This window comes from Phyllostomus hastatus, unplaced genomic scaffold, assembly GCF_019186645.2.
Source record: "Phyllostomus hastatus isolate PE091 unplaced genomic scaffold, TTU_PhHast_1.1 phas_contig_62, whole genome shotgun sequence".
Lineage (NCBI taxonomy): Eukaryota > Metazoa > Chordata > Mammalia > Chiroptera > Phyllostomidae > Phyllostomus > Phyllostomus hastatus.
In genome coordinates, this window is record NW_025333921.1 from 19,219,214 (window position 1) to 19,362,585 (window position 143,372).

A 143,372-nucleotide genomic window follows, 5' to 3' on the forward strand; every position below is an offset into this window, starting at 1 on the left:
ATTTATTTATTTTAGGAGATGGGGAAGGGAGGAAGAAAGGGAGTGAAACATCAATGTGTGGTTGCCTCTAGCACACCCCATACTGGGGACCTGGCCTGCAACCCAGGCATGTGCCCTGACTGGGAATCAAACCGGTGAAGCTTTGGTTCACAGGCCTGCGCTCAATCCACTGAGCTACACCAGCCAGGGCCGGCTTCCCAGTTTTAACAGCAACTGCTACCATTTATTTACTGAGTGCTTATTGTGGAACGGCCTTTGTGCTGGACACTTTGGGGAAGACAGTTGCCTGAGAGTCCTGCTACAAAATACCTGTTTTGATGAAAGGTCATGGGAGCAGAGAAATTTATTAAGTTTCCCTGATACCTCTGAAAACAGCTCCGGCTACTCAGAGCTGATTGAACCTTGTTAGCTGGAAGGAAAGAGATATTCCCTTGGATGTGGGCCAGCTGGAGACCCCATTGCTTGGGGTCTGCCATGCCATTGTGGCAATCCTGCAGCTCTTTTGCCCATTTTGCATGGGGGTCTTTGGCTAGGGCTGAAGGGCCCAGTTCTCTGAGCTATGCCAAGAGCCTGTGTTGCATTAACCTGGCCCTATCTGCTGGAGGGGCGCTGAGATGGGAGTGATAAACATGGCTTCCCTTCTGAGTTAAAGCTCTCGAAGTTGTCATTGGGCAGAAATCTTTCTTAGAGAAGACGCTAGCTTCCCTAATGATTGTCTTTTTCTATTCTCACCTGAGGATATTTTTATTTGATTTTGGAGAGACTAGGGATCAAACCCACAACTCAGGTATGTGTCCTGACTGGGGATCGAGTCTGCAACCTTTTGGTGTATGGGATGATGATCCAACCAACTGAGCCACTGGGCCAGGGCTTCCCTGATGATTTTTGTAGAATTCTGGGAGTTTGACAGGACAGAACTTGTGGGTCTGAAATTTGTACTCTTGTTTGGCCTCTGGAGCCTGTAGGCTGCTAGGGCTGCTGCTATCACAAGAAACCTCTGAGCCAGGGCGTAGCCTCCACACTGAACTGTTAGTTCTTCCTCCATAGGCTGATGTGTCCCTCTGCCGCTTCGCCACTGCCTCGGTAAGGCCCTGACTCCTGGGCAGGACACACTTGGCCCTCTGTTATCAGGACCTTGCCTTCCTATCTAGCTCCACCTCTTACCACACACCACCCCTGCAGGGCTCTGTGTCCTTTGCCAGACTGGACAACCTTGACAGAGTCTTGTTGCTTCTTGCCTTTGCACTTGCTGGAAGGTCATTCTTCATCTGGCTAACTCCTATTTATGCCTCCAATGTGCCTAGAGGCCACCTCCTTTGGAAAGCCTTCTCTGGCCAACTCAGGCTGGTGCCCATGTGCCCCTTCTCATTTATTACAACACAGTATTGCAATAGTGAGTTTACTCTGTGTCCCCCTAAAACTGGAATCTGCTGGAGGGGAAGATTTGCCCTGTTCCTTCCTCACTAAACCTAGTAAGTCATTCCAAGCTTCTTATACTGACAAAATTTTAAAAGGTGTGTAGGGAGCTGGAGGGGAGGGCAGTCAGTCCTGTTCCTTTCTGAGCAAGACACACATAACCTAGGAGCCATAAAAGCAAAGGCTGGTAAAGTTGGCTATAGAAAAGTAATTTTGCCTAGCAATAGCCCAAAGGCAAAGTCAAAAGACAAACAAACTATCTGGGGAAATTATCTGTAGTTCATAGAACAAAGATCTAATCCCCTAATACATAAAGAACTCTGATACATTGATTAGAAAAGTGAGTAGAGGATAAAAACAGTGCACACTGACACACACCCTTGCCCATAAACAGCTACTGAACTACATTGATAAAGAGAGCAGTGCAAATCAAATTACACTGAAATGAAAGTTTCACCTATTAGATAGCAAGAGTGTGGAGAATGTGCACCTTCACATTTTGCTCTTTGGAGAGCAACCCAAAAATATGTTTCAAAATCACATATTACCTTACCTAGAAATTCTAGGATTTGTCCCACAGAGACACTCAACATATATGACATTATATGAGGTCCATCCAGAATGTAGCCAGCCATGAACTATGAAAAATAGAGACATTTATTGAAGAAGGTAAAAGATACAAGAAACATTGTACACAGGATGATGATGCCTCAGTCCCCTTCAGAGCTGGCACCTTGGGACCTCACACAGTTCTTCCAGTCACTGTCCGCTGCCCTGTCATATTTTCCTGAATCTTATCAATGGTCTGAAATCTCTTCCCTTTCAGGTGATTTTAGTTTTAGGAAAAGCCAGAAGTCACAGCACCAAATCTGGGCTGTAGGGGAGCTGAATCACGTGAGGGATATGATGTTCCTCAAAAAAACTCTATACAAGATGTGATGAATGAGAGGACACATTGTCATTATGAAGCTGCCAATCACCAGTTGCCCATTGCTGCGGTGTTCTGAATCATCCGAATAGTTTCTGCAGAGGAATGTTCAAGCTTAACACAAAATTTGATGCAGATTTGTTGCTCTGCTAGCTCGGTCATTTTGAATGTGATGGCCACACAGTACACATGCTTACTCGACAGTGTCTACCATTCCCAGTGACTAGTACAGTGAAGTCATCATTGTTCACACATGCACATTCTAGTCCCCTCTCCTTGGCTTTCAGATTACATTGATGTCATGCAAAGTGTTCTCATTATAGACAATGGCTGGACTTTCTCCAGACGGACCTCATATTTCAGCCAGGCTATTCACTGCAGCATTGTCAATGGTAGTAAAAGACTGGAGACGCCCTCACTATTTAACAGCTGCAGATTGCTTAAATAAATTAGGGTCATTCCTACACTGTAACTCTACAAGTTCACAAAGCAAAGTGTGGGGAAGCTCCCCAGGTGCTTGTACTGGATGATGTCTGAAATACATTGGTTAAAAGAAAATGTAAGATGCAGAAAATGAGTATTGCATACTAGCTGTGTATAAAAAAATAAGGGAGAAAAGAATATGTTCACCTCGGCTTAACACATGCATCAAATACCTATTGAAAAATAAACAAGAAACCAGGCATTGTTTCCCACTCAGCAGGGGAACTGGCTGACTTCATTTTAAGTTTTGAGCCAGCTAAATAAATTATCTACTGCAAAAGCAATTGAATACATGCTTTTAAAAAAGGGCTCCTTCCCTGTTATTCAGAAGTTCTTAAAAATGACTCAGCAAGGAGACCTGGAGTTTTCCATCAAGGTCCTTGGAGTAGACACAGGTCTGTTTTTCTTGTCATGAGAGGAAAATGGCTTTGAGGACCTCTGCATGCTTCTTACAATGCCTTTGAAGTGCCTAATCTCAAAGAGTTTATGGCTTACGGGAAGAAGACTCAAAGTTTTAAAATAATCAAAAGAGAAAATGAGAAGTGAGATCGTATGGTACAAACTTTAAGTGCTGTGGTTCAGAATTGAGAGGCAGTTAGGGTGGCCTTTTGGAGGTGTCAGAACTCAGGTGGGTGCTTCCTGGAGGCCCAGTGCAGCTGAAGCAGATAGGGAGAGTGCAGAGATGCTGCCACGTGCTCGATGTAGGTGCCCAAGTGCGAACTTGACTCCATGGACTAGGGAAGCGTGCCTGCCGAGTGTGGTAAAGGTCAGCTGTGAAATTTGTAGGACAGGTTGGAAAATTGAGAAGCTGGAGTCAGTGAGAAAGCCAGATGCTTAACCAGGAGGCCAGGCTATGCTGAGGCCTTGGCCACATCTGTGGGTGTGGAGAAGGAGAGAGTGCAGAAGTGAGTGACAGTGTGAAAGAAAATCAGCATGATGTAAGACCAGTCCTTGTGGACAGTGGAGGAGGGGCAACTTCATGAGAATTGTGTATGTGTTTGGCAAGATGATTAAGTCTCCAGTGCCACCCTCTAAAAAATATTGTGCTTTGCTTACCAGTTTTTTCTCTCAGGATTGTTCAGTCTGCCCTCATGGTTCTTGGACATTTTGCAGTGTAGAGTTAGAAAAAGCCAAAGGAGGTATGCAACTGAGTAGATGGGAGGAAAGAGGAAAAGAGCCCTACTTTGGGGTTGGTCCCAGAGTCTTTTTTGCTGTGGCAAATCAGGTAATGGGTAAAGGGAGAGAGAAATTAAAGCTAGAAGAAGAGACTCCATTAACTCAAAGTGCTGAGAGAGGCCTGCATGCAGAGGGTGGCAGGAGAGCCATTTGGTGGCCAGGAGTTGGGCTACAGCTGGGATGGGCTTGTAGAGTCTCAGAGCTGGTAAGAGGTACAAGAAAATGGGGATGGGGATAAAGGGATTTTCAGTGAATGTTGCTGAGGTTGTGAGTTGGACACACTTCAATGTTCTTCAAGAGACCCACGTAAAGATTGGGGTTCCTGCCCTGGCTAGTGTGGTTGAGTGGATTGAGTGCCGGCATGGAAACTAAAGGGTCACTGGTTCGATTCCCAGTCACAGCACATGCCTGGGTTGCAGGCCAGGCCCCTGGTGGCGGCGGGGGTACATGAGAGGCAACCACACATTCATGTTTCTCTCCCTCTCTCTAAAAATAAATAAAAATTGGGCCTCCTGGTGCTTACCACAGGCTGTGCTCTTACACTGCCTGTGCAGAAGGAGGGGGCAGAGTAAACCCCATATACACCTCAGCCCAGGGCCTTTGCCTGGTCTGTATTGTGAATGGGGGGACATGGAAAAAAATTTTTTACTTAAAATAAATACATTTTAAAAAATCGGCCTGGCTGGTGTGGCTCAGTGGATTGAGTGTGGACCTACAAAGCAAGGGGTCACTGGTTCAATTCCCAGTCCAGGCACATGCCTGTGTTGAGGGCTAGGTCCCCAGTGCGGGGTGCGTGAGAGGCAACTGCACGTTGATGTTTCTCTCCCTCTCGTTCTCTCTCCCTTCCCCTCTAAAAAATAAATAAATAAAATCTTTCTTAAAATTAAAAATCTTTAAAAAAAGATTGGGGTTCCTTTTAGGTACCTTTACCAGCATGTGCTTCTTTAGCATGATCTGTGCAGTACTAAGCCATAGGGAGCCCCAGATTATATTCAGGTTATATATATGTGTCATGCATTCTGTGTACTGCAAAGAGTTTTCTTGATCTTATTTTGCCCCTCTAACTCAACAGCATCATGATAGACTCAACTAGGATATTTAATTCCATTTTACACATGGGAATATCAGGGTCACCCTTTCTCTTTCTGCCCTACAGCTACCAAAGAGGTTGCTGCTGCCCCAGAACTAGATCTCCCCAATTCACTAGCATTTACCTCCTGAAACACCCTTCTACCACATACCACACACCATCAACACATACCATACATCACCATCACCAGCACACACTCACTACCACCACATGCCACACATAGCACCAGCATCATATACAACATGCCATGCAATACCATACACCATCACCACCACCACCACATACAATATGCCACTCGCTACCATACACCACCACCACTACCACATACCATCACCACACATACCACTGCCACTACCACCACACATGCCACGACCACACACACACCATGCCACACACTACACACCATCACCACATACTACTGCCACATACGACACAACATATCACATGCCACACACTACCACCACCACCACCACCACCACATACGACATAGAACACTAAGCACCAGCACCACCACACAACCACCATCATCACACACACACCACCAGTACACACTGCACATGACCACCACACAACCACCACCATACACAATACATACCACTACTACCACACACAATACAACACACATTAACCACTACCACTACGACCAGATACCTGGTTTTTCAGTCCCAATTTAGTGGCTGCTTCATTACCTTTTTCTTCCTGAAGTTTCTTTCATACATATTTTCTAGGGAAGCATAAAAATCTGAAATGTCATGCATCTACCTCTGTATAAAGAACCCTGGAGTCAGATCCTAGTGACTGACAGGTTGTTTACCCTGGAACCTTCCTGATGGAACCAATTATTCTACAATATTCAAGACAGGTTTGGTACCATCTAGGGCAAGGCAAGGGGCAGGATCCGGCCAGAACTGCTATCTCATAACAAAGGAATGTTGGGAGTAGGAAAGTGTGAGGGCAAGAGGCAGGTGGTGCATTTGAGCTTTAGGGCCTTTGGAGAACATGCTGATAATCGAGGTGTAATCTGGGAATGTCATCCCCTTGCTGCAATGACTTGGTCTCATGGTGATTTTATCTGCTGAGAGTATGTGGTTACCTTTGGCCTGCTAGCCCACATAGCAAGTCCCTGGGGATTGGAGACCCTGCAGACTTCCTTTTGGGCCTCTGGATTCCTGGAAGAGAGTGTAGAGTTCATAGGTACCTTCGTTTGCTTGGGCAAAGTAGGTAAAGTCTGAAGGGTTCACATTGAGGGTGGGGTGAAAATCATATCTTGTTCTCCAAAGAAATCATGGCTTAGGAGCTCATGTCACCTTGGAACTTCTAAAAATTGTACTCTTGCCCTGGCTGGTGTGTCTCAGTAGATTGGACACCAGCCTGTCACCAGTTCAATTCCTGGTCAGGGCACATGCCTGAGTTGTGGGCCAGGTTCCTGGTTGGGGTGTGTGAGAGGCAACCGATGGAGATGTTTCTCTCACACATCAATGTTTCTCTTCTCTTTCTCTCTCCCTCCCCTCTGTCTAGAAATGAATAAACAAAATCTTAAAAAAATAAAAATTGTACTCTTGGTAGGGTGAAAATTGAACTATGGAGCTCCTCTCTTGGGGAGAAATTGGCATGATGGGAACCTGGGAGAGAAGGCCATATAAGGGAACTCATGTTTACTTGGCACCAGGCCTGTGCCAGATGTGAGCTTTGCATACCTTATCTCATGTAACTCTCCTACCAGTTCTTCAAGATAGGCATTGCTATGCCCATTAAAAAAATAAAACCTGAGGCTCAGAGAGAAGAGTATGAAAATTATACTAACTACAAACTAAAACATGGCCTCTTACACAGGCAGGACTTGAGTTGGGAATAGAGAGAGATACAGATAGGCTGACCATGTATTTTGTTGTCCAAAGTGGGCACTTCTGAGAATGAAAAGGAACAATAAATGTGCCAGGACAATAGGCATCAACTGAGTCTGTCTTCGGCAAATTGGAATGTGTAGTCACCCTACACACAGAGCACCAGAGGGAAGTGTGGCTCAGCAACCATGCCCTGGGAATTAACAGCCACCATTTATTATGTAATCCTCATAGCAATTCCTAAGGTGGATTTTTTGTTCCCTTTTGACAGATGAGAAAACCGAGGCTGAAAGGAGTACTTACTTTCTGAAGGTCACACAGCTTTTAAGTGGGGAAGCTGTGCCGTCTCCAAGCCCTTGCTCTTTTTGTGGGTCATACTGCCTCCCAGGCTTAGGATCTTTGGAGGAAGACCAGAGGAAAAGACCAATTAGAGAAAGAGATAGAAGGCTTTTTGGTCTTGGAGTGTGACAGGCCATTTCCCAGTCTGTCCCTGCAGTTTCTATGTGGCCTCTTCTGGGACAGGCATGTGAGCAGTGGCTAGGGAAGGAGAGTGTGTGTGTGATGGTGGCTGGGGCACAGTGGAGGCCCCAAAGTCTTCTGTAGTCTTCTCTGATCTTCCTGGACCTTCAGGGGAGCAGTGGCCAAAGCAGGGGATTTCTAGGAAAAACAGGTCATTCATTGAGTTGCCCCATCTCTATGATCAATGAACAGGAACACTGAGAAATTGAATGGCAGATATTTTGGAGCCAGGACTGTATCCCTGGGCTACAGATTCTGCTGTGACTCCAGCTCAGTCCCTCTGGGGCTCTTGGAGAGACTGTGGTAGTCTAGATGCAGGAATACTCTAGGCTGAAGGGCAGAAAGTGTACAAGATCGTACATGTGTAGGTTTGTGAGCTTCTTCAGGATTAGTTCCTGCTGTATTCACCAGCCAGCCTGACATTCAGGGATGGGTCAGTGGCCATAATACCAACAATGGAGGGCCTGGTCCAAAGCTCAGATGGTCTTTGCAGGCCCCTGACTTCTTTTTTTAATCCTCACCTGGGGACTTTTTTTTTTTTCATTGCTTTGGAAACATTGATGTAATAGAAAAACATAGATCAGTTGCCTCTCATAGGTTCCCTGACTGGGGATCGAACACACTGCCTGGGTATGTGCCCTGACTGGGAATTGAACCTACAACCTTTCAGTGTATGGGTGATGCTCCAACCAACTGAGCTACACAGGCCAGAGCCAGGCCCCTTGACTTATTGTATCACAGGTAGATGGGCAAGGAATTGGCTGCCGATCATGTAGTCAGGCAGACCACACCACCTGCACAGACCCAGGCTTGGGCAGGCTGCAGGCTGCCAAGAAAAGGAAAGTCACTGCCCACAGGGATGCCAGTCTACCTGGGTACCTCACACAAGTACAGTACCCTAGGCCTCTGCAAGCCAGTGGTGCCTCATCAAGGGCCGATTATGTTTCTTTATTCATTTATTTATTTAAAAATTTAGCCCTGGCTGGTGTAGCTCAGTGGATTGAGTGCAGGCCTGCAAACCAAGGGGTTGCAGTTCAATTCCCAGTCAGGGCACATGCCTGGGTTGCGAGCCAGGTCCCCAGTAGGGGGTGTGTGAAAGGCAACCACACACTGATGTTTCCCTTTCTTCCCCCTTCTCTTCCCTTCTCTCTGAAAATAAATAAATAAAATCTTTATGAAAAAAGAACACTCATTTAAAAAATACATTAAAAAAAGAAATCTTTGGAAATTAATAGACTTTACAAACACAGAAGGAAAAATACCATATGATTTCACTCATATATAGACTCTAAAGAGCAAAAGAAGTGAACAAACAACAGAAACAGACTCATAGATACAGAGAGTAGACTGATGGTTGCAAGATGGGAGGGGGTTAAGGGGCTGAGTGAAAAAGAGGAAAGGATTGAGAAGTACAAATTGGTAGTTACAAAATAGTCACAGGGATGTAAAGCACAGTATAGGGAATATAGTCAATAACATTGTAATAACCATGTATGGTGCTGGGCAGGTACTTAAAATATTGGGATTGACCTCATACAATGTATGAGGTGGTATGCAGGGGCAGACTCCAGAAAAAGGTTTGGTGTCTGTCAGGATTTTCCTTTGTGTATACTGCTTGTGGAGCTAATTGACTCATGATCTCAATGGTCTAAACCACTGGGTGTGTTGGTTTTGGGACAACCTGGGAGGGAATCCAGGCCTGGTGATGTCAGGTGCTGCCTGTGACCAGCCCTGGGCTACTGTTTGGAGCTACAAAGTGATCCACAGTTTGTGGCTGCCTCTACTGGGCCTGGGTGTGCATGAGAGGGGCCTAGTTGTGCACCAAGACTCTGGTTTCCACCAGGACTGAGCCTGGGGACAGGTCAGCAAAAGGCCCAAGGCTCCCTGAGATCCACACTCACCTATTAACTGCCTTTTAAGCTCAGTCACTGAAAGAGTTGTGCTAAAGGCCACCAGCAATCAAGTCTCAACTACAACAGGAGACATTATCTCAAATAACCCACAGAAGGGACATTTCTGGAGCACCCAGCTCAGGTGATCAGGAGACTGCACGACTGAGTCCTATAGACACCTACTATTTAAGGCCACCATACCAAGGCATAGAAGATCTACCTAATACACAAAAACAAATACAGAGAAGGAGCCAAAATAGGGAGACAAAGAAACATGCCCCAAATAAAAGAAAAGGAGAAATCTCAGAAAAACAACTAAATGATATGGGAGGCAAGCAATCCACCGGATACAGCATTTAAAACAATGGTTATAAGGATGCTCCAGGAACTTAATGAGAATCTCAACAAAGTGAGAGAAAACATAAAATAAGATATATAAACCATAAAGAGAGCCAGGTAGAAATGAAAATACAATATCTGAAATGAAGAATGTACTAGAAGAAATCAACAGCAGGTTAAATAAAGCAGAGAATCAACAGCAATTGACAAAGTAGCAGAAAACACCCAATCAGAGAGGCAGAAGCAAAAGCAAAGAAGAATTTTAAAAATTGAGGCTAGTCTAAGACACTTCTGAGACAACCTGAAATGCAACAACATCCACATCATTGGTGTATGAGAAGCAAAAGAGAGAAAGCAAGGGATTGATAACCTATTTGAAGAAATAATGGAAGAAAACTTTCCTAACCTGGTAAAAGAAAAAGACACACAGGTCCAAGAAGTGCCCAGTCTCAAACAAGATAAAACCAAAGAGGCTCACACCAAGATATGTTATAATTAAAATGCCAAAGGTTAAAGACAGAATCATAAAAGCAGCAAGAAAAGTAGTTACTTACCTATGGGGGCCAGGGTGGGGGTGTTGCATAAGCCTATCAACTGATTTCCCAACAGAAATTTTTTAGGCCAGAAGGGATGAAAAGCAAGGGTCTACAACCAAAACTACCCTACCTAGCAAGGCTATCATTTAGAATCAAAGGAGAAATTAAAAAAAAATTCCCAGAAAAGAAAAGGCTAAGCGAGTTTATTACTACCAAACCAGTATGTTAAAAGGTCATCTTTAGGAAGAAGGGGAAAAAAGAAGCCATGTCTGGTGTGGCTCAGTGAATTGAGTGCTGGACTGTAAACCAAAGGGTCCCTGGTTTCATCCCCAGTCAGGGCACATGCCTGGGTTGAGAGCCAGGTCCCCAGTGGGGGACATGCAAGAAGCAACCACACATTGATGTTTCTCTCCCTCTCTTTCTCCTTTCCCCTCTCTCTAAAAAATAAATAATGTTTATTTAGTTTTAAAAATGTTTAAAAAGAGAGGAACATAGTTATAAAGAATAAAATGCCAATAAATATGTACCTATTAATAAGCACTTTAAATATAAGTGGATTAAATCCTGCAATCAAAAGACATAGGGTAGCTGAATGTATAAGAAAACAAGACCCATAAAAACAAGATACATTATTGTATGTATCTCACTTCACACAAGAGACCGACCTCAGAATGAAAGATACACACAGACGAAAGTAAAGGGAGAGAAAAAGATAATTCATTCAGTGGAAACAATAAAAAAGCTGGGATAGCAATATTTATATCACACAAAATGGACTTCAAAATAAGGCTATACAGTAAGAGACACAGAAGGACACTACATAATGATAAAAGGATTGATCCAACAGGAGGATATAACCCTTGTGAACATTTATGCACCCATCATAGGAACACCTAAATAAATAAAGTAAATATTGAAGGACACAAAGAGATTGAACATCATGTAGTCACAGTAGGGGATTTTAACACTTCATTGACATCAGTGAATAGGTAGATCTTCAAGACATAAGATCAACAAGGAAACAGCAGCTTTAAGTGACACACTAGAGTAGATGGATTTAATTGATATTCTCAGAGCCTTTTACCCCCAAACAGCAGAATATACATTCTTTTCAAGTGCACATAGAACATTTTCCAGGATAGACTACATGTGAGGACACAAAACATCTCAATAAATTTAAGAAGAATTAAATCATGTGAAGCATCCTTTCTGACCATAATGACATGAAACTAGAAATTAATTGCAAAAAAGAAGACAAAGCCTGAAAAACACACAAAGACATGGAGGCTAAATAACATGTTTTTAAGCAACAAATGGGTTAACAATGAGATCAAAGAAGATATCAAAAGTTACCTTGAGACAAATGAAAATGAACACAAAACAACCCAAAATCTATGGGACACAGCAAAAACATTCCAAAGAGAGAAGTTCAAAGCAATACAGATCTACCTCAAGAAACAAGAAAAATCTCAAACAATTAAACTTACACCTAAAGGAATTAAAAAGAGAACAACAAAGCACAAACTGAGTGGAAAGAAGGAAATAATTATGGTTAGAATGGAAATAAATGACATAGAGACTAAACAAATATACAAAAGGTCAATGAGACCAGAAGCTGGTTTGTTAAAAAGATAAATGAAATTGACAAATCTTTAACCAGACTCATCAAGAAAAAAGAGAGGACCAAAATAAATAAAATCAGAAATGAAAGAAAAGTATCAACTGACAAGTACCAAAGATTCCAAGAAATTATCACAAACAACTACTATATTTTGCTGTGTATAGTGCACCCTTTTCTTGCCCAAATTTTTGCGGGAAAAATAAGGATGCACATTATACATGGGTATAATGATTATATATCATGGGTATAATAACGGGTAAATAATCGCGTGTATAATGTGCACAAAATGTGGGTGTGCATTATACACAGCAAAATACACTATATGCCAACAAATTAAACAATCTGGAAAAAAATGGATAAATATCTAGAAACACAGTCTTCCAAGGCTGAATCAGGAAGAAACAAAACATCTGAACAGACAAATTACAACTAATTAAATCAAAGCAGTAATAAAAAAATCACAACAAAAGTCCTGGACCAGATGACTTTACAGGTGAATTTTACTAGTCACTTAAAAAAGAACTAATACCTATCCTTCTCAAACTATTCCAAAAAAATTTCAAGGGGAGAGAAGACTAGCAAGCTCATCTTACAAGGCCATCATTATTTTAATTCTAAAACCAGATAGAGACACTTCCAAAGAAAGATTATAGGTCAATATCACTGATGAACATACATGTAAAAATTCTTAACAAAATATTAGCAAGCTGAATGCAGAAATACATTAAAAACATCATACATCATGACTAAGCAGAATTTCTTCCTGGGATGCAAGGTTGGTACAATACCAACAAATCAATTATCGTGATACACCACATAAAATAAAGGGTAAAAACCAAATGATTATAACAATAGGTGCAGAGAAAGCATTTGACAAAGTCCAGCATGCTTTTGTGATAAAAATTCTCAGCAAAGTAGAAATAGAGGGAAGATACCTCAATAAAGACTATATATGACAAATTCTCACCTAATTTTCTACTCAACAGGGAAAAAACAAGAGTGTTTCCCTTAAGATCAGTAACAAAACAGGGATGTCCACTTTTCCACTTTTATTCAACATAGTACTGGAAGTCCTAGCCACAGCAATCAGACAAGAAGAAATAAAAGGAATCCAAACTGTAAAGGAAGTAGTAAAATTGCCATTATTTTGTAAATGACATGATAGTATATATAGAGAACCCTAAAGACTCCACAAAAAACTATTAGAACATATAAATCAGTAAAGTAGCAGGATACAAAATTAATATTCAGAAATTGGTTTTATTTTTATACAACAGAAATAAACTATCAGAAAAGGAAACTAAGAAAACAATTCCATTTACAATAGCATTAAAAAAAAACAACAACTCTACAAGTAAGTTTATCCAAGGAGGTAAAAGACATGTATTCAAAAAATTACAAAGCACTGAAGAAAGAAATCAAAGAATGTACAAATAAATGGAAGCATATACTGTACTGTGTCCATGTATAGAAAGAAGTGACATTATTAATATGTCCATACTACCCAAAGCAATGTATAGATTCAATACAATTCCTACCAAAATACCAATGGTGTTTTTCACAGACTAGAAAAAATAATCCAAAAATTTATATAGAACCACAAAAATCTTTGAATAGCCTAAGGAATGTTGAGAAAAAACAAAGTTGTAGGTATCACACTACCTGGTGTGAAACTATACTACAAGATGACAGTTATCAAAACAGCATGGTAATGGCATAAAAACAGACATGTAGATCAATTGAACAAAATAACCCAGAAATAAACCTATGCCTATATGGTTAATTAATATTTGACAAAGGAGGCAAGGACATACAGTGGGGTAAAGATGGTCTATTTAATAAATGGTGCTTGGAAAACTGGACAGATACATGAAAAATTATGAAATTATACCAGAATAAGCTCAAAATGCTTTAAAAACTTAATGTTAGAGTCAAAACCATAAGGATCCTAGAAGAAAACATAGGCCATAAAATCTGACATTTTTCATAGCAATATTTTTTTTCTGATATATTTCCTCAGACAAGGGAAACAAAAGAAAAAAAAACACAAATGGGATTACTTTAAACTAAAACGTTTTTGTACAGCAAAGGAAATCAAAAAATGAAAAGACAATGTACTAAATGAGAGAACATATTCACCAATGATACATCTGATAAGGGATTAATATCTAAAATTTTTAAAGTCATCATATTGCTCAATGACAAAAAAAGCAAACAATTCAATTAAAAATGGGCAAAACACCTGAATAAACACTTTTCCAAAGAGAACATACAGATGGTCAGTAGACATATGAAAAGATGCTCAATACCAATAATCATCAGAAAAAATGCAAATTTAAACCACAATGAGATATTACCTCATACCTGCTAGAATGGCTATCATCTATAAGTTAACAAACAACAACTGTTGGCAGGGATATGGAGAAAAGGGAACCCTTGTGTACTGTTGGTGGAAATGCAGATTGGTGCAGCCACTATGGAAAACAATATGGAGTTACCTCAAAAAAATTAAAAATGAAACTGCTTTACCCTGGTTGGTGTGGCTTATTGAGTTGAGTGCCAGCTGGTGAACCAAAGGGTTGCCACTTTGATTCCCAATCAGGGCACATGCCTGGGGTACAGGCCAGGTCCCCAGTAGGGGGTGCATGAGAGGTAACCACACATTGATGTTTCTCTCCTTCTCTTTCTCTCTTCCGTCCTCTCTCTCTCTCTCAAAATAAATAAAGTCTTTTTAAAAATGGAACTGCCTTATGACCCAGTGATTTCATTTATTTAAAGAAACCTCAAACACTAATTCAATATAATATATGTATCCCATGTTCATTGCAGCATTATTTAGAATAGCCCAGATCTGGAAGTAACCCAAGTGCCCATCAGTAGATGAGAGGGTAAAAAGTTGTGGTACATATATGCAATGGAGTATTACTTGGCCATTAAAAGAAGGAACTCGTACCATTTGTGACAGCATGGTTGGACCTAGTAGGTTTATGCTCAGTGAAATATGTCAATCAGAAAGAAACAAATGCCATATGATTTCACTCAGATGTAGAATCCAAAGAATAAAATAAATGAGCAAACAAAATTGAACTAGACTCATAACACAGAGAGCAGACTGGTCATTGCCAGAGGGCAGGGTTGTTGGGGGACTCAGTAAAAGAGGTGAAAGGATTAAGTACAAATTGGCAGTTACAAAACAGTCATGGGGATGTAAAGTGAAGCATAGGGGATATAGTCAATAATATTCCAATAACTATGCATAGTGCCAGTTGGGTACTGGAAATATCAAGGGGAGAACTTTGTGAAGAGTATGATTTTCTGACCACTAAGTTGTACACCTGAAACTAATACAAAATAAAACTGAAAAAAAAGCATTTGTATAAAATAATATGCCTTGATTTTATTGTTGAGTATATAACATATAGAATGTTAATATATTCAACAATAATAGTACAAAGGAGGTGAGTGGAAACAAAGCTGTATTAGAGTAAGGATGGTACCTTGAATCCAAATGAAAAATGAACAAAAGAACAAATGAAGAGAGCCAGAACTGGTAAATAACAAACTAAAAATACATACTTGCTCTTCTCTTTGCTTCTTAAAAAAACATACAAATATGTCAATAATTATTATAACAATTTATTGTTGGATTTGTAACTTATATAGACATATAAATATATATATAATATATAAACATATGAATATATAAACATATGAGGTCTGTCTAGAAGGTATGCAGCCATGTAATATGAAAAATAGAGACATTTATTGAAGAAGATAAGAGATACAAGAAACATCATGCACAGCACAATGACGCCTCAGTCCCCTTCAAAGTAGGCACCTTGGGACCTCACAGTTCTCCCAATCACCACTAGCTGCCCTGTCATATTTTCCTGAATCTCATCAATGGTCTGAAATCTCTTCCCTTTCAAAGGTGATTTTAGTTTTGGGAAAAGCCAGAAGTTGCAGGGCACCAAATCTGGGCCATAGAGGGGCTGAGTCACTTGGGTGATTTGATGTTTTGCAAAAAAACTCTGCACAAAATATGATGCATGAGTAGATGTGTTATTGTGATGAAGCTACCAATCACTGGTTGATCATAACTGCAGCCTTTTGAATCATCTGAATAGTTTCCGCAGAGGAATGTTCAAGCTTAATGCAAAATTTGATGCAGATTTGTTGCTCTGTTCACTCAGTTTTTTTTTAAAGACTTTATTTTATTTTTAGAGAGAGGGGTAGGGAGAGAGAAAGAGAGGAAGAAAAACATCAATGTGTGGTTGCCTCTCATGTGGCCCCCACTGGGGAGCTGGCCTGCAACCCAGGAATCTACCCTGACTGGGAATCAAACTATCACTCAGTTATTTTTAATGCAACAGCCACACAGTACACATACTGACTCAAGGGCATCTACTGTCCCCGCCCTGACTAGTACAGTGAAGTCATCATTGTTCATGCATTCGCATTCCCATCCACTGTCCTTGGCTGCTATGTTACATTGATGTCACACAAACCATTCTCGTTGTATTAACAATGACTGAACTTTTTCCAGACAGACCTTGTATATGTAATATATAATAACAATAATAGCACAATAAAGAGGGAGTAAAACTGTATAAAGGCAACTTTTCTATTTAGAATTAGGTTAGAATAAATTTGACTGCATTCTGATATCTTAAGATGTATATGGTGGATACTAGAGCAACCACCAAGAAAACAACTAAAAGAGTAGTTAATATATAGATATAAAATTATTAATTAAAGTGTTGTGCTAGAAAATATTCACTCAGTGCAAAATAAAGCAGTAAAGGAGAAAGAGCAGAAAAAGATGTAAAATATATATAAAACAAAATAAAATAGTAGGCATAAATCCAACTGTATCTATATAATATTAAAGATATGATCAAAAGACAGAGATGGCCATGCTGGACAAAAAAAACAAAAACAAAAACACAAAAAAACAAGATCCACTCTGCTGACAACAAGAGATGCTTTATATTCAAAGATACAAATTGATTATGCATTCACTGGTTGAATCTTGTATGTGCCCTGACTGGGGGTTGAACCTACACTCTTGGCATATCAGGGTGATGCTCTAACCAACTGAGATACCTGGCCAGGGCCATTTTATAGTGATAAAAGGGCCAGTCCATTAGGAAGACTTAACAATTATAAACATGTATGTACCTGAAACCAGAGTACCTGCATACATTAAGCACAGTTGAAGGGATAGATAGACAACAATAATAGTCAAGAACTTTAACATTCCACTTAAAATAATGGATAGAACAAGTAGGTAGAGGGTCAACAATAAAACAGAAGCACTGAACAACAAACACTATAAACCAAATAGGGCTAACAGACATTTAAGAAACTCCCCACTCAAACAGCAGAATATATATTCTTTTCAAATTCACATGAAACATTCTCTGATACAAACCATATGCTGGGACATAAAACAAACCTCAATAAATGTTAAAGAATTGAAATTATGGAAAGTATTTTCTCTTACCACAATAGAAGGCAATTAGAAACTAATGACAGAAAGTTTAAAATTTTACAAATACATGGAAAATAACATATTCCTAAAAAACTGTGAGCCAAAAGATAAATCACAAGGGAAATTAGAGGTGGTTCCAGTCAAGATGGTGTCTTAGCCTAAATGCAATACTTGAAATGTCCCACAGCCACATCAAAATTACAACTAAACTACAAAACAACCATTATTCAGAACTGCCTGAAATCTAGCTAAACAGAACTTCTACAACCAATAATATAAAGAAGAAGCCACATCCACACTAGTAGAGAGTTGGAGACATGGAACAGGCTGGTCCCACACCGCCATGTGGCAGATAAAAATTAGGTGGAATATCTCAAATGCAGAAGTCCTTCCCTTAGAAGCAAGGGGTACCTGCCCCGCCCCAGTTTCTGCAGCCCAGGAAGAGAAGTCCTTCTAACTTCTGGGCTGTAAAAAACTGTGGATTGTGGCTGAATGAGACAGAGTCCCAGGCATTCCTCTTAAAGGGCCAATACATGGAACTACTTGGAATCACTCCTGAGCTCCAGCACTAAAGCACCAGGGATGTATAGGGAAGAACTGAGTTTTCTGACATCCAGGTAAAAGCTAGAAGGGAAGCTTTCTCCAAGAGAGAAGTGCTGGCAGAGGCCATTGTTTCTTTTCTGGGCCCTTTCCTGACAGTTGACAGGAGAACACCATATCTGAGTCTCCATCAACCTGGCCCACTCAACTTGTGAGCTCAAACCAAGCTCTTTCTAGTGGTTTTTCCATACAAATGGCCTGTCATGGCTCATGCTTCAGACTTTAAAAAAATCTCCCAAACAAGCAGCATCTGGCATTGGCATGCAGTGTACCTCTCACTAAATGTCCCCAGGCCTAGCACTAGCAAGCAGCTGGCCTTGGTTAACAGCTTGGCCTCCCCTGGGCACTTCCAAGCCCAGCACAAGTAGCAGCCATCCACAAATCAATTCGTAACTCATGCTGGGCGGCCCCTGGTATGGCACAGGTGGTGGCTAACCTTGGTCTGTACCTTCTGGAGGCCCCATAACCAGCACATTTGGTGGACAGCTTCAGACCATGTCAGAGAACCACAGAACCACCTCCACAAGGTGGCTCCACAAGGGAACCACCTCTCCAGGGGAGGACTCAGCAGGCACCAGAGCCCCGTTGAAACAAATTCTGCTCTGTGGGGTTGGACTCTGCATAGCTGATCCTTCATGGTGGTTGCAGTCAGTCCTTGTAGCCAATTGGCCTGGGGTTAGATTCCTCTCACTGACATGCCAAAAGCACTAGAGGCTCAATTACCACAGAAGAGTGTACACAGCCCACATGGGGGGCGGCACCTGGACTGCCCAGCTTGTGTGATCAGGAAGCCTGTGTGACTAGACCCTACAATTTACCTACTACATAAGGTCACTCTACCTAGCTTGGGAGATATAGCAGCTCTACATAATTCATGGAAACCAACACAGGGAGGCTACCAAAATGGGGAGACAAATAACATGTCCAACAGAACAAAATTCCAGAAAAAAAAAACTAAACCAAATGGAGACAATCAATCTACTAGATGCAGAGTTCAAAGCACTGTTTATAAAGATCCTCAGTGAACTTAGGGGAAGAGTAGAGGAACTTAGTGACAACTGAAGTTCTCAACAAGGAGGTAGGAAACATAAAAATGAAGGTAGATGGAGTTCTGGCCAAGATGGAGGCATGAGGAGAAATGCTTTGCTTCCTCACAAACCGAAAGAAGGATAGCAACCAATTTAAAAACAAAGAACAACTGGAACTGCCAGAAAAACATTAGCATGGAAGTCCAACAACCAGGGAGTTAAAGAAACATTCATCCAGATTGCAGGAGGGGTGGAGACAGGCAGCTGGGGTGGAGAGGACTCACAGCAAGGCTAGGCAACTGGAGGACCAGAGTGGGCAAGGCAGCCAACTAGCAGACAGTGTGGGGGATCCCACATTCACGTGCAGAGAAGCCAGGAGGAATAATAGGGGAGTGAGACCATGAAACCCAGGGTTTCAGCACAGGAAACTAAAGACTCAAAACCCAGACTCTTAAAAAAAAATCTGTGGGGGTTGTGGCAGTGGGAGAAACTTCCAACCTCAGGAGAGTTCCTTGGAGAGACCCACAGGGTCCTAAAACATACATGAACCCACCCACCTATGACTCAGCACCTCAAAGGGCACACTCTGCTTGTGGGGAGTGAGGGAAGTGGAGGGAAGTGATGGAAAGTGGGATAGGAGCAGAGCAAGTGGCATTGTTCCCTCTTTGACCCCTCCCCCATAGACAGTGCCACAACGCAGCAAAGAGGATTGCCCTGGCCTAGCGAACTCCTAAGGCTTTGCTCCTTACCATGTAATAGGTGTGCCAAGACAAAGAAATATGGCTCAAATGAAAGAAAAGATAAAAACTCCAGAAAAATAACTAAGTGACAAGGAGAGAGCCAATGTATCAGATGCAGAGTTCAAAACACTGGTAATCAGGATGCTCACAGAAGTGATTGAGCTCAGTCATATAATGAAGGAAGAAATGAAAGCTATACAAAGTAAAATAAAGGAAAATGCGCCGGGAACCAGCAGTAAAGGGGAGGAAATTGGGACTCAAATCAACAATTTGAAGCAGAAGGAAGAAATAAACACCCAACTGGAATAGAATGAGGAAACAAGAATTCAGAAAAATGAGGAGAGGCTTAGGAAACTCGGGGACAACTTTAAATGCACCAACATTCGAATCATGAGAGTGCTAGAAGTAGAAGATGAAAAGCAAGAAATGTAAAACTTATTTGAAAAAATAGTGAAGGAGAACCTTTCCAATCTGGCAAAGGAAATAGGATTCCAGGAAGTCCAGGAAGCTCAGAGTCCCAAAGATATTGGACCCAAAGAGTAACACACTAAGACACATCATAATTAAGTTAGCCAAGATTAAAGATGAGAGAATCTTAAAAGCAACAAGAGAAAAGGAGACAGTTACCTACAAAGGAGTGCCCATAAGACTAGCAGCTGATTTCTTAAAAAACAAACAAACAAACAAACAAAACCTTGCAGGCAAGAAGGAGCTGCAAAGAAGTATTCAAAGTCATGAAAGGCAAAGACCTACATCCAAGATTAATCTATCTAGCAAAGCTATCATTTCGAATGGAAGGGCAGATAGAATGCTTCCCAGATAAGGTCAAGTTAAAGGAGTGATCATCACCAGGCCCTTATTATATGAAATGTTAAAGGGACTTATCCAAGAAAAAGAAGATGATCAAAACTATGAACAATAAAATGACAACAAACTTACAACTACCAACAACTGAACCTAAAAAACAAAAACTAAGCAAACAACTATAACAGCAACAGAATCAAAATAGTGGCAATCACATGGAGGATTTCAGTGGGGAGGGAGAGGAGGAGAATAGGGGAAAAGGTACAGGGAATAAGAAACATAGCTGATAGGCACAAAATAGACAGGGAGAGGTTAAGAATAGTATGGGAAATAAAGAAGCCAAAGAACTTATATGTACAACCCATAGACATGAACTATGGTGGGGGATGCTTGATTGGGGGATGGTGTAGGGAGCAGGGGGATAAAGGGGAGAAAAAAATGGAACAACTGTAATAGCATAATCAATAAAATATACTTAAAAATGCAGGTAGAAAACATAAAAAGTACCAGTCAGAAGTGAAAAATACACTAAAATGAATACATTACAGAGCATCAACAATGGAGTAGATGAAGCAGAGGATAAAATGAAATTTGGAAGATAAGGAAGCTGAAAACATCCAAGTAGAAAAGAAAAAAAGAATCCAAAAAGAACGAGTATAGTATAAAAAGCTTCTGTGACAACTTCAAGCATATCACATTTGCATCATGTGGTGCTGAAAGAAGAGAGAGATCAAGGAATTAAAAACCTATGTGAAAAAAAAATAATGACAGAAAATTTCCCTAACCTGGTGAAGGAAATAGACACACATGTCCAGGAAGTGCAGAGAGTCTCAAACAAGATGAATTCAAAGAGGTTGAACTAAAACCCATCCTACTTAAAATGCCAAAGGTTAAAGATAAAGAAAAAATCTTAAAAGAAGCAAGATAAAAGAAGTTAGTTACCTATAAGGGAGCTCCCATAAGATCGTCAGCTGATTTTTCAACAGAAACTTTGCAAGCCAAAGGGAGTAATAAGAAATATTCAAAGAGATGAAAAGCAAGGACCTACAACCAAGATTACTCTACTCAGCAATGCTATCATTTAGAATTAAAGGACAGAGAGATTCCCAGGCAAGAAAAACTACTGAAACTGATGTAAGATGAATAGAGGATATGAATAGACCTATAATGATAAAGAAATTAAATTAGTAATTTTTAAACTTTCCACAATAAGAACCCAGGTCCAGATTTCACTGGTGTATTGACCAAACATTTGAAAAAAAAATTAATCCAAATTTTTCACACAGCCTTCCAAAAAATTGAAGAGGGAAAATACCCCAACTCATTCTATGAGGTCAGTATTACCCAAAACCCACACCAGACAAAGACATCGCAAGAAAATAAAAATTGTTAACCAATGTATCTTTTGAATATAGATCCAAACAATTGTCATCAAATATTGGAAACAGAGTCTTGCAACAGAAAGGATTTTGAATTTCCACCAGGAATGCAAAATTGGCTCACATACTGCCCCACCCCGCAAAAAGAAAAAAAAAAAGCAATCACTCTAATGTACCATCTAATGGGGAAAGAATAGTCTTCTCAACAAATGGTTCTGGTTCAACCTGTGAAGAATGAAGTTGAGTCCTTACCTCACACCATAGAGAAACATTAACTCAAAATGAATCAAAATGAATACCTAAGAGTAAAAAATATCAGTAACAGCCCTGGCTCAGTGGATTGAGTGCTGGCCTGTGAACCAAAGGGTCATTGGTTCAATTCCCAGTCAGGGCACATGCCTAGGGTGTGGGCCAGGTCCCCAGTAGGTTGCACTCAAGAGGCAACCACACACTGATGTTTCTCTCCCTCTGTTTCTCCCTCCCTTTCCCTCTCTCTAAAAATAAATAAATGAATTTTTAAAAAAAAACTATCAATAACAAATTTTAGAAGGAAATATTGAGTAAACCTCATGACACTGGAATTTGGTAAAGGACTATTAAGTATGATACCAAAAGCATGAGCAGCAAAAGAAAAAGTAAATGCATTAGATTTCATTAAAGTTGAAAATCTTTTTGCTTCAAAGAACACTATATTAATTTCCCAGGACTGCCATACGAATACCACAAACTGGGTGACTTAAAACAACAGAAATATATTGTTTCACATTCTGGAGGCTAGAAGTCCAAAATCAAGATGTTGACAGAATCATGCTCCTTCTGAACTGTACAGAAGAGAGTCCTTCCTTGCCACTTCTAGATTGTGGTGGTAGCTGCCAATTCTTGGAGTTCTTAGGCTTGTAGTAATATAATTCTGATCTCTGCCTCTGTCATCATGTGTTGCTCTCCATGTGTCTTCACATCAGCTTTTTATAAAAACATGAGTCATATTGTATTAAGGCCCACTTTACTCCACTTTGATCTGAGCTTAACTAATTACATCTGCAAAAATCCTATTTCCAAATAAGGTCACATTCTGAGGTACTTGGAGGTTAGGACTTCAACTTACCTTTTTCTAAAAATAAATGATTGATCTATTTTTTAATTTTAAAAGTTTTTAATTACACTTGGTATTCAGTATTAAATTAGCTTCATATGTATAACACAATGTTAGAAAATTACAAGGTGGGGCAAAAGTAGGTTTACAGTTGTCTGTATGAAAAATAATAAAATAAATAATAATTGAAGAATAAACTGTATTTTGTGTACTCACAACTGTAAGCCTACTTTTACCCCACCCTGTGTATAATTTGCAAAGTGATCCCCCTGATAAGTCTTGCACCAACCTAACACCATACATGGTTATTACAGTATTATCGACTATATTCCCTATACTTTATATCCCCATGACTATTTGGGAACTGCCAATATGTACTTCCTAATGCTTTCACTTTTTTCAGCCCCCCAGCCCCATTCCCACCTGATAACCACCAGTTTGTTCTCTATGAGTCTGTTTCTGTTCTGCTTGGCTTTTTTTGCTCTTTAGATTCCATATAAAAGTGAAATCATATGGTATGATTTTACTGTCTTTTGCTGTCTGATTCACTTCATTTAGCATAATACCCTCTAGGTCCACCCATGCTGTCACAAATGGCTATTTTTTTTTTATGGCTGAGTAATGTTCCGTTGTATATATGTATCACATCTTCTTTATCCATTCATCTTTTGATTGATGCATTTAATCCATTTACATTTAAAGTCATTATTGATAGATATGTAGTTATTTTTTAAATTGTTTCATTGTTTTTATAGTTCTCTGTTTCTTTTTTATTCTCTTGCTCTCTTCTCTTGTAGATGGCTTTCTATAGCATTGCATTTGGATTCCCTCTGTTTATTTTTCTTATTTCTTTTGTAGATTTTTGATTTGTGGTTGCCATGTGCTTAATATATACAAAACTATCTTTATACCAGTCTATTTTAAGTTGATGACTGCCTAAGTTTGAACACATTCTAAAATTACTATCATTTTTAGTCATCCACTCCATGTTCATATTTTGTCTTTTTTTTTACTTCTTGTTTGTATGCATCCTTTAACTTACTGTTGTAATTACACATGATCTTCCTCCTTTTACCTTTTAACCTCTGTACTCACTTTAGTGTTGGTTGATCCTCTGTTTTTATTATGTGTTTGCCATTGTCAGTGAGAATATTTTTTCTGTGTGATATTTTCTTTTTTTAAGTATATTTTATTGATTATGCTATTACAGCTTTCCCAATTTTTCTCCCTTTATCCCCCCTCCACCCTGCACCCCCAACACTCCAGCATTCCACCCATTAGTTCAGTCCATGGGTTGTACATATAAGTTCCTTGAGTTCTCTGTTTCCTATACCATTTTTTACCTCTCCCCATCTATTTAATGCCTACCAATTATGCTTCTTCTTCCCTGTACCTTTTCCCCTTCATTCCTGCCCCTTCCCCACTGAAAATCCTCCATGTGATATCCATTTCTCTGATTCTGTTCCTTTTCTAGTTGTTTGCTTAGTTTTTGCTTTTGTTATTTTTCTTAGGTTTATTTGTTGATAGTTGTCATTTTAGTGTTCATATTTTTTATCTTCTTTTTCTTAGATAAGTCCCTTTAACATTTCATATAATAATGGCTTGGTGATGATGAACTTCTTTAACTTGACCTTATCTGGGAAGCACTTTATCTGCCCTTCTATTCTAAATGAAAGCTTTGCTGGATAGAGCAATCTTGGAGGTAGGTCCTTGCCTTTCATGACTTGGAATACTTCTTCCCAGATGCTTCTTGCCTGCAAGGTCTCTTTTGAGAAATCAGCTGATAGACTTATGGGAACTTCTTTGTAGGTAACTCTTTCCTTTCCTCTTGCTGCTTTTTAGATTTTCTCTTTGTCTTTAATCTTGGGTAATTTAATGATGTGTGTGCCTTGGTGTGTTCCTTTTTGGGTCCAACTTCTTTGGGACTCTGGGCTTTCTGGACTTCCTGGAAGTCTATTTCCTTTGCCAGATTGGGAAGTTTTCCTTCATTATTTGTTCAAATAAGTTTTCAATTTCTTGCTGTGTTCTTCTTCTGGCACCCCTACAATTCGGATATTGGAACGTTCCAAGTTGTCAAAGAGATTCAAAAGCCTCTCCTCATTTTTTTGAATTCTTGTTTCTTAATTTTGTTCCGGTTGGATGTTTATTTCTTCCTTCTGTTCCAAATTGTGGATTTGAGTCCTGGCTTCCTTCCTGTCACTGTTGGTTCCCTGAATATTTTGCTTTATTTCATCTTGGGTATCTTTCATTTGTTCTTTCATTTTTCGACCAAGCTCAATCAGTTCTGTGAGCATTTTGATTACCAGGGTGTAGGGTAAGTGGAGGCAGTCTGGCTTCCTCACCCAGGTGTCTGGGTAGCTAAGGGGAGCAGTGTTCCCATAGCCTTGGAGGGCCCTGATAACTAGTGTTCTCAAAGCCTTGATTCTGGGTCTGATAAACTGTTCCCATAACATGAGGTGGGCTTGCATGCACAGAATTATGTTATGTTATGTTATGTTATATAATTTCTGGCATCTTGCTGGCTTTGTTCCCCTCTAGTACTTAAACAGGTAGGGACTCCCTGCTGGGGGCGATGATGATGAGAGACATGCAAGGGGACAGCGTGGCTCTCCCACCCATGAATAAAGGCTTGCCAGACATCCCAACGGCTCTGTGAATATTTTTCTGTCTGCACGAATACCATGAACCTGTCTGGCCTTGAAAGGTGGCAACACACAGGGCTTTAAACTCTCCATCAGATAGGTTGGCTATCTCCTCATCGTTTAACTCTCTTCCTGAATTTTTCTCTGTTCTTCTATTTGGGTCACATTTCTTTGTCTGGGTGCACCTAATAAGTTGTAAGGGGGAGGAGCCTTAGGTACTCACCAGGGCAGGGCAACCCTCCTTGCTGCGTTGCTGCACTGCCTGTGGGGGAGGGGCCAGAGAGGGAACAATGCAGCTTGCTTGCTCCCTCTCGAGTGCACTTTCCAACGGACTCTCTGTGAGAGTGGGAGTTTCTCCTGCCATGGCAACTGCTGTATTCCACAGTCAACTCTGAGTCTCAGTTTCTCCTTAAGTCAGCCTTGCCTGTGGAGCCTGCCCCCTCACTGCAGCCAGCCCCACCTGTGCAGTCCATCACCTCAGGGCAGTTTCTCTCCATCCACTGCCTTACCGGTCTGGTTGACTGTTTCTTTAATTCTGTGGTTGTTGGAGTTCCATGCAGTTGATTTTCTGGCATTTTTGGCTGTTTATTGATTTTAGGTTGGTTGTTATCCTCCTTTTGGTTGTGCAAGGAAGCAAAGGGTTTCTACCTATTCCTCTTGGCAGGAACTGATATTTTCTTATTCATAGTTTTAGTTTTCTTCTTTTTCTTAAAGAAGGCCCTTTAACATTTTTTTTCTAAAAACTTGTTATTGAATTTATTTGGGTAAGATTGGTTAATAAAATTATATAGGTTTCAGGTGTACAATTCTATAATACATCATCTGTGTATTATATTGTGTTCATCACCCTAAGTCAAGTCTCCTTCCATCACCATTTATTCCCCCTTTACCCCCTTATACCTCCCCCCACACCCCTTTCTCTCTTGTAATCACCACACTGTTGTCTGTGTCTATAAGTTTTTTTTCTTTGCTTAATCCTTTCACCTTTTTTAGGCAGCCTCCCAATGCCACTCTCTTCTGACAGTTGTCAGTCCCTTCCCTGTCTCTAAAGTGTTTCTATTTTATTTGTTAATTTCATTCATTAGAATCCACATATAAGTGAAATCCTATGGTTCTTGTCTTTCTCTGACTGAATTATTTCATTTAGCTTAATACTTTCCAGGTCCATCCTTACAGTCGCAATGGGTAAGATTCCCTTCTTTTTTATGAATGAGGAGTATTCTATTGTGTAAATGTACCATACCTTTTTAATCCACCATCTACTGATAAACACTTGGGCTGCCTCCAAATCTTAGCTACTGTAAATAAGGCTGCAGTGAACATAGGGATGTGTATATTTTTTTCAAATAAGTTTTTTTAGTCTCTTCAGATATATTCCCAGAAGTGGAATCACTGGTCATAAGGCAGTTCCATTTTTAATTTTTTTTGAGGAAATTCCATACTGCTTTCCACAGTGGCCGTACCAGTCTGCATTTCCACCAACAGTGCACGAGGGTTCTTTTTCTCCATATTTTCACCAACACCTGTGGCTTGTTCATTTATTGATGATAGCCATTCTGACATGTGTGAGGTGATACTTGTGGTTTTAATTTGCATTTTTCTGTTGATTTGTGACTTTGAGCATCTTTTCATATGTCTATTGGCCATCTTTATGTCCTCTTGGGAGAAGTGTCTGTTCAGGTCCTTTGCCCATTTTTAATTGGATTGTTTGTTTTCTTGGTGTTGAGTTTTATAAGTTCTTTGTAAATTTCGTATATTAACTGCTTATCATGTGTCATTGGTGAATATGTTCTCCTATTCAGTGGGCTGAGTTTTCATTTTGTTGATGGTTTCCTTTGCTGTGCATAAGCTTTTTAGTTTGATGTAGTCTCATTTGTTTATTTATTCTTTTGTTTACCTTGTCTGAGATTTACCAGAAAAAATATTGCTATGAGGAATGTCTGAGATTTTACTGTATGTTTTTTTTCTCGGATTTTTATGGATTCAAGTCTTACATTTAAGTCTTTAATTCATTTTGAGTTTATTCTTGTATATGGTGTAGGAAGATGGTCTAGTTTCATTGTTTTGCATGTATCTGTCCAGTTTTTCTAACACCATTTATTGAATAGACCATCCTACCCCATTATATGTTCTGCCCCCTTTGTCAAGTATTAATTGACTATAAGTGTGGGTTTACTTATGGCCTCTCTCTTTTGTTCCATTGAGCTACGTGTCTGTTTTTAATGCCTCTACCATGGTGTTTTGATTACTATGGCCTTTAAACAGTTCAAGGTACTGAACTGTATTAGTTCACCAAGAAAACAAACAATCCAATTAAAAATGGGCAAAGGACCTGAACAGACACTTCTCCCAAGAGGACATAAAGATGGTCAATAGACATATGAAAAGATGCTCAAAGTCACAAATCAACAGAAAAATGCAAATTAAAACCACAAGGTACAGTTGGAGGTACCGTGATTCCTCCAACTTGTTCTTTCTCAAGATTGCTGAGGCTATTTTGGGTCTTTTGTGGTTCCATATAAATTTTTGGAATATTTGTTCTAGCTTTGTGAATTACACCATTGGTATCTTGATAGGAATTGCACTGAATGTATAGATTACTTGGGGTAGTGTGGATATTTTAATGATGTTAATTCTTCCTATCCATAAACACTGTATATGCTTTCACTTATTTGTATCTTCTTCAATGTCTTGTAATTTTCTGAGTACCAGTCTTTTACATCCTTGGTAAAATTTATTCTTAGGTATTTAATGATATTTTTTGATGCCATTGTAAATGGGAATGTTTTTTAAGTTTCTGTTTCTGATAATTCATTATTGCTGTAAAAAATGCAACTGATTTTGGATTCCTGTTATTTCTTCTTCCAGTCTGATTGCTATGACTAATACTTCCAGTACTACATTAAATAAGAGTGGTGAAAGCAGATGTGCTTGTCTTGTTCCCAATCTGAGGAGGAATGCTTGAGTTTTTGCGCATTGAATATGATGCTGGCTGTGGGTTTATCATATATAGACTTTTTACATTGCGGTATATTCCCTTTATTGCCACTTTGCTAAGAGTTTTTATTATAAATCAGTGCCAGATTTTATGAAATGGTTATTCTGCATCTATTGATATGATTATGTGATTTTTATCCTTTATTCTGTTTATGTGGTTACATTAATTGATTTGCAGGTATTGTACCAACCTTGCAACCCTGGAATAAATTTCAGTTGATCATGGTGTATGATCTCTTTAATGTTTTGCTGGATCCAGTTTCTAATATTTTGTTGAGGATTTTAGCATCTCTGCTCATCAGGGATATTATCCTTTAATTTTCTATTTTGTAGTGTCTTTATCTGGTTTGGAATTAGGATAATGCTGGCCTCATAAATGAGATTGGGAGTCTTCCCTGCTCTTGAATTTTTTGAAATAGTTTGAAAAGGATAGATGTTAATTATTCTTTGATAATTAAAGAATGTTTGGTAAAATTCACCTGTGAAGCCATCTGGTCCAGAACTTCTGTTTGTCAAGAGTTTTTGATTACTGCTTCAATTTCATTAGCTGTAACCTGTCTGTTCAAATTTTCTGATTCTTCCTGATTCAGTTTTTTGGAAGATTTTGTGTTTCTAGGAATTTATCCATTTCATCCAGATTGTCCAATTTGTTGGCATATAGTTGTTTATAATATTTTCTTACAATACTGTGTATTTCTTTGGTGTCAGTTGTTACTTCTCTTTCATTTCTAATCTCATTTATTTGGGTTCACTCTTTTTTCTTTTTTTCTTGATGAGTCTTCATAAAGGTTTGTCAATCTTACTTATCTTTTTAAAGAAACAGTTCTTGGTTTAATGGATCTTTTATATTGTGTTTTAGACTCTATTTTATGACTTCTACTCTAACCTTTATAATTTCCTTCCTTCTACACACTTTGTGCTTTGTTGTTCTTTTTCAACTTCCTTTAAGTGTAAAGTTAGATTATTTAATTTGAGATTTTTCTTGTTTCTTGAGATACTCCTGTAATATTATGAATTTCTCTCTTAGGACTGCTTTTACTGTGTCCATTGATTTTGGGTGGTTGTTTTTCCATTTTTGTTTGTTTCAAGGAATCTTTTGTTTCTTCCTTAAATCTCATTGTTAAGCCAATCATTGTTTAGTAACATATTATGTAGCCTCCATGTCTTTGTTTGTTTTCCAGGCTTTTAAAAATTATTTATTTAAAAATATATTTTATTGATTATGCTATTGCAGTTGCCCCATTTTTTTCCCCTTTATTCCCCTCTGCTTGGCACCCCCATCCCCACACCCTTAGTTCATATCCATGGGACATACACATAAGTTCTTTGGCTTCTCCATTTACTATACTATTCTTACCATCCCCCTGTCTATTTTGAACCTACCAGCTATGCTCCTTATTCCCTGTACCTTTTCCTCCATTTTCTTCCTTCCTCCTTCATGTGCTCTCCACTGATAACCCTCCATGTGATCTCCGTTTCCGTAATTCTGTTCCTGTTCTAGTTGTTTGCTTAGTTAGGGTTTGTTTTTTCTTCTTTAGGTTCTGTTGCTGATAGTTCTGAGTTTGTTGCCATTTTATTGTTTATATTTTTGAATATCTTCTTTTTCTCTTTTTAAGTATATTTTATTGATTATGCTATTACAGTTGTCCCATTTTTTCTCCCCTTTATTCATCTCCAACATGCACATCCCCTCCTATTGGGAACTGCCCTGCCTGGAATCAGAAGCTGTAACCCCTGCCAAGGCTAAGGCTGAGGGAATGACCTTGGGCCATAAGCCACCAAGGAGATAAAACCTTATCTCCCTGGCAGGAGCACCGCTTCTGCAACTTTTACTTCACCCTGCCTGGCCCCCAATGCTTGGTCGGTTAGCCAGTGACGGGTAAGATTCCCCAAGGGGCGAACGACTTAAGACAGGCAGGATCACGTGGGAGGCCCCCAAGGAAGGATTTTGGGGGCTACAGTAAAAGGGGGTCATGGACCCTCGCCCCTCAGCTTTGACATAGCCTGAGTCCTCATTCTCTGCGAGAAAATCTCCTAATCTCTTTGCTGCCTTACTTCCCTTGCTCCACCTGAGCCTGAAACAATGATGGAGGTTGGTGCAGCTCTGTGCTGGAAAGGGCAGGTTCCCCTGGTGATTAGGCCTAAGAAGGAATATGTGAAATCCTGTGAAACCTGCTTTGTTTAGAATGTTCTCAATAGAATGATAAGGGTCCAAGGAAGAAGTAAGTTTGTTCCTTAAAGTTTTTTACAGCTCTTTAGCTATCTGACCCTGACTCAAAATAGGCCCTCAGAATTCCTGGTTATTTGATCCTTACTTCCCGGCAATGAGTAATGAGCTTTACCTGAATTCCTTTGTAAACAAACCCAATAAAAGCCATTGAGGAAAAGGCTCTTGGTCTTTCTCCTTCGAGAAATCGGCCACCTTTCCTCCCCAAGCAGATCATGTCTTGGTAGACTTATTCTCATCCGTGGCGGATGGGGGGCTCTGTGGACAAAGCTCCCCCGCACCCTCCCACCAACATTCCCCCACCCTTAGTTCATGTCCATGGGTCATACATATAAGCTTTTTTGCTTCCCCATTTCCTGTGCTATCCTTAACCTCCCCCTGTCTATTTTGTACCTAACATTTATGCTTCTTATTCCCTGTACCTTTTCCCCCATTCTCTCACTTCTTCCCCCTCCCCACAGATAACCCTCCATGTAATCTCAATTTCTGTGATTCTCTTCATGTTCTAGTTGTTTGCTTAGTTTGTTTATCTTTAGGTTCAATTGTTGATAGTTGTGAGTTTGTTGTCATTTTACTGTTCATAGTTTTGATCATCTTTTTCTTAAATAAGTCCCTTTAATATTTCATATAATGAAGGCATGATGATGATGAACTCCTTTAACTTGACCTTCTCTGGGAAGCACTTTATCTCCCCTTCCATTCTAAATGATAGCTTTGCTGGATAGAGCAATCTTGGAGGTAGGTCCTTGCCTTTCATGACTTGGAATACTTCTTTCCAGCCCCTTCTTGCCTGCAAGGTTTCTTTTGAGAAATCAGCTGATAGCTTTATGGGAACTTCTTTGTAGATAACTGTCTCTTTCCTCTTGCTGCCTTTAAGATTCTGTCCTTATCTTTAATCTTGGGTAATGTAATTATGATGAGCTTTGGTGTGTGCTTCCTTGGATCCAACTTCTTTAGGACTCTCTGAGTTTCCTGGACTGCCTGGAAGTCTATTTCCTATGCCAGATTGGGGAGTTTCTTCTTCATTCTTTTTCAAATAAGTTTCCAATGTCTTGCTCTTCCTCTTCTTCTGGCACCCCTATGATTTGGATGTTGGAGCATTTAAAGTTGTCCCAGAGTTTCCTAAGCCTCTCCTCATCTTCCTGAATTATTGTTTCTTCATTCTATTCCAGTTGGATGTTTGTTTCTTCCTTCTGTTCCAAATAGTTGATTTGAGTCCTGGTTTCCTTCCCTTCTTGGCCAAAAGTCTGTTTTTCAGGGTTGTTTTTTTTTAATTTCTAGTTTCATAGCATTGTGGTCAGAAAAGATGCTTTATATGATTTCAGTCTTCTTAATTTTATTGAGACTTGTTTTGTGTCCTAACATGAGGCCTTGCTAGAAAATGTTGAAAAGAATGTATATTCTGCTGTTTTGGAGTGAAAAGCTCTGAAAATGTCAATTAAACTATCTGACCTACTGTGTCATTTTAAGTTACCATTTTCTTATTGATTTTCTGTCTGGAAGATCTATTCATTGATGTCAATGGGGTGTGAAAATCCTCTAACTATGACTGTATTGTTGTCAATCTCTCCCTTTATGTCCATCAAGATTTGCTTTACATATTTAGGTTCTTCTGTGTTGAGTACATAAATGTTTACAAGGGTTATATCCTCTTTCTGGATTGCTTTCTTTATCATGATGTAGTATTCTTCTTTGTCTCTTACTATAGCCTTTGTTTTAAAGTCTGTTTTGTCAGATGTAAGTATTGCTACCTCAGCTTCTTTTCATTTGCATTTGCATGAAATATTCTCTCCATCCCTTTACTTTTAGTTTATGTTGTTCTTTCATTCTGATGTGGGTCTCTTGTAGATGACGTAAGTAAGTATGGGTCTTGTTTTCTTATCCATTTATCTATCTTAAGTCTTTTGAACATTTAATCCATTTGCATTTAAAGTGATTATTGAGACCTGGCTGGTGTGGCTCAATTGGTTGAAGGTTCGAATCCTGGTCAGGGCACACAACTAGGTTGTGTGGTTTTGATCCCTGATCAGGGAGCATGTGGGAGGCAACCAATCAATGTTCCTGTCTCTCACATCAGTGTTTCTATCTCTCTTTCTCTCTAAAATCAATAAACATATTTTAAAAATTAAAAAAGAACCATGTATTCTAAGTGCCTACATAATAGGTGTTTAATAATTTTTTTTAAATAATAAAGTGATTTTTGGTAGATACATATTTATTGCCATTTTTTTTTAACTGTGTTTATCTGTTTTGTTGTTGTTGTTGTCCTCCTCCTCCTTCTTCTAGAAGGCCCTTTAACATTTCTTTGTAAGATTGGCTTGGTAGTAACAAACTTCATTAGCTTTATTTGGTATGGGAAGCTCCTTATTTCTCCTTCAATTTTAAATGATAGCCTTGCTGTATAAAGTAGTCTTGTTTGTAGGTCTCTGCTTTTCATCACTTTGAATATCTTATGCCAGTTCATTCTGGCCTGAAATGTTTCTGTAGAGAAATCAGCTGACAGTCTTATTTGAGCTCCCTAGTAGGAAACTAACTGGCTTTGCCTTACTGCTTTTAAGATTGTCTCATTGTCTTTAACCTTTGTCATTTTAATTAGTGTCTTGGTATTTGCCTCTTTGAGTTTATCTTGTTTGGGACTCTCTCTGCTTTCTGGACTTGTGTGTCTTTTTTTTTTTTTTTTACCAGGTTAGGGGAGTTTTTGGTCATTATTTCTTCAAATAAGTTCTCAATCCCTTGTACTCTCTCTTCTTCTGGTAACCCTATGATGTAGATGTTGTTGTGCTTCATGTTGTCCCAAAGGTACCTTAAACTATCCTCATTTTTAAAATTATTTTTAATTTTTGTTACTCTGATTAGGTGTTTTCTGCTACCTTGTCCTCAAATGACTGACTCAATCCTCTGCTTTATTCAACCTACTATTTATTTCTTCCAGTGTATTCTTCACTTCACATATTGTATTCTTCACTTCTGACTGCTTCTTTTTTATGGTTTCAATGTCCTATTCTATGCTGTTGTAGTTTTCACTAAGTTCCTTGTAGTTCTCACTAAGCTATAGAAGACTTATAATCATATTTTTAACTCTGTATCTGATCATTTGCTTGCCCAATTTCATTCAGCTCTTTTTCTGGAGCTTTCTTTTGTTTTTCATTTGGGGCATACTTTTTGTCTTTGCATTTTGGCTGCCTCTTTGTGTTTATTTCTATGTATTAGGTAGATCTGCCATAACTCCCAGTCTTGATATGGTGGTCTTATGTAGTAGGTGTTCTGTGGGGCCCAGTGGTGCTGTCTCCTTGTTCACCTGAGATGGGTGCTCTAGGAATGTCCCTTGTGTGGGTTATGTGGTCCCTCCTGTTGTAATTGAGTTTTGATAGTTATTGGCCTGTTTGTGCAATGAGGTAAACCCTCAGGCTTGCTGCCTGTGAGACTAAACCTTGACCACAGTGTATAAGCTGCTATGCAGGTGAGAACCACACAAAGCAGAATTCACCTCAGCCAGGGTCTGGTGCCTGCCCAGATCTTCCTTTGGATATGCCACTTGTGAAGCTAATTAGATCCTATTATGCTGTTGACTAAATCTGGCTTCTGGGTGAATTTGTTCTGGAGCCTCTTCAGAGGGACTCTGGTGCAGACCAGTGTCATACACTGAATGTGACTGTCCCTGGGCAACCTGTTTGGAGCTACAAAGCAATCCACAGTTTGTGGCTGCCTCTGCTGGGCCTCGGTGTATGTGGGTGGGACCAAGCTGCACACCAAGGCTGTCTTCCACCAGCACAGGACCCAGGGACAGGTCAGCAAAAGTCCCAAGGAACTCTAAGATCTGCCTCCACCTCCTTCCACTTGCTGTCTGTCTGTTAGGCTCAGACACTAGAAGAGCCTCTGGCATTACTTGAATGCATGAAGTAGGTTCTCAGTGAGTCACCCATGGATGAGCAGTATTCACTAGATCAAAACAGTTTCAAGGTCAGTGCCAGCCAGCGCTGGCTCTGAGGCTACTCATCAAATTTCCCAGGGTATACCAAGTCTAGCTGCCACCCACTGGGTGCTTGCAAATATTTGAGGTGGTGTCAGGTCTCAGAGAGTTTTCAGGGTGAGGCCAGCAGAGTTTATTAGCCCCAAAGACAAAGATTTGGTAGTGTGAAGGGAGGGCTTTGCACAAGTTGGACATGTGAGGGAAAATTTCACCCATCATGGAGCCACAGAACTCAGTCTGTCCCAAATTCTGCCCTGAGCCCAACCTCAGCAAGGTGGGAGGGTGGGGCCACCAGAAGTTGGGAGGGGAGGCTAGTGTATCTCTTGTGAGGGGGAGGTGCTGGTCATGTCTGGGGGAAGGTGAAGGAAGTAGCCCCTGCCCCAGAGCCACACAACTCAGTCTGTCCTGTATTCTGCCCAGATTTTGACAGGGCAGAGTCATGAGGAATCAGAAGGTTGTGGCTGCTGGGAACCCAGAAAGCAGGATTAGTGGATCTCCTGTGAGGGAGAGGCACCAGTCAGGTTCACAGGAGAGTGGGAGTAATGCCCCCCTGCCCCAAAGCCATACAGCCGAGTCAGTGACAGCAATCTGTGCCCAGATTGCTATAACTTGGCCCCAGCAGCTGATTCCTCAGCAGGGCACAAGCTCTACAGGGTGCTCTGACAAGGAGTCCAGAGGGCAGAGCTATTGCATTTCCCCAGGCTGATGCCGTATGAAGGGGAGTGCTCCACTCAAGAAAGATGGTATCTGTGGTGCAGGCAAAAACCTCAGCTCAGGGATTCTGAGGCTGACTCTCCCTTCAGCTCTTTCCCCAGAGCCACAAACCCATCTCTTCTCAGGGACTCTAATCTTGTTCTCCCTCTGCTGGAGCCCAGGGTGAGTGGCTGTGAATGAGATACTGTTCATTGGCCCTTTAAGAGAGCAGCTATGTCTCTAGTAGACCCCATCCTCCCTGGCAGACAGAATCCCTGCTGATTTTCATAGCCCAATATTATGTGGACACCACTTCCCAACTTTGGTGCTTTGGGCTGAGGAGCTTGCCTTGGGATGATTTTCAGATAGAACCTTGGCAGCTGAGATATACCTCCAGAATCCCTATGAAAGTGGGACTAGCCCTTTTCACAGCTCCGCCCTTCCTACCAGTCTTGATGTGGATTTTTCTGTAAATCCTTGGTTATAAGACCTCTTTATCTAGTCTTCAGTTGGTTACTCGGGATGATTGTTCTATATTTTTGTTGTAATTCCAGTTTAGTCCTGGGAGGAGGTGAGAGTAATATCCATCTGCTCCACCACCATCTTGGATCCCTCCTTTAACATTTCTTATAATACTGGTTTGGTGCCAATGAACTCCTTTAATTTTTCTTGTCTGGGAAGATCTTTATTTCACCTTCAATTTTAAATAGTAGCCTTGCTAGATAGAGTGATCTTGGTTGTAGGTCCTTGCTTTACATCACTTTAAATATTTTATGCCACTCCCTTCTGTCCTGAAATGTTTCTGTTGAGAAATCAGCTGACAGTCATGGGAGCTCCCTTGCAGGTAACTAACTGCTTTTCTCTTGCTGCTTTTAAGATTTTCTCCTTGTCTTTAACCTTTACCACTTTAATTAGTGTCTTGGTGTGGGCTCTTTAGGTTCATTTTGTTTGGGAATCTTTGCACTTCTTGGACTTGTGTATTTATTTCCTTTGCCAGGTTAGAGAAGTTTTAGTTATCATCTCTTTAGATTTTCGATTTCTTGCTCTCTCTCTTCTTCTGGTACTTCTATGATGCAAATGCTGTTACATTTGATGTTTCCCCAGTGGTCCCTTAAACTACCCTCATTTAATTTTTTTTCCTTTTTTGGTATTCTGATTGGGAGTTTTCCTCTACCTTATCTTCCAAATTGCTATTTGGTCTTGTGTTTCATCTAATCTACTACTGATTCCATTTAATGTATTCTTCATTTCAGTTATTGTATTCTTCATCTCTGGTTCTTTTTTATGGTTTCCCTTTCCTTTTTTATGTTTCCTATCTCTTTGTTAAAGTTCTCACTGAGATCATCTATTTTTCCTGTAAGTTTGGTGAGCATTCTTACAACCAGTGTTTTGAACTCTTCATCTGGTAGATTGTTTGCCTCCATTTTGTTTTGTTCTTTTTCTGGAGTTTTTTCCTGTTTTTTTTTTTTCCACTTGGGACATGTTTCTTTGCCTCCTCATTTTGTCTACCTCCTGATGTTTCCTTCTATATACTAGGTAGATCTATTATGCCTCCCAGTCTTGGCAGAGTGGCCTTATGTAGTAGGTGTCCTGTGGGTCCTTGTGTGCATTCTCCCTGTTAACCTGAGCTGGGTGTTCCAGGGGTGTTCCTGTATTGGTTGTGTATGTTTTCCTTTAATAGTTGAGCCTTGATTGCTGTCAGCATATCAGCAGATGGGACTGACCCTGAGGCTGACTGGCTGTGAGGATCAACTGTTGTGCAGGGGCTGACCATGGAGCAGGATTCACTTTAGCAGAGCTCTGGTGCCTGCTGAGTCCATGGTTTGGATGTGTCATTTGTGGTGCTGTTGGATGTTGCTCTGTTGTGGTCTGGTTACCAGGAGTACTGGTTCTGGGTCCTCTTGGGGTTTTGGTGCAGGCCAAGATCAGCCACTACCTGTGTCCAGGTTGGGGCCACATGATAGGAGCTACAAAGTGATCTGTGGTAGGTAGCCATTGCTGGGCTAGAAGCACCTGTGATTGGTTATGTTGTGAACCAAGGCCAGCTGACATGTGTGTCAGGCTTGAGACCACTTAGCAAGAGGTGCAGGACATGTTGGGGCCAGCCACTGTTTGTTGGCAGTTTGTAGACCTTGGACAGGTTTTCGAAAAGTCTGAAGTTTTGCCCAGACCACCTGCTTGTGTGGATTAACCTCTGAAATAATTTCCAACCAGGCATGTGAATTGGGTAGTGTGGGGTCTCAAAGAATATTAAGGAGCTGAAATACCTCCTTTTCAGTGACTCGAGATCAGAATGAAGGCCCAAATTATGAATTTGGTGCAGATCTGCCTTGGACAGAGGGAGCAGATCTCATGGCCTCTAGTCTAGAAGAGGATCACTGGGGATGGCACAGGGAGACAGAGGGAGGGGCTATAGGGAAGGAACGCCTTCCTAATTATCTGAGTTGTCCAGCCATGGGATCTCTGATTGGAAGGAGTATAGGGTAATAGTTCCTCATTACCAAGGCACAGCAAACCCAGGATGAACCATAGTATGGGGATGTGTCCAGCCCTGCAGTTGGGTGACTTGCTTGTCCTCTTGGCCATGTTTCTGTTTGTGGGTTTGGTACCAACCTCATTCCCCACAATCCTGGGGTTTCCGTGCTTGGACTAAGGGTCTCCTCTCCATTCTGAGCCCTTAAGACCCAGAACATCTTCCTTGAGAAGTACTGGGGCTCTGCAGCTGCCACATGTCACTTGGCATGTAAGAGGCATCTGGACCCATGTATGTATTTGATGAGGGAATTTTGGGAGATAGCCACCCTTGTTGGGGCTGCTTACGGGAGCAGACTGGATTTGAGAAAATTATTCTAGACAGATGGGAAACTTGCCCCTCCTCCAAGCCTAGGGGCCTGGGCTGCAGCTTTAGTGTGGAAAGAGGTGCTTGGGCTCAGAACCACTCCCAAGTTTCCCCCATATCCTCCCTGCTTATGCACTTTGGGGGCCTGCAGAGGCCATATCACCCTGGGCCCATTCCTTCCTGCTTTGGTAGTTTACATGCATCTCTGGCACTGACTGGCCTTTATTTGAAAGCTGAGTTTGAGAGGCAGACCATGACTTACCTCTCAAACTGTGTAGGGTATTTCTTAGGGACAGCTCTTGGGATTAATGGCCGTAAAGAGAGGGGAGGAGGCAGGACTGGGTAGAGGGGGATGCTGAGCTGCCATGTAGGCCCTGTGTCAGCCTTGCTTGCTTCCTTTGGTGTGCTGCAGTGGGAATGGTCTGGCACAATTCTGCACTGGGTTGGTATAGTGGGCCTGTATACCCCAACTGGATTAGTCTCTGGACATAGATTGCCTAGAGAAGGGTATGACTGTAGATGTGGCAAGTTTCTGCAGCTGAGACAATCTTCCAAGGGGCTGACAGCCCATGACCTTCTTCCCACTGGGCAACAAGTCCTTCCCTAAAGGGCGATGTGGGCATCTCATCTCTGTCTAGTGTCCTCTGTTTTTAGTGGGCTTTTGAGGAATGCTTGTTGAATGAATGAGTGAGTGAATGAATGAATGAATGGATTACCTTCAAAGAATTCCCTAAAACATTTTGGCCTCACTTTCCCCACTACTAAGTAGGGATGATATTTTCTACATCCAGGTTGAGAAAGGAAAAGCTCATTATAAACACCATGTCCCATGGATATATGAAACCTCTGCTGTTCTCTTCAGTTGACTCCCCAAACTTCTCAAGGTTGAGGCTAGGGCTCTGAGGGCTGGGTGGGAGTGGATGGTAGATAGGGTGGGCTTGACAGTTTGTGGTTTCTGCTTCAGGGGAAACTACACCTGCCTTTTGCTCAGGGTAATCAGTGAGGCTCAAGGGAGGGGACGATCACATGCAGGGCAGGCCACAGGCACTGAGGCACCTCCCAGAGGAAAACCACAGCTTCAAGAGGTCCAATGCCCAAGAAAAGGTGACAAGTGAGCTGGGCAACTGCCAGCACTTAGGAGCAGGCAGTTGAACAAAAACCTGAAAGACCATCTTGCAGGGCAGCACCTACTGTATACCGTGAGAAATGCTACACAGTCACAGATGTTTGTGCAACAGGACAGAGCAAGAGCTGGGTGGCCCTGGGAAAAGAACCATCCCTGTCTGGCCTCCTCTTCCCTGCTCCCCAGGGAAATAGGAACAATTCTTGAATTTGAAAAAATTTCATCTTGGATATCCTCATCTGAAGACTCCTGGTAAATGGGCTTGTACAATCACTCTACCATCATCACCATGGTCTACAGTGCTGCTATCTGTTGCATTGCCTTCATCTACTGATTTCTCTAGTAAATGTCTTCCAGTGTCAGTTTTCCTCTTTCCTCTTTGTAGAAAAGTGAAAAGTTCTGAATTCTCACCTGTATGTAATAAAGGAAAAATATAAAAATGATGTCTCCACACTTCTTTTACACCTTTTTGAAAGATGGTCTGATGCTTTGGACAAAGCAATAAGAGAACTAAGGGTTGGTAGAATAGTAATAACTTATGTCACTACTGAGTCATCCTTCCAGGCAATTCCATCATTATTTTGTTTTGTTATTATTTTAATCTTTTTTCTAAAACATGGTTGGTAATAATTGATGAGTAATGATAAAATAGTTCCTAGGACAATGAGATAGCAAATGTTTTAAGATATAGAAAAATAAGATCACTAGGGTCCTATAGTATATTTTAGACTTTCATATCCAAAGGGTCCAATGGATCCATAGGTAATTATAGGATAGAATAAGCTTCATTTTATTTTTTAGAAAAGTGAAATTTCTCTTTGGCTTTTAGAAGACCCCTGTGGAGGAATAAGTCATAAAATATCAATCCTTACATTAGTTATAACTGCTCAGAAAATAAACTTAAAAATTAAAATTGGGTCTAATGCACAATGATATACATGAGAGTTAAAATGCAGTTCCACAAGGGGGATGTTGCTGAAGGTTCACCTCTCCCTGCACCCAAATAAGGGGAAATAAGTAGTCTGTGAATTTGACATAAAATGAGACTCCATGCAAATGACAACTGACATGCAAAAAGATGCAAATAAACATAAATGAGAACAGCAGTGATAGCCCTGGTACTCCTGGTAGATATGAGGTACTGGGGGAAGGGTAGCTCCAAGAAAGCTGCCCTGTCTTCTTCCCAGGGTCTCCTGCACGGCCCCTCTGGTGGGGAGAACCAGGACCAAAGGCTGTTTTTGTTTTCTTCCTCCCTCTTTCAGCTACCCAAGGAGGCCTCTGTGGCTCACTGCAGGCCTCAGATTTGACAATCCAGGCCCCATGCCCTTGTTCTCCCTACTGCGTGGACCCTAGTCCAGCACCGAGGAGTGCAGCACTGAGTGTGGGACACTGCAGTGTCAAGACAACAGGGCATGGTGGATGGTCCTGTGGCACTTCCTGACCTCCTTCAGGATCTCTCCTCTTCTCTCACCCCCAACCATATGTTCACCTTTTCTGTTCCTTACAGCTTCTGCAAACTCATTGTTTCTACTTCATCTTTTAGCTTGCTGGGCTCTCTGACATCCACCCTTTCAATGTACTCAGCTTCCATCTCTCAAATCCTAGGGGAGGAGCTTCCAGCCATGGCAGAACTGTTGGTTTTAAATTGAGCCTTCTACAATAAACAGTTATAAATACTGAGCAAAGTATATACAACAGTTTTCAGGCACCAGACAGCAGCCAATTTAGGGCTGTGATCTTCAACAAATGGAGAGAACACAAGGTGAATCCCACATTTACCCAGCTTTCTCCCTGAGGTTATCTTATACACTGAGGTACAGGGAGCTGGACCAAGCATGAACTGTCAATCTCACTAGATCCAGAAAATAGATACCTGCAATTGGGCTTGGAGTGTAGGATACAAAAATATTTGTAAAAATTCCCCTTGGTTTCTTGGCCAACTCCTAACCTGCACATGTTCAAGATGAGATTGAAATATCCAGAGAGAACAGCCTTTGAGGAGTTAGAGAACTGGGAAGAATTCAGAGGCCAGACAGTCCTGGGAAGACTTTGGAATTCAGGCCCCAGCAGAGTGGACAGGAGAGAGAGAACTTGGTGGCTACCTCAGAGCTCCCATTAGGTATCTAGAAAAGCTACTCACTAGGAGCAAAGGCTCTAGGAAAAGTGCAAAACTGAAATGACCCACTCAAACACTTATGGCTAAGCCTCTGCAGATGAAGGTGACTCACTTGTCAGTTAAATGCTTATCAAAACACAACCTAATGCTCTTTAGAAGATAATAGATTCACAATTTCTAAATGTAGCAACTGCCATCAAGAATTAATAAGTTAGCCCTGGCTGGTGTGGCTCAGTTGGTTGGAGTGTCGTCCCATAGACCAAAGGGTTTTGGGGTCAATTCCAGTCAAGGAACATACAGGGGTTGCAGGTTCAATCCCCGGTTGAGGTGCATATGAGAGGGCAACCGATCAATGTTTCTCTCTCACACCCATGTTCTCTCTCTGTTTCTCTCTCTGTTTCTCTCTCTCTCTCTCTCTCTCTCTCTCTCTCTCTCTCTCTCTCTCTCTCTCTCTCTCTCTCTCTCTCTCTCTCTCTTTCTCTGTCTCCCTTTCTCCCTCTCTAAAAACAATGAAAAAAAAAAATGTCCTCAATGTCCTCAGGTGAGGATTAAAAAAAAGAAGAAAAAGAATTACTAGATTATGTGAAGAAGCAGAAAAAGTAACACAGAATTAAAAGGTAAAATGTAATAGAAACAGATGGAGAGATGATCCAGATATTGGGTTTAGCAAACAGGGAGAGAAAGGAGGCAGAGGCAGTGAGAGCATGCAAACAAGTCTCATGCATGTTGACTCAGCTCTATGAGCATGCCAGCTCTCAGCAGCAACCCTTCTCTCCTGTGTCCCAGTGTTTATAGGTCCCTTTCAATTAGAGCTGAGGAATTGTGAAGAGCTTGCAAAGGTTGAGGGTGGATTCCACTTCCATGCTGGAGACTACGTTTGAGTAAGACTAGTGAAAGGATTTAGAAGGCCAGGTATCCCCTTTGATTTTTAGAATCAAACAGTTCCTAAAAATACCTATTTCATGCAAGGACTTGAGTTTCAATTAATGTTGAGAAGAAATGCTATCTTTTTTTTTTCCTCCAATGCTCTAATTTAAAGGGTTCTAATTAGACTATTTAACTCCTTTAATTCTAGGCATGTGCTTCAAGGGGCCTACTGGTAATACATTTATAAGGAAACACATTTATATGTAGTGCATAGCACTTAGAATGCTTTGAGGACAACACAAATAAGTTTGACTAAAAATAAGAAACATGTGAGGAAAAGAAAAAATGCAATTTTATATTCCTTTTTTCTCATTATAAATGGACCCAAGAAATAAATGGGATTCAAAGCTATTAAAGATATAGGCTTCTGGCAACAAAACAAAACAAACAAAAAAAAACAAGGGTAATATGTTAAAGGGAATAGAACAAAAGATAGACAAAATGGATAAAAAGACTGAACATTTAAACAGAAATTTTGAACCTATAAAAACTTAAAAAAGAGGATCTGGTAATGATGGCCTAGTAGATACACACTGTGCTCACTTCCTCCTATGACAACATCAAAATTACAACTAGATTTTAGAACAATCAATATGGTGAACCCTCTGAACACTAGCTGAACAGATGTCCTATTACTAAGGATATACAGAAGAAGTCACATCCAGACTGGTAGGAGGGGCAGAGGGGCAGAGAGGTGGAGATGTAAAATGGTCTGGCTCCATACCCACATGTGGCAGTTGAGAATTGGAAGGAATATCTCAGCTGCAGAGATGCTCCCTGAAGAGTGAGGAGTCTCAGCCCCATAGAGGGTTCCCCAACCTGGACTACCAGTGCCAGGAAGAGGAGCCTCTACAATATCTGGCTGTGGAAATCAGTAGGGATTCCATCCATCTGGATGAGACAGAAGGCTGCTGAAAACACAGGTGTCCTCTTAAAGGGCCCATGCACAGCCTCACTCACAGGTACTCATCCTGGGTTCTAGTGGAGGGAGAGCAGATTGTGACACACCAGAGACATACAGGGAAAAACTGAGTTGTGTGACTTCAGGCTGAGGGATGAAGGGATGGCCACCATTGGCCCTGTGTTGAGTCCTCCTCCAGCAGAGCAAATAGGCATCATTTTCCTGTGTTGAGCCTTCCCTGCATATGGCCAAATCTGAATCTACATTAGCCAGGTGAATGTCACTAGCTCCACCCTTATGACTCCCTGAGACTCTGAGCTACCACAAAGTTTTGCAGGCCCCAGGTGGGTGGTGGCTGACCTCTGTGTACTCTGAGACTTTTGATGAGTAGTCTCAGACTCTGCACTGGAGCCAAATCTGAATCTGCATTAACCTAGTAAACACCACTTGTGCCACCCTGGTGACTCTCTGAGACCCTGCCTCACCTAACTCAAGTACCACCTGGGGCTCTTGCAGCAGATGAGCCTTATGGGAAGCTGGCAGGCTGGGGGAAGGTCTCAGGTTGCCTACCTCTTGCTACTTTGTCCAAGGGCCAGTACTGGTGGTAGCTGGCTTCAGTTTGCAGTGTAGTCTTTCCTACATATTCCATGTTTGGCACAGGGAGATACAAACTGCAGATTGCTTTATAGCCCCTAATAAGGGTCTGGTCACAGATAGTATCTGACATTGGCCTGTACCAGACTCCCTCCCAAGATTCCCCACAACCAATACACTTAGTGGCCATCTTCAGACCACAACAGAGCACCATTCGATAAGCTCCACAAATGGCACATGCAAAAGGATGGTCTTGGCAGGCACTGAGACCCAACTAGGGCAAATCCCACTCTATGAGATCAACTCCCACACAACAGCTCATTCATTTTGGTCATAACCGGTCCTCACAGCCATTCAGCTTGAGGGTCAATCCCACCCACTAACATAACAATAGCAATCAAGGCAACAGAAGGGCACACACAATGCACACAAGGGACAATCCTGGTGCATGCACATGGCTCAGGTGATCAAGGAGACTGTACCACTGGACCCCACAGAACACCTACTACATACAACCACCCTGAAAAAACTGGGAGACACAGCAGATTAACCTAATACACAGAAGCAAACACAGGTAGCCAAAATGAGGAGCCAAAAAAATATGTCCCTAATGAAAGAATAGGAAAACTCTGTTCTTTCATTGAAAGAACAAAAAGGACTAAATGAAATGGAGGCAGGCAATCTACTGGATACAAAGTTCAAAACAATGGTAATAAGGATGCTCAAGGAACAAAGATATCTCTATCAACAAAGAGATAAAAACTATAGGGAGCCATTCCATGTGGCGTGGGAATATAGCTCAGTTCCCACTCAGGCCAGTGGGGAGTGAGTCAGCACACAGGAACCATGCCTATGGATAGGTTCTCCCATGGGGAATCAGGCCTGCATTGTACCTAGGCTGCTATGAGGCTTGTTTTTGCTAAAACTCCTTCACCCCCAATTGAGGCAGCAAGTGCTTACTGTAACTTCCTAAAATCTGTGCTAAACCTCCCAAGTATCGAGTGTAACCAGTTCAACCACGTTTCCTCCTTGATCTGCAACATCCTTCTCTTTGAAGTAATTAGCAACATTCTTTCCTTTGTTATCTGTAAAAGGTGGTCACCTACAGTGAACCTGAGCATAGTAAATGAGGATCATCCTCTATGTAATATACCCAGAAAAGCAATAAAAGCCTGTCCAGGCAGGGGCTGGACCCTCTCTCTCACTGAGAGAGTGGCCATGCCATCCCTTTTTCTCCACAGGACTTCTGTAGTCCATATGTATTTGTTTATAGCTACCACAACATACAGATCCCACTGGCCAGGATCTGCATAAAAAAAACATAAAAAATACCATTCAGAAATGAAAAATACAATTACTGAAATGAAGAATACAATAGGAGGAAACAACAGCAGATTAAATGAAGGAAATGATTGAATCAGTAATTTAGAAGACAAAATAGTTCTTAAAGAATACCCCATTAAAACAGCAAAAGGTAAAAAGAATTTTTAAAATTAAAATTATATTTTATTTTTTATGCTATTACAGTTGTCCCAAGCCCCCCCTTTGCCTCCCTCCACCCAGATGCCCCCACTCCCTCAGACAATCTTATTGCCCATGTTCATGGGTCATACTTACATGTTCTTTGGCTACTATAATCCCTATGCTGAACTTTACATCTCCGTGACTTCTGTAACAACCAATTTGCACTTCTCAATACCTTCACCTTTTTGTGTATGACCCCAACTCCTTCTCATCTGGCAACCATCAAAATGCTCTCTGGACCCATGATTCTGTCTCTGTTCTTCTAGTATGCTTAGTTTGTTTTTTAGATTTAATTATTGATAGATATTTATTTATTGCCATTTTATTGTTCATATCATTGATCTTCTTTTTCTTAAAGAAGACCCTTTAACATTTCATATAATACCATTTGGTGATGATGAACTCCTTTAGCATTTTCTTGTCTGGAAAGCTCTTTATCTGCTCTTCAATTCAAAATGATAGCTTTGCTGGGTGGAGTAACTTTGGTTATAGGCCCTTTCTTTCCATTGCTTTGAATATTTAGAGCCATTCTCTTCTAGCCCGCAAAGTTTCTTTTGAGAAATCAGCTGACAGTCTTATGGGAGCGCTCTTGTAGGTAACTAACTACTTTTCTCTTGCTGCTTTCAAGATTCTCTCTTCATCGTTAACCTTTGGCATTTTAATTGTGATGTGTCTTTGTGTGTGCCTCTTTGGGTTCATCTTGTTTGGGACTCTCTGAGCTTCCTGCATGTGTATATCTATTTCCTTCACCAAGTTAAAGTTTTCTTTCAATATTTTTTCAAGTAGGTTTTAATTTCTCTCCCTCTCTCTCTTTCTTCTCCCCCTCCTTTTCTTCCTCCCCTCCCCCTCCTCCTCTTCTTCTTCTCCTTCTTCTTTCTTCTTCTTCCTCCTCCTCCCCTTATTCTTATTCTTATTCTTATTCTTATTCTTATTCTTATTCTTATTCTTACTCTTACTCTTACTCTTATTCTTATTCTTCCCCTTCCTCTTCCCCTTCTTCTTCTTCTTTCCCTTCTTCCTCTTCTTCTTGCACAACCCTGATGTGAATGTTGGTATGCTTGAAGTACTCCCAGAGGCTCCTTACACTATCCTCATTTTTTTAAATTCTTTTTTCTTATTGTTCTGATTAGGTGTTTTTGCTTCTTTATATTCTAAATCACTGATTTGATTATTGGCTTCATCTATTCTACTGTGGATTCCCTGTAAATTGTCCTTCATTTCAGTTAGTGTATCCTTAATTTCTGACTGTTTTTTATGGTTTCCATGTCCTTTTTATAATGTTGTTGAAGTTCTCATTAAGTTCACTGAACACCCTCATAACCAGTGTTTTAAACTCTGAATCTAGTAGATTGCTTGTCTTCCTTTTGTTTAGGTTTTTTTTTTTCTGGAGTTTTGTTGTATTCTTTCATTTGGGCCATATTTCTTTGTCTCCTCATTTTGGAAGCCTCCCTGTCTTTGTTTCTATGTATTAGGTAGAGCTGCTATGACTCCCTGGCTTAGAAGAGTGGCCTAATGTAGTAGGTGTCCTGCAGGGCCCAGTAGCACAGCTTCCCCTATCACCCAAGCTGAGTACATGAGGTGCACCCACTATGTGGGCTGTGTATACCTTGCTTTCATAGTTGACCCTTGATTTCTCTTGGTCAACTCAATGGGATTTACCCAGGGTAATTGGCTGCAAGGACTGACTGTAACCACCCTGAAGGATCAGCCATTCATGGCTTACTCCATACAGCAGGACTTACTTCAGCAGAGCTGTGGTGCCCACTGAGTCACCGCTTGTGTGTCACGTGTGGAGGTAGTTTGGTGGTGGTGCTCCAACATGCTATGTAGTTGCCCACTGTGAACAGGCTCTGTGTCCTCCCAAGAAGTGCTTACCAAGGTCAGCCACCACCTGTGTTCCATCCAGGGCCACCCACTATAAGCTATAAAATGATCTTCAGTAGTCTGATACTTGTGCTGGGCTTGTAGGTGCCCAAGTGAGTCCAAGCTGTGAACAGAGGTCAGCTGCTGTTAGTGCCTGACCTGTGGCCACTTAACATATTGCACGCTGAGGCCAAATGATGCTTGTTAGAGAGAATTTAGGAAAATCTGAAGCATGAGCCAAGACAAGCCATTCGTATGGAAAAGCCACTGGAAACAGGTTGAGAGGGCCCAAAAGTTGGGCGGAGCAGAGCCTCATAGAATCACCAGCATGAGGCGAACAGTGTTAGCCAGGTTGGTGAAGTCTCAGATATGATACCCTACCCTGTTGGCTCTATTGGGGAATGGCTCAACAAAAAAACAATGGCTTCTGCCAGCACTTCTGTCTGGGTGGCAGCTCTCTCCCTGATGCCAGACACTTCAGTTCCTCCCATAAGTCCCTGATGCCTTTCAATCTACCGCCCCCACACTGGACCTCAGAGGGAGTGAGTCTAAGAAAGTCTGTGCATGGGCCTTTTAAGAAGACCTGCCTGGAACTCAAGCAGTTTATCTTCCACAGCCTCAATCCCCACTGATTTTTACAGTCAAAAGTAATGGGGACTTAACTTCCTGACATTGGAACTCTGGCCTGGGGGTCCTGGTGTGGGGCTGGGACCCCTCAACCCCAAGATATGTGTCCTGATTTTTATCTGCTACACATGAGTGTGGGACTAGCCCATTTTTGTCTCCACCCCTCTTACTGGTCTTGATGTGATTTCTTCTTGAATTCTATAATCATTGGACTTCCATTTAGCTCCATTTCTTGTGGTTCAGAATAATGGTTGTTCTGTAGTTTAGTTGTAATTTTGATGTGGTTGTATGAGGAGGTGAGATATGTTTAATTATGCCACAATCTTGGATGGAAGTTCAAAAAGAATTTTGAAAAAATTAGGATAGTTTAATCATCTGGAGCAACATCAAGCATAACAACATTCATATCATTGTGGTACCAGAAGGAGAGGAAAGAGAGCAAGGTATTGAGAACCCATTTGAAGAAATAATAATTGAAAACTTCTCTAATCTTGTGAGTGAAATAAACATAAAAATCCAGGAAGCACAGAGAGTCCCAAACAAGATGAACACAAAGAGGCCCACATGAAGACACATCACAATTTAAATGGTAAATGTTAAAGAAAAGGAATCTTAAAATCAGCAATGAAAAGCCAGTCAGTTACCTACAAGGGAGCTCTCAAAAGACTGTCACCTGATTTTTCAACAGAAGCTTTGCAGGTGAGAAGGAATTGACATGAAATATTTACAGTGATGAAAAACAATGTCCTGGCTGGTGTGGCAAAGTGAATTGAGCGCCAGCCTGAGAACCAAAAGGTTGCTGGTACGATACCCAGTCAGGGCATATGCCTGGGTTGCAGGCCAGGTTGCCTGCTGGGGGCATGTGGGAAGCAACTAATCAGTGTTTCTCTTATTCATCAGTGTCTCTCTCTCTCTCTTTCTCCTTCCCTTCCCTTCTCTCTGAAAATAAATAAATCTTTTAAAAAATAAAGTGATGAAAAACAAGAACATCCAACCAAGACTAGCCTACTTAGCAAGGCTAACATTTAAAATTGAGGACAGATAAAGAGCTTCCCTGACAAAAAAAACCTGAAGGAGCTCATTATCACCAAACCAATATTACAAGAAATGTTAAAGGAACTTCTTTAAGAAGGAGAAAAAAAGAACATAATATGAACAATAAAATAGGTCCTCAAAAGATTAAAAATGGAACTGCCTTATGACTCAGAGATTCATCACTTCTGGGTATATATCTCAAGAATCTATGTACCCCTATGTTCATTGCAGTGTTCTTAATGGCCAAGATATGAAAGCATCCCAAGTGCTCATCAATAAAGAATAGGTGGTACATACATACAATGCAATATGACTCAGTCATAAAAAAGAAAAAGAATGGAATCTTACCTTTGCAACAACATCGATGGACTCAGATGATATTATGCTGAGTCAGACAGAGAAACATAATTTTGACATCAATATTACAACTAAATTATAGAACAACCATCACTCAGAACCATCAGAAATTGAGTTGAATGGAATTCTCACAACTACAGAATTACAGAAACTACATCCATCCAGACTGGTAGGAAGGACAGAGATGCAAAATGGGCTGGTCCCACATTTATGGATGCTGGATAAAAATTTGGGAGGGAAATCTCAGGAGCAACGAGTCCAAGACCCACACCAGGACCCCCAGCCCAGGGTTCCAGTGCCCAGGAAGATAAGTTTCCATAACTTCTGGCTGCAAAAACCAGTGGGGACTGAATTGGAAGAAAGTTCCAGTGTCCCAAGCAGTTACTCTTAACCCACACACTGACTTATATTCACTCCTTCTGACTCCAGCACTGAGGTGGCAGCTGGAAAGGCACCAGTGGCATATGGGGAAAAACTGTAGGGTCTGACATCAAGGTGAGAGCTAGGGGACAGCTTTACTCCAGACAGAAAGGTGGGCAGAGACCATTGCCCCTTTTCTGAACCCTACCATACATGGAGCAACAGCGCTGGCAGACAGGTGTAATATTTGAGATTCCATCACTCTGGCTAACACTGTTTGCCCAGCCCCAGAGATCCCCTGAGACTCCATCTCAACCAATGTACTGGCCTACCCAAACTGTTAACAGAGACTTTTCTATATGAATGGCTAGTCTTGGCTCATGCTTCACAACTTCCTGAATCCTCCCAAATAAGCCAGCCTCAGCAAGCTCTCAGCCCCAGTAGCTGTTGATAAGTGGACACAGGCCTGGCACTAGCAGCAGGCAGCCTACATTCACAGCTTGGTTTCACCTGGGAACCTCCAAGCCCAGCACAAACAACAGCCATCTCAGATTGCTTTATAGTGCAGGCAGGGTGCTCTGAGCAAAACACAGTGTGGGGGGTAGCTAACCTTGGACTATACCACCCAGGAAACTTCAGAGCCTGTGCACCCAGTGAACCGCTACTAACTACATTGAATCACCACCACCCTGCCCCTCCACAGCTGACCCTGCTTGGAGGACAGAGGATAATGGTCAGGGGTCACAGACAGTCCTTGCAGTTGACTGGCTTGGGTAAATTCCTCCCATTTCATCTACAAGAGGAGAGTATACTCAGCTCACAAGAAGGTACACCTCAAGTACCCAGCTTGGGTGATAGGGGAGGCTGTGCCACTGGACCCTGCAGGGGTCCACACTACCAAGGAGGTAGGCCACACTACCAAGGAGAGAGTCATAGCAGCTCTACCTAGTACATAGAAACAAACACAGGGAGGCTGCCAAAATGAGGAGACAAAGAAACATGGCCCAAATGAGTGAACAGATCAAAACTACAGAAAAAGAACTAAACAAAAGGGAGATGAACAATCTATCAGAGGCAGAACAGAAAATACTGGTTATAAGGATGCCCAAGGAACTTAGTGAGGACCTCAACAGCATTAAAAAAAAAAAAGATCCAGTCAGAAATGATGGATTCACTAATTGAAATAAAGAACAATTTTCAGGAAAACAACAATAAAGTAGATGAAGCTGAGAATCAAATCAATGATTTGGAACATCAAGAAGCAAAAACAACCAATCAGAACAAAAAGAAAAAATATTTTTAAAAATGAGGGTAGTATAAGCAGCCTCTGGGACAACTTCAAGAGGCCCAACATTCTCATCATAGGTATTCCAGAAGAAGAAAAAGAGCAAGAAATTGGAAATCTCTTTGAAAAAATAGTAAAAGAAAAGTTCCCTAATTTGATGTAGGAAATAGACATGCAAGTCCAGGAAGCACAGAGAATCCCACACAAGACAGATACAATGAAGCCCACTTCAAGACACATCATAATTAAAGTGTCAAAGGTTAATGACAAAGAGAACCTTGAAAGCAGCAAGAGAAAAGCAGTTAGTTACCTACAAGAGAGCTCCCATAAGACTGTCAGTTGATTTCTCAAAAGAAAGTTTGCAGGCTTTAAGGGACTGGCAAGAAATATTCAGCCATGAAAAGCAGGAACCTACAACCAAGATTGCTCTACCCAGCAAAGCTATTGTTTAGAATTGAAGGGCAATTAAAATGCTTCTCACACAAGAAAAAACTAAAGGAGTTCATCATCACCAAGCCATTATTATATGAAATGTTGAAGGGATTTATTTAAGAAAAAAAGATCAAAACTATGAATACTAAAATGGCAATAAATACGTATCTATCAACAATTGAATCACACACACAAAAAACCCCCAAAACTAAGCATGCCAGACAAACAAAGACAGAATCATGGATACAGAAAGCATTTTGATGGCTGTCACGTGGGAGTGGGTTGTGGAGGAATGGGTAAAGAGGTGAGGGGATTAAGTAGTACAAATAGATAGTTACAGAATCGCCATGGGGATGTAAAGTACAGTATTGGGAATGCAGTAGCCAAAGAACTTACATGCGTGACTTGTGGACATTAACAATGGTGTGGGGACTGCCTGGGGGCATGAGGGTGCTGAGTGGAGCAGGGTAAAAGGGGAAAAATTGGGACAACTGTAATAGCATAATCGATAAAATAAAATTAAAAAAATAAAAAAACATAGGATTTCATTTATATGTGGAATCTAAAGAGCAAAATAAATCAAGAAACAAAATAGAAACGCACTCATATGTACAGAGATCACACTGATTGTTGCCAGAGGTTGAGGGATGAGTGAAAAATGTGAAGGCATCAATAAGTACAAATTGGTACTTACAAAGTACTCACAGGAATGTAAGTTACAGTACAGAGAATGTAGTCAATATGTACAGTGCCAGGTGGGTACTTGAAATTTGAGAGGACCACTTTACAAAGTATATGACTGTCTAACCACTATGCTGTACACCTGAAACAAATACAAAATAATATAACATGTAAACTGTGATTAAAAAAGAAGAAAAAATTTAATTCTCACCTGACAACATATTTCCATTGATTTGAGAGAGAGTGAAAGGGAAGAGAAAGAGAAAAAAACATTGATGTGAGAGAACCCTCAATTGCTTGCCTCCCATATGCCTCTCACTGGGGATCAAACCTGAAACCTAGGTGTGTGCACTGACCAGGAATAGAACCCTGAACTTTTCAGTATACAGGACAATGCTCCACACAGCCATGGTGAAAAATAAAATTATTTTAAAAATTAAAATAAAGAGGACTTCCAAGATGGAGGTGTATGTAGATACACTTTGCTTCCTCACACAAAGAAGGACAACAACAAATTCAAAAGCAAAAATAACCAGAACTACCAGAAAATCAACCTGTATGGAAGTCTGACAACAAAGGAGTTAAAGAAGAAATATTCATCCAGGTTGGTGGGAGGGGCAGAGACAGGCAGCCAGAGCAGAAAGGATATGCAGGAAGGTGACAGCTTGTGGATCAGTGGTACCACATTTGACTGTGGATAAACAGGGAGGAACAACTGGGAAGCGGGACAGATGGCGCAACCCAGGGTTCCAGCACAGGGAAATAAAGCCTCAAAACCTCTGGCTTCAAAAATCTGTGAAGGTTGCAGCCACGGAGAAACTCACAGCCTCACAGGAGAGTTCACTGGAGAGACCCACAGGGTCCTAGAATATACACAAATCCAATTTCTAGGATTCTGTTCCTGTTCTAGTTGTTCACTTAGTTTGGTTTTGTTTTTAGGTTCAGTTGTTGATAGTTGTGAGTTTGTTTTCATTTTACTGTTCATAGTTTTGATCATCTTCTTTTTCTTAGATAAGTCCCTTTAACATTTTATTTAATGAGGGCTTGGTGATGATGAAATCCTTTAACTTGACCTGTCTGGGAAGCACTTTATCTGCCCTTCCATTCTAAATGATAGCTTTGCTGGATAGAGCAATCTTTGATGTAGGTCATTGCCTTTCATGACTTGGAATACTTCTTTCCAGCCCCTTCTTGCCTGCAAAGTTTCTTTGGAGAAATCAGCTGCTAGTCTTATGGACACTCCTTTGTAGGTAACTGTTTCCTTTTCTTTTGCTGCTTTAAAAAAATTTTTATTTATTTTTAGAGAGAAGGGAAGGGAGAGAGAAAGAGGGAGAGAAAGAGCAATGTGTGGTTTCCTCTCATGTGTCCCCTTCTGGGGACCTGGCCTGCAACCCAGGCATGTGCCCTGACTGGGAATCAAACTGGTGACCACTTGCTTCTCAGGCCTGTGCTCAATCCACTGAGCTATACCAGCCAGGACCCTCTCTTGCTGCTTTTAAGATTCTCTCCTTATCTTTAATCTTGGGTAATGTAATTATGATATGCCTTGGTGTGTGCTTCCTTGGGTCCAAGTTCTTTGGGACTCTCTGGGCTTCCTGGGCTTCCTGGAAGTCTATTTCCTTTGCCAGATTGGGGAATTTCTCCTTCATTATTTTTTCAAATAAGTTTTCAATTTCTTGCTCTTCCTCTTCTCCTTCTGGCACCCTTATGATTCAGACATTTAAAGCTGTCCTGGAGGTTCCTAAGCCTCTCCTCTTTTTTTGAATTCTTGTTTCTTCATTTTGTTGAATGTTTATTTCTTCCTTCTGCACCAAATCTTTTATTTGGTTTCCTTCCCTTCTCTGTTGGTTCCCTGTATATTTTTCTTTATTTCACTTTGGGTAGCCTTCACTTCTTCCTCTATTTTGCAACCATACTCAACCATTTCTGCGAGCATTCTGATTACCACTGTTTTGAACTCTGCATCTGATAGGTTGGCACCTCTCCATTGCGTAGTTCTATTTTTTGAGCTTCGATCTTTTCTTTCATTTGGGACATGTTTTTCTGTCTCAGCTTACCTGTCATGCAGTAAGGGGTAGAGTGTTAGGTATTTGCTAGGGCAGGACAACCCAGATTGCTGCATTGTGGTGCTGTATGTGGGGAAGGGGTCTGAGAGGGAACAATGCCACTTGCTTGGCTCTCTGCTGGCTTTCAGTCACTTCCCCCACCACCCACAAGCATATTGGGCCCTTCTGGTGCTGATTCCCTGATGGGTGGGTTTATGTACATTTTATAACCTTGTGGGTCTCTCTAGTGAACTCTCCTGTGAGGCTGGGAGTTTCTCCCACCGCCACAACCCCCACATGTTTTTTTCAGCCAGAGTTTTGAGGTTTTCTTTTCCCTGTGCTGAAGCCCTGGGTTGTGCAGTCTGTCTTGCACCCCAGTCATTCTTTCCAGTTTATCTTCATGCAAAGGTGGGGCCACACAGTCCACCAGCTGCTACCTCACTGCAGGTCCTCTCCGCCCTGGCTGCCTGTCTCCACCCCTCCTAACAGTCTGAGTGAATGTTTCTTCTTTAACTCCTTAGTTGTTGGACTTCCATACAATTAGATTTTCTGTCAGTTCTGGTTATTTTTTGTTTTTAAATTTGTTATTGTTCTTCCTTTGGTTGTGCAAGGCGGCAAAGTGTATCTACCTACACCTCTATCTTGGCCAGTTGTTATTTTAAAGCATCCCTTCCATGGCTCCCACTGTGAGGATAACGTACGGAGTGGGGCAAAAGTAGGTTTACAGGTGTGAGTACGAAAAACAGAGTTTATTCTTGTCTTACTATTTATTAACAAGTGTGTTATTTTCCATACCAACAACTGTAATCCTACCTTTGCCCCACCCTGTATAAACACTTTGGCATACGATCTAAAGCCCTGTGTGACTGGCCTCTGATTTGTAGGCTCCTGCAGATCCCCACTCATATCAGAACACAGCCTTGCTAAAGGAATTTCTTGGAATTCCTGGAATGTTTTAGAATGTGCTGCTTTCCTCCTGTCCAGCTCCATTTTCTCCCAAGCATTCTTTAAGCTGCAGTTCCACAATCATCCCCCAATTCCTCTAAGATAAGGCTGGTGCCACAGTGGCCAGTGAATGGCTGTGGATGCCCAAGTGGGGTAGGATGGAGTGCCCTGTGTGGGTTCCAGCGGAACCCTGTATGTCCCATGTGTGCTTGGTACAGTAATAATATGGGTGTAACAATTTATAGTTTAATTTGAATATTTCATGTAAGTGTCTATGGTGTGCTTGAGTGTGATATCGTTATGTTACAGAGTTACATGCTTATGATTCTGTAATAAAAGATTTTGTAAAAAGAAGGGGTGTTATTGTGCCAGACCCTGTACTTAGGCTAAAAAATCTATTAAGTATTTTTCTGAAATTCATGTTTAACTGGGAGTCCTGTATTTTTATTTGCTAAATTTGGCAACCCCAGGCTGGCTATTACTATTCAGTGCCCCAAGCAAAATAAGCCCAATTTATACACCATGTCCTCTGTCTTTCCTGGACACAATCCTTGTTGCTTTTATAGGAAGCTTAAAGAGCTTAATGAAATGAATCCTTTCAGTCCCAAAGCTGCCCAGAACCAGGAGACAGAGGCAAACTCTAGGCTGGACTTGCCTGGTAAGGCAATGCCTTTGGCTAACTCTTCCTGCAAAAGGGGGTTCTCCCTTACAGCTTGGGCCTTCTTGGGGTGCCTACAGGGATACAACTCCTTTCCTTAACACATTTCTTCTCCCCACCCTCCTCTCAGTCCTCTCTCTAACTTTCCAGGGCTGGTGCCTCTGCAAACTCAGCCCCCCAGGACTGGCCATCACTCCCCAGAGAGCACCGAAACCTGGCACTAGCCTCCCAGAGGACCCCTGGGTGTCCGGCATCCCCTGATGTGGTGGTCTTTGACTTGAGGTTGGGAGTTCACTCGCCACCAGCCACAGCTGTCTCAGATGTTCTCCTTTTAAGGACCCAAGGCAAACTCTTCTCCCTATAGGAGGCCTTTCTTTCTTCCAAAGATCCCAGAGTGGGGCTGGGGCGTAGACCCTCCAACTTGCTTGAGACCCTGATTTTCCTTCTATTAACATGACCTTGACCCCCTTCCCTGTGGAAAGAATAGCACCTACCACATTATGCTGAAGACGCCTCTCCCTCCTTCAGGCTGGCATTCCCAGTATCTCTACAGAAACTGAAAATGCCTCCTGCTGAAACATTTGATTGAATGATGCAAATCTTCCCTCTCCTCTAGCCCAGGCTTCTCTCTGAGAAGAAGGCCACAGCACCCAAGATGGAGGCGTAGGTAGACACACTGTGCCTCCTCTCACAACCAAAATAAGAACAACAACTTAAAAACAAAATAACAACCATAACTGACAGAAAATTGATCTGTATGGGAGTCTGACAACCAAGGGGTTAAAATAGACACATTCATCCAGACCTGTAGGTGGGATGGAGTCGGGCGGTGGGACGGAGAGGGGTTGCAGTGCGGAAAAGCCATGGCACTGACACCGGGCACGCGAGTCACCCCAGGTGCGCAAGACAGAAGTGGGTAGACCCTGCCCACGCAGGTGGCAGCTGGCAGACCCCGGGTGAGGGGTGGCTATGGGAAGACCCAGCAAGGTGGTGATCATGAAGCAAGGCACTGTGTGCAAGGTGACTGGATGACCAGGCAGTCCCACATTCTCGCACAGATAAACCAGGCGAGGCTGGGGAGCGAGACAGACTGTGCAACGTAGGGTCCTAGCACCAGGAAATAAAGCCTCAAGGTACCGATTGGGGATACCTCTGGGGGTTGAGGCTCAGGAAGAGACTCCAAGCCTCACAGGAGAGTTCATTGGAGAGACACACAGGTTCCTAAAATGTACACAAACCCACCCACATGGGAATCAGCACTAGAAAGGCCTAGTTTGCTTGGGGGAAGTGGTGGAAGGGATTGAAATCCAACAGAGAGCAGAACAAGCACCATTGTTCCCTCTCAGATCCCTCCCCCACATACAGCGTCACAACACAGCAACTGGGTTGCCCTGCCCTGGTGAACACCTAAGGCTCTGCCCCTCATATGTAACAGGTGTGACAAGACAAGAAAAAAAAAAGGCCCAAACGAAAGAACAGATCAAAGCGCCAGAAAAAAATACAACTGAGCAACCAAGAGATAGCCAACCTATCACATGCACAGTTCAAAGCACTGGTGATCAGGATGCTCACAGAATTGGTTGAATTTGGTCACAAATTAGATGAAAAAATGAAGGCTACACTAAGTGAAATACAGGAAAATGTACAGGGAACCAACAGTGATGGGAAGGAAACTGGGACTCAAATCCACGGAGTGAACCAGAAGGAAGAAAGAAACAACCAAACAGAAAAGAATGAAGAAATAAGAATACAAAAAAAAATAATAAATAAAGAGTGGCTTAGGAACCTCCAGGACATCTTTAAATGTTCCGAATTATAGGGGTACTGTTACAGGGTGCAGCCTAGAGGGGGGACCCCAAATGGGCATTTAAAATGGGGTCCAGAACTCAAGGTGTCCAGGAGATTTTAAGATGTCTCCATCCCCCCACCCAGGGTGTGGGTTGGGGGGAAGGGACAAATGGAGCAAGGCCATTGAGAGCTGTTTTGCATAGCAACAGCCTTGCAGCTACCCTCTGGCATGGTCATTTAACATATCTATAGCCTTTGGCTGGTTGCATGGATATGTTAAATAGCTGTGATCATCTCTGAGCCAGGGGAATGGGAAGTAACTTCCCCACCAAGACGTGACTGGGGGCAGATCCCCCAAGCTACAGCGCCTGCGTGGGAGCTCGGAGAAGATTGGCTCCAGGACATGGGGCCACGCCTGCCCAGACTCAAGATGGCAGCCCAGTAAAGCTGGAAGGATACAGTTCTGGCATGTGAAGCCGAGTGTGGGAGGAGTCGGAAATGAGGCTGCAGAGGAAGATTGGTTGTGGGGATTTAAAACCCAGACTTGGCGGCCATTGGGAGAGAACCATGCGGCTTTAGCAGAATAGGGAGGACCTCAGCCATTGAGGGAGAACCGTGCTGCTTTAGGAGAGAGAACCATGCGGCCTTGACAGAGTGGAGACTCCCGCAGCCCTGAGAGGGAGAACCAAGAGGCCTGGACAGAGTGGGGACCCCCACAGCTTTAGAAGGGGAACCACCACCTGGTTTTAGCAGAGATCCCGGCGACTCAGCTGAGGGTGCTGGGAACCCAGGGAGGTCTCCCAGTCAAGATGGAGTATTAACTGGGAAGAACCAGAGGACTGCCTGAGCCAAGGACTTCTATTTCCTTTCCTGAGATACAGTACTCTGGACTGGGCAAAGGGGGAAGGAAGGAAGGACTGTGTCTGTTTGTGGGTGTTTTAAGGGACCTTAGGATTTTTGATGAAGACATTAGGTCACTACTTGAAGTCTGTATAGCATTAAATAAACATTTCCTTTCCTTTTCATGAATCTCTGGCATTGAGAGACGTCTTTCCTCTGGCAGCGGACATAACAGACCCAGGGCCTTCTTTCAATAATAGTATATTGTCTCAGGCCCCCCTTGTTGTGTTCTGTAACAGTACCAGAAGGGGAAGAGGAAGAGCAACAAGTGGAAAAGTGATTTGAACAAATAATAAAGGAGAACTTCCCCATTCTGGCAAAGGAAATAGACTTCCAGGAAGTCCAGGAAGCTCAGAGAGTCCCAAAGAAGTTGGACCCAAGGAGGAACACACCAAGGCACATCTTAATGAAGTTACCCAAGATTAAAGATAAGGAGACAATCTTAGAAGCAGCAAGAGATAAGGAGACAGTTACCTACAAAGGAGTTCCCATCAGACTGTCAGCTGATTTTTCAAAAGAGACCTTACAGTCAGGAAGGAGCTGGAAAGAAGTATTCCAAGTCATGAAAGGCAAGGAACTACATCCCAGATTGCCCTATCCAGCAAAGCTTTCATTTAGAATGGAAGGGCAGATAAAGTGCTTCTCAGATAAGGTCAAGTTAAAGGAGTTCAGCATCACCAAGCCCTTATTCTATGAAATGTTAAAGGGACTTATCTAAGAAAAAGAAGATTAAAAAGCATGCACAGTAAAATGACAGCAAACTCACAATTATTAACAACCACACCTAAAACAAAAACAAAAACAAACTAAGCAAACAACTAGAACAGGAACAGAACCACAGAAATGGAGATCACATGGAGGGTTAGCAACAGGGGAGTGGGAGGGGGAGAGGGGGGAAAAGGTACAGAGAATAAGTAGCATAGATGGTACATAGAAAATAGATGGGGGAGGGTAAGAACAGTATTAGAAATGTAGAAGCTAAAGAACTTACGACACATGGACATGAACTAAAGGGGGGGAATGTGGGTGGGAGAGGGTGTGCAGGGTGGAGGGGAATGAAGGGGGGAAAATGGGACAACTGTAATAGCATAATCAATAAAATATTTTTTAAAAAGAAGAAGAAGAAGGCCACAGCAGAAGAGGTTTGGACAGGGGAGTTCCACTTGCAGGCCAGTACCTAGAAGAGGCGGTATAGAGACAGGCCTGAGACCAGTTAAACTGCCCCAGGCTATAAAGTCAGGTGCAAGAAACTGTTGTTGGGCACTGGTCTGGGGAAATAGCAGGGATCAAAACCAGCACAGGTCTGCCCCTGTGGAGGCAGGGATGGTATATTTTGAAAGGGTGGTGCATTCTTTTAGGGTAGGAGTGCTTGAGGCTGGTATGAGGCCATGTGGTCACCGTTGCTGAGTGTGGAGGAGTGAGTGAACAGAGGTTTTAGGGCCAGCCCTAGTCCCAACCCACCGATTCACAACTGAAGAGTGAGTGGGGCCCAGAAGAAAGGTGAGTTGTCCAAGGTCGCACAGTGAGTGGGTCAGGCCTAGAACCCAGGCATCTGGGCTCTCAGTCAGCATAGGAGGCTTCCTGGACTTGTGACAGACTCCCTGTGTTCCTGGAGGGAAGAGTGGGACTTCCTGGTGAGTCCTGTGCCAGAAAGAACTCCGGGGAGGCTAATTCGAATATCCCTTTCTTCAGAGCCAGTGACCCTTGCTGCTGCTGTTGCATTCACAAGGTCATTGCTCAAAGAATGGCTGTGGGGCCTGCCTGGATGCCTACTGGTTTAAATAGACCAGTTTCCCACAGGTGTGGGCACCCAGATCAGAGGGAGCTGGGAGGCACCAGGCTGCCACCACCTTGTCACGTGTGGGCCTGGGGACAGAGTCCATCTGGAGGCTGCTCCCTATGGCTGGAGCCCCTTCCCTTCTGTGGCATATTGTATATTTCAAAGCAATATATCCCAGTCCCTGTGCTCTTCTTACAGTGTACTTTGACACTTTTCCCTTTGAGAGGTGGAACCCATGTACCCTGCCCTCTCATTTGAGCAGCCTATGACTACAGCAGAAATGATGCTGTATGATTTCTGCTTGACCCTTCTGGGAACTTCAGCAACTGCTGAACTGACTTTTGCCCAGTCGCTGTCTGACTGCCACAACATGAAACACCAAGAGAAACTCATCCCGCTGACCCTGGTTAAACTCCAGAACCATGAGAGATCATAAAACGACTGTTCTTGTTTTAGGCCACTAAGTTTTGGAATGGTTTGCTGCACAACAGTGACTGAAATGTATCCCAGCATAGGCTGCATCCTGAGCTATGAGTGCTCTCAGGGTTGTGTGTCTGGGCACCCCAGAAGTTCTGTCCAAATTCTCTGTACTCTCCCCATGTCCTCCTGCACAAATAGCCACCACTGACTACTGCTTGGGCCTACAAGTACATATCTTTGCTGCCCTCAAGAACACAAGGTTGGACAGAGGCTTGCTCAGGTCTGAAAAGTGGGCCAGGGGCCTTGTATGAAGGGGACCCAGAACACAGTCTAGAAGGGGGTGTGGCCCCAAATGGGTTCTAACCCTGGTGTTAAGCAGACAGGGAGCAGGCAGGAGAGGACGAGAGTGAGACCTGTAAAGTACAGGGTCCAGGCCACTGCCACGGTCAGGGACGTGCCGGCCAAGCACTTTCTATCCACCATCTCTTTGTCCTCCCCAGCCCTTCCCTGCTGTGCTCACTGTCTTCTCACAGAAGTTAGTCACAGGGCACAGGTGCATTGTCTGCTGCCAAGGCCAGGCCCTCCCCCTTATACCACACTGCTGCCAAGGCCTTGGCTTGGAGACACTTGATTGAGCATTTCTTAGAAATATAATCTGTATACCTTCATTTCAAAACAAAACTGTAACAGCTTTAGACTAAAAGGGGAGTCCTAGGGAACCAGAACTAGAAGGACCCAGCCTTGACTCAGCCTTGATGTGTGAAGTCAGAACTCAGTGGGCTGCAGGCCAGCCAGGAGCCCAGTCCTGCTGGAGGTCACCAAACCAGCTGCCAGAGACTCACTTATTTCCTTAGCTCCCCACCACTCTTCATGGGAGCCCAGTCTTTAACCCCATGTCCACCCCCAAAGGGGGTCTTTTATAACCAGCTGGGCTTGAGAGAGGTGGTCTGCCCCTTACTGTTCTCTTTTGTTCTGTGTTGGTTTCCTGGCCAGTTATCAGGGAGCCTTTGGTTTCTCTCTCTCCCATTATCTCCCTTCTGCGTTTCAAAGCTGCCCTCCCAGCAGCTCTTGGCCTGAGCTGGTACCTTACCTTGCAGAGACCAGACAGTGGGAGCAGAGAGCTTTCCCTCCTGTTAGTTTCCTGATTGCAGATTCTAAACTCCTGGAATTGCCTGTCCCTTGCCCACCAGCCTTGGCTCTCAGTAGTAAGACTGGCTGGGTTTCACCTGTGGCTTCTCCAGACACAGACATAGGAACGACAAGAGGGAGGGCCCCACAGAGTCTGCCTAGATTTGGGGATTTCACAGAGTAGCCACTATTTTTTTTTTTAATTAGGAAAACCAACATTGTCTTCTCTCTTCACTTCTGTGTGTTTACTTACTTGCCAAAAATGTTACAAAAAAAAACAACTTATTTTATTTCTGAAGAAAGGATGTTTTGAATGCTCTCCCTCCCAGGAGCATGTCCATGCCTTTCCCTTTTCCCAACAGGCATGCATCTCCTAAACTCTAAGGGTTCCCATGGGACTTGCAACAAGAGGAGCAGAGGCCAGTGGCCCTGGTCCCTGGCTAACACCCTGAAGTTGTCTCCAAGGTCCCCCTTCTCTGACTTTCTGGCGAGCTGACAGAAGCCCTGACTTGGCTCACTTCTTTCCCTTACATTATCCTAGAGAGCCGGAGCACAGCACCACCTGGGCTGTTTCCTGTTGCTTCCTCTGTTTTAGGCCTTTCCTTGTTTCACTGCCCTCAGCTTTAATAAACATAATCTCAAAACCAAACTGAAGAAGGAGGGGGGAAGAAATAAAGGATGTTTTATCTCCCAGTGAGTGGGAAGGCTCTCAGTCAGAGTAAAATGATGCGACCCCACTCCCAGCCCTGCCTCCTGCCCGAAAGCACAGCCAGCAGCCTGACGCGGTCCCTGGGGTCTGGGGGAACCTTGTCTGGGCCGCTTCAGCCCAGGTATTAAGACCCAGATCTGAGGAACGGAGGCTCTGGGAATTCCACAGGGCTGCCAGGTCCCAGCATGCCCTGGGCTGTGTGACAGCCACCACCATTGCTCATGATGCTCACGCCCATCCTCCATACAAGCTCAGGGGTCCCCTCCTGTGAGCAAGGCGGTCTTCATGGGTATGTGATCTGCACAGCCACACAGGACCCCAGCTGGGGGTAGGGGAGAAGGGCCCAGTGCTTGCTTCAGTGCTCTACTACTTCCTCCTGCCGTCTGGAAATCTGAACAAGGGGCCTGCATTTCCATTTTGCACTGGGCCATACAAATTATGTAGCCGCTCCTGCATCCATGATATCTTTCTGCTGTCCCCCTCACCCTAAGCTGAGTCTGATCCTCCCCCAGGCTCACGCAGCCCCTATGCTCACTCCCCTCCCGTTGCTCTACACTGAGGGCCATTCCTCACTCACCTGTCTCCCCACTGGACCCTGAACCCCTGAGGGCTGGGTCAGAGTGTACGTGTGCCCTGCCTTATACTTAGCACACAGGAGGGGTGTTGAAATGAGTAGCCCAGTGGGTGAAAGCCTGGCCCAGCTCCCTACCTCGTTCTGGCCAGAGCTGGGCTTCAACCCATTTCTCTTGCTTTGGGGCCAAGACAATCCTCCCTGCCTTCTTGCTCTCCTGATCAGTGGCTAGAGGCGAAAACCAACCCGGACTAAAGCCAAACATAAATTTCTTTTGCTTTCTTTCTTTTTCTTATTTCTTTTTTAAAATATATTTTGTTAGCGCGGGCTGTGAACCAAAGCATCGCAGGTTCAATTCCCAGTCAGGGCACATGCCAGGGCACAGGCCACGGCCCCCAGCAACCACACATTAATGTTTCTCTCTCTCTTTCTCCCTCCCTTCCCTCTCTAAAAATAAATAAATAAAATCTTTAAAAATATATATATATATTTTATTGATTATGCTATTATAATTGTCCCATTTTCCCCCCTTCATTCCCCTCCACCCTGCACACCCTTCTCCCACCCACATTCCCCCCCTTTAGTTCATGTCCATGTGTCGTAAGTTCTTTAGCTTCTACATTTCTAATACTGTTCTTACCCTCCCCCATCTATTTTCTATGTACCATCTATGCTACTTATTCTCTGTACCTTTTCCCCCTCTCTCCCCCTCCCACTCCCCTGTTGCTAACCCTCCATGTGATCTCCATTTCTGTGGTTCTGTTCCTGTTCTAGTTGTTTGCTTAGTTTGTTTTTTGTTTTTTGTTTTAGGTGTGGTTGTTAATAATTGTGAGTTTGCTGTCATTTTACTGTGCATGCTTTTTTAATCTTCTTTTTTCTTAGATAAGTCCCTTTAACATTTCATAGAATAAGGGCTTGGTGATGCTGAACTCCTTTAACTTGACCTTATCTGAGAAGCACTTTATCTGCCCTTCCATTCTAAATGAAAGCTTTGCTGGATAGGGCAATCTGGGATGTAGTTCCTTGCCTTTCATGACTTGGAATACTTCTTTCCAGCTCCTTCCTGACTGTAAGGTCTCTTTTGAAAAAATCAGCTGACAGTCTGATGGGAACTCCTTTGTAGGTAACTGTCTCCTTATCTCTTGCTGCTTCTAAGATTGTCTCCTTATCTTTAATCTTGGGTAACTTCATTAAGATGTGCCTTGGTGTGTTCCTCCTTGGGTCCAACTTCTTTGGGACTCTCTGAGCTTCCTGGACTTCCTGGAAGTCTATTTCCTTTGCCAGAATGGGGAAGTTCTCCTTTATTATTTGTTCAAATCACTTTTCCACTTGTTGCTCTTCCTCTTCCCCTTCTGGTACCCCTATAATTCAGAACGTTTAAAGATGTCCTGGAGGTTCCTAAGCCACTCTTTATTTATTATTTTTTTTTGTATTCTTATTTCTTCATTCTTTTCTGTTTGGTTGTTTCTTTCTTCCTTCTGGTTCACTCCGTGGATTTGAGTCCCAGTTTCCTTCCCATCCTTGTTGGTTCCCTGTGCATTTTCCTGTATTTCACTTAGTGTAGCCTTCATTTTTTCATCTAATTTGTGACCAAATTCAACCAAATCTGTGAGCATCCTGATCACCAGTGCTTTGAACTGTGCATGTGATAGGTTGGCTATCTCTCGGTTGCTCAGTTGTATTTTTTTCTGGCGCTTTGATCTGTTCTTTCGTTTGGGCCTTTTTTTTTTCTTGTCTTGTCGCACCTGTTACGTATGAGGGGCAGAGCCTTAGGTGTTCACCAGGGCAGGGCAACCCAGTTGCTGTGTTGTGACGCTGTATGTGGGGGAGGGATCTGAGAGGGAACAATGGCGCTTGCTCTGCTCTCTGTTGGATTTCAATCCTTTCCACCACTTCCCCCAAGCAAACTAGGCCTTTCTGGTGCTGATTCCCATGTGGGTGGGTTTGTGTACATTTTAGGAACCTGTGTGTCTCTCCAATGAACTCTCCTGTGAGGCTGGGGGTCTCTCCTGGCACCTAAACCTCCACAGGTGTTTTCAATTGGTGTTTTGAGGCTTTATTCCCCCACGCTGGAGCCCTGGGTTGTGGGGTCTGTCTTGCTCCCCAGCCTTGCCTGGTTTGTCTGTGCACAAATGTGGGACCACCCGGTTCTGCCAGCCACCTTGCGTGCCATGCCCCTCCACAATCCGCCCCCTCACTGGGTCTGCCAGCTGCTGCTTCACGAGCCCAAGGTCCACCAGCCACCGCTTTTTTTTTCTTTTTTTGCTGCGACCCCTCTCCACCTGGCCGCCCAACTCCACCCCTCCTACTGGTCTGGATGAATGTATCTTCTTTAACTCCTTGGTTGTTGGACTTCAATATAGTTCAATTTTCTGTCAGTTATGGTTGTTATTTTGTTTCTAAATTTTTGTTGTCCTTATTTTGGTTGTGGGAGGAGGCACAGTGTGTCTACCTATACCTCCATCTTGGCTGGAAGTCTCAAATTTGTTTTTCTTACCGAGGACCCAAGTGAATATATTTTGTTTTTCCCAAAGGTACTCTACCATTTTCTAGAGAAGTTAAAGCCAATTAACCCAGAACATCAGAGCATCCTCACCTATCCTGGACTGGTACGGGTGGAGTTGGGGTTAGAACAGAAATCTGATCTTAGGAGGCCTGGAGGTCCTGCTGGGTCATGAGAAACTCAAACTGGATCTTAGGCATGAGAAAGTGATGATCTGGGGTCAGTCCACATGCTTGTATGTGTATGTGCAGCCCCACCATGGCCTATCCAGGGGATTACCTTGCCTTTTCCAGAGAGATCTAAAGGACTCTGGGAAAGGCCAGGCAGAAGCAGGTGGGTTAAACTTCAGCTGCCTGATAGGAATTAACTGTGAAAATTAGCACTGTTGTGAGACCAGAATTGACAAGGCAGTAAAGGGTTCTCTCTGCATGCATGTGGGTGAGGTGGGGTTCAGTGGGCGTGAGTCCCCATCTCCATGCATAGGTCTCAGTACCAGGGTGGGCACTGCCGCAACCATGCCCCCTCATCCCTGCTCATTCTTCACTTTGCAGATAGCTTTGTAGTGCTTGACCCCTGAGGCTTCACTCCTACACCCAAAGCTCATCCCAAACCTGGAACCCACTCTGCCTGAGTCATTGTTTTGTGGCCTTGGGAGTGTTTTCTTGAGTCCGGCTGAAGGAGTGTGTACCCCTGCGCACTGGCATCTTCTAGTGTTTGGGTGGGGTGATTGCAGGCCCCTGTAGGCAGGACAGAGGTAAACCAAGGCAGGTGAGCATCCTCCTATGTGTAGGGAGAGCAGGGCCAAAGCTGGGTATGGGCATGTGTATGTGCATGTGTGTGGGAGGAGATGGTCCTGGATTATTCCAGGCTGGGCCTTCTGCATTCCCTGCCTGTCAGGGTGGGGGGGGCTGAGCTCAAAGGCCAAACACCCCCAGGGCAGCTGGCAGGCAGGGCATTGTTTTCAGGAGGTGTTTTCTCCTTCCATTAGGAAAAGGTAAGAACAACTTAGTTGGCTGTTGGTCCTGAGCCTTACATTCCAGAATGTGATCCCAAACTCCTGTCTCCTCCGTCTGTCCTCCTGACAGGGCTCTCCCAGGGCTCAGGAACTCCCAGGAGGATCTATACCCAGTTACCACCTGACACTTGTCAGACCTCTGATAGTCTAGCCTCTAGCCTTGGCCTGTGTCCCCCTGGTGACAGGGAGCTTATTTACCTCCAACGAATATGAGGCGATGAAAAACCAGAACTGACTTTGGAGACTGGGGAGGCTGGGAGGACCTGACATAACCCAGGACTGGTAGGGCAGACCCCACATCACTGGCCCCATAGCTTTGACGGTGAGGGAGAGCAAAACACGCCACCCCAGAATGTAGTTTTTATTTGTTTGTTTTAGAGAGGGGGAAGGGAGGAAGAGAGGGAGAGAAACATCGACAGGTTGTCCCTCACATGTGCCCCCACCAGGGATCAAACCTGCAACCTAGGTATGTGCTCTGACTGGGAATCAAACCCTTTGGTCTATAGGACAATGCTTAACCAATTGAGCCACACTGGCCAGGGCAGAATGTACCACTTTGGCATGTGGATTATTTTGAACTGAAGACAACTGGGGCCCAGCAGACTCAAGAAGAGCTTTTAAAATCCCCTTAACTGCCTAAAAGAATTTAGTTAGGGGGCCAGTACCAGGAAGAGAGCTATTGGCAGAGATAATTTCTTATATCAGAAAGACTTATCTGTATGGCAGGGCAAACATTTATTTACCAAACATCTGCTCTTTTCATCTTCCTGTGACTTGTCTTCCCTCTGAAGCCCCAGGCTCTGACCCCCTTCTCCTTAGCTCAGGATGGTACAAAAGCCTCAACTACCTGACTGTGGGGTTCTCATATTTTTATTGGGCTCCCATAGTACAAAACTTGTTTTTCTCCTGTTAATCTGCATTAATGTCAGTCTAATTACTAGATCAGTCAAAACCCTAAAAGGGAAGAAAGGAAAAGTTTTCTGCCTCTGCAACAGTATCTGGGGCCGTTCTGGCCAATGGAGTGAGTTCCAGGGAAAGAGGTTCCAGCTCAAAAAGAAGAAAGACCTTCTCTCAGCAGAGCTAGGGGCCAGTGATATGCTTTTGAGAGCTAATGAGTTTTCTGCCAGTGAGGGAGTGCAAGTAGACTAACCCATCGATAGAGCAGGGCCGTGAGTTTTTGGAAGGGCCCAGAGGGGCCCCAGCTGATGAGACAGGACCTTACTCTGGGAGGATGGCCAGGAAGGATGTCGCTTCCTCAAATCCTAGCTGGCCTGTCTGACAGAGGGCTAGGGACCGGAGGGGTGGGGCAGGGATCCGGGGCATGGCCCGGACATCCCACTCTCAGGTCAGGCCACTCATCTGGCCATCAGCAGTTGGCCCTTGGCTTGCCCTTCCCCCAGCTCCATTTCTATTTCAGCTCCTGTCATCTGACTTCTCATTCTCACAACCAGGTAAAAGCAGGACTGGTCTCTACAGTCCCTTCAGACTCTTCTGGGCTGAGCCTCACATCCGTCTAGTGCCTCCTGGACCGAGGTGAATAAAGAGCCTACATTTTCAAAACCCACACCTGCCACTCAGGTGAGGTGTCTGGGGTCTGAACAACAGACCTTGCCCCTCTTGTGCTGCCGGCCTCACCTCCCCCTGGGAGAACTGCTTCACAGCCAGGCTCCAGAAGGGCACAGCTGCTTCGTGCACAGGCACCGACTGGGAATGGGGTTCTGTGACACTGTACAGCAGAGCTTGTGAGTGCCGGAAGAGATCTTCCTGTGTCCTGTCCTATAGGTGAGGCCATTCTAGGTTTAACGCAGCAGGGGCCTCTTCATATAAGTTGTAAGTCAACCCTGCCTGCCCCAGCCCCTGCTCCCTGGCCTCCTCTCCCTTCCTGTCCGACCGCTGGCTGGATCTCAGCAGTCACAGCGGCTTGGAGCTGGTCAGGTTCCTGCCCCAGCTTCATCTCCAGGAGAAGTCCCTTCCCTTTAGCAGCCTTAGTTTCCCCACCTGAACCATCTGCAAGAGCTTATCTCAAGTCAACTGTTGGCTAGGCCAAGGGGTGGAGTGGGGGTGGGGAAGTCTTGAAGGCCAGAGAAAGCAGGAAGCAGTCTCTGCCTTAGGGCTGGTGTCCCAGCAATGTGCCAGCCACCTTCTGAGTCAAGGGCGACAGGTGATGGGCCTGGGGTGGATGTGAGGTTGGGGACAGCTTGTGCTAATGGCATATGAAGGTCAGGATGGTGGGTATGATATGCAGAGAATTTAAAAACAATAATCAAATAGAATAAAGCCTATCAGCTTTTTATTCTCACCACTTGCTGGCAGTTCTAACCCATGTCAGTGATAAAAGACTGCTCTCTGAAAAAGCCTTTTATTGGCTCAAGTTCTAAACAATTGCACATTGTTGAATTTTTTATGATAAATAAAATAAGCTTCAAATTAGCGCCCTTTTATGGCTTATTCATTAGGAAATATCATATTCTATATGAACTTTCATTCAGATAATGCTGTTACACACGTGCAGAGAAAGCCACAGTGTGGGTTTTGTTCGTAGTTCCCAACTGTCCCTCTGCGCTCTAAGGGCCACTCCCGTCCCTGTCCTTGTGGCACGTGTTCCTCTGTTTACACAGTGGGTTCTACATAAGCACGGATAGCGCAGTGATTGTAACGACAAATGGAACTTGAACACTTCAATTCTGCCACCCTGTGTGACAACTTAGAGGTTTTATTTGTGTTTAAAACTTAAAATAGTTGAATAGTGCAAAATAGGAGGTGTAATATTTTTATTTGATAAATATAAATTTTATTTCATTACAAAACATATTTATTTCATTTCACCAACTCTACAGCGTAGTCATGTATGTAGAAGAGAGAAGCTTTCCAGATCAGCCTAGCCACGGCTCCCCTCCCCCTTCCCAACTTACTTCCCCTGTGCAGGAGGCTCCCAGTGCAGCCTGCAGTCAAGCCATCGCACCACAGGGGAGGGGCTACAGGGAGGTGGTGGACTAATTCCAGCTTAGCCCTGAGCAAGGCTGATAAGGAGCAGAGGCCCCACATGCCCCAACCTCAGCCAAGGAGGACAACCTGGAAGAATGTCTAGAAAACCAACAGCTCCTGTCCAACCCCAACCCTCCCCTGTAATGATTGGAGAGGTTCAAAATATACCACTGTGTTATAAGGATTATTTTGAGCTGAAGATATTTGAGAATTAACAGATGCAGGAAGAGGTTTTTGTTGAACTTCCCCTTATCTGCCTAAAAACAGACCCTCCAAAAAGAATTCAAATGTCATAAATTGTCTCCCTAGGATTTTCACAACCAGAGAAGTTTGACTCCCTTCACGTGAGTCCAGGATGAGAAATCACCTAAACTAATGTTGTAGCAAACTAATGTGTCTCCCATCTGTTCTCCTGAGGGCTTATTTATCTTTCCTCAGGGTCATTTGTTTTCCCATCAGTGTCCTTTTCCTCCTTTCCCTATTAAGATGGTATATAATATATGATAAGGGGTAAATATTCAAAATATTTTAAAAACTCATGCAGCCCTGGCTGTTGTGGCTCAGTGTATTAAGCGCCGGCCTGAGAATCAAAGGGTCACTGGTTCGATTCCCAGTCAGGGCACAGGCCTGGGTGGCAGGCCAGACCCCAGTGCGGGGTGCACGAGAGGCAACCACACGTTGATGTTTCTCTCCCTCTCTTTCTCCTTCCCTTCCCCCTGTCTCTAAAAATAAATAAAATCTTTACCAAAAAATGAACAAACAACAAGTGCTGATGATGTGGAGAAAAGGAAACCCTTGTGTACTGCTGGTAGGAATGCAGACTGGCACAGCCTCTGTGGAAAATGATGCAACTACCTTATGACCAAGTGATTCTAATTCTGGGAATATATCTGAGAGTAATTGAGCCCATCAGTTCATTCTTTAGTAGCCGAGATTTAGAAAAGCTGAAGTGCTCATCCATGGATGAGTGGGTAAAAAGGCTGTGGGATATTTACACGATGAAACACTACTTGGCTGTAAGAAAGAAGGAAATTTTAGCACATGTGATAGCATGGATGGACCTAGGGAGTATTATGCTAAGTGAATCCAGTCAGAGAAAGACAAATACCATATGATCTCACTTATATGTAGAATCTAATGAACAAAATAAAAAACAAAATAGAAAAGTGTCTACTGTTATGCATGTCAAATTCCTTTGATTATACCTGAGTTTATGCTAATGAGGTGGCTCAGGGTAGAACCCCTAAGATAATTTCAGGATGAGGCACCAGACCAAAGAGAGACCAAAGACTTGATTAAAGGGTGGGGATTTTCAAGTCCATCCCCGCAAACCACCCTAACCTGTAGCGTTGAGAGTGGAAGACCTAACAGTTGGATTATGAAAACTCTTCAGCAGTGAGACTCAGACCTTCCAAGTTGGAGAACACATCCTGGTGCTGGGAGGGCAGGGCACTGGGACAGGGAAGCTCTGCGCCCTCCCCGGCCCCAGGTCTTGTCCCATGCATCTCTTCCATTAGGCTGTCTGTATGTATTTTGTATGATAAACCAGTAAACATAAGTGAAATATTTTTCTTAGGTCTGTGATTCATTCTAGCAAATTACTGAACTTGGGGGAGGGGGTGTGGGAATCCCTGAATCTGTAGTCAGGCCAGCAGAAGTGTGGGTAGTAGCCCAGACACTCCCTTTTAAACTGATGTCTGAAGTGGGAGCAGTCCGGTGGGGCAGAGTCCTTTAACTTACAGGATCTGACACTACTTCCAGGTAGATTGTGTCAGAACTGAGTTAAGTTTTTGGACACCCAGCTGGTGTTGGAAAGTTAGCTGTTGGTATGGAAAACAAACCTCACAGGAACGAATTATAGAAGGAATTCCTGACTGCAGAGTACAAGAACCCTCAGCTCTCTCAGCAACATGCACAATAAATTTGAAATAAAGGGCAAATCTCTGGCAGGAGGCTCTGAGTATTGCAATGAAGAGCTTTAAGTCAGATATGAGGCAGAACAACATATATTCGAGGTAGCACTGTAGGCAAGAGAGAGCATCTACACGCGCAAAATGGATCCCCCAGGCATCCACCTGCAGCTTCCGGTGCTGTGACTCCTGCCCCAGAGGAATGCGTATGTGTGGTCATGTATTTGGAAACTGTTGTCTAAATGTATAGAAATATTCTATATGAGATCTTTTATATTGAAAATCCTGTTATAAATTTGAATAATTTGGAAGTGTTACCTTACCTTATTCTGGGTCTTCTGAAAAAGAGATTGACACAAGAATTAATGTAGTCCCCATTATTGTGGTTTCCCTTTCTGCAGCCTAGTTACCTTTGGTCAACCAAGATCTAAAAATGTTAAATGAAAAAGTCCAGAAATAAATAATTCATGAGTTTTAAATTGCACACTGTTCTTATTTCACTTAGCATAATGCCCTCTTGCTCCATCCATGCTGTTGCAAAAGATTTCCTTCTTTTTTTTACAGCCAAGTAGTATTCCACTGTGTAAACGTACCACAGCTGTTTTATCCACTCATGTACTGATGGGCACTTGGGCTGCTTCCAGATCTTTGTAATTATAGATAACGCTGCAATGAACATAGGGGTGCATATATTCTTTAAAAAGAATATACTGTTTAGAATTTCTTTGGATATATTCTCCAAGTGGAATTGTTGGGTCATAAGGCAGTTCCATTTTTTATTTTTTGAGGAAACTCCATACTGTTCTCCATACTGGCTGTACCAATCTGCATTCTCACCAACAGCACACAAGGGTACCTTTTTCTCCCCATCCTTACCAGCACTTGTCATGTGTTGATTTATTGACGATAGCCATTATGACATTTGTGAGGTGATATCTCATTGTGGTTTTCATTTGTATTTCTCTGATGATTAGTGATGTTGAGTATCTTTTCACATGTCTATTGACCATCTGTATGTCCTCTTTGGAAAAGTGTCTATTCAGGTCCTTTGCCAATTTTTAAAATATTGTATTTATTTTTAGAGAGAGGGGAAGGGAGGGAAAAAAAGAGGGAGAGAAACATTGATCCCTGGAAATCACGCATGTGCCCTGACTGGGAATCAAACCATCGACATTTGCTTTGCAGTGTGATGCCCCAGCAACTGAGCCACACCAGTCAGAGTCTTTGCCCATTTTTTAATTGGATTGTCCATTTTCTTGGTGTTGAGTTATATAAGTTTTTTATAAATTTTGGAAAGTAACCATGTATCAGATGTACCATTGGCGAATATGTTCTCCCATACAGTGGGTTGTATTTTCATTTTGTTGATGATTTCCCTTGCAGTGCAAAAGTTTTTTAGTTTGATGTAGTCCCATTTATTTATTTATTTTCTTTCATTTCCCTTCTCTGAGAAGATATATCAGAAAAAATATTGCTACGAGAAATGTCCGAGATTTTACTGTCTGTTTTCTTCTAGGATTTTTATGGGTTTGACTCTAACATTTAAGTCTTTAATCCATTCTGAGTTTATTCTTGTGTGTGTTGTAAAAAGGTGGTCTAGTTTTATTGTTTTGCACGTATCTGTCCAGTTTTCCCACCACTGTTTTGAATAGGCTGTCCAAACCCCATCATATGTTCTTGCCTCCTTGTGTCAAATATTAATTGACCATTTAGGCATGGGTTTATTTCTGGACTCTCTATTCTGTTTTTATGCCAGTACCGTGCTGTTTTGATCACTATGGCCATGTGGTATGGTTTGATATCCATGCACACACAATTCCTTCAACTTTGTTCTTTCTCATGATTGCTGAGGCTATGTGGGGTCTTTTGTGGTTCCATAAAAATTTGTGGAATATTTGGTCTAGTTCTGTGAGATATGCCATTGGTGTTTTAATAGGAATTGTGTTGAATCTGTAGATTGCTTTGGGTAATATGGAAATTTTAATGATGCTAATTCTTCCTATCCATGAGCGTGGTATATGCATCCACTAATTTGTATCTTCTTCAAAATTTCTTTCTTAAGTATCCTAGAATTATGCTAAGTAAAATAAACCAGTTGAAGAAGGACAAATACCATATGATTTCACTTGTATGTGGAATCTAATGAACAAAATAAACTAACAAACAAAATAGAAACACTCATAGATACAGAGAACACACTGACAGCTGTCAGAGGGAAGGGGGATTGGAAGGCTGGATGAGGAAGGTAAAGGAATTAGGCAAAAAAAAGAAAGAAATGGAAAACAGACGCAGATCACAGTATGGTGATCACCAGAGGGAAAGGAGGGCAGGGGGCAGTGGAAGGGGAGATAAATGATAATGGAAGGAGACTCGACTTTGGGTGGCGAGTGTGCAATGCAGTGTGCAGATGATGTGTTATAGAATTGTACACTTGAAACCTGTATGGTTTTATTAACCAAAGTCACCCCAATACATTCAATTTTTAAAAACTGTGCACAGTTCCGAGTAGTGTGATGAAACACATCGCACTGCTCCACCCCTCCCAGGATGCAAATCACCCCACATTCACACTGTACGCACTGCCTGCCCGCAGCCACTCAGCAGCCTTCTCTGTGTTCAGGTCAGCTGCTGGGGTACCACAGTGCTGCATTCCAGTCACTCTTATTTACTTAACAATGGCCCCAGAGCACAAAAATAGTGATGCCGGCAATTTAGATATGCCACAGAGAAGCCAGAAAGTGCATCCTTTAAGTGTAAAGGTAAGTACAGTACAATAAGGTAGTTTGAGAGAGAAACCACATACATATAGCTTTTATTATAGTATATTCTTATTTTATTATTAGTTATTGTTGTTAATCTCTTACTGTGCCTAATTTATAAATTAAACTTTATCATAGGTATGTGTATACAGGAAAAAAGACAGTATGCTGGTGTGTGGAACTCGGTGGCTTGATTCATTTCTGGGTCCCTGGTGTATAGCAGGTGGTGTGAGGGAATGTGAATTCACCTACTGGGCCTTGGCTGGACCTATGTGGGACTACTCACTTGGTTTCAGGCATCCATTGGAATGTATCCCCTTCAGATCAGGGATGACTGCTGTCCTTTATTCTCAAGGTGCAAGCGCAGGTCACTGGGGGTGAAGAAAAAGGAAGTAAGCCCAGAAAAGGTGGAATGTAATGTATCTCGTGTGCCAGCTACAAGCCTCAGTGTTGCTCTGGGTGGGGGTGAGGCCAGAGGGCTGCATAGAGGAACGCACCTTGGAGCAGTCCAAGAAGAGAAAAAGGAGGGAGAATTTATCTGCCCAGTGGCTTCCCATCTTCTGTTTCCAACTGACAAGTTTCACTCCAGGAAATGAACTTACCCATGCTTTGGGGTTCATCAACCCCAAGGTTTCTGTCCTGAGATGCTATTCTGGCTGCGTTCCAAAATCACTTTGAAGCCAATAGAATTAGTGTAATGCATTCAGAGCAGGTCGACATACAATTTCTGCATTTGTGAAATGAAAGGGCTGACTGAGGGCTCCCACGCCCTGCCCTGCGTGGCTCCTGCTCCAGTTCTGACTGTCTCGCAGAGAGGAAGGCCCAGGGGCCCACCGCAGCTCAGTCACACCACCACTGCTGCTGCCTGTGGTCACATCCCCACAAGCTGTTCTCACAGCACAGCACAGCCAAGGCCCAATAGGTGAATTCACATTCTCCCATACCACCTGCTATACTCCAGGGACCCAGAAATGCAGGGCCCTGTTTTATGCGATTGCTAATAATAGTAATTGCCGCCTATTACCATCTTTTATTGTAGCACCAGCTTTGTGTCTGACATAAAAATATACACATGCATTTTGTTTAATTCTGACTACAACCTTGAAGCTGTGCATCATTTGCTCGTTTTACAGATGGAGAAATTGAGTTTGGATATGCTCTGGGATTTGCCTAAGATTACCAGAGTAAGGTAGGCCTGGTTTAGACTCAAAACACTATAGTTGAATTTCTATGAGGAAGCCAATTAACAAATATGCTAGAGGGACATTCACTGTTCCTTAATCAGGCAGGTTTTCTCGATCTTTTATAAAAGTGGTCTGTGGCCAGTGCACCCACACACTCTCCAGGCTAAGATTCCCAGGCAGCTTCCTGTCTAGATATCCGTGTGCATGTGGGAGTGCTCACTGGACTAAGGCCCCTCCCCTGTCGTTGAGCACAGCCTGCTGCCTCGTGGGCTGAGCCTGGGCCCCCACAGTGGGTCATTGTCCGGACAGAGCCCAGGGGAATGGAGAGTGGGGTCCTCCCGTCCTTTGCCCGTACTTGATGGCCTCCTCCCTGGTGAGACACCCCTTCAGCAGCTGCCAGAGCATCGGCCACTCCTGAGATATTAAAACTATTTCACCCTGGCCTGGCCTAGGTCAGGGTGGTGTGACAAGTGCCCTTTCCAGATTCTCTTCATCAGGAAGTAGCTGCCTGGGACACCACAGTCATTCCTCTCAAGGGAACAACCATTCTTGATAAGTGGAATTATTGTTTTTTTAAGCCAAGAAACTACCGTTCTAAAGTTGCTAAAACTGGGTCAACATTTGGCTTCAATCCCTAGGATAAATATCAGTATGGAGAACACTTGCAGTTGCAGATGCCCTGTAGAGCAACGAATGCAACCCATTACATACTGGGCAGCTGGGCAGTGAATTGGGGATTTGAAAATGTTAACTCTCACTTGTTTAGAAGCAAGAAACACGTTTTTAGGTAGTATTTCCTTGGGGCTTTTTAGAGAGAGAGAGGAAAGGAGGGAAATATCGATTGGTTGCCTCTAGCACACCCCCAACTGGGGATCTGGCCTGCAACCCAGGCATGTGCCCTGACTGGGAATCTAAAATTGAACCATAGACCTTCTGGTGTGCAGGCTGCTGCTCAATCCACTGAGCCACACCAGCCAGGGCAGTGGTATTTTCAAAGAGAGAAAAGTGGCACAATGCAAATATAAATTGAGAGATGATACTGATGATTGATGATAAATGTTCCATGACAAGGCTCTATTTTGTAGGTGTTTAAGAAGTTTTTGTTAAGTTGCAATGCCCTGTAAATGCTTCCCCCAATTTAAATATTTCTCAGGGTATGGGGGGAGGGTAGTGCTGTGGAATGAGTCTCTTTGACCTTTCCTGCCCCCAGAGATCCTCAGGTATCTCTGACATGAAGACTGAAGTTCCTCAGGGAGGATGTTATGGGGCCATTCTTCTCTGGCTTGGATGACATATACTGTCAGGGCCAGCTTCCTGGGTCTGAAAACAGGGTAGCCCACAGGGTCCTGTCCTCAGAAGGGCTCTGAGTTTTGTTTAATGCGCTGGGGTGAATTAGAATTTCATCATTGAACTTGTGACTTGTAAGTGAAGTCCAGTGGGCTTGGAGCCCCCTTCTCCCAGTGTGGTCTTGGTCTTACCTCTCTGCTTCCTTGGTACAAGTTCTTGGCTGCCAGCTTGCTCATCTTGTTACATCAGATTCACCTGGCCTCCTCCTCCCCACCCTGTAGACTGTTAGGTTGAATAGATAACAAGCCAAGGCAGGGAGGAGGAAGGAGACATTCTTACCCGGTAACTCAGTGGTCCTGAGCCTGGTCTGATAAGATTGCCAGGTGTTCCAACTTCACAAGAAACACCATGTTAGCCCTGGAGGAGGGGAACCCTTGAAGTTCTATGTATCTTTTCCACTATCTGGGAAAGAAAGCCCTTGAAACTGTGTATTCATCCCAAGGTTTAGAAGGGGAAGAGGAGGGGGTCCACAGCTCCCAAAGAAGAAGGTGCTGTGATTAAAACAGCTTTGGTTAATTGTCTGTTTCTGGTCATTATCTGTTTTACTAGTGCTTACAGAAAGAGCTCATTAATAACTTTGGGTAACTGCCTCAACTTTAATTAACTGCCTCCTGTCACATATCTGTTTTACAACAAGATGGGCAAGTGTGGTCTGGAGCAAGATAAGAATTCTGGGCTAACAGACCCCCACACATACCTACGTTTGGGTAGTCACGCCCACCCTGGGGGAAGCTGGCACCACCTTCACCCACCAATCAATATGCAACGCCCTCATCCCCATCCTACCAATCGTACAAGTCTTCAAGACATAGGACCTAATGCTCTTGCCGCCCCTGCTTTTGCAGCTCTTGCTTTTTGCCACCCAAGCCTATGCCTTTCACCCCCACCTTGGCAAGACCTGGTCTGTTCCATGAGACCCTGCTTGCATGCTAATAGACTTGCTGATCTGTAATTCTTTACTGCATTGGCAAGAAGAACAGAGTTTCTCCCTTAACACAACCACTGGCCACCTTTCCCTTGACTGGCAGCAAATGTGGCATGTTCAGTGGGGCAACTTCGACAGAGCAAGCCCCTCTCCCACTCCAATCTGGATGCTGGCATATCCTGGCTTGGAGGTTGGGACTGCAGGCCCGTGGGAATAGAGTGAGCCCCATATGTGCACGCCAAGTCTCGGGGCTTGTGCACCCCTACCCCACCCCTACATGCCAGGTTCTGCACTTGCCCTGAGTGTATTTGGGATCACTTTGCAGGAAGGAGTATGACATGAAATAAATAAAGAGGCACTTTCCCTTTCCACCAAAGACTGAACACTGCATTTCCCAGGTTGGAGCTGAAACACCAAAGTGAAACACCAACGATGTCTCACTGGAGCAGAGTGGAGCTGCTCAAGGCAGAGCAGACCTGTCTGGCTGGCCAGCCTGAGGGGAACATGCCCTGGGGCTCCTCACCCCAGAGCCTCTTCACTCAGTGCTGTTTTCATGGCTGTGTTGTATCTAATTGAGCTGTTCCACAGCCACGCTGTATCACCAGTGAGCTGTTCTGCACTTAAAGTTTCCTTCTTCATCACACCCCCTCTAAACAAACAAACAAACAAAAAAACAAACAAACAAATCATCACAGATTAAGAGAATAATCCAGAATAAAGGAAACGGCTGTCCCCTGCTCTTTGAACAAGGGACCCTGTGATTTTATTTTGCACTGGGCCTGGCCAATTCTGTAGCCAGTCCTATGTGCAGTGTCCTGCTGCAACCAGCTCACTGGCTCTTGACTCCGAACTCAGTTACATCGTGGCAAAAGCTTGAAAGGGCCACGTGGTAATCTTAACAACACAGAAATCATGCAAATGCTGCAAAATAAGACTTTCTTTTAGGGCTAATTGTTAAACATTTGCCAGCATGTTATTGTGCAGAGTACTCAATAATACCAGCAACTTCTTACTCTTGTTATTTTTATTGGCTAAACTGGGCAGGCCCAAACTTCTGGGGGTATAGTACAGAGCCATGTTAGTAAGCCTAGGGAAGAACAGTTACAAAGTCCCAGGCACTGAACCAAACCACTTCACCATCATTTCAGGGATGAGGAAACTAGTTTAGAGAGGTAATGGGACTCACCCAAGACCACACAGCAGGACATCTGCTGAGCTCACATGTGGACCCACAGTCTTGGCTCTTAGAAGAGGCTCTTTTTTTTTTTTTTTTTAATTAGATTTATTGATTTTAGAGAGAGGAGAGGGGGACAGAGAGAAACATTGATTTATTTTTCCACTTACTTATGCATTCACTGGTTCCTTCTTCTCTGTGCCCTAACCTGATCAAACCCACAACCCTGGCCTATTGGGACGATCCTCTAACCAACTGAGCCACCCAGCCAGGGCAGAAGAGGCTCTTTAGAGCCACATGTCTCTTGTCGCTGCACAGTGCCTAGCACAGGGCTCTGAACTTCAGGAACAAATTGGGGCAATGGGGCGCAGGAGGAGTAGGCAGAGGGTGGGGGTAGGGGGGACTGGAGGAAAGAACCCAGAAGCCCCAACCCTGTACTTTTGTCTCCTTCCTGGATCTTCACAGCCTGAGGTAGAAGGTGGGAAAATGGGCAGCAGAACAGCACATTCCAGCAGCTACTGACTAAAGCAGAAGCACCAATATTTGCTAAGCCCAGGGGTATCCCAGACATGCCTGCAGGGTTGGCAGGGGAGCAGTGCCTAGGGTCTCTTCCTCTGGAGCCAGGGAATCAGGGGAGGGAGAAGCCCCTCCAAGAGGTTTCCCCTGACACCAGTCCCTTTGTCACATTTATATATGAGCCTCTCACACACTCAAGATGTAAAGCCAGTCACAAAGCACCTTCTCAGTTATAAACAGAACAGGGAGCTGACCCCATTTTACACGTGAGGAAACTGAGCCCCACAGGGAAAAAGAACAGGCCCAAGGGCTGGCAAGTGGGAGCCTGAAGTGGAGGCAGGACCAAAAAGCTTAGTCTCAACAACAACAGTACTTGATCCTGCATCTGGTCTGCTTTTTTTTTTTTTAGAAAGGGGAAGGGAGGGAAAAAGAGAGGGAGAGAAACATCACTAGCCCCCAACCAGGGATCTGGCCATCAAGCCAGCTTTCAGTTCACAGGCCAGCACTCAATCCATGGAGCCACACCAGCCAGGGTCATCTATTGGCCAGACCTGCCGTACCCTCACCTCTTACAGCTTCCCCAGGCTGTTATCTCCCCAAGGCACCCTCCCATCTTTTTACCCCCAGCTCAGGTAGCCCTCTCCACCCCACACCCTCTCCAAATCTAGACCCTCTGGCCTTGCCTAGCTCAGACCTGACCTTCTCTTGCTCACAGGGCTCTTACCCTCTCAGGAGCGAAAGTATGAGGGACTGGGAAGCAGGGGTTTGGGTCCTAATTCTGTCACCCAGGGTGACCTGGGGCTACCCTGATCTCTGTTGGTCTCAGATCCCTTATCTGGACTCAGCTCAACTGCCTCACCAGGGTACTGAGAGTCTAGAAAAAAAACCTCTGACAGTGGGCACGGGGCACAGCATTGTCCCAACCCTGTGCTCCACTCAGACCAGTTGTCATCTGCCCACACTCTGTCTTGACTTCTGCCTCTCCCCTGGGGTTGGGAGGCCTGTGTCTGGCCTGAGGGCTCAGCTAGGGTGAACACAGGCCTCCAGCTCTCCTCCACCGGCTCCCTTGGGAGGCCTGGATGGGCTGACTGGATGCAGAGTTTGGAGGTCACCTTGAGGCCTGGCCCCCAGGCAGTTCTGCTCTTCAACCCTCTAGAACACAGGTGGCAAACACCAGGCCCTCCGGCGGAATCTGGCCCCCTACCTTGTTTTATCTGCCTGGCACTGTGTTTCTGCCTCACCGCAGCACCCAGCTCCTTGCCCCTAGTTAAGGAGTAGTTACATTTATACAGTCCTCAAATTACATTTGGCCCTTTGAAGGCAACCATGGAGGCTGATGTGGCCCCCAGGGGAAAATGAGTTTGACACCTCTGGTCTAAATGGTATTTTGAGTTGTTTTGGGGGCTCAAGTCCTTTTGGACTCACCCCTTGGCACTGTCACTGCTTCAGGTCATAAAACGTCTATGGTTGAAAAAGGACCAGTACCAGCCATGTCTAGGGACCCCCGGAGGACTCCTGACCTTCGGATCCTGAGAACCCTGTCAGCAGGCCCACAGCAAGAGGTGGGAGGCTCCGCAGGCGCGGCAGGAAGAAGGCGGCTGGGGCTCCACTTCTATCACCTTCCCCCTACGGTAAACAGGCGGGGGCTCTGGGGGCTTCTCCTGCAAGCCTGGCGCCGAGTTACATCAGGGTTCCCGGGAGCTTCCCGCCCTTGCCACCAAGTCCCCGCGGTCTTCACCTGATGTTATGGCCAAGGAGCAGAGGCTGGCCAGGCACCACCCTCCCCAGGTGGCTTGGACAGGAAGGTCTCCAAGATTTCTCCAGACGCCCCTGGGACTTGGTTGGAACCGGTTCGATCGAGAGTGGGAGCTGTGCCACCGCCACACAGGAAAGGCCTCTCCCAACTGGGGGAGGAGAGATCCCCAGAGCCCAGGCCGGTGGCGGAGGTGGGCTGGAAGTCGGACCAGGCTTTCTGCTCTGGAGGGGTGGTGAGTGTTCGCAAAGGTTGTCCCCAAAACGCTGGCTCTTCCTCCCAAGGCCTCGGAGAAGACACCGCCTTGCAGAGCAAGCAGGACTTTGTAGTGCGTGAGCAGCCCCTCCCCCCGCGTGCTGCAGGACACTGACCCTCTGGGTGAAATGAAACACAGTTCCTGCCTGCCCCCGCCCTGCCCCAGCGGATTGGAAAAGATACTGAGATGCACAGCCAGGAGGGCGATTTCAGCTCAAGATGACAGCTTCCACCTCACAGCTTGCTTCAAGGAGGCTGGGCACTCTGCGCTTGGGAGACCCTCAGAGTGCAGGCCAACGCTGGTCAGAGAGGCAGCAGAGGGGTGCTTGCTGGGACCTCCAGGGCTGTGCAGCCCTGCGACTCCGCGATCTGGTGATTCTGCACCTGCGCAATCCAATACGGTAGCCACTGTTGGGCACTAGAAATGTGGTGTCAGGACGTCCTCCGAATTCCGGAGTTGGCATAAAGATTACTTTAAGCTGGAGACATTTGAAATTTAACAAATGCAGAGAAAAGACTCCTGGGAGCTTCTTTTATCTGACAAAAGGCAGCAACTCCTAGGAAATGAGGCTGCCATGAATGCCCTCTCCAGGGGAGTTTTAATGCTTGAAGAAGATGAAAGACCATTCCTCCTTTATAGACAAACATTATCACAAGCCTTATCTTAAGTCTGTGCGCCCAACAGGCCATTTGTCTTCCTAAAGAAATCTATTTGTTTTCCTCATAGAAGCCATTTCTTTCCCCTCCCTTTTCCTAATTTAGGAATGTAAGTCTTTAACTTTAATCATTAAATGAGGCAGCTACTTCCTTTGTTGGTTCTTGTATACATATGAAACACACTTTTTTTCTCCTCTTAATCAGTCTTTTGTCAGTTTAATTCAGAGGCCCCAGTAACTGAATCTAAAAGGAAAAGTTTTTTTCCCTCCCCTAGAGAGGCTAGTCTTAGTTGACATGTGCAAGAAGCATACAATACACACAGGATTTCAGAGACTTAAAATGAAATGAAAGATAATAACTTCATATTTGATTACATGTGAAATAATACTTTAAATAAACTGGGTTAAATGAACTATTACTACAATTAATTTCACTTGTTTTGTGTCTATTAAAATTTTTATATATATATTTTATTGATTATGCTATTACAGTTGTCCCATTCTTTTCTCCCCTTTATTCCCTTCCACCCTGTATCCCCCTCTAACCAACATCCCCCCCCCTTAGTTCATGTCCATGGGTCATACATATGAATTCTTTGGCTCCATCTCCCATACTATTTTTAACCTCTCCAGTGTATTTTGTGCCTACTATTTATGCTTCTTATTCCCTGTACCTTTTCTCCCATTCTCTCCCTTACTCATTCCCACTGATAACCCTCCATGTGATCTCAATTTCTGTGATTCTGTTCCTGTTCTAGTTGTTTGCTTAGTTGGTTAGTTTGTCTTTTAGGTTTGGTTGTTGATAGTTGTGAGACTGTTGTCATTTTAGTGTTCATATTTTTTATCTTCTTTTGTTTAGATAAGTCTCTTTAACATTTCATATAATAAGGACTTGATGATGATGAACTCCTTTAACTTGACCTTCTCTGGGTAGTACTTTATCTACCCTACTCAAAATGATAGCTTTGCTGGATACAGCAATCTTGGATGTAGGTCCTTCCCTTTCATGACTTGGCATACTTCTTTTAGCCCTGGCCGTAGAATATCATCCTGATATGCTTAGGTTGCAGGTTTGATCTCTGGTAAGGGCACATACAAGAAGTATCCAATGAATGCATCAATAAGTAGAACAACAAATCAATGTTTTTCTCTCTTTCTCTGTCTAAAAACCAATAAATTAAAAAAGTTTAAAGCAGCAAAGGATTTAGCAATTTTGTCTGTGGGAATTATTTTTCTTTTCTAATAAGTTAATGAAAAATAAAAAATAAAAATAAAAATAAATAAAATAAAATGTGCCTGGTATTATATTTCTATTGGCTAGAACTACTAAATGTCAGGTGACCTTGTGTCTTTGGCTTTGTTTCTACCAGGCAACATCAACACAGCTTTATTAACTGAATGCTCTGTGTCAGGTCCTGAGCAGCTTGGCCACTTGGGGGTGGAGAAGGAGGAGGCACTGTGCCAGCCCTTGGGAAGCTGCCCAGCCCCTCTTGACTTCCAGCTCAGCCTGGCTGAGTTCTCCTGCAGTCCTGCTTCCCCTCCTCCACAGGACAGTCAGGCCAGCAGAGGGTTGGGCAGGGGGTTCTGGAGCTTCCTATGGCTCTGCGCACTCAACTCACTCATCCCATGCCACCTCCCACTCCCTAGGATGTTTAATTAAAAGATGCTCCTTAAAATCATTCGGGATACAGGCTGGAGTCTGGGAAAGAAAGCTATCCCAGGCTCAGAATTAAACCAAGCAAAACAACAAAAATCTTCTGCAACTGGTGTTTCTGATTAACTGAGCCCATACCTGGCAATTTGGAAGGACGGTCCTGGTTGGTATGATGCAGGTTTAACTCACACAGATGATACAAAAGTGACATTCTTTTTCCTTCTCTTATATAAACTTGCTAATAATAATATCTAACACTCTTACTATGCTTACTGTATGCCAGACACTATACTAGCAGCTTACATTAATTCATTCATTTCACATGAATTCAATTGGATTTCAGGCACAACAATAACAACCCTATGAGGTAAGTACTACTACTATCCATTGTCCATGGGTGAGAAAACAGAGGCACAGAGAGGTTAAGTAAACTTGCTCAAGGTCACACAGCTAGAAAGGAGCAAAACTGGGAATGAAACCAGATAGCCTGGCTTTAGTGTTTATGCTCCAAATCACTTCATTACATTACACAGCTTCATCCAAGATTCTGAAGGAAGCTATTGTGTTGTTTTCCTTGACGAGTTCCTTTGCTAACCAGCTTATGATAAAACTGTGACCTATGCTCACAACTAAAATATGTCTGAGATTAGCTTTAACAGATTAAAAATGGTGAGGTGAGGATATGACCAAATGCTTGGGGAGAAGAAAAATAATCCCAGAAGAATACATTTTCCTGTCATTCTTTGTCCATTTCTCTATGTGGGTGGGCAAGGGGGCACATCTATGAGTAGGTACAGCTTGTTAAAAAATAAACTGCTGCTGAAGGTTGTTGTGGTCTGGGTTGATAGGTGCCTGGGAGGGCTTAAAAATGTGGACACACATTTGGCCTGCAGGAGTGGGGTGGAGGGCAAAATTCCTACAAATGTGAATGGGAAACAAGCATTTCAGATGGGGGTGGGGGCTGGAATCCACGAAGAAGAGTGAGGTATGGCAGGACAGGAAACAGCTGATGGCCAGCATTTAATTTTGTGCATTGTTTGTGCTGAGCTGGAATGATGTTCTTTTTCATCCTGACCTTAGGCCACAACCTAACACCAACATTGCTTTGTGCCAGTCAGCTGAGGGGCTAAAGGGCTGGGGATTAAGGAGGTGAGGAGTGGGTTTCTAGTTTGGGAAGGAGTGGGCCTGTAGGCCATGAGCACAGGTCAAACTACTGGGTGGGAAGTCTGCCTGGAGAAACGTAAGTCACCCAGCCATCCTCAGAGTTACTGGTGGAACGTGTGGTCAGTGGGCTCCTGCCAGTTGCAGGTTAGGCAATGCACAAGGTATCTAGCCAAAATGGCATCTAGTTCCTGAAATCCAGCACATGCTCTGCTCATAAGTCAGGCTCCCTGTGGTGCCTCTTCCCAGTCCATATGGGCTGGCAGCCTCTGCTGCCATGCATGGAACCTCTGCTGAAAGCTGAAGACTTGAGGCCCTTTTGAAGCTGGAGCAATTGGCATTCATGCTGCCTATCCCTACCAGCACCAATACGTAGAGGCAAGGATTGAATGTTTATGGGCACTTCCTTCAGATGCCAGTGATCTGAGAAGACAGATGGTGGGTTATGTGCTCTAAAAACCGTCTTAATGTCTCATCCCAAGCCGGTCTTTTTATAAGGAGAAGAAAAGGGTAAGGGGTTTGGAAAAAGGTTAATCAGATAAGAGTCACTGTCCAGCTGTGATTTCCTGGTATTTCTTTATCTACTGATCAACAACTCCTTATCTGCATCATAGATGTCCCCTCCCTGGAACACAGTGGCTCAAATACCCTCTCCATCCCTTGCAGACCCCCTGGGGCACAAAGGTTGAATTGCTTATTGACCTCCAGGAGTCCTATAGGTCACTATTCCAGTTCCTGGAACAACAGACTTCCACAGCATTAATCACTTAAGCTTATCAACTGTAACTGAAGCTAAAATCTTTCACTTTGGAGTTCCCCTATCCCCTTGGGCATCAGCTACTTGGGTCCCACCCATAGCGTAGGCCTGGGTGGCTGCTCTAGATCTTCCTGAGTCGGAGAAAGCCCCACTGGGCCTCTGCAGGGCTCATCGTGAGTCCGATGCAGCCTCTGCAAATGTGTCCAATAGATGGGACCTCAAAGACAAGGAGCTGGGGCCCATAATTGGGGTCCCAAGTGACACGATATGAGCAACAGAGCATCTGAGTTTGCTAATTAGGGTTTATTTTAAAAGAAGTTAGAGCAGCCCTAGCTGCTGTGGCTCAGTGGATTGAGTGCTGGCCTGTGAACCAAAAGGTTGTCAGTTTGATTCCTAGTCAGGGCACATGCCTGGGTTGTGGGCCAGGTCCCCAATTAGGGGCATGAGAGAGGCAACCAATCAATGTATCTCTTGCATGTGGGATGTTTCTCCCTCCCTTCCTCTCTAAAGATAAATAAATAAAATCTTAAAAAAAAAGAAGTTAGAGCAGACTGAAGGGTTTGTGCATTTGTTTACCTATTCATTTCTATTGTTTACACTGATATGGACACCCAATATATTGGTTTTCTAATTTAGTCTCATGACATACTATTGACTTAAAAATGTCTAAACCTATAGAGAATTTTTATAAGAGTTTATGTGAGCCAAGCTGGTGACATGCTGGGAAGCAAGATCTCAAATACTCAGGTGAATGACAGTTTTGCGGTTCTTTTTATACATTTGGAATTAAGGAGGGAATGTAAGGAATATTACATGAAGGGGAGAGAAAGCAAGGTGGGGGGAAATCTCTGTGATCCGGGTTACAAGACAGTTAACAAGATCATGTGCTTTCCGGAGAGTGGTTACACCACTGAGGGGTTTGAAAAAGAGGATTACTCCTGGCATTTCAGAGGCATTTTAACCTAGAGGCACAGGAACAATGGACAGGGCTTCGCCTTAAGGCAAAGATAAACCTTCTTATAGGCCTGGAGTGTGAGTATTCACCATGACCTGCCCTGTTAGGAATTTACAGCTGGATCACCCTGTGAGGTTACTTTCCCTGGAACCTTTTTACATCCACACTGGAAAATGCAAATAGGCCATACTTCTCTGAGAAATAAAGAGGTCTGTTCATGAACAGAAGACACCGACTATGGTCAAGTGGGCCCTAGGGAGCAGGGCAGGCCTCTCATGTCCAAGCCCTGGTCCACTTCTTGGGTTCGCCAGCATTGCCTACCACCTCCCATGACCCCACAGATGGCTGAGCAGTGGGCACAGTTTCCCCAGTTTGTAAAATGCTTTTACAGGCCCTTTGCCCTCAAGGGCTTCATGCTGCTCCTTCTGGAAACAAACAGGGACCATGGCCACAGGCAAGGCTCAGGCTGTGGTCAGCAAAAAGCACCCTCTGTGTGGGTCACAGGAAGCCCCCCCGTGGACTTCTGGAGGGTGCCACTCAGAAGATTATCATGGACAAGGAAGATCATGCCAGAGTAGTGGGGGCCACTCTGATTGCCTACTAGAAAGAAGGGTCAATGGAGTTTCAGCGTCCCTTTCCCTTAATTGCACAAACACATCTCAAAGCCTTTGTCTCTAATATCAGGATTATCCTGGTGCATATCCTGGTTGTTATCTCAGAATCAGGATAGGAATGGGGCAAGAACAGGGACTGGGAGGTGGGCTGGGCCAGGGGGGCTATGTGAGGGCTGGGAGCCAGAGGCTTGAAAACAGGAGATGTTATTGGAAGTGAAACCGGAAAAGATACCGGAGTTCAGGCTGCCTGTCACTACGAAGCCACAGGCAAGGCTCAGGCTGTGGTCAGCACTCAGCACCCTCTGTGTGGGTCACAGGAAGCCCCTGTAGACTTCTGGAGGGTGCCACTCAGAGACAGGGATTGAATCTTTATGGACGCTTTATTCAGATGGCCGGTGATCTGAGAAGATGGCGTGTTCATATCAAGATGGTCTGTTAAGACCATCTTGTCTTTTCTTTCCAGGCCAAGGTTTTTATAGCAGGGAATAAACAAGGTGTGGTGAAGGGTTTTGGATTCAGGGAAAGTTAATTGGATTAAAAAAAAACCTTCAGCATTCTCCCCCTGGGCAGTGGTAAGCTGTGTCCTGGGCCATCCCACCCTGGAGCACAATGGCTCAGATATATCATCTTGAGTTGCTTGCAGTCCTCCTGAGGAACAAAGGTGGAACTGCCTATGGTCTCCTGGAGTTAGGGTGGGTCATACCTTTAGTTCCTGGAACAAAAGCTTTTACTTGCATTGATTACTAAGCTTACTAGCTATTACTTAAACTAAAATTTTCCATCTCTAAGTCCCCTATCAGCAGGACTTGCTTGACCCCCAGCATTGAGCCTTTGGAGGGAGGAATGACTGGGGAGGTGGTTTTGGCTTTCTGGCATTCCCAGAATTCCAACTGACTCACAGAATTTCTCTTCCAGAGTAGGGAAAACAGACTTCAATCCTACACTTTCTCAGGGTTTCAAGAGCTTCTGAGGAAGGAGGAGGAGGAACACAGACTCCCTGGATGCATACTGCCTGTCAGGGCCCTTCAAGTGCGTTGGAACACTGGGCACTTAACGCTTACCATGAACTTGGGCCAGGATCACCATCCCTCAGTCAAGGACTCTAGAGCTCACAGAAGTAAAGGGCCTTGCCCTGAGTGGCAAGTTGGGATTTGGGCCTGGACTAAGTATCTGATGCTGTTTTTTTTCACCAGAGCATCCTAAGAAGCCAGTGCTTATCTCAAGGAAGGAGGCATTAAGGGGATTTGTTGCCCAACAGTGAGGCAGCAGTGGGACTATTCTGGACTGAGCTGTAGACTCACCAGGGAAGCAGACCCTGCCCCCACCAAGCCTTTCCCCAGCTGCAGGCTATTTGCTTCTCCTGCAGCTGGAGTTTCAGTCCCGTGACTGACCACATTCCCAGGTTGCCCCAGTGTGTGGGCCTTGGCTGGGGGGCAGGCTGACTTCTTGTCCATCTGGGTCCCCTGCGCCTTCATGCTACTGGTTGTCCAGGCCTGACATGCTCTTTTTCTCCCCAAGTCTGAGCAGGCCTTGGTGGGGCCCACACTCCCATTATGACCTCTGCCTGGGCCAGTGCAGCTCTGAGTTGTGGGAGAGGGGGTTTGGCAAGAGGTGGCTTCCCTTGATGCTCACTTCCTGCCCCATGGCCTGGGTGCCACTGCCTCCTGTTTCCCCCTCTAGCACTATTGCTCACCCCACACCCAGCCTCCTGTAACCCCCTCTGGAACCTGGGCTGTTATAATTATTGTCCTGTTGTTAAAGGTGGGAAAAGTAAGCCTAGTCAGGGAATGTGTTGGCCTTCCCCTCACCCCAGAGCCACTCCACTTGCTGTGGTTCCACACACTCTTTGACAGTGTCTCATGTCTTTTGTAAGAGGTCTTCTCTGTCCCCACTTGGCATAGGCTGCCCCCATCCCCTCTCCCCACTCAGATCCCTAATCTGACCCCAAATTTTCTGCTTCTTTACCTAGGGGACCTTGGGGACTTGGCGGTCCTCCTCCCCTTCCCCTGCCCATATCCCTGATGTCCCAGCCAGCTAGGAGTCCCCAGATAAGCAGAGCTGCTGAGGAGGTGTGTGTGGGTGCTCATACGCGGTCCTGGTGACTGCTAGGAGAAGCCCTGTCCTGAGTGGGGCTCCTCTGCTTCCCACTCCCTGAGTGATTTGTCAGTTGGCACTACTGCCCTATGCTGGAAAACCCATATCAGTGAATGCTGGGGGGCACCTGTGGGTACAGGGGCCTTGCAGCCTGGCCCCTTGGCCTGCCTGGACTTGCCCAGCCCTAGGCCATGAAGTCATGGAGACCACCTGAAACCCCTTCCCAGGGGAGCTGTGCAAAGGCAGGCAGGCCTTACGAGGTGCTAATTACCCAGCTAATTGGAGCCAAGTGAGTTACAGATGGTCTAGTTGACAGGAGGTAGGGACTGCATGAAGGGAGGGGGCGGCTGGCAGAGGGTCCAGAGCAGGCAGTGGTTGTTCATAAACGGTTGATTTACTAGGGCTGACCAGCTGCCTTCACAAGCATCCTGAGTGGCAGCATGTGACATGCACAGTCCTGTTTGGGCCCAGAGGCGTGCCCGCCCCCTGGTAAGCCTGTGCCCTGTGTCATCTCCTCACCCATTGGCTCAGTGCTGCTGCTGCAGGAAGCTCAGCAGACTCAGTGCCCAGACTCCATGCCCTGTGCCCCTTTAACCCCCACAGCGGCAAAGATGGCCTAAGGAGTGCACGTTGCTGATGAAGTATGTCACATTTTTTATATCATTAAAGTTAGGAAGTGTTCCACACCACAAGAAACCAAGAACAGAAAGAAGGCTGTCGTTTTTTGTTTCAGTGTGGACAAAACGTGCCTCATAGTAGAAGGCAAAGAGATCTTGGTTGGAAATGTAGGTGTAACTGTAACCAATTCCTTCAGGCATTTTGGGAGTGCTTCCTGAGAAAAATTGTTGCTATGCTTTATACAATGCAAGCTTTGAACCCAAGAAATTCAGAAAAATGAAATGATCTATGTGAGCTCCCAGGATGCAACAAAAAATCAATTTCAAGGCATAAAACATGAACGTCAAGCAAATGGGCCAGAAGACCTCAATTGGGCTTACGTTAGTGAAAAGCTAGGTAGGGTCTTAATTGCAGCTTTTGAAGGATGCCCTGCATAGGTTATCATTCAGTGCCACAAATCAAAACCTTCTGTGTTTAATGTTACCCTTTAGCTATATAAGTAAAGCAAATCTGTTTAGGCCGGGGTCTCACTGAGGTGGAGCTATCTTGTCATCTATTAGAGCAAATTAAACATTCTATAAAAATGTGCAAACAGCCCTAAATAAATATAAAGTCTAAAGTTTTTTTTTAATTTAAAAATATGTTTATTGATTTTAGAAGAGAGGAAGGAAGAAAGAGAGAGAGAAACATCAACTGGTTCACTCCCATATGCTCCAACTGGGGATGGAACCCATAACCTAGGTATATGCCCTGACTAGGAATTGAACCCTCAGCCTTCGTGTGTGTGTGTGTGTGTGTGTATGGGACTACACTCCAACCAACTGAGCCACACCAGCCGGGGCTGTCTAAAATCTAAAGTTGTGTTGATATAAAATTAAATTCTTATTGCCCAAATGTCTGTTTTGATGAGTTGGCTTGTAAAGATTTTGCTAAGCTCATGATTTTTATTTATTTTTTAGAGAGGGGGAAGGGAGAGAGAAAGAGAGAGAGAGAAACATTCATGTGAGAGAAAATCATCGACTGGTTGCCTCTCCTATGTGCCCAGGCAGAGGACCGAACCTGCAAACCAAGCATGTGCCCTGACCGGGAATCAAACCTTCGACCTTTCGCTTTGCAGTAGGACTCCCAACCAACTGAGTTCATGATTTTTAGTAATGCAGTTCATAAAACAGTACAAGGTCATATGAAGAGAATTACTGTGTTTTGTTAACCTCAGCAATTACTTTATTTCTTTAGCTTAGAAAACGTCATAATCTGGTAATAATTTTTGCCCAAATTCTTTATTCTCTCTCAAGCTAAACTGAACAATGGAAAATAATTCTCACAACATGCACTAGTACTAACATACTCACTACAGTAAGATTCAGCCTGGCAGTCTTTTCATCCCGCCACGTGTGTGATGGAGACTGTCCCAGAATGTTGGGCCCTCCCGTCAGCACTGACCTCACACGGCACTGCTCCCAGCACGCAGTTGCGGGACAGGAAACGGCTCCCGGAGCCTGTGGTGAGCTCTCCACTCCCTAGTTGGGAGGCTGTTCTGAGAGTGACCTTGCATTTGGGGAATCATGATGTGTCCTCAGGAGAATATGCAGTGTCTTGTAAGAACTAATTATAATGCAAATTAGGGCTTCATTATAATACGCTTTGTTAATGAAAATGATAAAACAGTATATTGATAAGCTGGGACACTTGTGATAGCTTTAACTGTGTCTTCTTCGGAAATTAGTTGCTTCTGGCATAACAGGGTGTGGAGGAACATGAGGTATATGTTTGCCCTGGGGCCCGGAAGAGCTTCTTAATTTCCTAGAGCAGTTTGTCAACTCTATGTGAAATGGGAAGCGGGTGTGACAAATGATGACACCCACGGAAAGCTGCTACCTGGTGACACTTGGAAGGGTCTGCCTCTAACATCATAGGCACACACACTTTCAACAATAAAGAGATGTACATACAGTTGAACTTAGAAGTAGTTGAATTGGCTTTGTGTAATATACAAAGAATTTTTAACTTAAAAAAAAAAGCATCCTGGTCTCCTCCACACCTTGGCCCTGGCCCTGGCCTGAAAGGACTTATGTTCTGAGACCACACTTGTTGGGAGGGCTCGCTGAGTGCTGGGCGGGCAGAGCGCTCTGCCCTGGGGGAGAACCAAGGAGAAGAAAGGCCTGCTGCTATGTCCTGGGGCCCCCGGGCCTGATGCAGGCCAGGTAAACATGAGCTGGGTGTCATTGGAGATAGCCTGTGAGGACAGGGGTGATGTCACTGAGCTGGGTCATGAGGGGGTGGTTGTCTGGGGCTCAACTCATTCCAGCCCCATTCAGTTCCTTGGCCTGGACCCTGTCCTTCTGAAAACAGACCTGTGTGACCTCCCAAAGGGGCTGCAGAGCCCAGGGAGATGGACCTGTGCTGCATGGTGATAGAAGCCTCACAGACAGGGGTGAGACTGACACCTAGACAGAGGGCAGCAGAGTTAGTGAGTTCCACTTTGCTGCAGCCAGAAAGGAAACAGGCAGCACCCTCTTCCCCCCTCCATACTCCCCTATTCACAGTCTACTCTGGAGCTAGGGGAGACTTTGGTCACCTATGGCCAGATCCCAGGCCTCAGCAAGGTAGAGTATGGCTGTCACTCATACTGGCCCACCCCAGCTCTAGCCATTTTGGCTGCCTGTGGCTTCTGGACACACTCTGTACTCTCTCTGGTCTCTAGGTTTTTATTTAGGCTGCCACCCCGCTAAGCATCTCTGCCCCTTTCTGACTAGTTAGGCCCTCTCCACTCTGCAGGCTTTGGTTCCATCTGCATCCCAGACTGCTCCGTGACCTTCTGCCTGACCTCCTATAGCTCCCACAGCCCCTGTTCCTGCTCCTGCATACTGCTCATGGGGCCCAGGCCCCAGACCCAGGTCTTTAGGAGAGAAAGCTGGGAGGCTAAACACCTCCCTTGATCGAATGCTTGTCCCCACTCTCCTCCTTCCCAGGACACTCTCAGAACTAGATGAGCTTATGGTATAAAAAGCCTTTGGTAGTAACTGTTGTTTAATAACATGATAATAATTGCTCCAATTTCATGAGTCCCTACTTCTGAGCCAGGCCGTGTGCTAGGTACTTTTCACAGCAACCCTCCAGGGCCAGAGTTTTTATTATCTCTACTTTTCAGTAGAGATGGAGGCTCAGAGAAGCCAAGCAACTAATCCAAAGTTACACAGCAATTAAGTGACAATCTGGGGACTCACAAGTCACGACTCTCACAATGGGAGGAGAGTTACCATTATTTTTTTGCCAACCTGTTTCCTCCCCCTGTTGTCCCTCCCCCCTTGCCTGTTATCCTCTGCCTGGTGAGCTTGCATCATTACTAGGGCCCAGGGGTCCAATTAGGCACTCTCCCCAAGGGAGCTGACTGAGGCAATCATGATCCCAAGAGGGCGTCACCGCACTGAAGTTTTAATTAGCTATCACTGCTCTTCCAGAAACTCTGGCCTGCCCATGGCTGCACCAGCCCCAGGACGGCTCTGTGGCAGGCGGCAGGACTGACACCCAACCCAGCGGCACAGCCCCAGAGGCCCCAGCCCGGGAGGGAGGTATGCCTGGGCCCCTGCCCACCACAGCTCCCTGGGTCCACCTCAGCGTTCTCTCATTTAATCCATGAAATGGATCGAATAAATTAAACACAGTAATATTTGTAAAGTATGAAAACAGTGCCTGGTAAGGGCTATATAATTGTTAAATTAAAAAACCATCAAGTCAGCAGAGATGAGGAACAAGGGGCAGGGCTGAGGCACAAGGCTATTCTTGAACATGAAGACAGCATGTTTCTGGGTCACCTGGCAGTGGGGTGGCCCACGTGGGGGCCGTGGGCACTGTGTAGTTTGCAGTTGCGCCCCCTGGCCACGCGGGGAGCTTGAGGCTGAGTGCACAGCAGGGCTCGAGGAAGTAATGATAGGCAGGGAGAGGAGGCTGTGCCGGGTGCTGCGCCGAGCACTTTTTCTCCCCTAAACTTTATTGATTGACTGAGAGAGAGAGAGATTTGTTTCCCACCAATTTATGCAGTCATTGGTTGATTCTTTTATGTGCCCTGACTGGATATCCAACTCGTAGCCTTAGCTTATTGGGAGGATGCTCTAACCAACTGAACTACCTGGCCAGAACTTTTAAAAAAAAATTTGTTTTTAATTTGTTTATTTTTCTTTCCTTTTTTAAATTCCTTTTTCTATTTACCAAGCACTTTCTATACTGTCACTGCCTTACAGGACAGGGGTCACCATCCCATTCTGTAGGTGAGGCAACCGAGGCTTAGACAGGTGACTAGCATGTCCAGAGTCACACAACCATCAAGAAGCAAAGCAGGATTAGACCCAAAGCCTAAGCCCCATGCACTGGAAACCTGACTTCTCCTGATCTGCACCTCAAGCCACAGGGTGGCGGTCAGTAAGGCATCAGAGCCACAGCCCAGCCCCTAATGAGGACAAAGTGTCCCTCTCTGCTACCACTCAGCCTCCTAGAAGCCTGAGGGTTCTGGGTGTGGGTGTTTGTGGGAGGGCCCTGGAGACCCCTTTCCTGGGCAGGGCTCTGAGTCTCAGCTGAGATAATGACAAGAAGGATCTGAGGCAGTGCCTCTCACCCCTCCTGGGAGCATGAGGCTTCTCTCTGCCCTGACCCTGGCCTCAGCTGGCCTGGCTGCACACCTCCCCCTCATCAGCAGCTGCTGTGCCAGCCCCACACCAGAGCTGAGCCCTCTGATTCTGTGCTCAGTAATCAGCTCTAAGTGTTGGAAACCTCAGTGGGCTGCTTCTGAGGGGACAGTAGCAACCCCCTAGCCCAGACCCCACTATCCAACTGGCCTTAGGAAGGCTTCCATGGACAGTCTACCCCATCTACCCACGGGAGGAGGACAGAGTGCTCCAGAATTGGTGGAAGAGGCCTGGACAGGGCCAGGAGGAGCTGGATTTGCAGCTCCCCAAAAACATTTGAAATGGGAAACTGGGGGAAGGTAATTGCTAATGGAGGCCAAAGGCCAACCGAAGCGAGACAGATACAAGGCAGGAGTCAGGATTGCGGGTACAGGCTGTTCAGGCCCAAACTCCCATCCTGGGAATAGCTGGGCTGCTGGCCCAGGGCACAGAGGCTGGGGGAGGAGGCCCCAGAGAGAGGCCCTGGATGGGGAAAGGAAAAGAGATGATGAGGGAGGCTGACCTAAGTCCAGGCTTGGGGTAGAGGGAGCAGCCTGAGGCAACACTGAGGGGAAAATGTATCAGCCTCTCCCCTTTCCATAGGGGCTTCTCCTCTTTTCCTCACAAGCCCAGCCCCAGACTGGGGACCCCCAAGAATGGGTTTGCAGGCAGCATGAGGCATGCAGGTGGAGCTTAGCCAGGTGTTTTTCTATCCTAGGCTGGCGGAAGGGAGGAGATGGGGAGGGAGAGGCAGTATCAGAACAAGAAGGAAACCTGTGTATAGGCTGGACAGGCCTTCAGGAGACCACGGCTGCCCCTGTCTAGGCCTCAGTTTTCCCATGTTGAAATGGGGGCTGGCAGCAGGCTGTTGCTGCTCTGAGTTTTGGTGCTGTGGGACCTGAGAGGCTGAAAGGGTGAGTGCAGGGGCTGTTGTGAGCTTTGGGAAGCAGAGGCTCCTTTCAGATACTCATCACTGGGTCTGGGGAGGGTTTCCCGCTTTTCTTTTCTTTCCGTTGTGCAGAGTCGTCCTTCGCCATGAACCCTGCACTCCATAACCACGGCCTGACTCAGCCTTGGGCTGGACACTGGGGTCTCAGCGCTCAGATAGACCCAGGTTCTGCCTTGGAGGAAGTCCCTCCACAGTCTAGTAGGGAGCCAGGCTTCTAGTCAGGTAATTTTAGTATGGAGATGAGTTCGCAATGCTATGAGGCCTCAGAAGAGATGACTAAATGCATTCTGGAGCTCTGGAAGACTTTCTGGAGGGAGGGGCCTAAGCTGAATCTTGAAGGTCAAAGGAAGTTAGCAAACGAAGAGCTGGACAAACATATTCCAAAGCATAGAGGTGCAACCCAGCTTTGGCTGGCTCTGGGGACGGCAGTGGCAATAGGGAGAGAAGCAGAAGCCACAGTGGGGCACTGAGAAGCCCTGGGAGGCTCCAAGCCGGGGGTGGGGTGACAGGTCACATACAGACATTGGAAAGACCTCCTGGAAATAGGGAGGGAATGTTTCCCACTGCTTCTAGTACCAACCAAGCCCTGCCTCTCAGTGGCTGGGCTCTTGGCACAGGCAGAATGGGGACCCTCTCTTGACTCAAGGCCCAGCCCCTATTCCTCAGACTTCTGTGGCAGCCCTGTTCCCACACAGGCACATATCACCCTAGAGTGCCCTGGGCTGTCCCATCTGCCTCTCTTACTGTGCTGGGAAACAGCAGCTGGGGACCACTCACTGTCAGCATAAAGCCTGGGGGTCCTCAATATTTGGTGGGAAAAAAGATGGGAAGGACAGGCAATCCATACTGGCTGTTAATTTATTAAAGAGTTCCCCCCTTCCTTGTAGTTAGGTCCCCAAATTATTGCATAGGGTTTTTTTGTTTTTGTTGTTGTTCTTTTTTTCTGTAGCCAGTAGGCTGGCAGGCACCATCCACCAGGGAGGCCCATCTCCCTCTCTCTGCCTTTGGGACCCCCCTCTGAGAGACTGATTTCCTCTGGAGGTAAGGTGGGGGTCTCTGCACTCTACTCTCTGCTCACTATAGCAAGGCAACAGGTTACTGTGTCCCAGCCTTCCCTCCAGAAGGAAGGTGTGATTTGCCAGCACACCTTTGGAAGTGGCTCACCTCACTCCGATCAGATCCCATGACCCTGACCCACCCCCGGTCTGATCCAACCCACATGCTCTGAGTCCACACTGCTGGCCTCTGGTACGGCTCAGCCCTCAGGCTCTGTGTGCTTCAATAGCAGAGGGTTCCGGACCGCCAGCTGTACCTGAGCCTTGTCTTGGCAGGGTTTGGGGGAAATCCAAGCCACTCCATTTCTTCGTTATGTGGGCCAGATGCTTCACCCCTCCTCCTTTAGAGCTACCACTGGTTGAGGGCTTACTATAAAGAAAGCAGTGAACTCACTGGATCCACACAAGCTCTGGGACATGTTCTAATCATGAGAAGTCTGAACTGAGAGGTCAAGGGGCTTGCCTAAGTTCACACAGCTCAGTAGGTCAAATCTCAATTTACGTGTTTCAAACACCTGCCACATATGGTTGTATGAATTAATCGACATAATGTTTATCAAGTGACTGGCACATGGCCATGCTCCAGGTAGGAGCTCCCTGCCTGGCCCACCCAACAACACTGAGCTGTTCCTCTGTTGGGAGGAAGTAGAGAGGGGAGAGAGGCTGTAAAAGCAGTCCAGGGGCCTTCCTGGGGGAGGCAATGTCTATTACTGGGCCTGAAAGGGTTGGGGAGAGCATTGCTGTGTGTCTTGGGGAAAGGAGCCACACCTCCCTGTTTCTCTGTCTGTGGGGTGCCTGCTGGAGCCACATTTCCCTGGTCTGAGGTGGGAAGGAGCTCTTCCAGGGAAGGAAAGTTTTGTAAATAGCAGGTGTGGCCACATTAAGAAGCTGAGGTTTGGGGAGCTGACCTTTCACCTTGCCTTCCCAGGAAGCCAGGAACAGTAATCTGTGTCTGGGGTGGGGTGGAAGAGGAATGTGTGCCCGTGGAGCCTGTGCGTACCTGGCGTGCTGTGTGTGCGAGTATGAAACATCTTTCCCGGGCTCCTCTAAGCTACTTTTCTTTGTTGACTCTGCCCAGGAAGCCCACATAAGGACAGACTGTTCCTTCCAACCTCAATACCATTTCTCCTCTCTTACACCACAGCCTAATAAACATGTGGGGGCTCCCAGGACAACCACATTGTACTGATTACTTCCTGTCATCAAACAAGGGCTTGCTAGCCACCTCTCTCCATAGGTTCTGCACACGACCCTTGGGGTGCAGAAGAAAAGGGCAAGGTCAGGATATTCAGAAAGTGACAGTCAGCTGACACTCTACAGGGCTTTTTACAGTTTATAAGCAATTTCCACGCTAATTTTGTTTGACACTCACCTTAGCCTATGAAGTAGATCTCACGGTTTTCATTTTGCAGATTAGGAAGCTGTGGCTCAGAGTTACAAAATGGCTGCCAAGTCCCCCAACCTGTGTCCTTTGTTTTATATTCCAAGGTGTTTAAGTGATGCTGAAAAGGGATGGACAAGACACTGATTAAGTGAGCTGCTGCCTTTGTGAGAGTCCTGAATTAAGACAGGACTCAGTGAGGTGAGTCTTACCAGATTCATCCTGGCCTAGGTGGGTCTCACTCAGGCTCAGAGAGATTGGAGAGGACGCGAGGCCACCTGAGCACAAAACCTGAGAGTCCTAGACCTAAGAGTTGAGAACACTGCCCTCCTCTCACCCCCCAAATAGCAGGCAAAGGTGGGGCAAGCAGTGGTGTGCTAGAAGAGGGGGAAGGGAGGGCGGAGTTGGTAAGGGGCAAGAGTAGGGAAGAACAGCTGTGACCTGAGACTTGGCTGTGACTACCAGCTGTCAGCACATAGATGTACTTTCCTGATGCTGAGGTGTGACCCTGGGAAAGCCCCAGCTGTCTCTGAGCCTCTGCTCCCCAGATCTCTCCAGACTAGTTCTAAGGCACCTCCAGCTCTCAACTAAGTGATACCCTCTCCTCTCTTCCCAGCTGACCTCCACTGCCTCTTCCTATTCTACCTGTAGTGTCTAGCCCGTCCTCCTCATCTCCAACTTCTCCAACACCTTCCTGATTCTTGGAACCTGAGGCCTCAGGTCTGCACAGTCTTCTGACTCAGGCAGTCCTGACCTCTCGGACCTGAGCAGATGACCTGGGAGGTTTTGCCCCATGAACTTGCTCTCTGACCGTTGGAATGTACGCCCTTCCTCCACTGTACACAACTCTTGCCAGTTCTAGGCAGCCCAGGAACTGACGAGGTTTCTTCAGAGAAGGCAGCAGCACTGAGGGGCTTCTCATCCCAAATCAGGTGGCCCAGAGAGTTGTGGCTGGGGACAGCCCTTTCACCCCTCCAGCCTCTCTTGGCAATATACTATTCCTGGCTGGGAATACTCACCCCATCCCATCCCTCAGGCTACACAGGCTCAGGCCTGTCTTATGGAGTGAGATTTGCCAAAAAAGTTCAGTTCACTTAACACCCCCTACCTTGTACCTTCATTCCTGGCTCACTAACAGGAATAGGAAAATCACCCCTTCCTCAAACAGGTGTGGTGTTCTAACAAGAGTTGAGATACATCTGTCTGGAATTTGTCCTCACTGGCTGCACTGAGACTAAGGAGCCCTTCTCCAGCTCCCTAAAGCCATTAGTACTGGCCAACGGAGCCAAAGGACTACTGTGTGCCAGATATTTTAATACAACCTCTTCTAAGGCTTACAACAAACCCACTATGACATAATTTCAGTTTTACTAAAATTATGGAAACTGAAGCTCAACAAGGTCAAGGGGCATGCACAGGGCCACGTAGCTAGAAAGTGACGAGGAACAAATAATCGAACTAAGTGGCTGAATGAAGGCTTGTGTTGGGCGCGACAGGCACTGGTTCGTGGAGTGTGGTGGGTACACACAGTGCACCGCGCCCACAGTCAGGTCCCCGGAGGGTTGGCTCACACAGGCTCTCCACATCCTGGGCCCAGGGGAGCGCAGGCTCCTAGAAGCGCTGCCGGGCTCTGCCCCAACCGCGCTCGCCGCCCCGCCCCCGCTCCGCCCCCAGCCCTCCCCGACCCGGACCGCAGACAGCGCCCGGCGGCGGCGCGAACAGCAGCGAGGAGGTTGGCTCTAGGCTCGGAGCTCACCGCGGGTTCCCGCACAGGGCCCAGCGGGTTGAGGACCCACGGATTCGGCAGCGCTGGAGGATGCAGACGCAGCTCCGGGCGGTAGCAGCGGGCCGCCTGACGTCCTGCAGGTAGGAGCTCGGCCGCTCGGCCGGCCTGGAAACTTGGGCCGAGTTTGCGGGAGGCGCGTGGGGAAGGGGTGGGCGGCGCTGCCCTAGGGCGCCCCTATCGGCGAGTCCGAGGAATGGAGAGCGCCGGGCCTGAGCCAAGGGTGTTGTGGCTCCTGGCTGCTGCCAACCCCTAGCGGAAGGGCTGCAGGTCCCGGGCCGCGTCATTGCCCCGACTCTCCCTGGACTTCGAGGCTCCCAGGACCGGCAGTGCTCTGGAGCTCCGGCGGGGCCCCGGCGCGGAGCTGGAGAGGAGGAGCCGGGAACCGAGCCCTCGGGCCTCCCGCGGGTCCTGGACTGTCCGGGCGGAGCTGTGTGAGGGGCGGCGGGGGTACTGGGCTCTGGGGACAGAGGGCGCTGAGGCGCAGTGGGACTATGGACGCGCCCTGCTGTGACGGGACGGCCCTGCGGTTTCCTCGCTAAGGCTTGACTCACCCTCTGGCCTCAGCCCAGGCTGGCGGGATCGTCCCGAGGCGGTGGCTGCCCGGATTTTGTGGCCAGGCCGCCCCCTGCTCCGGATCTCCCGCCAGTCTTTGGGTGTCTGTCGATGGGGCTCGTGCGCGGGCCTGCGTGCATGCACACGTGTGCCGGGGCCCGAGCGAGGGGAGAACGCAGTTCTAGAGGGGAGTGTGTGCAGATGTGGGCCCTGCATGTACTTGCAGGCACCGGTTTGCCTGCGTGGCGGCCGCCCGTATATCAGCCTGCTGGGGTGCACGTGCGCCCCAGTGCCGCAGGTCAGGGCATGGGGGACACCCAGAAGCCCCAGAGCTAGGCGGCTGAGGTCCCCACGTACCAGAGTTATGGGCAAGGCAGATAGAGGAAAGCGGGTGAAGGCCAATCCCGCGACCCTTGTCCCCCCACCGTAGCCTAGGCTTCCCAGGTTCGGTTCTGGGGATAGCAGTGTCCCAGAACCTGGGGAAGTGTGAGAATACGGGGAGGGGGCCCTATTTAAGTCTTTTGAGAGGCCGGATACTGACCACAGCTGGGCAGGATCACTCTTCTTCCTGGTCTTTCCCGACCTCCATCCAGCCATCCAGAGACCGCCCTCTCCCCCCTGCCCGCCCCCCAGAGGTGGAAGAGGGAATTGGGCCACGGATCTGTTTGTCTCCCAGCTTAGGTCCTGGAGAGCACAGCGCTGGTCGGCTCTTCCCTGGTTGGCTCTTCTGGACCCTGCCCTGGGCCTTGCCTGAGGTTCATCCTCCAAGCCCAGTTACAACCTCAGCCAGCAAACATTGTGGTGGCCCAAAGAGTGATGAGACCCTGCTCCCTGGAGTCCCATCGTTTTCAGAGCAATTGTTTGCCAACTCAGTATGTGTGTGTCAGGAAAGGAGGCTCCTGTCTTGAGTGAAGAGGGTCCTCCATCTCCTACTGATAGGAAGGTCACTTCCATACACTTCATAGTCCTCTGATGGCTCTCTGGAGACTTCTCTCTCCTAAAGGCTCCTGAGGGTCCCAGGGGTGGCCTCACCTCTCTAGGCTGGGTCCCTGGGGGGGTGTCTCAGGAAGTCTCTAGGGCAAGGGCACACAGTGGGCAGAGCCCAGGAGAGAAGAACTCCTGGGACTGGGAAGTGGGTATGAAGGAGGCCCTAGGGAACTTTGGGGGGAGATGAGACTGAGCCAGCACTTATTTATTTGCTCCAGAGCTCCAGAGGGCAGGGTGGGGCTCAGCACCCCACAACCATACAGCCCCTTTTAAGGGGAGAGAGAGAGAGAAACAACAATTTGTTGTTCCGCTTATATATGCATTTATTGGTTGATTCTTCTATGTGCCCTGATCGGGAATCAAACCCACAACCTTGGCATATTAGGACGATACTCGAACCAAATGGCTACCTGGCCAGGGCCATACAACCCTTTCTTGTGAAGCTGCATTCTCCTGGGATAGGGCACTGCTGTCGATACTGTGGTCCTGATTCCCCCTCCTGTCTTCTCTGGAACATCCCTTCTCTAGGCTGGTCTGAGATGTAGTTTCTGGCTAGGAGATGAGCCAACTTTCTGAGAGTTCCACCTGGCTTCCTTGGGATAGGAGTGGGCACTGGCCCCCATACTACTTTTGGCTTTTTCTGTCCCCAAAATATGCTGGTCTAACACTGAGACTGTGACTTTCATTGGCTACCAGCCAGAAGGGAGGGGAGGGCTGGGAGAGGGGGCTGTTTTTGGCTTCTCGGTAATAGAAACCTGTGACACCTGGCTCATGGCCTAATCAGAGCAAGATTGGGCTGATTTATTTTTTCTAAGCCACCTGTGGGTTTCAGGGAACAGGGTGCTGGGGGAGGTAGAGGGAGGTCAATGTGGCCTTAGAAGACTTACCTTATGACCCCTCATAGGTCATTGAGTGCCTGCTGCCTTGAGGAAACCCACACTTGACCTCTGTGGGCCTGGGTTCCAGTCTTTGCTCAGCTTTGCTTGTGGGCCTTAGTCTTTCTCTGGCACTCACTTTTAACATCAGTACAGTGGGGGCAGTTGCAAACTAGCACTCTCCAGGCCCTGGAGGCTCCCTGCCTGGACATTCACATCCTCCCACCTGCCTTTCTTGGTGCTCCCACCAAGTGCCTGGAAACAGCCAACTGCAGCTTAAGGACTGGGAGGGTCACAGGCTCTCCTCCCCTAAGTTTTGGGACCTTTCTGCTGGTGCCACAGCGCCATCTGCAGGACAGCCTTGGCTCTCCTGTTGGGCGTGAGGCTAGGATGGGAGTGTGGCTTGTACAAAGCGATGAACCTGGCTACCTCTCCTGGGGGGTCACTCCTCCTGGGGGACCACCCTTCAGAAATAAACCCAGTATTATCTGTTTTGCTCTGGGCCTAGGGACCTGGGTTCCAGGCCTGACTTCCATTTTTAAATAAGTCTTGCAGGTCAGATCTTGTGTGGAACATAAGTGACTCCAGCTTAAAGGTAATCTGCCGTCACATCTGGGTGAACCCGGACCCCTGACCCCTGACCCCCTTCCCTCCCTCCAGGTGAGCTCTGGAATATGCGCACAGAGTTCTTGGCTGGTCACAGGGTTTTCATTAGTTCTGTCTCCAGGGTGAGTACCCCTCAGTGTTATCTATTTCTGAACTTGCACTGGCACCAGAGCCCCCGGCACCTGATCCTTTTGATCACCCACACATTCTCACTGCTTAGAAGACGTAAGCACATGGTCTTGGGGGTGGAAGGTGTGGGGACCCATTTTGTCTTGCTGCTGTCTAGGACTGTGTTTCTGAACAGAAGTTCCCTATTAAATTCATTAACTGACAAGCTAGACTTGTCTGCCTCGTTCTTTGGTCTCAGCTCCTTTGGTGAATCGGGGCTGCTTTGCATATATAGCCCTCTTCCAAAACAGATCTAAAGAGTGTCACAGGCCCTGACTGGTGTGGCTCAGTTGGTTGGGCGTTGTCCTACAAACCAAAAGGTCACCAGTTTGACTCCCAGTCAGGGCACGTTCGTAAGTTGTGGGCTCTGTTCCCCAGTCGAGGTGCTTGCAGAAGGCAAGCAGTCAATGTTTTGCTCTCTTTCTCCCTCCCTTCTTCTATAAAAATAAAATAAAATAAAAAATAAAATCTTAAAATAAAATGTCACAGGAGACCTGAATTTGTGGACAATGCCCCATTCCACATCTTGGCTGCAGTGGGCATCTTGTGTTCACTCTGGGACCTTGGACTAAGAGCTTGTCATGCAAGGTCAGAGCCTGCCTCTCGTGCCATATCTTTTCGTCAGCTACTTGGGGTTATATGTATATGGGGAGTGGGGAGTAGCCGACAAAGTGGTCCTCAGACTGAAGTGTCCTCAAAGTCTGAAAGCCCAAGGAGGCTGTCTTGCGAGTCACAGAAAGGAAAGTGGAACAGAGGGGCTCCTGGAGTGGAGGCGGGGGAGTATGTGTAGGGCCGCTGCACTACAGTTCACTAAAAAAGGGCTCTGCAGTTTAAAATATGAAGTTGGGAACCTCTGCATTATATCATGCATTCATTCATTTATTCATAGAATCTTTATTGAGTATCTTCTAAGTGCCGAGTTTTTAGGTGTAGCGGTGAGCCAGCGAGAGCGGCTGCCCCTTGTTGCTTACCTGTAGCCTGTTCTGATGGCCCATGTCTGTCTCCCTCTCTGCACCAGATCGGCAGTCGAGCAGCTGGGGCCCTGGAGGGCTTGAAGCCTTTTCACAGTGATGGCGGAGAAACGGCCACAGGGCCCCCTGGGGCCCATGCTCTACGGCAAGCTGCCCCGTCTAGAGGCCGACTCTGGACCCCGGCACAGCTTGGCTCCCTCTGCTGCTAACCAGGACCCCTGCAACTACAAGGGTGCCTACTTCTGCCCCATGGAGGGTGCTGCCAAAGCAGGGCCAGAGCGGTTGGCATCCTGGACCCGGTACCCACCTTTGTGTCCTGCCAGCATGGCAGGATCCCCACTTCGGGAAGACAGCCTGTTGGCCAGCTGTCTGCTCTATCGCCCACCGGCAGGAAGCTCTGAGAAGGTGCAGGACTCTGGCCCTGGTGAGCTCCTGCCCTTCAGTCCCCAGGCTCATTCCTACCCATGCCCCCCGCTGGCAGCACCCAAACCCGTCTATCGCAGCCCTCTGTGTTACGGGCTCTCGGCTTGCCTGGGGGAAGGGGCGGCGAAGAGGTCATTGGATGTTGATTGGACACTGATGGCTGGGCCCCTGTTACCCCCGGCCGATGCACCTTGTTCTCTGACCCTGGCTCCTGGCAAGGGTCAGTCCCTGGATGGCACCTTCTTGCGTGGAGTGTCAGTTGGGGGATCTGGCAAAGACTCCTCAGGGAGCTTCTCCCCGTGCCAGGCATTCCTGGACAAGTATCAGACCGTCCATAGCACGGGCTTCCTGGCCTCCAAGTATGCAGGACCTTATTCTGGGGACCCCAAGCAGTCATTGTCTGAGGGACCTCCCAGTCCTTGGACCCAGCTGGCCCAACCCTTAGGGCCAGCCTACCAGGATACAGTGCCCTCCCACTACCCACTCCCTCCGCCTGCACAGGCTCTGTCCTGCCCTCCAGCCTGTCACCACCCAGAGAAGCAGAGCAGCTACAGCTCGGTGCCCCCACTACAGCCTCTGGGAGCCCACAAGGGAGCTGGGTACCTGGCTGGTGGGCTGAGTAGCCCCTACCTGAGGCACCAGACAGCCCAGACACCCTGCATGCCCCCAGTGGGGCTGGACACTTATTCCTATCCCTCTGTCCCCCTCCCAGCACCCTCACCAGGCCTTAAGGTGGAACCACCTCTTGCTCCACGGTGCCCACTTGACTTTGCCCCCCAGTCACTGGGCTTTCCTTATGCACGGGATGACCTTGTTCTCTATGGAGCATCCCCAGGGCTCAGAGGGACACCACCTTCCCAGAACAGTGTTCAGGCTGTGCCACAGCCCAGTGCCGTCCAGCAAGCGTGCCAGCCCATGAGTGCCAGTCAGCCATGCCCAGAGCCTGTGACTGAAGTACGGGAAACTCAGGAGACCATGTGGCTGCCGAGCTGCAGGAAAGAACAGCTCCAGCCCCAGCTCAAAGAGCACCCTAGGGCACCCATTGTCATTGGAGATAGTCCAGTTCCCCGCACCCCACCGGCACTCCCATCCTGTGCCCAGGAGCACCGGTCTGTTCTAGACAGCCAGGGCACGCTGTCCCCTGGCTCTCCACCCATGCCCATTATCGACAATGTCTTCAGCCTGGCCCCCTACCGTGACTATCTAGATGTGCAGACACCCGAGGCTGCCTCTGAGCCTGATGCGGCCCAACCCCCCAAGGACAGCCATGACCAAGACTCCAGGGAGACTCCGCCTGCCCAGGAGGCCCCTTTGAGGGAGCGTTGCTCACTTAGGGAGGAGGTGGCACTGGACTTGAGTGTGAAGAAACCCATGGCAGAGGCTCCTCCTGTCAAGGTCCCCAGTCCTGCGGCGCACCCCGAGCTCCCTGTAGCCGTGGGTGTGCCGGGCGTGGGGAGCACAGTCTCAGAGTTACCTGGGTTGCCAGTGACCACTGAGGCCGCCCCAAAGACCAACTTCCACAGCTCTGTGGCCTTCATGTTTCGAAAATTCAAGATCCTCCGGCCAGCACCCTTGCCTGCAGCCATGGTCCCATCCGTGCCCACCTCGGTCCCTGCCTCTGACCAGCCTGCACCCACCTCTACATCCATGCCCATTGGACTGCAGATTCTCACCCAGCCCTTGCCTGTGGCCTGCTTTGACCTGGCACTGCCCAGTTCTCCAGCTGTATCTGTGGCCACCACAGCCTCTACTGTGGCTCCATCACATGCTCCAGCCCAGACTCCAACTCCAGCTTCTACCCCTGTCACAGTGGACTCCCCAGAGCAATACTTTGCAGGGCTGCATGAGTCCCTGTGTGATGCCATCTCGGGCTCAGTGGCCCACTCCCCACCCGAGAAGCTGCGCGAATGGCTGGAGACAGCCGGGCCGTGGGGCCAGGCAGCGTGGCAGGACGGCCAGGCTGTGCAGGGGCTGCTGGACAGGCTGCTGTCCCAGCTGCAGCGCTTCGTGTGCACACAGCAGTGCCCCTTCCCCCACGTCGTGCGGGCTGGCGCCATCTTTGTGCCCATCCACCTGGTGAAGGAGCGGCTCTTCCCGAGGCTGCCGCCTGCTTCTGTGGACCACGTGCTGCAGGAGCATCGGGTGGAGCTGCGACCCACCACACTGTCGGAGGAGCGGGCGTTGCGGGAGCGGGCCCTGCGTGGCTGCACCTCACGCATGCTGAAGTTGCTGGCGCTGCGCCAGCTGCCCGACATATACCCTGACTTGCTGGGCCTGCAGTGGCGTGACTGTGTACGCCGCCAGCTGGGTGAGCATGGGGCAACCCCAGTCGCCACCGAAAGCTGTGTGAGCGAGTGACAGGTGTGTGGGTTGTATGAGTGCTCACAGCCAGGGACTGAGGGATTCCCGGGCCTCTGGAAAGGTCAGGGAGGCCCTAGAACCTGGGAGGGGTGGGGGAGGGCATGAGGATAACTAGCCTCCCAGGGTGGGCTCTGTGGACCCCCATCCTTCTTTACCCCCCGTGTCAATGACAGCCTTTATAGCCTCTCCATAAGCTGCTGAGCATGCCAACTACTCTGTCCTCATGGAAATGCTTTCTTGGCCATCCTGGCACTGCATCCTCCTGGGTCCCCCTCCCTCCTCTGCTGTTTCTTCTGTATTTGCTGCAGGCTCCTCTGGACTCTGGGACCTGCCCAGGCCCTGTTTATTATCTGAGGTCATTTCCCCCTGTCTGTCTCTCCCAGCCTTCCTACTTCTGAGCTCCAGCCCTAAATTACCCACTGCATGCTGGGCTTCTGCATCTGGCTGGTGTTTCTCTGACCCTTAAGTCCTCCCAGGCCACACTCCTTAGCTTTTCCCTAAGCTCATTTCCCATCCCAGAGAACAGTACCTCCTCTCATCCAGTGCCTCCTTCCTGAACCCCAGCACGGGTGTCCCCCCACAACATTACTGCCTTCTGAATGCATGGTTTTCATTTTCCTAGGTATTTGCATTCATGGAAGTGTCCCAGTAAGTTGGGATCTTGTTTTGCAGTTATCTTTTCCCAAGTAACTTGTGCTCATCACTCTCCAGCATGTTCTGTGCCATTCAGAGCACCACCTGATCAGCTCAGGTGGCTTGACCTCACCCTGAGGAGGGCGTGTGGTCTCTTGTGGTGGGCACCATCTCACTTCTTCCTCTAGGACTTTGGTGGTGGTGCCCAGTGGTATCTGTTGCTGCCTCTTCTACCTCAGGAGATCTTGAGTTAAGGCCTGCTGTGTCTTTCTTTTCTTGCTTCGTTGCCTTCTCACCACCCAGCCTCTGTCCGGCTGTATCTCTATAGAAGTGTTCCTCGCCCCCTCCTCATCCTGGCAGCCTTGTCCTGGGCCCTTACCTGGTGCAAGCTCCAGGTCAGGTAGAGAAGGGGTAGAAGAAATGATGGGCAGGTGTGGGGCCTGGCATTTGGGTGATGAAACTGCTGACCCCTGAGCACTTAAGAAGTTGGGGCATTTGACCTAATGGGGCACACACAGTGTTAGTGGGAGTGTTCTATTCCAAGAGAGACAGCGATATGTTGGACATTGTGCGGAGGCTGCCCAGCCCTATCTTCCCCCCATACAGTTGGGTTCTCTGGGGCCCAGAAATAGACAGGTCCATTTTTCCTGGGCTGCCTGCTGGACAGTGGGACCCAAGGCACTTCATCATCCCCTTCTGTTCTGACTGGGGCTGCAAGAGTTTGGGGCTGAGAAAATGACCGAGGTCCAGTTTCCTGCTGCTAGCTAGGTTTTAGTACCCCTATCCCCACTCCTTTCTTGACCGTTGGGCCCTCCCCACAGCTTCGTGGTGCCGCCTTCCGTGGTGTCCTTAGGACAGCGCTGCCCTGGCCACCTCTCTTCCAAGTGGCTCTGCTTTTGGTCAAGAGCGCCCTCCCATGCCCACTGATGCTACCTCCAGGCTCTGCTTGCAGGGCAGCCCCTGTGGGGCTTAGCTCCTGCCCTGGTGGCAGTGTGGCAAGAAAGGACTCTGAAGTGTGGCCCTCCCTCTGTCAGGCCCCTTTCCTCTTGTCTTGCACCAAACAGCTTCTCCTGAGCAGTGCCCTCATCAGGGAGAGCTCTGGTATTACCTGGGGGAAAGCATGCCCTCTCACCTTAATGGTTTGGCCAGCAGGCATGTGCAGGGTCATGGTTTCTGTGACCCTGCTGTGGCCACCCTTGCCTGGAACAGAGCAGGACAACTGGTCTAGATAACTTGGGGGGCCAGGGTCTGGGGGTGTCGGGGTCTGTAGCATGACTGTGTGTTTATTTCCCAGGTGACTTTGACACTGAGGCTGGATATGTGCCATCCTCAGAACCCACCATGGCCAGAGATGAGCCAGACAGCCTCTCCCTGGCTCAGAAGTCACCCATCCCCAAGGCCAGGAAGCTGGGGAGGAAGCCACCAACTCCTGGCCCGGAGAAAGCAGAGGCGACTGCTGGGGGAGAGTCCCACGGTGCCTCACCTGCCCCTGATGCCAGCGCCAGCCTACCCAGCCCCACACTGAGGGCCCGCTGCCGAAGACTGCTGGCAACCGCCTGGCTTAATGGCCTGGCACTGCCCACTTGGGGCCACAAGGCCTCAGGAGCAGCCCTGCCCTCGCCCCGCCCACAGCTCTTGAGCGGCCAGAGCCATCACCTGTAGCACTGGTGGCTGGTGCTGTTTGGACAGCTACTGTTTGGTAATCACTCTATCCCTCCCTCCAGCTGGCCAGCTGCCCAGGAGAGGAGGGGATGTGCCCTTGGAGTGCTTCTCACCTGGCCCTGCTCCCCACCACGCCAGGCTGGGAGTCCCTGGACTTTTAACTTGAGGGCCTTTATTAGAAAGGACTACTTTCCATCTTTAGAGAAGACGTGTGCTTTGGAGTTCCACCAACCAGGGCCCGGATCCTGGCTCCTTGCTGTGTAACTGGCAAGTCACTTCCTCCCTTGAGCCCTTAGTTCCCTGTTTGTAAAGCAAAAACATAACCTACCTCACAAGGTTGTGCGGGGGTGATGCCTGGCACACACCCGTCATGGTTCGCTCCCTGCTTCCTCCCCAGGACAAAGGCCCAGCTCCCAGCCTGGGCCTGGGCTATGAGGCTGAGGCAGACAACCTCCAGGAAGTTTTTATATGTCATAGGACTTGGTTATCTTGGGGTGGTACAGTGAACCCCACACTTTCTAGAGTCATTCCCCAGGAAAGCCTAGAGTTACAGCCCCAGTGTTTGGGCTTGGGTCCTAAACCCCAGCCTGTAGCTCCCTGAGGGAGTCTGCCACCCCCCATCCCCGCTACAGGGGTGCAGGGGTATAGCCTGGGGCTGGCATCCTTGTTCTGGGCCTGCTGTTCTCACCCCCAGGAGGTCCCAGGCCTGTCCTAAGTTGATGCCAGTGACTGCTCTGAACTACCAACCTCACCTAGCGCATTATCCCAAGAAAGCTGTATGTCTGCTGGAAGCCGAGCATCTGCAGCGACTAGAAGGGACGGGCTGAGAGATAGCTCAGTGCTGAAAGGTCTCTGAAGATGCAGACTGAGGACTTTGGGGCTCTGCAAGCTGCAGCCCTATCAGCCAGGCCTGCTATGGGTTACTTCCTTGCAGTGCTAAACTGAGCCCAGAGTCTGGCGAGCTAGCCCCTTGGCCTGGTTAAGTTTGTAATAAGGCTGTGGTCCAGGGAGACTCTGCCTGCCCTGGAGGCCCTTTTGAGGACGCACTGCTCACTTAGGGAGGAGGTGGCACTGGACTTGAGTGTGAAGAAAATGGCAGAGGCTCCTCCTGTCAAGGTCTCCAGTCCTGCAGTGCACTCCGAACTCCCTGTAGCCGTGGGTGTGCCAGGCGTGGTGTCCCCCCCTGCCCCCCACCCCAGAGACAGTCTCGGAGGCAGGCCATTAAACATTAAAGCATATGGGTTGGTTTGGGATATGGGATCTGGCTGTGTGTTGGGGGGTCGTAGATTCTGTGTCTTTACCAGGTGGTTAGCCCTTCGCGGGATTGTTGCAGCTGTCCCTGCTTCCAGCCCAGAAGGCTCTCCAGCAGTGTTGCCGCAGCTAGCTCTGGCCATGTGGACCCTTGTTGCCTACCCACTGGGCAGCCATTTACCTGCTCAGAAGAGCCCCCTGAAACCCTTACAGGTCCTAGTGGTTGCCGATCTGTAGCCAGCTGCCTGGTGAGAAGCGCTGGTCTCCAGGCCCAAGTGCACATGCCTCTCAGGACTGAGGATGTGTCCCCCAAGGTCTAAGTGGAACAGAACTGTTCCTCACTCCCCATTCCGGTGGTTTATCCTGCAAAGGGACAGCCCCTCCCACACTTTAGCGGGGCTCTATTCCTGCAGAGGTTTGTTCTCAGGGCTGGTGAGGTGGCTTCCTGGAGGTGGTTTCCACTCCACTTGCTCTAGGGGCCAGGCCACTGAGGCTGGTCCGATGTGCCTGGCCTTGACTCTAACTTAGGTTTCGCTGAGCGTGGTTATGCTATTCCTCTTGTTCATAGCTACATTGTGACTCCCATAGCCAGAGCCTGGCCTTGTGGACCAGGGTTAGAGTGGCAGCACTCGCCCCTGGTAATGGACAGGTGGGGAGATAGGCACAACCTGGGGAAAGGGTGCTGTGGAAGCTCAGGAGGGGCCTGTCCTAGTCTGGGGATGAGAAGGTGTCATGGGTCCCAGAAGTGTCGCTGCCTGGAGTGAGTCTTGAAGACCAGCAGAACGAGGTGGGTGAAAGCCGTTGTGAAGGGCAGTGAGTCGAACAGCAGTACGGAGGCCTAGAGGAGTGTTTGGGAAAGGGGGTACCCTGGTTGGCGCTCAGGGACCCCAACAGGAGGGGTGGGGTCAGAAGACATTGTTCCAGTTCCAGCCTGTTGCAGTTCGTTCAGTCCTGGGACCTGGAGAATGGGACGTGGTCCACGTCTGCAGCAGACTCCAGTGTAGAAACTTAAGAGTCGAAGCTGCTTAGACAGGACTGGGACACGGGTGGGAGTACTCTGAATCTTCTGGCCAAGGGCAGCCTCGCCCACCTCACTGCCAGGGTCATACTGGCTTTGGCTGTTAGTTAACTTCTTTATTTTCTCTTTTCCTTCCTTCTCTTTTTTCCTCTCCCTCCCCTCTTCCTTGCACACCTGTTGTGCCCCTGTTCCCTGGCAGGCATACATTGAGCTAATGTTACCATGGTTACAGGGTGGGTTCTGAGCCTTGGCATCTGTCCACTTGTGTCCTACAGGACCATGATGATGCAAAGGCTGGGTTAGAGTCCTGCGGGGCTGGACGTGTTGGGAGGAGGTAGCTGCCCCTGTGGCACACCTCTGTCCTAGGAGCCCCGGTCAGAGGGCTCTGCTGAGGGGAGAGCTCTGGCGGTGTCCTGGGGCCCAGCCTAAGGTGGTGGGGCAGAACAGAGCTGCCCAAGGTTCCTGCCCGAGGGAGGCAGCCCTGCAAACCACCCCCCCCACCCCCACTTCCTCACCGAGGCCATTCCGCTCTTTGGTGAGAGCGCTGAAGTGTAAGGGCCGAGGGCAAGGAAGATGTGCTGGTACTGTGCCCCCACCACCCTCGCATGAGTGGGACCCCTCAGCCTTGGTTGAATGTGTTTCTCTGGCCCCACAGTGCCTCTGTGATTGTCCCAGGCTCCCAGGCAGGGCTACTCCCAGGCAGGACCTCAAACATGATCACCTGGAAAATGGTCTTCAGCGCCCAGGCGTCTGAATTTTTAATGGAACTGCCAAAGTGATTCCGAGGTGTTCAGGAACCTATTTTGAGTGACTTGGACCATCCCTTCTAGGTTACAGATAGGGAAACAAGTCTAGGAGCAGTGCTGATGGTCACATCAAGGCAGGGCCTGTGCTAAGGCCCGAGCCAGTCCTGAGGGTTCTGGGCCAGCTGGGAGCCCGGAGGTGAAACATCTGCACCAGCTCCACCTCCGGCACCTAGCCCAGGCCTGCCCCAGCTGGGCTTGTTCTCTGCCTCGGGTAGCCTTGCTAGGCAACGTGTGGGTCTCTTGCCCTGAGCTAATTAGAGGAGGGTGGCACTCAAGGCTCCCGCCCGAGTGAGGCCCTGCCTCCTGGTGGCCCCACTCGGCACCCGGGCCCCAACCAGCTGGCTTGGCTGCTGGGAGTTAATCCCGAGAAGAGTCGAGTGAGACAACTCTGGAGGGAGGAGAAGAGCAGGGCTGTGCCTGGGTTTGATTACCAACACCCTTGGTAACATCCAGGTGCTTCCTGCCCTTGTTCGTTCTCACTGGTGTTTCCCTCGGCCCCTCAGGGGACTGGAGCAGGGTCCACCTGACCTGACCGAATGTGTCTCTCCTGACTCCACAGTCCTCTGTAAGATGGAAGTGGTGCCTCCAGCCCATGGGGCAGCTCTCCAGCGCTGTCAGCTGCCCTTGAGGCCCAGCTGAGGAAGCCTGAGGCAAGTGGGTAGGAGGAAAGCTGTGGGAGGTGCTCCAGCCTGTGGGCACTAAGCCTACTTCTGGCTGTTCTTTAGGCGTGTCCCTAGTAGCTCCTCTAGTCCCCAACCCCAGGGGGAGCCCCTGGCCCAACCCTCCCAGGCTCCAGGGCAGGGTGGGCATAGCACAGCCCCTTTCATCTCCTGGGCTGGACACAGCCCCTGGACAGGGCTGGAGCTGGCAGGCAGGTGGGAGCTCCTTGGGTACACTGCTGTCTCTGTAGGGACTCCAGCCCTGACATTCTAGCCACCGCCCCTCCGAGGCTCCTGCATCATTGGAGGTATCCACCTCATCTGGAATGACACCCCCTGCGTTGCCCTGGTCTGCTCATTGTGCCTCCAGCGCCCCTGCCTGTGTCCCAGAGAGACCCAGCTCTCAAGCCCCCATGTCTTCTTGTGGGCAGTGAGAAGGGGGTGTGCTCCTGGGGAGGGGGTGTTGAGACCCTGAGTCCCTTGGAAGGACCTGAAGAGGCCCCTTGTGGGTCTTAAGATTACCAGGCCTGGCAGTGGGTCCCTTGCCTTCTCACTAGCCCTGGGACAGTCACGTACAGACCCTTTTCTTCTCAGATGGGGCACTGGGGCCAAGGCAGGCTCCTCTCCAGGCCCTCACTGTAGCTCCAAGCTCCTCTCCTACCTGAAGTTCAGAGCCTGGGACTCAAAGCAGGGCTGCTGCTTCTCCTCAAATCCTACAAACCTCCCTGACCCAACCCCCATCCTGTCAGAGGGACAGGACCTCTACCCGTCTTTTGTCTGCCGAACTCGGTCCTTCCTCTTGAATGTCCTCAAGTGAAGTCTAGGCTCCCATCCACCCTGAGTGGGCAAGAGACCCTGGAGACTGCTCCTACTCAAGGGGACTTGGGTAACCCGCCCCCCACCCAGACCTGGGCCCTGCCTGCCTTTTCATGATTCTTGGCATTTCCCCCATGTGGGAGAGCCAGGGTAGACCTGTCCAACTTTTCCTACCCTTGAGCTTGCCACCGCTAGCCCTGAGCACATACCAGGACCCAGCTTACAGAGGCCAGGTCTTCCTTACCCCCTGCCTGCCACTACCCAGTGTCCTCGAGTCCCTGAGGTGGCAAGGCTCCCTAGCCGCTACGGGACTGGCCCTCGCTAGATCTGCCTGGTGCTTCCTCAACGCTGACCCAGCCCACTGGGTGTCGCTTTTCCCTGGCTTCCGGAGCCCAGTCCTCTCCAGCTGTGGCCAGCCTGGCGCCTTCTCCCACACCTGTGAGAGCTAATTCACTTGGAGTTAGCTTACCCCAGTCCCGGCCTCATGGGCACTGCTGGCCCCACACCCCTGGGCTCCTCCAGCGTTCCTCAGGACTGGTGGGGAGCCCTCTCCCGGCTCGGCTGGTTGCCACGCTCTGTACAACAGCCTGGCTTTCCAAGGAGCCCCAGCAGGTAGCCCTGTTCTCTTGAAGCCCTCAGGCCCGCCTGTGAAGTGGGCTCCAACCCTCCAGCAGAGCTCACCCCTGCAGAGGAGGCGCTGAGGCTTCTGTACCACTCCCTCTCACCGGCTCCCTCCCGGGATCCCCTCTGGAGCCTGGTGCCAAAGACCTCAGGAGGACAGAGCCCAATCCCTCTTCCCCGTCACCAATGGGGGCTTTGTCTGTCACGGCCCCTGACTGCTGGGGGATCCACACCAAGGCCCTGACCCACAGCCCCCTCCTTACTGACTACTGCCCCTTCCACAGGGTGGACCCTTAACTTCCTGGACAGAGGCATAATGACCCTCAAAATGTTCTTCTCAAGCAGATAGACTGGTTAGCACCAGGCTTTGGCTATCTGGGCTGAGCTGGGCAGCAGAGTGTCTCCAAGGCTACCTGGACAGAAGGACTCACTCAGTCCTGAGGAAGCAATGCTCAGCCTTTGCCATGTTCCTGTTGGGGGTGTCCCACCCCAGGACCCAGCTCCCCTCCCACCATGGCTGCTGAGGATCCCCCATGCTGACTCACCCCGGGGGTTGTAGAGAGCACCGCAAGAGACCACAGACAGCTGGAAAGAGTGCCCAATATCTGCACCCCATCAGATGGAACTCACTTTGGCAGGAGGGAACATGGCCTATGGGAAGACTACAGGTCCCCTTTTCCCCGCCCATGGTGGGCAGGCTCTCAGCTCAGGAGTCTGACCAGAAGACAGAACTGCCCCAGTCCAGGCCTACTTCTTCCCTCAAGCAGAGCCCCCTCCATATTGGTCTTCCCAGCTGGCCCACAGGCCCAGAGCCCCAGTGACATCTGGGTGGCCTGTGTCCCCTCCCACTATGTCCTCTGCCCCCGAGCGGAGCCTGGCTCTAGGCCTGGCCTGGAACTTGGTATGAACCCTGAGAACGAAGATACCTTTGTCCCACCAAGAAAAGCTCCTGGTGGCTAACCGCACTCAAATTTAAAAACAAAAACAAAAAACAGAGCCTGGCAGCCATTTCTACACAGGGACTTCTCAAATCAAGTGCACCTCAGGGAGAGGCTTGCACTGAACTGCCTGCCTACCTGCACTGTTTCTGCCTTCTGAACCGGCCCTTACAAACAAGTTCCTAGAGTCCTATTTCAACCAATAGGAGTGAGGCTTTCCCCATCCAATTTGAGCTGCGCAGCAATGATCATTCTGAGTAGCTCTATTCTGACCAATCAGGAAAGTGCTTTTTGGACCAATCAAACTGTGAGGATTTGGAGTCCTTATCTGCATGAGGACAGACTAATCAGGGACCAGGGGCAGGGACTTCTGTCTATATAAGCCAGCTTCCCTCTGACTTTGGTAGTGCACGTTTCCTTTCCACCAAAGACTAAAGACTCTGTTTCCCTGACTGAGTTGGAACACTGAACGTGTCTCACTGGAGCAGAGCAGAGCAGACCAGCACAGGCCCAAGCAGACAGTCAAAGAACAGAGCAGAGCTCTGTAGCCAGACAGGGGCCTGGCCCCAGGGCTGCCTCACAGCCATGCTGTTTTCACACTGGTGCTGTATCACAGTTGATCTATTTGCCCTGAATAAAGTTTCATTCTTCACTGTACCCCAAATTGGAGACCCTCATTGGTGTTGAATTGGTGCAAAAACCATCAGTTGACATTGGAGGACAGGTACCATGCTAGAGGCCACAGGTCTGACCCCAGGACTCCCATGCTCCTGTTCACTTTTGTTTCACGCACATCACCTGTGCACAGCTGATGAGTCCAGGCTGTCAGTTTCTGGCAGCTCAGCTGGAAAGTCACACTGACAGTAAGGAGAGTAATGCCATATGAGTTATTAGCCAATATGGGGAGAAGCCCAGTTTGTGGGTAGGTGGAAGAGGGCCTAAGGCAGAATATCTGGGGGTTCCTCTCTCTGTTTACTTCCTTTCTCTTTGGCCCACAAAGAAGGCAGTTTCCCCCACATCTCCTCCTCTGCCCCTAGCACACGCAACACTGCCCTGGTCTTTCCCTGTCTAGGACATACTCACCTGTCTCCCTGTAGGACCGATGACTTTACTTTGCCCTGGTGTCCACGTGAGATGCAATTATCTCAACTAAGACGGTCAACTGAGAAGCAGAAAGGTGGACTGGGCCCTCCATGGCCCAGCTCTGAATGGCAGAATCGAGACCAGCCCTTTCCTGGGTGGTCATGCCCAGTAGATGCCAAGCTTGGAGACTTCCCTCTTATCAGTCTTCTCTCCTCAGTTCAGACACATGCTGTGCTCCATGCCCAGCTTTGTAGAAATCCACAGTTTGTGTCTAGCAAGTCTCCTTGGCTCCATGGGGCTGGGTGGGACGCCTAGGCCTAGGGGATGGAGCCCTGCCCAGCGTAGGCCCTGCCAGCCTTTCGAACCCCTTCCTAGCTGGGGAGCAGCCTGGACTTTCACTGCTACTAATGCCTACTGACTGAGTCCTCTCCACACCTGCTCCCTACAAGCAGAGGGTGGTCTGGGTGTAGAGCCGGGTGGAGGTCCAGGGACAGGTCAGGCCTCTGGTACAGGCCCCTGGCACACTGGATGCCCTCCAGCTCAGGCCTCTGGCACACTGGATGTCAAGGTGTGCTGGTGCATGGGTGCCCACTTCTGGCACGTGGACCTGACCTTGCCAAGCCCCAGTGGTAAGTGGGATGATGCCTGCTATCTTCTAGAGCATGCTCACCTCTATACTTTGTCTCTCCTCATTTCTCTGGAAGTCCTGAAGATGCCCTTACTCCTCTGTCTGCCCTGGAGCTCAGCTCACACCTTTCCTGCCCCTGAGAACATTTTCCTGAAGGGCTGTTCCCCATCTTCACACCCCTCACCTCAGAGCTTCTGTAGGGTTAAATCTACACTACCAGCCTGGTAGGAAGTGTTCCTAGGGTTGGGTTTTAGGGGAGGGCATATGAAGGTCTAGACTAGGATCCGGGCAGTGGTAATTTCCACAGGGCAAGGCCCTCAATTGCCCAGTCTCACCTTCCAGGACAGGCCAAGGCCCTGCTTCCTTTGGTCCTAATTTGACTTCCAAGACAATATCCACAACCCCATGAGATAGAGGGAAAGATCGAGAAGCCTAGTGTGGGGTTGGCCTGGGTCAGAGTCACGAAAACCAAGCAAAGCTCAGGGCTTGGCCCAGGGAAACTTGGGCGTCCTGTTCAAGCTCCTCCCCAAACCCTATCTGGTTCTGTGCCCTGCTGGGTATAACTTGGAGCACCTGGGGCCCAAGAAGCTGCCTATAACCTTGGTGGTCCTGGGATCAGTGTCATACTCATAGTGAAGGTCAACTCAAACAGGCTGAGCAGCCCCTCCACCTCCCGCAGGCTCTGGGCTGGGAGGACATTTTGCCTCCCCCGGAAGCAGAATCAGGAGGGTGGGACAGCCCAACATCAAGACTCCATAGACTATCTTCTCCAGGGGTAGCTCTGGCTCCAGGGCTGGGACCCCTTAATCTGGCCCTTCCCCTGTGAATCTTCTGGCCTCAGGGAAAGAAAGCAGCTTGTCCAAGGGCACAGTGGGACCTCACTTATCTGAGGCTTCCCCCTCCCATCTGGGTGCTAGAGAACCTGGGCAGCCACATCCTGCAAAAGACAGCCCTTCACTTACCGCCATCCCTGGATTCACATCTGGTAAGGGGTAGGAGGGAAAAGGACGCTGCGGGTGGGGAGAGGGTCTTCAAGTCCTGCCTTTCCTGCCAACTCTTCTTTTATTTGAGGGGGGATGGCATGTGGGCTGTAGCATCAGTGGCTTGGACTAGACAAGGCATTCCGCAGGGGTATAACCTGGCCTGGGGCAGGGGGCTCTCATGGGTTTCCTGATCCAGGAGCCCAGAAACTTGGGTCCACCTTGCTGGAGGTGCTTAGGCCCTGGCCCCTGGGCATTCCCACTCCCAACCCTGGTGGTCCTGGGCATACCCATCCCCATGGCTGCCACCCCAAGGCAGGCTTTAGCCGCTCGTTTCCCCTTGGAGCTTTGAGTCATTGCTCTGGCCACCTTCTAGCCCCAGAATGAACACCCTGCCTGTGGCTCCTGGGCCCTGGACCTGTGGGTGTTCTGTCTTTGGTGAGTCTCTTGGCAGATTCAAGACAACCTTGTTGGATGTCCCAGGCTGGGTCGGCTCTTCCCAACAGCACCAACATCAGTGAGTCCAGCCTCAGTCAGGGCACTGAGGGTAGAAATGAGGTCTGACCTAGGTGGACAAGATGTCCCAGGACAAGGAGATTTGTCCATGGTGTCATATCTGTTTAAGCTCTTGGACCCTGTGGTCTTTTTTTTGGCTTTATGAACCCTATACTTGGGTCCTGTCTATGGCTACAAGTGCCTCCCCTACCTCAGGCCAGTGTCAGGACACCTGTGGACCCTGTGCAAGGTCAGGTCTGGAGGGTGTCCCCCAGGGGATGCAGGTGCTGACACCCTCAGCCAGCCTGCCAGCCCTCAGAGGCCAGGTCTGGGCCCAGCTGACGTCTCCTTGCTTCTGGCCCCTTGCTGTGCCTGCTGGGCTCTCAGCTGACCATGACTGTCTTTCCATATCCTTGATTATCTTCAGCAACCAGCTTATAGAGCCACTTGGCATCACCTCTACTATCGATGTGGCTGCCTCGGTAGGCTTGGGGCTGAGCTTGAGGCAGCCCGGGGCCATGTTCTCCTCTGTGACCGAGCTCCAGTAGTTCCCGTTGGCAGTGGTCTGATAAGTGGCTGTCTCTTTTCCCCCGAAGGTCATCTGGAGGGGTGTGGGGATGGAGGAAGGAAGGTCAAGCAAGAAATCTGCTTCTGCCTGCCTCCCGAGGTTGGCTGGAGGCAGAGTGCTCATCCCTGCCTGCTGCCCGGTCCAGATGTATTCCAACTCCACCTCTGGGCTCAGGATTTCACTTCATTAATTTTCGTGCTGGACCTTTGTCCGTAGCAAGCACATCAAAGCCTTCTAGTTGATAATCTGTGTTCCTTAAAATGTAGCCAAAATTGTTTGCGTTAGTAACGGCCAGAATGACGTGACAACCGGGTAAGTATCAGGCTGGTAAGAGTGTCAGTTACAAACCATCACCCATCACAAGACCACAGGGAGGGTCGGCCCCAGCGCTGCTGCGTCCTTTGTCCCCGTCCCGTCAGTCATCAGGACCCGAGTCACACCACAGGGAAGGGGGGTCACAGGGTCTGTAGAGGACCATAAGCGGCGCAGGACTGCTGGGTTGTTCGTCTCTTCCGCTCAGACCCAGTCATCCCGTAAGCAAATCACCCTGTAAGATTCTGGTATATTCTGTGGGGTTGCCAGCTTCGTCCTTCTGTGTGAAGGTACCTTCTCATTACAGTGGCCAGCACACCAGTGTCTCACTGTCAGACATTTCTTCTTTTGCAGGTGCAGCAGGGGCCTGAGCTCCTTCCCTGACCCCTTGCAGGTACTGATCCCAAGGAGTGTCGTGGGGATAGGCCCCTCACAGCACTCTCCCTGGCCTTCAGGCCCTGGAGAACCACTGACCCAACTGGGGCTGGACTGGTTGTCCCGCACTGCCATCCCCCAAACCCAGGGCTGCATGCCCCATTCCCTGTTGTGTGTGTGGGAATAGTGTCCCCACCTCCCAGGTTCAGATTCCTGTAAAGCTCCAGCCATGGGGATGTGTGGTGATTAAGAAGGTGGGCTCTGGAGTCACATGGCTGGGATTTGAGCCTAGCCCTGTCACTTTGTGACTTTGGGTATGTCATTGAACTTCTATGTTTCCCTTTCCCCAGCGGTGAGATGCAGATAACAGCACCTATTTCACCGGGACCTGATGAGAGTCTGGTTATCAGCATGAACTGAGTTCTGAAGGAGATGGCAGGAGGGTGATTGAGGCAGCACTACCTTTATTGGCTTGGAAAATGGGGCTTGCTCAGCTCCAGGGCTGCTTTGAGAGGTATACAAGTCTGTGTCGCGCTAGTGGTGGGCCATAGGAAGCATGGACTGCGTGTCCCATCCCACTCACAGGAAGGGTTCCTTAAGAAAGACTCCTTGGGCCCTGGCTTGTGTGGCTCAGTGGATGGAGCACTGGCCTGTGAATTGGACGGTCACAGGCTCCATTCCCAGTCAGGGCACATGCTTGGGTTGCTCGCCAGGTCCCCAGTTGGGGGCGTGTGAGAGGCAACTGATCGATGTTTCCCTGGTACATGTTTCTCTCTCTCTCTCTCTCTCCCTCCCTTCCCCTCTCTCTAAAAATAAAATCTTAAGAAGAAAAGAAAGACTCCTTGCTCTGCCGGTCCCCTCCACCAGCCTGATGGACATCTGGCTGGCTCTACTTTCCAGGTGGACCCTTTCTCCTTAAGCGTTGCAGATCTGTCATATCTCCTCCGAAGATGCCACATGAGCTCTGTGAGTTTCCTTCCCCCCACTCCTCCCTACAGTGTGTGCGCCTCCTAAAAACAGCAGTGCTCACTGGGTGGGTTTGGCCTCTATCTTCAAGCAAGGCCTCCCATGAGGCTCAAGAAGCCTGAGTTGTGAAGGGCCAGAAACTAAAGCTCAGCCTCAGGCTTTAGTCTCTGTCCCTGGTCACCCCACCCCCTTCCCTAGCAGGTTACCTCCAAGGGCTGTAATGGAGGGAGTCTGAGAGAACAGTGCTAACATACCCTTCCTCCCTCCTGAAGAAGAGAAATAATAACGGGGATGTGTTAGACATCATGACAGTTGGGGAAGCATCTTCCAGGGTCTCCTCCTCCACCCTGGCCGGCCCTTCCCTATAGTCAGAAGTTGTGGAGCATAGAGAGAGGGTCTGGCCTTGGATATGTGCATCTATCACAGTAGAACCTTGGGGGTGGGAGCCAGGGGTAGGGGCCCTTTGGGGTAGGAACGAGAGGTTGCATACTCCAGAAATACAGGACCTGTCACCAGCTGCAGTCAACACCTCCATGGTGACTTTGCTGCTGACTCTCTTTGGCGTCTTGGTGCCAGCTGCTGTGTTGGCTGGGTTAGTTCTGATCTGTGCCCTGAGCTCCTGGGTCCCCTCACTGGACCTGCTGGCTCTCCTGCAGGTCGGGAGGCCTTTGGAGCCGCACTACACTTGAGTCCTTCACCCTCTCCAGATCTTGGGTTCAAAGGCCATCTCTTGCACTGTGACTGCCAAATAGCTCTTACTTTCTGTTGGGCCCAGGAGCTACTGGAGCTTTGTAGGTCAAGGCCTTTTCCTCCTGGGTCTGCTCTAGAAGATCACCAAACCTGTTGCACCTGCCACAGCCCCTGCCCCACCCCAACCTCCAACAGGTGGGTGAGAGGCCACTGGGTTTGGCCTCAGTTCCAGACCTCCCAGCCAGGATAGCCTGCTCCATGAACCTGGCAAGCCTTTGCGGTCCCGCACCTTCCCTGGCATAGCCCCCACACCCAGCAGATCTGCTTTAGTGTGCGGCAGCCAGGCCTCACCTCAGCCATTAGCTCCCAAGCTGGTCTAAGGCTGCCCAAAGAAGCCCCCATTCCCGTCCTTGACACTGTCAGTTGTCTGCCCTCACCCCTCCTCCTGTAAGCTCCACTCTGGGCATCTCATGCCCTCACATTGGATGACTATCTAAGCAAATGTCTGGAAACAAAAGCAATTTTTTATACCAACTTCTAAATGCTCCTTGTCATTTAATTTTCCATACTCCAAAAGGACAGCAGTTTCACTTCCTTAAGACAGGCGATACCTCTGGGCCCACTGTGCGGGCCAGGGGCAGGAGAGCCAGCTCTTTCCTGTCCTGTGACCTCTGTGGAGACACAGCCCCACAAAGCTCTAGAGGAGGGATTCCAGCCTGCCATTGCCATGTTCTGCTCCCCGGGCCCGCAGTGCTGGGCATCTCCAGGGCCTGACGTGAGGACCCCCGGTGCCTCTGTCTTTGTGGACAGGTATGTACAGCTTGGGCCCTTGCCCTTTTCTCCCCCAACTGCTCCCTCCTCAGTCACAGTGCACCCTGTGTGAGCACTGGTTGGCATTCCTGCCTCCTCAGCATGGTCCCTGTCACTGCAGAGGGAGAAGGCAGCACGAGGGGAAGCAGAGACTGGGGGCCCCTCACCTGGACCTATGTCCTTGTTCGCTGGGGACCACTCTGTGGTTTTGGAGACTGTAGCATGGCACAAACAAGGCCTTGCCTGTAAGTCTCAACTGGAAAGCCAGGGAGCAGGCAGCAGGCACAACTCGGTGAGTTCCCATGGGAAATCAGGCCTGAACAATACATTGTATCCTTTGGAGTTTGCTTTGCTTTGGTATATCCCTGTTGGTGTAAACCAGATGTTTAAGTTCAAAACATAAGGAGTGAGCTCCTTATCTTAGGAAATACGCCTTAACAACCATCTGGTGCCAGCATGTCTAACAGACCCTGACCTAAGGCGGATCTCTGTGTGTCTTCCATTGTCATCTGTAAATAGTATGTTTTCTATAACTACAGCCTTTGGACATTGACTGATGAGCTATGCATGCATGCTATATATCCCTGCACATACTGATACCAATAAAAGTCATTTTGGAGAAGGGCTCGGGGTGTTCTCCACTGCAGGGAATCGCCACCCCCTTTCCCACTGGGACAACAGATTGTGTCCGGGACGACTCATTCTCATCTGCAGCAGCTGGGAGAGCTCTGAGGAACAGCCCCCCCCCAACCCCCACACACTTGTTCTGTTGTTGTCTGGCTGTGTACGCCAGGGGGTGTTGGGGGTGGTGGCTCTCAGCCTCAGTTTCTCTGTCTGTAAATGAAATGGAGGGGGGAGACTTGTGCAAGCATGTGAGGCACTTGGACAGGGCCTGGTCCCAGTGAGTGTGGACATGGTAGCAAGTATTTTCCCAAATTTTACCACTTTGCATGTGGGGAGCCTGCAGGTAGAGCTCAGTTGGTCCCCATGGTGTGGGTGACTGGTATTGCTTTCCCCCATCCCACCTCTGTCCCAGCCCTGGGAGTCCAGTCCTGGGGGGGTCTGAGGAAGGAAGTGCCCCTTGCTGTGAGACCCCTGGCTGATGGCTGCTGTCTCTGATTCCTGGCTCTTCCTATGGAGGGCGGGGCCAGGTGCGTGGAGGAAGAGGCTTGGAATTGTGTTTCACTGGAGGGAGCAAGCAGTGTGAGGGCTCACTTGAGGGTAGAGAAAGGGAGCAAAATTCAGGCTCGTGAAGTAACTGAATGTGCCCTAGAATGCTGCTGCCTGTCCTCCCCCACATCCGCCTGGCCCTGGCGTCAAGGGGAAAGCTGAGTTGGGGTCACATGTGTCTCTACTTCTTCTAGGGCCTGGACGTGCCACTCACTGGTCTTCATGTGAGGCGAGGTGAGGAAGGCAAGCTCTCGAACCTAGGTCTCCCTTCCCTGTCCCAGTCCATGGCCGTGGGCACTAAGTTTTGTCTCTGTCAGCCCCCTCCCCAGCTGCATCATTTCTGGAGGCCATGCAAGGGCAGCCAGGAATCGGCCGGGTAAAAGGAGACTTTTCAGAGGATTCTGCTTGACCACCTCTTGTCATGCCAATGGCAGAGATTTGAGCTATTTGAGCATATTGATTGGCTTTACCACTGGGCTCCATCTAGGCCCAGTGGGATGGTCTGCACTGAGACCTCGGCGCCGGAGGGCAGACCCCACACACAGAGTCAATGCCCAGAGGGAGTGGTGGGAGCTGGTCACATACCTCTATGAAGAGGGTCCCCAGGGCTTCAGCATGTAAGTACTAGAAGGGTGGGGCTTTGGACCCCCAGGCTGAACACTCAGAAGCAGGCCTATCACTTCAGCACCTGCAGCAGGAAGAGCGGTTGCTGGGGTCAGGCAGAGCCGCCTGGCTGGAAACTCTTCAGCTCCAGCCAGAGGGTTCAGGTAGAGTGAGTGTAAAGGGGCCGACTCAGGGCCCCTGAGCTTGATTCAGGGGGTCAAAGACCCAGCCCACTCCAGGGAAGAGCCAAGGCCCAGCCAGACACTCACAAGGACAAGGGAGAGGCTGATAAACAGGACGATGAGAGCCACAGTGTAGCTGGGGATGGAAGTATCCAGCCAGCCTGAGGATGGCTTGTATGGGTCCCCATCCTCCCAGACCACAGACCTCTGAGAAGGCAAAGCCAGGCCTTCAGGGAAGTCCCAGGCATGGGGTCCTGTGTCAGAAAGTGCTTCAGGAACAGGGAGCTGGAACTGGGGCTGCCTTGCAGGGTTCTCAGAAGGAGACAGGGCCAGGCCTGGGCCCTGATGAGGCAGGAGACAGCATGGGAAGAACTCTGAGACTGCAATACTGTCACTGGTCAGCATTTAGCACCCTGGTTGCCAGGAAACGCCTTTTACCAATTAGGTGGAATAAATAGTAAACCGAGGCAGGGAGGGGGAAGGAGACAAGACTCACATGCTAACTCAGCAGTCCTGAGCCTGGTCTAATAATATTGCCAGGTGTTCCAATATCACAAGAAACACTATGTTAGCAAGAAAGAAGGAAAGTCCTTGAAATTCTGTGTAACATCCCCACTATCTGGGAAAGAAAACCTTGAAACTGTGCTTTCATCCCAGACCCTGAATGTGGGAGAGGGTCCCCAGTGACCAAAGAAAGAGCCCATAAAACAACTTTGGTTAACTGCCTACCTCTGGTCACTATCTGTTTTAGGAGGGAGTCCCTGATGCTTACAGAAAGAGCCCATAAATAACTTTGGAAAGTGCCCAATTTTAATTAACTGCCTCCTGTCACATATTTGTTTTACAACAAGATGAACAAATGGAGTCTGGAGCAAGATAAGGATTCAGGCTAGCAGGCCCCCAGGAAAGCTGGTGCCACATTTACCCATTAATCAATATGTAACCTTTTTCCCTCCTAGCCCACCAACTATATAAGTCCTGAGAACAAAGGATTCGCTCGCTCTCTCGGGAGTTCTGGGCACTCTTGGCTCTCGGGCCACAGGGCCTCTGGACACCCGGCCTCAGGCTGCCCAGGGGCTTGCCACCCTGGTCTCCAGCCGCTCTTGCTTTCCTCACCCTGCTTTGCCCTGAAACTCTGCCTTTCACCCCCTACTCTACCCAGTCCTGTTCTCTTCCATGGAAGCAGACCACTAATAAACTGCTTACATACTACTGGGTTTGCTGAATGTAATTCTTTTTTTTTTAAGATTTTATTTATTTATTTTTAGAGAGGGAAGGGAGGGAGGGAGGGAGAGAAAGAGAGAGAGAGAGAGAAACATCAATGTGCAGTTGCTGGGGGTTATGGCCTGCAACCCAGAAATGTACCCTGGCTGGGAATCGAACCTGGGACACTTTGGTTCCCAGCCCGAGCTCAATCCACTGAGCTACGCCAGCCAGGGCTGAATGTAATTCTTTACATGCGTCAGCAAGAAGAACCAGGTCTCTCCCGTCAACAGATTTTTTCCCCCTGAGAGACATGGTTCTCAAAAATTCTTTTTTGGGCTGCTGAGGGGTGAGGGTCCGTCTTCCGTAGCTGCTTTAGGCTTGGATGGGACAGTAGACCCTGCCTATTGAGAACCACGAAACTCTCACCCTATTCTATCTGGGAGTTGGTGAAGAATTTCTGAGACTGTCAGGGATGCTGTATGTTGGTCCGAGGCGGGGGAGGAAAGTGTCATCCATCGGCCCACAGTAGATGCCTGGAGCCTCCGGTTTCGGAGGTTGATAGTTGTCCATGACAGTCATTTGCAGCTTTATAGCCTCTATTCTAGAAGAGATAGATTTAGTTAGTAAGTTGATTATTACAGGTCCAAATAACAGTATCACTAATATAATTAATAACGGTGCTGCAAATGGAAGAAGTAAAGACAGCCATGAATTTGAATCCCACAGAGAGGTTGAACTTTTGATCCTAGATGCAGACTCAAGGATGCTGTGGATGTTTTGCTGGACGTGCCCTGACTTGTTAATGTAGGTAGAAGGTAGGTAGAAGGTAATGTAGGTAATGAAGGTAGATGTTCCCTTCAACCCAGAACAAAGATGGAGCGTGAGATAACACAAAAAAAGGCTTGTACCTAGGGAAGCTCCGACCGCTTGCCTAGCCTCTGACAGAATAGATGTGATTGGAGTATGGTGTTGTAATTGCTACTCTCATTTTCAGGCCATGTCTCCCTCTCTCCTAACTTATATTGAGACCAAGCCGTGTTACACAAGAAAATTAGTCTTTTTCTTAAGACACTCAGGGTCAAATTTATCCCAGTTCCTAAGGATGCATCCCAACGGTGATCATGGGGGGATAGAGGATGTATTTCCCATTCGGTCCGTGGTGCACCTAGTAAAAAACCCGTCCTACTCCTGAGCTTGGAGGTGCGTCCCCCATCACTGCTCCAGGAGTTGACTAGTGGGATGTAGGGCGTCCCCTGTTTTTCCCACCACACAGCTACTAGACACAATGCTAGGCTTGCCACGGGCTATTTGCACCCCTTTGCTACTGGTGGAATTAGCAGCTTTGACTGAACTAGACCCTTTCTGCAGAGAAAGGCTTTTATAAATTTGGCTCCTCAGCAGCGAGGAGTCAGAGAGAGGATGACACTAGTCATTTGGTATAATTCCTGTAAGGACTGGAGACCAATACAATATTGCTTAATCTAGTAAGAGAGGTCCCTACTGTGGCCAAGTTTTTGCCACCAATGTGGCTCTGAATCGCTCCTGTCGCTCCTGTCTCGGGATCTATTGGATTAAAACACAGAAGCTAGGGGAGTGAGCTGGGAAGTAGGCTGAGATGGCGAACTCCAGCCTCAGATGGCAGCTCAGCTGGAAACGGCCCTATCTAGAGGAGGAAAAAAACACCATCAGCTTCAGTTTCTCAGCATTATGAAAACTCTGGTGCTGTGGTACTAGCAGCAAGACTACCCTTAGGGCGCCCCGCCCCCTGCTCCTCTCAGGGCACAGGCTGGAAAAAAAAAAAAGTCAGAGATGTCAGGCTCAGGACTCTGGCACAGCTGGAAAAAAAAGCCTGAGTTTAAAATGTCACCTTTCCCACAGCACTGGAGAGGCAGGTGCCCCACTGTTTTGAGTAGGTAATTATTGTTTTCAGGACCTACAGTGGCCCCTAGGTCTAGAAGTTTACAGTGTTCTAAAGACTCAGTTCCTCATTTTCCTTTCCGAGTTCTACAGTCAAGGAAGAAAGATTTTCCTTCTTTGTACCCTTGTTCCTAGGCAATGTGGGCATAGTGGGGCCAAGCCCAATATGAAGCTGAAATTGAATGCAAGGCTTGGGTTAGGCAGGTAAGGAACATCGCCACCTCCTGCTGCGCAATAAGGATCAAAGGCATGGTTTTAGAGATTAGATGGCTGCTTGGCTAGAAAATAACCACAGCAATTACTTGGTAAAGCAGACGGGCATGAGAGTAGTCAGAGATGCAAATGGAGTGGTCAGAGAAAGGAGAAAAGACTCAGGAATGAGGCAAATTCAAACAAAAGACCTAGTTAGGGGAGCAGAGCCTGGAAAAGCCAGGACTTCCACTACAGGCTAACATCTTGCTCTCTCTCCTCGAAGACTGCACCTCGTGGGGAATGTGCTGCAGGGATGGGACCGTGTGTGCTTTTACAGTGTGCCTCTAGCTGCGTGGACATTTGCTTGCAGTTGGCGGGAAACCTAGGGTTCTTTCCTGGTCCATGTCCAACGTAGCCTCCCACGGGTGTCTGTGGTGCAGTGATCGCCCTTGTGGCTGTTAAATGCTCAACCCATGCCCGCGGGGTGGGGCGATTTTTTGAGAGAGAAAGCAAGACAGTTGCCCAGCAGACATAACATTGCCCACCCCCTTCAGTTTCTGCAAGGGGTACTCGGATGAAAATTGAATTGCTAGAAGTCACCTGGGGAGAAAGAGAGCAGCTGCAAGCTCCCAACAGGCCAATGATTCAAACCGACTTTTTCCTGGCCAGGTCCGGAGGCAGAAAAGGCTAAGGAATCCAAGTAGTGGGTCAGAGTGTGCTGCTTGTGAGCAGGGCTCCCAAAGGCTGTTACCCCTTTGGCCATCCCTAACTCTCTTACTCTCTTACGTGTCTCGGTTTCTCCCCTGACTGTCTGATACAGCGGGGGGTGGGAGTGGGGGGGCGGGGGATGGCGGGCTCGGAGCGCTGGGTGACCAGCCCTTTCGTGCAGTTCCCCGGATAACTGCTGTGATTGGAATTCCCTATGAGGCCCCTGCCCGTCTCAGGGATTGACCCCAGACGCCCCCCGCAAGGCTTCCACTCACGTAGGGACACCCAAAGATTTGGGCCGGCGCGGGGGGGCCGGGTGGTGCGGAGGAAATGCCTCTTTTCTTCGGAGCCCGGGCAGAACTGGAGCACTCATTTCAGATCTCATTGTTTCTACCTCTGAACATAGGCCTAGCACTTTGAAATTCCCCACCCCCACAGCGCAGCATCTCCTTAATCCCGAAGGTGAGAAAGGCTGGACAGCTTTGCTGGTGAGACCATACTGTGTTCCAAACGGCTGGAGACAAAGGGTTGGGTCCAAGTTAAGTTCCTGAGTTTCGGCACCAAATCTGTTGACAGGAGAGACCTCGTTCTTTTTGCTGATGCATGTAAAGAATTACATATCAGCAAACCTAGTAGTATGTAATCAGTTTATTAGTGGTCTGCTTCCATGGAAGAGAACAGGACTGGGTAGAGTAGGGGGTGAAAGGCAGAGTTTCAGGGCAAAACAGGGTGAGGAAAGCAAGAGCGGCTGGAGACCAGGGTGGCAAGCCCCTGGGCAGCCTGAGGCCGGGTGTCCAGAGGCCCTGTGGCCCGAGAGCCAAGAGTGCCCAGAACTCCCGAGAGAGCGAGCGAATCCTTTGTTCTCAGGACTTATATAGTTGGTGGGCTAGGAGGGAAAAAGGTTACATATTGATTAATGGGTAAATGTGGCGCCAGCTTTCCTGGGGGATGTGACTACTCAAACTTAGGTATGTGTGAGGGTCTGTTAGCCCGAATCCTTATCTTGCTCCAGACCCCATTTGTTCATCTTGTTGTAAAACAAATACATGATAGGAGACAGTTAATTAAAATTGGGCACTTTCCAAAGTTGTTTATGGGCTCTTTCTGTAAGCATCAGGGACTCCCTCCTAAAACAGATAGTGACCAGAGGTAGGCAGTTAACCAAAGTTGTTTTATGGGCTCTTTCTTTGGGCACCGGGAACCCTCTCCCACATTCAGGGTCTGGGATGAAAGCACAGTTTCAAGGTTTTCTTTCCCAGATAGTGGGGATGTTACACAGAATTTCAAGGACTTTCCTTCTTTCTTGCTAACATAGTGTTTCTTATGATATTGGAACACCTAGCAATATTATTAGACCAGGCTCAGGACTGCTGAGTTAGCATGTGAGTCTTGTCTCCTTCCCCCTCCCTGCCTCGGTTTACTATTTATTCCACCTAATTGGTAAAAGGCGTTTCCTGGCAACCAGGGTGCTAAATGCTGGCCAGTGACAGTATTGCAGTCTCAGAGTTCTTCCTATGCTGTCTCCTGCCTCAGCTGCACCCTGTATCAATAGCAAGGCACCGATCCTGGGCAGACAGGTAGACAGAGGAAACAGACAGGGGGATGGGCCTCAGGGAGACAGAGCACTGACCAAGGTCTGGACCGAGAGCCCTCAGCTTCCTGTCGGCCGTGCAGACGCCAGAGCACACAGCCCTGAACCAGAGCCTGGGCTGGTGCAGCCCTGAAGAAGGTGGCATCCACCCTGGTGGTCGGAGGGGCCGGCCTGGCTGGAGGGTCATCAGGAACATCAGGGGTGGGACAACCTGGCCGCACTCAGGGAGGTCGTCTCTTCCAGCCCCCTGAGACCAGCTCTGAGCCCAAGGTCACCCAGAGCCACCACGGACTTCCTGGAACTCTTCCACCGCCACTTGGCCAAAGCTGGTCCAAGGGCCCAGTCCAGCTCACCACCTATTTTTGTATGGCCTGTCAGCTAAGAATAGCTTTTTACGTTTTTAAATGATTGAAAAACATAAAAAGTAGAATAATATTTTGTGACACAAGAAAGTTCTGTGATATGCAAATGGTGGCGTCTATCAGGTTGTACTGGCCAGAGCCACACTCACTTGTCCACGAGGCGTCTGTGCTGCCTCCTCACCTGTGCCGCAGAGCCTGCAGCGTTTTGCCTCTGGCCCTCGATACAAAAGCTTACTGAGCCCGGCTCTCATCTAACTAATAGGATAATGCTACTCACTATCTGTAGGAGACCGTTCTGTGTGGCGTGGGCCCAGCTCCCACTCGGAGATGCGCAGGACCCATGCCCACGGATAGGTTCTCCTGTGGGGAATCAGGCCTGCAATGTACCTAGGCCTCTTTGAGTCTTGCTTTTGCTAAAAACTCCCTCACCCTGAATTGAGGACATTTACTTACTGCCAAGTAACTTCCTAAAATCCATGCTAAAATTCCCCAGTATGGAGTGTAACCGGTTCAACTACTTTTCCCTTTTCATTTGCAAATATCCCTCTTCTGTGATGTGATTAGCAGCATTGGCTCCTCTGTTTTCTGTAAAAGGTAACCACCAAAAGCCAACTTGTGCATAGTAAATGAGGACCATCATGTAATGTGCCCAGAAATAGAAATAAAGGCCTGTCATGGCAGAGGCCGCAGCTTTCCGCTCCTCTTGAGAGTGAAGCCACCCGCCCTTTTCCTCCACAGGACCGGTAGTCCGCGTGAATGTGTCTCCCCCATCCACAATGTCTCGGACCCCACAAGCCGGGGTCCACATCAACTACTCAGCTCACTTCCAGAGTTGATGTAAGAAGGTCCTGCTGATGACTAAACTGATAACTTTTTAATTTTATTTTTACCTTTCCCTGACATGGTGAGAGAAGTGTAAGAAAACCACACCCTTAAGAAGAGGAAGAAAAAATATTTTAAAATATGAATAATAAAATGGCAATAACTATGTGTGTATCAACAATTACTTTAAATTTAAATGGATTAAACACTCCAATCAAAAGACATAGGGTGGCCCTGTCCAAGTGGCTTGGTTGGTTGAAGCATCATCCCATACACCAAAGGGTTGTGGGTTCGATACCCAGTCAAGGCACATACCTAAGTAGCAGCTTTGATCCCAGGTTCATCTCTCTTCATCTCTCTCTCTCTCGCTCTCTTTTTCTCCCTCTCAAATCAATAAACATATGCTCGGGTGAGGACTGAACAAAAAGACATAGGGTGGCTGAAAGGATAAGGAAACAGGACCCTTGCATATGCTGCCTACAAGAGACCCACCTCAGAATGACAGACACACACAGACTGAAAGTGAAGGGCTGGAAGAAGATACATTGTGAAAATGAAAACAAACAAGCCAAAAAGCTGGGGTAACAACACTTATACCAACAAAATAGACTTTAAAACAAAGGCTATATATAACAAGAGATAAAGAATAACCCATTAATTTCACTTCTGGGTATTTATCTGAAGAAACCTGAAACATTAATTTGAAAAGACACATTTACCCTTTACCCTTATGTTCATTGCAGCATTATTTACAATAGCCAAGATGTGGAAAACGTACATGTCCACCCACAGATGAATGGATAAAGATGTGGTGCATATGTGCAGTGAAGTATTACTCAGCCATAAAAAATGAAATCTTGCCACCTGCAACAACATGGATGGACCTAGAAGCTATTGTGCTGAGTGAAGTAAGTCAGACAGCGTAAGACAAATACCATATATTCCACTTATATGTGGGATCTAAAGAACAAAATAAATGAACAAACAAAACGAACTCACAGACACAGAAAATATTTTGATGATTGCCAGATGGGAGGGGGATTTGGGGCCTGGGTGAAAGAGGGGAAGGGGTTAAAAAGTACACATTGACAGTTACAGAACAGTCATGGGGTGTAAAGCACAGCATGGGGAATGTAGTTAGTACACTTGTAATAACTGTGTGTGGTGCCAGATGGACACTAGAATTATTGAGAGGATCACTTCATAAGTTATATACATGTCTAACCACTATGCTCTACACCTGAAACTAATATTATATGTCATATGTTATTGAAAATTTTAAAAATATTTTAAAAAAGAAAAAGGAAAACCACTCCCTGGTCAGGGGTCCCATAGGGTGCTGTGGACATAAACAGTGCAGCCCTCCTTAAGATGGCCGGTGGGTGGGGAGCTCAAGTATCTGCTGACAGGGCTGTAACAGGTCCTCTGCGCTTTGAAGTTTGAAGAGGAAACGGCCCATGGCTGGAGGCTGCCTCCCTAGGGAAGGGGAGAGACAGTGGCTCCTATAGAGGGTGCAGGTCCAACCCAATCCCACTGCACCCTGGGCTGCAGTGTGTGGGGCGCAGGGCAGAGCCTGCAGGAGGGCAGCCCTGAGCCTCCTGAGGAGGCTGCAGGGGCAGGATCGGGTCGGGCAGGGCTAGGACCAGCCCCTCCTGTGGCCCATGGGGTCCCCCGCAGCAGCTTCAGGCTGTGTAGACAGAGTGGACTAATTGGACTCAGAACTCTCCTAACTTGAACATTGAGCTGATGCTCTTCTGAGTTGCACAAGCCTATATAAGTCTTCCTCTTGGAGGTGACCCAAGAGGAGGAGAGATTGGGCTTCCTGCAGACCCGGAATTGTGGGTAGAGCTGAGCATTTCTGCCCCCTGACTTGGTGGGACGGTTGTTCGTGCTTTATGAGAGTAACCGGGACCCTGGGCCATCTTGTCTCTCTGATCCCAGCTCCCCATCAAATCTCCACATCCGATTCTTCTGTGTGTCCCCAGCACGTGACTGTTTGTTATTGAAATGAAATGCTGTCCATTCCCCAGAAGAGGAACATTGGGACCCAGAGAGATTAAGAGGCTGTTAACCAAAGACACACAGGAATCCCAACCCTGACTCACCATTGGCCATCTCACTGGATTTCTGGAGGGCAAGACCCATTCTGCTTTAGGCCAGGCAATTGGCCAGGCCTTGGAGGTGGGTGAGGATGGGGATCGGGAACTGGTCTGAGTAACTAGGGTCAGTACAAGGGGAGTACAGGCTCTGCAAGCATCCATCCTTAGAGGCGTCCAGCTCCTCACTGGCACTCCCTCAGGCACGGGCTCCCTGCCTCCTAGGGCAGAGCCTTGCAGGGCTGGTGGGAGCTACATGAGACAAAGTCCTCCCCCTGGTGGCCCCTACATCCATGCCTCCCGTCTCCCGGCTTGGAGTCATGGGATGAAGCTGCCCCCTCTGCCCCGGTACTGCCCCAGGAAAGGAGCAAAGCAAGGTGAGTGGCAGAAGGCAGAACTTGAGCCACCTGAAAAGAAGCAGAGAACCTTCCTTGGGATGCATCCTATAGAATTCTGACACCGTGGCCATGGCCTGCAGTGGGGCGTGGAGGTCAGGGTGGGCATGGGGGCTGTGTCTCCTGAGACCCAGCGGGGGTGGTGCAGGGTCAGGCCTTGGGTGAGGTGAGTGAGGCGTGACCCCAGGAGTGAACATCTCCTTAAACATTGCATCCTGAGTGCTTCACTTGCTCACCCGAATGCTGGCCCTGGACAGGGATTTCAGGACAGAGCCTGGCCATATCCGCCCTAGGGGAGACCTGTCACCTCTCTCAGCAACTCCCTTCCCCTGGCAGGGACCACGGGGCAGGGCTGTGTGCCCTCCATGCCTGCCCTCCCCATAGGGCCCTGCCTGGGTACTGCTCCCATGGAGTTCCACCCTAACCTTCCCCCCAAAATCATGGAGATCTGAGGTCAAAGGAAGCAAAGTGAATGTCCCAGGTCTCTGGGGGGAAGCAAGAGGCCACCTCACCTGTCAATGGATCAGCTCTTGCGGCAGGACTAAGAGGGCAGAGACAGGCATGAGGCCTGGGGCAGGAAGGGACTCATGGCCATCAGGTGGATTCTGTGGATGCAACCTGTCCAGGGCCAGGTTGGTGAGGGTGGATTGTCACCCACCACATCCTGCTTCATGCCCAGGGCAGGAGTTGAACCCTTCAAGGGAGCCCCTTACTATTCCCAATAAGGAGGCATTGGGGGAGGGTGCCAGCCAGGGCGAAGACTCGGCATCAGAGATGAGGCTGCTCTTATCCAAGAGCACCACCACTTGCCTGCAGCTTTCCCCTTGCAGTACAGAGTCCAGAGGACATCATGGGCACAGGAGGTTGGGGCCCCAGACCCAAACACAAAGGAGGCATTCTCAGACACAGAGCCACATCCTCACCAGGGTCCAGTGGTGGCAGGGAGGGCCCTTGGGCGAGATGGAGACCTGGCTGGTGCAGGAGTCGGCCAGTGTCCTGAGGGAGGGAAGTCCACTGAGAAGAGCCTCCCTGCGTGATGTCACCACCTGGGCTTCCTTAATAAAATGGAGTGCTGTCTCCTTTGCTGGAGGGTTGCAACGGTGTAGCCAGCAGAGCACACAGCAAACGCTCAGGGAAAGCAAGTTCCCCTGGACATCCCAATCAGCTGGCTCTAATGGGAACACTGTGAATCCCATCCAGGGGGAGCCTAGAGCCGTGCTACCTAGCTGGGCAGCAGCTGGCTATAAGCCGTCAGGAAGCCAGCCTGGGTCAGAGTGACAAAAACATCCTTGACCACATCACAATGGGCAGGAGCTCTGGAGAGAGAGGAGGGATACGCCTGAGGACTCTCTGAAAGCATGTGGGAGATGGATCAATGGGCCGTGTCCTGATGAGGCAGCCTGGCCTCAGCGTGGAGTTGAAGGAGGTTGTGGGAAGAAACCTGGAAATCAGCAGGCTCAGGATCCAGACTCACTTTCTTTGTCCATCCTTTGAGGACCTGTTTTGAACTATCCTGGAGTTGGGGAGACAAAAATTCTATTCAGAACCCAGGTAGGGAAGTCATAGAGGTCGATTTCAGTTCATTAGAAGGAGAAACTTTCTAACAAGCAGGATAGTGATAGTGAGCTCCCCATCACTGGGAGTGATCAAGCCTCTAAATGGCTGCACTGGGAAGGATTTGCCTATAAGACTGAAGGTCCACACTGGGCTCACAAGTCAAGTGGGGCCGTGATGACGTAGAACTTCTCAACCTATCTCATGAGACTGTAGGGCTGGTATCCACTGCAAACCTGACTTTGGGTCTCCCCCATCATCCCCAGGACAGAACCAGAAAGGACCCCACCTCAGGGCATTCATTTACATGTAATTCAAAGGCCCTATGAACCCAGGGAAGTGCCCTGATGTTCTTGCTGGCCCTGCCTTCCCCACCACTCATATAATGCCTGGCATCTCTGCTTAAATCCTACCGTTGGAATTGGTGCTCAGAGCAGGCAGAGAGTCATGTGAGGTCACACAGCACAGCCAGTGGCAGGGCCAGGTGTGGGCCTGCTGCCTGCCCATCCAGGGCTTTTCCTGGCCCCCAAGGAGCTCCTGGACAAGGTGGGGGCTGGGAAAGGCTGGGTGTGACTGGCAGGGCTAGGCAGGCTGGAGAGTGCTCCTGTGGCCAACAAAGGCAAGACTGGATGTCAAGCTGCAGATCCTGAAACTTGCTGGCTCATCTGAAGAGCAGGACACAAACACCCTCGAAGCCAGAGAAGCCTTTGTGATAGATGGGCTGGAGCTGAGAACAGGCAGAGGCATTGGAAGGTTGTCATGCCCCTCACTCGCCTTGTCCATAGCATTAGCTCACCCTCAATCCACCCCTATTCTTTCTGGCCTGACCATCTGGACTGCCTGGGCCCACCCAAGTCATTTCCCCTACAACCACCGGAGATCACCTGCCAATCACCCTCTACTGAAAACTGTAGGTGGCTCCAACTGTCCTCCAAACACACAGCCCTTCTAGCTAGGCCTGTCCCGCTCTGCTTTCCTTGAGAATCACTCTCCCACCCAATGGTCCTGCAGGCCCACAGCTGCCACCCTAGCCCAGACCCAGGCCTCTCTCATTGGGATGACAGCTCCTCCTCCTAACCGGTCTCCCATTCTCCCCTCCTGCCCCTGCCGCATGTTATTCTCCATATAGCTCCTCAGCCTCCACCTCTGCCCACATTTTCACCTCAGGGTCCTCCCGCGTGCTGTTCTCTCTGCCTAGAGCGCCCCTTCCTGTTTCACCTGACAGCCTTCTTTCCATCCCAGTTAAAATTCTCCTTTTGGGACTGGAACTTTCAGTCCCGCCCCAGACCCCAGGGGAGGGCAGAGGGGCTGGAGATTGAGTTAAATCACCAAAGGCCAATGATTTAATCAATAATGTCTAGGTAATAAGATTTTTTTTTAATTTTTTTATTTTTAGAGAGGGAAGGGAGGGAGAAAGAGAGAGAGAGAGAAACATCAATGTGGGGTTGCTGGGGGTCATGGCCTGCAACCCAGGCATGTACCCTGTCTGGGAATAGAACCTGCGACACTTTGGTTCACAGCCCGAGCTCAATCCACTGAGCTATGCCAGCCAGGGCATGTAATAAGATTTTTTAAATTCCTCCTTTTTGAAGTATATTTTTATTGATTATGCTATTACAATTGTCTCATTTTTTTCTTCCCTTTTTCCCCTTTCCCCCTGCACTCCCCTCCCACCAACATTCCTCCACCTTAGTTCATATCCATGGGTCATACATATAAGTTCTTTGGCTTCTCCACTCCCCATACTATTCTTAATCTGCCCCTGTCTATTTTGTACCTACCATTTATGCTTCTTATTCCCTGTATCTTTTCCCCCATTCTCTCCCCTCTCCTCCCCAATGATAACCCTCCACATGATCTCCATTTCTGTGGTTCTGTTCCTGTTCTAGTTGTTCGCTTAGTTTGTGTTTGTTTTAGGTTCAGTTGTTGATAGTTGGATTTATCATCATTTTACTGTTCATATTTTTGATCATCTTCTTTTTCTTAGATTAATCCCTTTAGCATTTCATATAAGGGCTTGGTGATGATAAATTTCTTTAACTTGACCTTCTCTGGGAAGCACTTTATCTGCCCTCCCATTCTAACTTATAGCTTTGCCGAATAGAGTAATCTTAAATGTAGGTCCTTGCCTTTCATGACTTGGAATACTTCTTTCCAGCCCCTTCTTGCCTGTAAGGTTTCTTTTGAGAAATCAGCTGATAGTCTTATGGGAACTGCTTTGTAGGTAACTGTCTCTTTATGTCTTGCTGCTTTTAGGATTCTCTCCTTATCTTTAATCTTGAGTAATGTAATTATGATGTGTTGTGATATGTTCCTCCTTGGGTCCAACTTTTTTGGGACTTTCTGAGCTTCCTGGACTTCCTGGAAGGTTATTTCCTTTGCCAGATTGGGAAAGTTCTCCTTCACTACTTTTTCAAATAAGTCTTCAATTTCCTGCTCTTCCTCTTCTTCTTCTAGAACTTCTATGATTCAGATATTGGAACATTTAAAGTTGTCCCAGAGGTTCCTCATTTTTTTTTAGATTCACCATTTTAAAAAAGATTTTATATATTCATCTTTTAGAGAAAGGGGAAGAGGAGGAGAAAGAGAGGGTAAGAAATGTCAGTGTGTGGTTGCCTATCAAGTGTCCCATACTGGGGACCTGGCCCTCAACCCAGGCATGTGCCCTGACTGGGAATTGAACTGGTAACCTGATAATTTGCAGCCCATGCTCAATCCACTGAGCTACACCAGTCAAGGCTCCTCATTTTTTTGAATTCTTATTTCTTCATTCTGTTCCAGTTGGATGTTTATTTCTTTCTTCTGGTCTAAATCATTGATTTGAGTCCCAGTTTCCTTCACTTCACTGTTGGTTCCCTGTATATTTTTCTTCATTTCACTTAGCACAGCCTTCACTTCTTCCTCTATTTTGCAACCATACTCAACCATTTCTGTGAACATCCTGATCACCAGTGTTTTGAACTGTGCATCCGATAGGTTGGCTACCTCTTCATCACTTAGTTCTATTTTTGGAGCTTTGATCTGTACTTACACTCAGGTCATCATTTTTTTTCTTGGTGCCCCAGTTACGTCATAAGTGGTGAAGCCTTAGGTATTAGCCAGGGCAGGGCAACTCAGGTCGCTGCATTGTGGAGCTGTATGTGGGGTGGGGAGTCAGAAAAAGAACAGTACCGCTTGCTTAGTTCTTAGCTGGCTTTCAGTCACTTTCCCCTACTACCCACAAGCACATTGAGCCCTTCCAGTGCTGATTCCTGGGTGGGTGGGCTTGTGTATGTTCTAGGACCCTGTGGGTCTCTCCAAAAAACTCTTCTGTGAGGCTGGGAGTTTCTCCCACCCCTGCACCCCCACAGGTTTTTATAGTCAGAGGCTTTGAGGCTTTCTTTTCCCACACTGGAAACCTGGGTTGTGTGGTCTGTCTGACTCCCCAGTTGTTCATCCTGGTTTATCCACATGCAACTGTGGGATTGCCTGGTCCTTCAGCCACCACCTTGCCTGGAGCCTGTCTCCACCCCTTCTGCTGGTCTGGATGAATGTTTCTTCTTTAACTCCTTGGTTGTTGGACTTCCATACAGTTCAATTTTCTGGCAGTTCTGGTTACTTTTTGTTTTTAAATTCATTGTTGTCCTTCTTTTGGTTGTGCGAGGAGGCAAAGTGTATCTACCTATGCCTCCATCTTGGCCAGCAGTCTCACAAATTCCCCTTACTTAGAAAGGTGTTCTCTGAGCCACCCCCATACCCTAAATCAGTCTCCTGATGGTCCTGTCTGCATTTCTCCTGTACGTAATTTATCATGAGCCCAGTTGCATTTGCATTTGTGAGACCATTCCTTCATTTTATGTCTGTCTCCTCCTCCAGATCTCAGGCTCCCTGGGACAGGGCTAAGTTTGTCTTGCTCACTGTTTTTCCTCCAGCACTTAGCACAGTGCCTGGTATGGTGGCACTCAGTTAGTTGTATGAATAAAGGAATTAGTTGAGTGAATGGACAAATGAACTAATAGATAGAGACTCATATCAAGTTTCTCACTGGATGACAGGGAAGAGGCCAGGGCACATTCCCTGTCCATGGTTCTAAGAGAGGAGGGGGGTTTGGTTTGGGAACTCTGGTGGCATGCAGGGGGTGGTGGTGGAGGGGAGTGTTGAGGACCTGATGACCCTGATGGTGCTTCAGACAGAAAAGAATGTCAGGCAGCCATACAGTGGATCTTCAAATCCCGGTCTAGTGTCCTGATGGGTGGGGTCTCAACCTGGGGGAGTCCTCTCTCCATATCACTCCCTGCAAGCACTTCTGTGTGGGCTCTCCCTCCCTGCTGGAGCAACTCAAGGGAGAGAGTTTCAGGTTTCCACTTCTTAGGTTCCCACTCCACATGCTTCACACCACATCCAAGGAGAGACACATGATGGGTGTTCATTCATTCATCCATTCATTCATTCATTGAACACTCCCAGAGCCCCTGGGTGTGCAGCTCTGGGCCCAGCTGCCCTCAGGGAGCTCACAGTCGTGGGAGGCAGGTGGGGATAGGACAATGTGGGACAGGCCAGAGGGAAAGATGCTGACTGTGGGGACAGCGGTTCTGAGCCAGCAAGGGAGATCTCTCCAAACAAGCAGGCATCATCAGGCAGAAAGGGCAGTGGAGGACATGAGCTGGTCCAGGGTGACATGTGCCAAAGCAGAGAGACATAGCTGGGCCTGCTATGCTCAGAAAGTAATTGTGCAGGGCAGGCTGGGGTCAGCATCCAGAACTGGTGGAGGAAGATGCCCTCACCTGTAGTCAGATGTTCTCACTCAACAGCTAGTATTCCAGGGAAGCAGAGTTCCTGGGCTCCACCAAGGAGGCTTCACTGGTGATTAGGGGAGCGGGCCACACCCCTGGGTCCTGAGAAGGAGGGTCTTGAGCCTTACACTGAGACAGCCTGGCCAGGATGAGGCAGGGGAGAAGACTAGGTGGGGGCAGCACCCCCAGGGGTGCCACACGTTCAGAGGGAAGGTGGTAGGTGCAGCTGAGGGAGTGGGCCACCAAGGGCCTGGGCTGCCAGGGACTGCTGGCTCAGGCTGTGCAGTCCACTGAAAAGTGGCTGGCCCTGTCACCACCAGGGGTGGCTGGCCAAGGGAAGGCTGGAGACATGGGTGAGAAGGAAGGCTGGTGGTTGGTGTCGGGGAGTGTGGGGCACAGCACAGACACTGAAGGGTCTGGAGTAGTTCTGGTGATGCCGGGAAATATCGTTGGTGACTGAAATGGAGGTTGTGGTGAGAAAGATGACCATGATAGCAACAAAGACACAGAAGTGCAGGTGATGGGGGAGATAGAGGTGATGGTAACTGTGAAGAGTGCTGAGAAGAGTGCTGTTGAGGGCAACGCAGCATTAAAGGACCATGGGGCACTGGGCCCAGAATGGATGCCAGACTGTGTCTGGGTGATTCTCACCCCACTGTGAGGACTTGGGAGGCCATGTGCAGCCCTGACCATCCTGGGGCTCCAGAGAGAAGAGGCTCTGTGCCAAACACCCTGTTAGCAATTGATGTAAACACAGGGGACCCTGGGATGCTGAGGACACAGCCTCTTGGGGCCCTTGAAGCCATTGTCAGAAGTAGGGAGGCACTTGGCCCAAAGTTGCTAGCCCCCTGATACAGATGGCATCCAGGCTTTGGGGCCAGTGTATCAGCCCATGAGCCAGGCCAACAGCTGTAGGGATCCAGATGTGGTGCAGGAGTAGTCAGGGCAAGGGATGTTCCATCTGCTGATAGGTTGGTCCAGAGGTGACAGATGTCTTCGGGGTTGCAGGAGCAGCATTATGGACTGTTAGACAACCCAGGGACCTCACTGGACTTTAGCTCAACCCTGAGATGCCTGCAAGGATTATATGGCAGCAATCTCTGGAGAGCCAAAGACCAAGGTCCCCTCTGTAGGTCCAGCCACAAACAATGCTGGCTGAGATTCAGTGACCCTGTGGGCTGCAGGCTCAGCCACTGTTGATGGAGCTGGTCCAGGTGTGGTCCTGACTGAGGCCCCAACAGTTCCCAAAGGGGCATGCTGATCTGAGTGGAGACCCAAGGCCAAGGGCAAGGTTAGAGGAACTTCTTGCTCTCTAGATGCCTCTGGGGAAAGGGTTCCTGCCCTCTCAGCTGAGGGAGAGTCTAATAAGGACTGCAACAAAGGAGTACATTGACAGGAGCTTCTTCTTACTGCTACCTCACAAAAGAGATGTGCCAGAGACCAAAGGAGGTCAGCCCATGTCTTTGTGAGTTGGAGGAAGGGATAGGGAAGAAGTTGAGACCACCAGGACAGCTGCCAGCCACCTGTTGGGGTGGGATTGGCTCACAGCCTCTCAGACACCTATCTTCCCTCCCTTGGGAGCCTGAGAAGATACAAACCCTAGCTCCAGCTCTATCCCCAAATCACTGAGCTACCCTGACAGAAATCTACCCTTTAAAAATCCTAGCCCATCAGAGACAAGGGGAGCCTGCTCTGACCCCAGAAAGGGGGGCTGTGAAGATAAAGAAGTATACTTTAGGGCCTTTCTCTTCTCTCACATCCCAGCTCTGCCCCACTTCAGGGCACCTCCCAAGGAAAGTCCTCTCCAGTGAGGCCAGGCCAGCACGAGGATGCTAGGAAGTGCTGCTCAAACCTCCGTCACAGAAGTCTATTACCTTATTACTTCCCAGAACACAGGTGCTTCTTGAGGGGTGGGTAGGATGGGAAACCATCTCTGAAAATCTTGGGGGTTAATGTCACAACTGTCTATAGTGTGCACTGAGCCCCATGGGAAGCCAGCCCCATGCCGTGTTCCTCCAAGTGGGTGGCCCCGAGTGCCCTCAGGGAGCCCCAGCATGAGCGATTCAGGAGACCTTGGCCCTGTCTCAGGTTCCCACAGGCTGACCGAAGCCAGACTGCCATGAGAGCAATAGAGGTCAGCCCTGATGTGGTGACCATGGGAGTCCTCTGAGGAAGAGGTCTCCTATCCTCCCCAGGTGAGCCAGTGAGGTGTGGGACAGAACTTCGGGGCCAGCCAGCCTGCCCACCTGCACTGACCAGCCAGGAGAATGCCAGCAGTGGGAATCCACTGACTACCCTGACATGCTAAAAGCTCCTGTTTGGATTCCAGGCCTCAAGAATCAGGTGACAGACACCTTCTCAAGTCTCCCTTCAAGAAGGGATTGTTGCCCAGCAGTGAGATGTGGATACCTGACAGCCTCCAGCGGCCCTGGAGCTGCTTGGCCAGCCTCTTTGCATGTGCTGCCCTGCAGTTCAGGCCCCTGTTGCTGGCCCACCTGGTGGCCTCCAGCAAAGCTCTTCTCCTCTTGGGCTGCAGACCTGCTTGAGTGGGGACCATCTGTGTCTGCCCCACAGCCCGAGAGGTTAGGGCCTAAAAACCCATGGAAGAAGAGTTAAAATTCCTGTCCAGTCTTCAAATGTGAGGTGGGGTGCTCTTTATGGAGGTGGTGAGGGTCTTAACGGTGGTGCTGGGCCAGCATGGAGGGGGTGTTGGTGCTGATGGCTGTGGGATGGTGGCAGTCACGGCAGAGCTGTGATCATGGCAGAGCTGCTAACCACGGTGAAAGCTCTGTGTCCAGGGGGGAGAGTACTGACATGAATAGCCATGCCCCAGCTTGTGTCACTGGTTAGTCCCTGCTCTCATGCCATCAGGCTGGGTGAGGAACCTGGAGGAGGGCAGATCAGAACATCCCCAGGCCATGCCCATGCTGTGCCTACATTGGATCCTGGTCCGAGATCTGACTGGGGATGCTGAGTGTGGAGGTGGTGGGCTTCGTTCACAGGGATCCTCCTCACTGCCCTGCCAAGTTGGCAGGCAGACCCAGAATGGTGTGGAGTCTTGCCAAGAGCCTCCTCCTGGTCCTGGCCCATGCCCCTACAGACACAGGAAAGAACTAGGCAGACCAAAGAGTGGGCGCTGTGGGGGTGGGGGCTGGCACCATGAAAGCCTGGCTTGGGACTCAGACTGTACTGCACACCTCACTTCCAGGGACCACAGGAAGCTGACGGCTCTGTCAGAGTTCTCCCACCAGGTCTTGGCCCCTGTGGGACCTCCATGAAGGTCAGTGACTTTCAGACTGGAGAGAGCTACAGCCAGATTCCCGCCCTCCCCTTCTCCCTATCCACTCCCCTTTTCTAAGGAAAAAACTCACCCACACCCCAATTCATTCTGGGGTCACACAACTCTCCAGCCCAGCCCAGCCCAGCCCTTACCACTGTTCAATCATCTGCTTTGTAAACCTGTACTCCTCTATCCGCACCCCACCCCCTGAGAAGCAATTCTGGGTGCAGAAGTTAGGGTCCATGCCTGGTCAGTGGGGGATGGGATGCCCTCATCACCAAAGGTAGGGAGGGAGGCTGTCGTCTTTGGCAACTTCTGCCTCCAGTCCTGATTTCATAGCCACCCCCCAAACCTCCTACAGCCCTTCCATAAGTTCTTCCTATCCTACCAACCAATCCTCTGTGGCCCTCCCATTCTGTCTCCCTTGCCTTGATATCCAAGTCTTACTGATAGACCTGGTGATGCCAGAAAGCTTCTGTGTC

At 47.4% G+C, this 143,372-nt stretch overlaps 1 protein-coding gene, 1 long non-coding RNA gene, 1 other non-coding gene and 1 pseudogene across 5 annotated transcripts; 3 read left to right on the forward strand and 1 right to left on the reverse strand.

The window, feature by feature from the left end:
* Positions 1 to 4,509: 4,509 nt before the first annotated feature.
* LOC123825365 lies at positions 4,510 to 4,637 on the forward strand. The gene has a single exon (XR_006786901.1). It is a non-coding gene; the product is annotated as a small nucleolar RNA SNORA51 (small nucleolar RNA).
* Positions 4,638 to 7,239: 2,602 nt separating this feature from the next.
* Positions 7,240 to 82,104, reverse strand: LOC123825177. Its single transcript, XR_006786854.1, has 3 exons — positions 81,176 to 82,104; positions 74,578 to 74,662; positions 7,240 to 7,334 (listed from the first exon to the last, which is right to left on the reverse strand). It is a non-coding gene; the product is annotated as an uncharacterized LOC123825177 (long non-coding RNA).
* Positions 82,105 to 89,947: 7,843 nt separating this feature from the next.
* LOC123825161 lies at positions 89,948 to 90,391 on the forward strand (annotated as a pseudogene).
* Positions 90,392 to 99,696: 9,305 nt separating this feature from the next.
* CUNH15orf39 (chromosome unknown C15orf39 homolog) lies at positions 99,697 to 110,277 on the forward strand. Of its 3 annotated transcripts, XM_045848502.1 has the most exons (4): positions 99,697 to 99,866; positions 102,861 to 102,928; positions 103,993 to 106,676; positions 108,657 to 110,277. In XM_045848502.1, the coding sequence occupies exons 3-4, from the start codon at positions 104,045 to 104,047 to the stop codon at positions 109,022 to 109,024; spliced, it is 3,000 nt and encodes a 999-aa protein (XP_045704458.1). In that variant the 5' UTR covers positions 99,697 to 99,866; positions 102,861 to 102,928; positions 103,993 to 104,044; the 3' UTR covers positions 109,025 to 110,277. The 3 variants fall into 3 exon arrangements, with proteins under 3 accessions (XP_045704458.1, XP_045704457.1, XP_045704459.1); XM_045848501.1 differs by lacking the exon at positions 102,861 to 102,928; XM_045848503.1 differs by lacking the exon at positions 102,861 to 102,928 and having other exon boundaries at positions 103,993 to 106,729; positions 108,657 to 108,789.
* The last annotated feature ends 33,095 nt before the right edge of the window (positions 110,278 to 143,372 follow it).

What these genes read in the sequence shown, in the direction of transcription:
- CUNH15orf39 (XM_045848502.1), top strand. Translation starts at nt 104,045, where the DNA reads ATGGCGGAGAAACGGCCACAGGGCCCCCTGGGGCCCATGCTCTACGGC. An exon ending in CTGTGTACGCCGCCAGCTGG is followed by an intron (nt 106,677 to 108,656) that starts GTGAGCATGGGG and finishes TTTATTTCCCAG; the next exon opens with GTGACTTTGACACTGAGGCT.